This window comes from Tachyglossus aculeatus, chromosome 5 (assembly GCF_015852505.1).
Source record: "Tachyglossus aculeatus isolate mTacAcu1 chromosome 5, mTacAcu1.pri, whole genome shotgun sequence".
Taxonomy (NCBI): Eukaryota; Metazoa; Chordata; class Mammalia; order Monotremata; family Tachyglossidae; genus Tachyglossus; species Tachyglossus aculeatus.
The window spans coordinates 40430636-40574814 of record NC_052070.1 but is presented as its reverse complement, the minus strand read 5'-3'; the positions used below and the strand labels follow the sequence as shown (position 1 = coordinate 40574814).

Below are 144179 nucleotides of genomic sequence, written 5' to 3'. Positions count from 1 at the left end.
TGTCCCACGTGGGGCTCACAGTCTTCATCCCCATTTTACAGATGAGGGAACTGAGGCACAGAGAAGTGAAGTAACTTGCCCAAAATCACACAGCTGACAAGTGGCGGAGCTGGGATTCGAACCCATGACCTTTGACTCCCAAGCCCGGGCTCCTGTAATCATAATAATGCCATTTACTGAGTGTCTAGTCAATCAATCAATCAATGGCATTTACTGAGCACTTACAGTGTGCAGGACACTATACTAAGCACTTGGGAGAGTACAATTAAGTAGACTTTCAGTGAAAGACACTGTACCGAGCGCTTGGGAAATACCAACAGAAGCACAAAATACAGCCACTGCCTGGAAGGAGCTTACACCTCTGATTGGGGAAGGCCAACATAGAAATAGTTGGTGCTGAGAAGGTGCTCAATAAATGCCACTGATGGACTGACTGATTGAAATGGACGAGCAGCAATCTGAAAGTACAAAGCACATTCTTGCTCTCTCCTGCAAGCCAGCATGGACAGTCACTAAACTAGAAGCTGTGACACATTCCCTGATGCCTCTGCCACTAGGGGTTATCAGATAACAATAAAAATCTATCCAGCTCAGCAAACTGGTGCTGTGGCCATCTGCCCCTTCCTCCTGGCTGTTGTCACTGTGTTATAATGGAAAAGTTTCCCTCTACAGTCATAGGGAAGAGAAAGCCATTCCCCAAGATCTCAGCAGCCAAAGGTTGAAGTCTGCAATTAACACAAGATTTTCAAGGTACAAGGGTCAGGAGATCTGGGTTCAAATCCTGCCACCACCACTTGTGGGTCACTATTGCCTCTCTGGCCCCAGTTTCCTCCACCTGCACAAAGTGGGTTAGCAGCCTGCCTGCCTAACCTGGAGATGGAAGAACAAACAAAGCGATTCAGCGGCAGGTCAGGCAGGGCACTTACCTGACTCTCCACACTCCCACTTTCAGTGAAGAAACCAAACCCGAGATCCTACCTGGCCCCCACAGGGTGGTATTCAGAAGTAAGAACCAGTTTTGCGAAGTTCTCCACCCAGGTATTAGATGGGCACTGCATGTTCAAGGCCATTATGGAATTAAGGAAGCACCCCACCACCAGCTAGAAACCTTCGCACGCTCACACAAATGCAAACACACACACACACACACACAAACACACACATGCGCATGCACGCGCACGCACACACACCCACCACACATAAAAACACTGACCCCTCCCATTAGGGAACTCGTCCTGAGAAAGCAGAGGCACCCTCACATGACTCTGACTTGTTTTGGACAGCCAGTGGCTATCCATTTCCCAAGGCGGTGGAGATGGGGAAGAAGTCCGCAGCCCCTATAGCATAAAGGAGTGGGATCTCAATTGGGTCAGGGAGTGGTTATGAACCTAGGATCCATTTTCAATGCCCCTCCTAGTTATAATATTAATGATGATGATAATTGTGGTATTAAGCATTTATTCTATGCTAAACACTGTAGTAAGTGCTGGAGTAGATATAAGATAGGTCAGACCCAATCCCTCTCCTACATGGACTCATAGTCTAGCAGGGAGGGAGACTACAGATGAAGAAACCGAAGCCCAGAGTAGTTAACTGAAGGCACATCTACTCCTAGAGGCCTTCCCTAAGCCCCCCTTTCCTCTTCTCCCACTCTCTTCTGTGTCCCAACTTGCTCCCTTTATTCATCCCCCCCACCCAGCCCCACAACACTTATGTACATAGCTGTCATTTATTTATATTGACCTCTGTCTTCTCCACTACACTGTAAGCTTGTTGTGGGCAGGGAATGTGTCTGTTTTTGTTATATTCATTTAATTGTATTTATTGAGAGCTTACTGTGTGCAGAGCACTGTACTAAGCACTTGGGAAGTACAAATCGGTAACATATAGTGACAGTCCCTACCCAATAGCAGGCTCACAGTCTAGAAGGGAGAAACAGACAACAAAACAACACATATTAACAAAATAAAATGAATAGTAAATATGTACAAGTAAAATAGAGTAATAAACCTGTACAAACATATATACAGGTGCTATGGGGAGGGGAAGGAGGTAGGGCAGGGGGATGGGGAGAGGGAGGAGGGGGCTCAGTTTGGGAAGGCCTCCTGGAGGAGGTGAGCTCTCAGTTGGGCTTTGAAGGGAGGAAGAGAGCTAGCTTGGCGGATGTGCGGAGGGAGGGCATTCCAGGCCAGGGGGAGAACGTGAGCCGGGGGTCGACGGCGGGACAGGTGAGAACGAGGCACAGTGAGGAGGTTGGCGGCAGAGGAGTGGAGGGTGCGGGCTGGGCTGTAGAAGGAAAGAAGGGAGGTGAAGTAGGAGTGGTCGAGGTGATGGACAGCCTAGAAGCCAAGAGTGAGGAGTTTTTGCTTGATGCGTACGTTGATTGGTAGCCACTGGAGATTTTTGAGGAGGGCAGTAGTATGCCCAGAGCGTTCCTGCACAAAGATGATGCGGGCAGCAGCATGAAGTATAGATTGAAGTGGGGAGAGACAGGAGGATGGGAGATCAGAGAGGAGGCTGATGCAGTAATCCAGTGGGGATAGGATGAAAGACTGAACCAGCAGGGTAGTGGTTTGGATGGAGAGGAAAGGGCGGACCTTGGCAGTGTTGCGGAGGTGAGACCGGCAGGTTTTGGTGATGGCTTGGATGTGAGGGGTGAACGAAAGAGCAGAGTCGAGGATGACCCCAAGGTTGCAGGCTTGTGAGACGAGAAGGATGGTAGTGCGATCAACAGTGATGGGAAAGTCAGGGAGAGGGCAGGGTTTGGAAGGGAAGATAAGGAGTTCAGTCTTGGACATATTATATTGTACTCTCCCACACAGTAAGCACTGAATAAATATGATTAAATGAATGAAGTGACATCCCCACGGTCACATACCTGAGGCATCAAACCTCAGGTTTTTTTGACTCCCAGGCTGTGCTCTTTCCATTAGGCCTCACTGCTACACTTCCTGTATCTCACTTCTCCATGTATCTTGAGAAAGATGCTGGAGAGGAGGTTTGGAATGGGGAGGATCCAGAAAGATGGACAGAGAACAAGACAACCCCAATCAATCCAGCTGGTAAAGGCCAGGCAGAACCCCATCCCCATCAAGGTCAAGAGTTAGTATCAAACAGTAAGGAAGCAGAGAGGCAGAAAATTACCCAAGATCCGCTGCTGCAGACCAGGGCATAAGAAGACCCTGGAGGAAATTCAGAAACATAGGATCACGCCCTGTTTTCTGGCTGACAGAGCTTCAGGGGTCAATTTGTGCTTGCACCTGCCTCCATTTAATTTATTAATAATAATAATTGTGATATTTTTAAGTGCTTACTATGGGCCAGCCACTGTTCTAAGCTCGGGGGACACAGTCCCTGTCCCACATGGGGCTCACAGTCTTAATCCCCATTTTACAGATGAGGTAACAGGCACTGAGAAGTGAAGTGAATGGCCCAAGGTCACAGAGCAGACATTTGGCAGCGCCGGCAGGGCAAACTCTAACCCTTTGCACTCGGAGGATGTCCAGTTCTGTAGACAGCTTAGGGAGGGGAGGAGGCAAGCTGACATTGCCAACCCGGTGGGAAGACCTTTCTGTGGTCTGCCCTCTCTCTCTCCTGCTGCTGTTGCAGCTACGGCCCCTTCACCGCAGGACAGGGAGGGCGAGGTGGGCGGGAAAGCAGAGAACGGAACAGAAAGGGCAGCTTGGACACGGAAACCGAAGGGCTCCTGCGTGCGGAAGGGAAGAAGGGGGAGTGAGGGGACTAACTCCCAACGGGGATTCCCGGTGGGACAGGAGGTTCGAGAAGCAGCATGGCTTAGTGGAAATAGCCCAGGCTTGGGAGTTAGAGATCGTGGGTTCGAATCCCGGCTCTGCCACTTGTCAGCTGTGAGTGTTTGAGCAAGTCACTTAACTTCTCTGTGCCTCAGTTACCTCATCTGTAAAATAGGGACTAAGAATGTGAGCTCTACGTGGGACAACCCGATTACCTTGTATCTACCCCAGTGCTTAGAACAGTGCTTGGCACATAGTAAGCGCTTAATACAATTATTATTATTATTCGGGAGGAACAGGGAAGAGGGGAGGGAAAGGGAGGGGAGGATTTATATTGCAAGTAGCCCAACCGGTTTCAGGGCTTCCCCGCCCCCTCCTCGTCTCCTCCCCTTCCCCCAGGAGTCCAAGCAGCCCCCTGCCTAGGGGTGGGGAAGATCCTCCCTTCTCCTTTTCGGGAGATAATAATGGTATTTGTTAAGGTGCTTACTATGTGCAAAGCACTGTTCTAAGCGCTGGGGGGGATACAAGGTGATCAGGTTGTCCAACGAGGGGGGGCTCACAGTCTTAATCCCCATTTTCCAGATGAGGGAACTGAGGCACAGAGAAGTTAAGTGACTTGCCCAAAGTCACACAGCTGACAGTTGGTGGGGCTGGGATTTGAACCCATGACATCTGACTCCAAAGCCCGGGCTCTTTCCACTGCGCCACGCTATGGGGAGGGGAGGATGGGAGCGCCCCCGCCTCAAAATTTGGCCTGAAGTTGGCAGGTGGGAGGGGTTGTAGCCCTCTCCGCGAAGTTGTGGCCAGCTCGCCAGCCCGCCCCGTCCTACCTTGGCAATCGCCACCGCTTCCCCGCATCGGGCGTCGGGCAGTGTGTAAGTGTGTTTGTGTGTGTATGTGTGTGACTGGCCCGCTCCTCCCTCCCCTGCTTCTTCCCTCCCACTTCCTGTCGTGTGGCCCCAGGCCCCATCTGCCCAGTTTGCGATCAGGTGCGCATCCCTCTGTCCATCTCTCATTCATTTATTCACACAATCGTACTTATTGAGCGCTCACTGTGTGCACAGCACTGTACTAAGCTCTTGGAAAGTACAATACAGCAATAGAGAAAAACCCTGCCCACAACGAGCTCACTGTCTAGAGAGAATAATTGTGTTATTTGTTAACACAAAGGTACTGTACTAAGCGCTGAGGTGGATACAGGCAAATTGGGTTGGACACAGTCCCTGTCCTACGTGGGACTCACAGTCTCAATCCCCATTTTACAGATGAGGGAACTGAGGCGCAGAGAAGTGAAGTGATTTACCCAAGTTCACTCACAGCAGACAAGTGGCAGAGCCGGGATTAGAACCCAGGTCCTTCTGACTCCCAGGACCGGGCTGTAGCCACTAGGTCAAGATGCTTCTAGTCCTTCCATCCCTCTGACCCATGGCTGGGCGCTGGGCCGGTCCTCTCTGCCCTGCTCATAGCCAGGGCACCCCGCATCCCCATCCCCTCCCCCAGCAAGTGGCGGCGAGAGGGAAGGGGGAGAGGAGGAGGAGGGGAAAAGAGGAAGGGGAAGGGGAAAGGAGAGGAAGGGAGAAGGGAGGAGAGGAGAGGGAGAGGAGGGGAAGGGGAAAGAAGAGGAGGCGGGAGGAGGAGGGAAGGGAGGGGAGGGAGAGAGAGAGGAGGAAGAGGGGAAGAGAGGGGTGGGAGAGAGGAGGAAGAGGGGAAAAGAGAGGAGGGAGAGGGGGAAGGGGGAAAGGAGGGGGGAGAGGGGGGGAAAGGAGGGGGGAGAGGAAGGGGGAGAGGGGGGTAGAGGGAGGGGAGAGGAGAGGGAGGGGAGAAGGGGGGAGAGGAGGGGGAGAGGGTGGGGAGAGGAGGGGGAGAGGCCGGGTAGAGGAGGAGGAGAGGGGCGGAGAGGAGGGGGAGAAGGGGAGAGAGGGAGGGGGAGAGAGGGAGGGGAGAGGAGGGGAGGGGAAAAGAAGGGGAGGGTAAGGGGAAAGGAGGGAAGGGGAGCCGGGAGAAGGGAGAGAGAGAGGAAGGGGAGGAGGAGAAGGGGAAAGGGGGAAGGGGGGAAGGGGGAGGAGAAGGAGGGAGAAAGGAGGGGTGGGGGGAGAAAGGAGAGAGGGAGACGAGGGGGAGGGGCCCGCATCTGCGGCGCCCAGGGCTCACCTGGGTGGTATGGGGGGCGGTGGAGGGAGCTGGGCAGTGCCCCGGCTGGTGTGGGTGTCCCTCCCGCCCTACCTGGGTCCGGCCGTGCCCCCGCCGCACTCCGAGCCCGGCTCAGGCTCCGGCTCCGGGTGATGGTCCGGCTCCGGCTCCGGGTCCGGCAGTCCTGGGGCCCGCCCCGGCCGGGCCCGGCCCCTCCCCAGGACAAAGTCCCCGCGGAGCCTCCTCCGGGGACCGGGGGATGGGCCTGCCGGGGGGGGGGGGCGGAGGGGGCGGGCCACATGCCCCAAAGGGTGGCCGGAGGGGCCCCCAGCCCGCCCCGGGCCGCCGGGAGATGACTGACCGCCGGCGCCGCGGCCCCTCCCGATCGGACCCTGTCCGGCCTGAGAGCCGGAGACCCCTGGGCCGGACCCCCAAACCCCGCCCCTGTCCCAGCCCGGGCCCGGGCCAGGCCCAGGGATCACTGGCCCCTCCCCTCCTCCTTGGATCCCTTTTTCCCTCTTCCTCTCTTTTCCTTCTCTGGATATAATAATAATAATGATGGCATTTATTAAGCGCTTACTATGTGCAAAGCACTGTTCTAAGCCCTGGGGAGGTTACAAGGTGATCAGGTTGTCCCATGGGGGGCTCACAGTCTTCATCCCCATTTTACAGATGAGGTAACTGAGGCCCAGAGAAGTTAAGTGACTAGCCCAAAGTCACACAGGTAACAATAGGCAGAGGCGGGATTTGAACCTATAACCTCTGACTCCAAAGCCCGAGCTCTTTCCACTGAGCCATGCTGCTTCTCTAACCCCCTTCCTTTCCTAATTCATTCAATCCCCTCCCCAATTCTCCTTCCTTGGATCCCCTTCTCCTCCGCCCCTCTTTCCTTCTCTGGATCCCCTTCCCCTCCTTCCCTCCTCCTCTTCTTCCCGCTACTTGCTCTCCACCTTCTCCTTTCTCTCCTCCCTCTCTTCCTTCCAATCAATCAATCAATGTCATTTACCGAACACTTACCGTGTTCAGAACACTGTACTAAGCAGTTGGGAGAGTGCAGTACAACAGGGTTGGTAGGCACATTCCCTTGTGCACAACGAGCTTAATCCTCTACCCCACCACTGAACTTCCCCTTCCCAGTTAACTATAACCCCTATCTCTGAGGCCTGCAACGTTCACATCACCCGAGATCCCTCCCTCTCTTTCAACGCCCTTATCCAGCCTCTCACCAAGTCCTATCAGTTTTTCCTCTGCATTTCCACGATCTGCCCCCTTCAAATGGTCACCACATTGGACCAGGAACTACTTGTACCCCAGTTTGACTACTGCATATGCCTCCTCACTAGTCTCCCTGCCCTAAGTCTCCCCCTTCTTCAGCCCATAATTCACTCTGCTGCCTGGATCGTTTTTCTAAATTGTCTTTCATTCAATCATATTTATTGAGCGCTTACTGTGTGCAGAGCACTGTACTAAGCGCTTGGGAAGTACAAGTTGGCAACATACAGAGACGGTCCCTACCCAACAGTGGGCTCACAGTCTAGAAGGGGGAGACAGAGAACAAAACAAAACATATTAACAAGATAAAATAAATAGAATAAATATGTACAAATAAAATAGAGTAAAAAATACGTACAAACATATATACAGGTGCTGTGGGGAGGCGAAGGAGGTAAGGCAGGGGGGATGGGGCGAGCTGGGGGAGAGGAAGGAGGGGGCTCAGTCTGGGAAGGCCTCCTGAAGGAGGTGAGCTCTCAGTAGGACTTTGAAGGGAGGAAGAGAGCTAGTCTGGTGGATGTGTGGAGGGAGGGCATTCCAGGCCAGGGGGAGGACGTGGGCTGGGGGTCAACAGCGGGACAGGCGTGAATGAGGCACGGTGAGGAGGTTAGCATCAGAGGAGTGGAGGGTGCAGGCTGGGCTGTAGAAAGAAAGAAGGGAGGTGAGGTAGGAGGGAGCGAGGTGATGGATAGCCTTGAAGCCAAGGGTGAAGAGTTTTTGCCTAAATTGTCATTTTGCTCCCATCTTCCCTCTCCTCAAAAATCACAAATAGTTGCCTCTCCCTCTCCATATAAAGCAGACCTTCCTGGCAGTTGTCTTTAAAGCACTGTCAGGTCTCCCTCCCCCTCATCCACTCTCTTCTCTCACTACACCCCAGCTCACACTCTTCAGTCCTCTCAAGCTAACCTATTCACTCTACCTTGTTCTTGACTTCCCATCTTACTGACCTCTTGCTCATGTCTTCCTTCCTGCCCAGGACTCCCTCCTCCTTCACATCCGAAAGACCATAGCAGCTCTCCTCATCATCCCCTTTCTGATATTACAACTCTAAGAGGTCCTCCCTGATTAATCAGCGTGGTTTAGTGAAAAGAGCACGGGCTTGGGAGTCAGAGGAGGTGGGTTCGAACCCCAGCTCTGCCACTTGTCGGCCGTGTGACCTTGGGCAAGCCACTTAACTTCTGTGTGCCTCAGTTACCTCATCTGTAAAATGGGGATTAAGACTGTGAACCCCACGTGGGACAACCTGATTACCTCGTGTCTACCCCAGGTCTTAGAACAGTGCTTGGCACAGAGTAAGCGCTTAACAAAAACCATTATTAGTATTATTGTATAATCCATAACTATAATCTCTAATCTCCTCACCTAATATCTCCCAACTCCCAAATCAGCATTTTCAGCCACCTAAACAGGTTAGTATGCACAAGCCTCCTTAGCATTTCTGTGCACCTCCTTGGACTCTATTTCTTCCTCCAATCTGTAATTTACTTTAGTGTCTGTCTCCTGGTTGTACCGTAAACTCCTTGAGGTTTGGAGATCATTTCTACCATTGTACTCTTCTAAGAGCTTAGAACAGTGGTCTGCATTCCCTCCCTTTCTTCCTTCTCTTCTTCTAATCCTCCCTTCCTTCTTTCTTCCTCTTCTTCCCACCCCGCATTCCCCAGCTCCCTTCTCTCCCTATCCGATACCTTCCCAAACCTTTTCTGAATGGGAAATCCCGAGTTCGACTTGGAGGCGGGGCCCGCGGGATCTGCCTCCGATTCCAATACCTGGTCGAAAATCGATGTTTTGAGGCAGCCTGCCCTCTGCTGTTTGAAACAAGTGCTGCAGGGGCCTAATCAATCAATCGTACTTACTGAGCACTTACCAAGTGCCGAGCACTGTTCTAAGCGCTTGGGAGAGTACAATAGAACAGAATTAACAGACATATTCCCTGTCCATGAAGAGCTTTACGGTAGCGACAGGGGCTGTTCATTCCCTCGGGCCCCATAATAATAACAATAATAATAATGGCATTTGCTTGGCACATAGTAAGCGCTTAACAAATACCATCATTATTATTATTATGTGCTTACTATGTGTGCCAAGTAATGTGCTAAGCATGGAGTACATACAAGATCATCAGGTCAGACACAGTCCTTATCCCACATGAGATTTACAATCCAAAGAGGGGGGAAAACAGGGGTTAAATCCCCATTTCATTGATGAGGGAACTGAGGCCCTGAGAAGTTTAGTGATTTGCCCGAGGCCACATAGCAGACTTGAGGTGGAGGAGGATTTGAGAACCCAGGTCCCCTGACTTTTAGGCTCATGCTCTTTCCACTAGGCCATGGTTCAATACTTCGAAGCTTCCTTAGGCAAACACAGCTATGGGAAATCAGAACATGGTATCACTGTCTTTTGATTAAATAATAGACACCAACCCTGTCATTCATTCAGTCGCATTTATTGAGCACTTACTGTGTGCAGAACACTGTACTAAGCGCTTGGGAAGTACAAGTTGGCAACATACAGAGATGGTCCCTACCCAACTGTTCTCTGGGACTTGTCTTGCCACTCCCTGTGCATCACATCATATCCTTCAGCCTTACGGCCAGAGCAGGCTCTTTGGAAACCACCCCGTAAAAGGATCTTGGCAGGTCGCTTAGTCTAGTCCCCTGCCTTCAAACCAGGTGATACCATTTTTTCTATCAGAAACACAAACCCCAAAAGCTATGGGCCTGTAGACACTTTATAGAGCGGTTGTGAGGACTTGGCAGTCAGGAGTTCTGGATTCTAGAGCCCAGTTCTGACACTGACTTGCAGTGTAACTTTGGTCAATTTCCTTGATCTCTCTGAGCCTCAGTTTTCTCAATCTGTAAAATGGGGCCAAAAGGGGATCTGATCTCACCTACATTAGCATCTCCCACCCCCTGCACTCTTGGTGAGGAGTGGAAGAGGAGAAAGGTAGATCTTTCTTGGTCCCTGGAGCAAGACTATGGAAAGACAGAGTCCCCCAGTAGGCCTGCTATTACCTGCGCCTCTCCTGTTGGCCCTATCTCTGCTCCTCTCAGCTCTACAGGGGCCCAGACAGACACTTGGCTATTGCTCTTGATATCCTTTCCCTCCCTCCCCACTTGGCTTTCCCTGAAGAGTTGGATGGCTGTGTTTATGGGTGGCAGGGGCAGCAGGAAGTCAAGAATGACCTCCCAGTACCCCCTCCAAGACAACTTACCATGTTTTTGGGGGGCAGCACTCTCCTACCCCCACCCTCAAATGAAGGTTTTAAGGATTGATTCTTCTTCTGTCTCAGCCTCTCCAGTGTACCCCCATAAACCATTCCCATTCCTCACTGCCCATGAAGTTATTTCCCTTCCTCTGCTGCTCTCTCCACTTTTCTTTAATAATAATAATAATGGTATTTGTTGAGCACTTACTATGTGCCAGGCACTGTTCTAAGCTCCGGGGTAGATAAAAGATAATCAGGTTGGACACAGTCCCTGTCCCACATAGGGTGCACAGTCTTAATCACCCTTTTACAGTTGAGGGAACTGAGGCACAGAGAAATTGAGTGACTTGTCCAAGGTCACACAGGAGACAAGTGGCAGAGCCGGAATTAGAGTCCAGGTCCTGACTCCCAGTCTCATGCTTTATTCACTAGGCCATGCTGCTTCTTTGAATTGGGCTTTTAATTCTGAATCTCAACCTTTCCCCAGCCCTCTTATCTTTATTTACCCTCTTACCTCCGAGTCCTACCCGTGTCTCACTGAGAGGGGAGGGGTGAACCAGACAGAAGCAAGGGCATGCCTGCTGCCAAGCCATTGGCGGTGAAGTTGTCTGACCAAAAAGCCACCTAGGGCATTCTGGGATTTGGACAGATCCACCAGGAATATTGAAAAACAGCTGGCTAATGTGGGTGATGAAGATCGCAGCGGCTACTGAGGAAGCTGCCTGCTGGCCTCTGGTGCTGTAACACATCTAAGCACTTATTACCGTGCTCTGCACAAAGTGCTCAGAATAGATGATTGACTAACTGAAGTCACTGGTTTGGGCTGTGGTCACATCAGCCAAAAATGCCTCCCTCTGGTGCAATTTGTTCACAATCTGCAGCACCCCTGCCTGCCTGCTTACACACTGGACTCCGAACTCCAACGGGAACACAACTTGCCAGTGAGAGAGGCTGAGTCGCCCTGTGCAAATCACTGTCACTATTATAATCATGGTATTTTCTTAACTCCTTAGTATGTGTCGTGGTGAATACAAGATAATCAAATCAATCGACTGTATTTATGGAGTGCTTACTTTGTGCAGTGCAATAAATCCAACACTCGTATTAACGGAGTGCTTACTGTATGCAAAGAACTGTACTAAGCTCTTGCGAGAGCTTATAACTATAACAGAGTGGGTAGACACGTTCCCTGCCCACAATGAGCTTACAGTCTAGGGGGGATACAGACAATATGAATAAACAACAGGTATGTTCAGAAGTGTGGTGGGACTGAGGGAGAGGTGAATAAAGGGTGCAAATTCAAGTGCAAAGATGATGCAGAAAGGAGTGGGAGAAGAGGAAATGAGAGAAGGGCCAATGCCAGTTTCACATAGGTTTAGCAGTCTAGGAGGGAAGGAGAGCAAGGATCTTACCCCCTTTTTACTGAGGAGGAATCAGAGGCACAGAGAGGTTAAGTAATTTGCCCAGTGTCACACACCAGGCCTGTGGCAATGCTAGGAATTGAACTCAGGTCCCCTGGCTCTTAGTCTCCTGCTGCTAGCATTAGGCCACACTGCCTCCCACAAGTTAAGGGACTGGAGTCTTCAGAGCAGAGGCTCATCCATTTTTTACCAATGGGACTCTGTCATCCTTATTTTATGAAGGAAACTATCATTCTTATCCTATGAAGATAGCTGAGATGTTTGAGGTTAAGGAACAGGGGGGCTTTTAGAGTAACAATGCTGTGAAACTCAGAGGCTCTATTCATTCATTCAATCATATTTATTGAGCGCTTACTGTGTGCAGAGCACTGTACTAAGTTCTTGATATCATCAGATGGGAGAAAAAAATACATCAAAGACCCTGCAAATTGAAGGGAGGATGTGCTGTAGAACTAGAAATGGTATTTATTGAGCACTCACTGGAAGCAGTGTACTATAGTAAGTTCTTTGGAAAATCTGGCAGAAGAAGGAGGCCTGTTCACTACCCACAGGAGCTTAGAGAAACGCAACTCAAGCCCTGCTCAAGTTTTTTATCGTGGCCCAGTCCTGGCTCATAGATCTTCATAGAGTTCCTTGAGGTTGATCTGTGAACCCCCAAAATAGCCTCCTTCCCCAAGCACCTCTTCTCCCCTAACCCCTCATCCGTGTTCTGTTTCTTTTTTTAATATATTTGTAAAGCACTTACTATGTGCAAAGCACTATTTTAAGTGCGAGGGTAGATACAAGTTAATCAGATTGGGTTCAGGCCCTGCCCCACAAGGGGTTCACAGTCTAAATCCCCATTTTTCAGATGAGGAAACTGAGGCACAGAGAAGTTAAGTGACTCACCCAAAGTCACACAGCAGACAAGCGCTGGAAAAGCAGCATGGCCTAGTGTATACAGCATAGGCCTGGGAGTCAGAAGGACCTGGGTTCTAATCCTGACTCCTCTACTTGTCTTCTGGGCAAGTCAGTTAACTTTTCTGGGCCTCAGTTACCTCATTTGTAAAATGGGGATTAAGACTATGAGCCCTTATAATAACAATCATGATGGCATTTATAAAGCATTTACTATATGCAAATCACCGTTCTAAGCGCTGGGGAAGATACAAGGTGATCAGGTTGTCCCACATGGGGCTCACAGTCTTAATTCCCATTTTACAGATGAGGTAACTGAGGCACAGAGAAGTTAAGTGACTTGCCCAAAGTCACACAGCTGACAATTGACAAAACCGGGATTCGAACCCATGACCTCTGACTCCCAAGCCTATGCTCTTTCCACTGAGCCACGCCTTATGGGACAGCGACTATGTCCAACCTGATAAACTTATATCTACCTCAGTGTTTAATACAGTGCCTGGCACGCAGTAAGCACTTTAACAAATACCATAAAAAAAAAGTGGCAGAGAAAGAATTAGAACCCACATCCTTTCCTGTTATGAAAATAAGAAACACTTGTTTGGGAAGGGAGAATACTGTCCAGGGGGCCGAAGTGGGTGTTTGTGGAGAAGGGGGCCCCCCAATAACTTGAATAGGCCGGAGCATCTTGCTACAACCTTGTCTTGTCCTATGCCATCGAGTCGCTTCCCACCACTGACACATCTCTCCCAGAACGCCCCACTCTCCATCCGCAATTGTTCTGGTAGTGTATCCATAGAGTTTTCTTGGTAAAAATACAAAAGTGGTTTCCATTGCCGCCTTCCGCGCAATAAACTTGAGTCTCTGCCCTGGACTCTCCCATGCCGCTGCTGCCAGGCACAGGTGAGTTTTGACTTGTAGCAGATTGGCTTCCACTCTCTAGCCACTGCCCAAGCTATGAATGGAATAGGTAGGCCTCTGCTTGACTCTCCCTCCCGTAGCCGAGACTGGTAGAGAACTGGAAACTCTCCAGGTGAGACCCAGAGAGGCTGCTACAACCTAGGCGCTCCGAAAATACAATATTTGCTCACCAGTTCGAGACTCTACAAATAAATAATTATAGTCACTCACTGCCCTCTCGTGGCCGGCACGGGGCTAGTATCCACAGCAGCACAAATATTAATTCTTTGAGTACCCGGAATTACCTTTCTTCTGAGGAACGGGACAAGGTCTTCTGGATTTTGGCCATGAGAAAGTGCTCTCTGTGGGCAGATGCAATGGCTGTTTTGCATTGCATCCATCTTTTCTGGAGATCTCAGGCCTTCTAGACTGTGAGCCCACTGTTGGGTAGGGACCGTCTCTATATGTTGCCAACTTGTACTTCCCAAGCGCTTAGTACAGTGCTCTGCACACAGTAAGCACTCAATAAATACGATTGATTGATTGATTGGTAATCAATCTGGGCAACAATTTTTTTTTGTCCAGATTGGCAGTGCAGTTTAATGGGAAGAGCATAAGTCTGGGTGTCAGAAGAACTGGGTTCTTCTCCCAGCACTGCAATTGGCCTGTTGGGTGACCTTGGGTATGTTACTTAATGTCTCTAGCCTCCAGTATCCTCATCCATAAAAGAGAAATAAGATCATATTATTATAATAAGCTCTCTCTCTTCTAGACCAGAGCCCAGAGAGGAAACCTCAACATTTCCCAAGGCAAATCCTCTTCTCAGAAGGGCCCCAGCTAAACTTCCAACCTAAGCTTGCAGCCAAGCCCCGGGAACTTCTTCAGCCCCCACGGCCTGCTCCGCATGGGTGGGGGCCAGGACCCCTGGGGCCCAGGAATTTGACGTGGGTGTGATTGACACCCAAAACAACCATGCTTTTCATCCCCGCTCTTGTCCCTTATCATTCTCCTGACCTATTACGTCAGGCCAGTGTCCCTTTGGGTACCGTCCCTACTGGGAGTCCGTCCAGGAAAACATCTCTGTGGCAACCTCCCCTCAGTTCGCTGACCCACGCTGCCCTCCCCTAGGCCTAGCCGGCCATTTCAGGCCTTCGGACAGAGGCGTTTATGTGTTTGCTGGAGGAGTTGGCGTCTTGGTGGGGGCGTGGGCCGTGGGCGATGCATGAACAGGGTTTGTCTGTTCCCACCCCGGAAAAGGAGGCTTCCTGACTCATCTCTCTGGCAGCAGAGCTATCATCTGGTAGCCTGCTGCACTGGCCTTCTCCCTGCAGACAATGCTAATGGGACATTTGACCTCACTGCTGGGAAGTGGGGGGCTGCAGGGGGCAGGGGTCCAGCTACTACCCAGGATCCAAGTTCTGAATCCTCATGCTGGTTGCAAGGCCGAGACGAGAAGCCTGGACTTACTACTAATAGACAGCCAAACCGGAAAACCTCTACAATTCCGTGGCAGCACTGTCTTCTCCCAAAGTGGCCTGATAAAGCTGTGTAACCATCCTACTAGGTTCCTGTTAGCCAGATAGCAGCACCGGGGCTTCACTGTGACAATCCTGTGGCTGAACCCTTCACCGTGGGTCTGGAGATCCCAGTAGGTAGGCAGGAGGTGGGGCTGGATTGTCTCCACACTGAGAGCCCCCAAGTCAGCTCCAAAACAGGGATGTTCTGGAGCCAGGTTGGGGGTTAGGGGTTCGGACCTTCCTCAGAGAAGTGCCTTTGAGATGGATTTCAGCAAAATGTTGAGAATGATGCCATCACTTTATGTTAGTGTAGACTGTAACCTCCTCCTCTAAACTGTAGGCTCCTCTTCTAGACCGTAGGCTCCTCTTCTAGACTGTAAGGTCCTCCTCTAGATTGTAGGCTCCTCCTCTAGACTGAAAGCTCCTCTTCTAGACTGTAAGGTCCTCCTCTAGACTCTAGAAGATGACTTCTAGAACATAAGCGCCTCTAGACTGTAAGCTCCTTGTGGGCAGGAAATTTGTCTATCAATTCTGTAAACTCTGTAAAATGGGGATTAAGATTTTGAGCCCCTGGGGGACAACCTGATCACCTTGTATACCCCCAGCACTTAGAACAGTGCTTTTTACATAGTAAGCACTTAACAAATACTATTATTATTATTATTAACTCTGATGTACTCTCACAAGTGCTTAGTACAGTGCTCTGCACATGGCAAGTGCTCACTAAATATGATTGTTTGATTAACTGATGTTAGGTTGTTGCTTGTGACTAGGCAATACTGCTGTTCCAAAGCCCAGCCCAGCCTTGGTGGTCCTTGCTGCCTCATAGCTTCAGGGTAGCCGTGGAAAGGGGTGGGCTCAAAAAGGGACAGTAAGGTGTTTCTGGGAGGTCCCAGCCTCCCAGGAGAGCCTGAGGGGACAGGAGGAGGAAGAAGAAGGGAAGAGATGGGGCGAGGGAAGTAGATATGGGAGCAGAGGGAGGAGAGGCAGATTTGGAGCAGGCTAGAGAAGCCAGTGAAATAAACCCTGATAAAGATCTCAGCCTGGGCCATTGCACTAGCATCCTGTTTACTGGAGGAATAAATCCCTTTGGCTCCTGTTGCTCATAGCCCAGAGGCTGCAGGGAACTGCTCCAGAACCTGCATTTTGGAGAGGCCATCTATTAATCAACCAGTGGTATTTACTGAGCACCCACTAGAGGCAGAGCACTGTCCTAAGAGCTTGGGGGAGTGCCACAGGAGCTTCCTAGGAAATCCCACCGGTTCCTGCCCTTGTGGATGGGCTCTTTTCTTTCAGGTTTGGTCAGCTGCTACTTACCAAAGAAACAATGACCCTCTGTGCATGAACTCGGACAGAGAGGCAGGGATTCAGTTGGAACACCACCAGGCATGTCTATTCTCATGTCCCGTAAAGGTGTTCACCAGTGGGCAGGGTCAGATTCCAATCCATACTGTTTCCCTCATCGATGGGAAAGTAGTTCCAGGAACACCTAACTGTCTGTCTTGGATACCACTTTGAGTGAGGTTGGATGTTGTCCTTATTTGAAGCCAGGTAATCAATCCTTAGAGGATTCGCCTTCCTGTCCCTCTGCCCCAGCCCCGTCCAATCGGAAGCCCCTTGACAGTGGGGAAATGTGTATTTTGCTTCTGTTGAACTCTTCGGGGCACTCAATATAGTTCTGTAAATACAGTAAGTGCTCAAACACTCATTACCCTTGGTCAACTGATTGGTTCAAGGAAATCCAGTCAGGCCTCACCCAGCATGTATCCGATGAGGAATTGGGAGGCACTCACTTGTACAGAAAACAGATCTTACACTGATGCACTTTCCCCCCCACTCCTCCCGCCACCCCTCCCATGGAGTCTTCTTCCTCACCCTCAAAAATGGAGCCTGCCTTCTGGGGAACAACGTATACTCCCGAGAAGACAAAGTCCACTTGTCGGTGATATCCACTTCAAGCCCCCGTTCTCTCCCTTTTTGCCCTCAGCCCCCCCAACAATGGCACTATTATCAGACAGCTCTCTTATCCAATACATTTCCCTGCACCCCTTCAGGCCTAATAAGGAGACAGACTGCTAGCCTTGAACAAAGACACAGAGGATTTCAACTTGCAGTCATTCAGCTAAGACTAAAACCCTAATACTCTGAGCTCCAGGGAAGAGCCATTAGGCTGGAGGTTGGATACTGTCATTTGATCACTTTGAATGACTTTTTGAAGCTCAGGCCATTCATCAGATTTGTAATTCACATCATTTGTCCTAAGAGAATGGAAACATATTTCCCAGAGAAGGCTTTCAAGTCATTTTTACACCTGGTGCTCCCACCGAAGAGACGTGTGTCTGACCATCAGTTCTTGATATTTCACCGACTCATTGTCAATCACAGCCTGGGGAAAATATTCTTAAAAAATTCAAATGTCTCCCACAGACCTCTAGGCCTCTGCCCTCCCCCATCCTCCCAGGCCACCCCACAGGTATGTGTTTTTCTTTGCTGCTGTGAAAATGGCACAGATCTAAGTTTTCCATCCAGATAGATGTCTTGGTTGGCCTTTTTAAACTTTGGACCCATCTGCTAAACCTGCGAGGATTGAGTGGTCTCTTCCTTTGGAACTCTGTGTGGCCTAGTGGAAAGAGCTTGGGAAAGGGAGTCAGGAAACTGGTGTTTTATTCCTGGCTCTGTCCCTGATCCTGAGTAACTTGCTTAATCTCAGTGTCTTCATCTGTAAAATAGAGATAAGATACCTGTTCGCTCTACCTCAGGGATTCATTCATTCAATCGTATTTACTGAGAGCTTACTGTGTGCAGAGCATTGTACTAAGCGCTTGGGAAGTACAAGTTGGGATTGTGAGCCCCATGTGAGACAGTGAGCACACAGTAAGAGCTCAGTAAATACGACTGATTGAATGAATGAATGGAGACAAAGGCTGTGTCTGATCTGCTTCTTTCTTTCATTCATTCATTCAATTGTATTTATTGAGGGCTTACTGTGTGCAGAGCAATGTACTAAGCACTTGGGAAGTACAAATTGGCAGCATATAAAGATGGTCCCTACCCAACAGTGGGCTCACAGTCTAAAAGGGTGAGACAGACAACAAAACAAAATGAGTAAACTTTTGTAGCTTTCCCCCCCTGCTCTTTGAACAGAGTAAGCGCTTAATGAATGCCATTCCTAAGTGATTTCAGAAGAGTTGGGATATCTCTTGATTCTGAATTTGTCTCCATCTCACCCCTTTCTAGAACTCTCTGCCTGCTTTTGCTTCACCCTAAGTCTCAATAAATTAGGGAGAGTAAACCAGCTTCAGGTAGCCCCCCTTGTTAAGCAATGCAGAAGCATAAATTATTTCTCCAGTCTTTTTATGTGCCGGTGCCACCAATTTCTCCTGATCCAACACTAGCTTTCTGCTGGGGCCAGTGGGAGGCAACTGAAAGAGAGTGAGACATGATTGGATCTTCTCTGTTATGAGTGGCTCTCCCCACTTCCTTGGCTAGTGAATCTCAGCCTTAATTGAGGCACTGATGTTTCTCTCCGTTTTTCAGAGCTATCAGGCAGAAAAGATTTAGAGGTGGGTGAGGAAAGAGGCCGTGGTAAATCCCATCAGTTCTTTTCCACACCAGCTGAAACACATAGTCAGAAATGGGCCAGGCTTGAAGACACTCTGAGAACCACTGTGCTGTAGGAGTCAGGCAAAGAAAATTCAGCAGAGCTTACATGTTCTAACAATTACACTCGGAATATATAGTGTGTTTACTGAGAAACAGCATGGCCTAATGGGTAGAGCACAGGGCTGCAAGTCAGAATTCATTCATTCATTCAAATTTATTGAGCACTTACTGTGTGCAGCGCACTGTACTAAGCACTTGGGAAAGTACAATAGAACAATAAACAGACACATCCCCTGCCCACAACGAGCTTACAGTCTAGAGGGGGAGACAGGCGTTAATAGATATCAATAATTGCAGATATGAACATAAGTGCTGTAGGGCTGGGAGGGGGGGAAGAACAGAGGGGGCAAGTCATGGCAACAGAGAAGGGAGTGGGAGAAGAGGAAAGGAGAGCTCAGTCAGAGAAGGCCTCTTGGAGGAGATGTGTCTTCACCGGGCCTGGGTTGGGTCCCATTCTGGCCTCAGGCACCAGGGCCCAGGTGCTGGAGCTGAGGCTGTCGACTGTCTTGAGTCTCCCATGGCCCCCCGCCCTACCAGCCCAGCCTCTGGCTGCATGGAATGGGACAAAGAGGTTCCTGAGCATGTGAGCACTGCCCAGTGGCTTGTCTATTCATTCATTCATTCAATCATATTTATTGAGGGCTTACTGGGTGCAGGGCACTGTACTAAGCGCTTGGGAAGTACAAATTGGCAACATATAGAGATGGTCCCTACCCAACAACGGGCTCACAGTCTAGAAGGGGAAGATGCTTCTGGTTGCGGCACGGTCGTGGGACGCACAGGCAACTTTGTCACCATCTATGCCATGCTGGACACGATGGCTGCCAAGAAGAAGATGGATGTGTATAGCTTCATGAGCCACATCCAAGCCCAAAGCTGCCAAATGGTACAAATGCATGTAAGTGGCATTTTCCCTTCTATGGCCCCCCTACTCCGAGGGCCCTGGGCAGGAAGCAGTGTGCCTTAGTGGATTGAGCACAGGCTTGGGAGTCAGAAGGACCTGGGTTCTAATCCCAACTCTGCCATCTTCCTGCTCTGTGCCCTTGTGCAGGTCACTTCATTTTTCTGGGCTTCAGTTACCTCATCTGTAAAAAGGGGGTTTAGACTATGTGGGACTGAGACTGTGTCCAAACTGATTACTCTGTATCTCTCCTTCATTCCTTCATTCCTTCCTTCCTTCATTCATTCAATCGTATTTATTGAGCACTTACTGTGTGCAGAGCATTCTACTAAGCACTTGGGAAGTACAAGTTGACAACATATAGAGACAGTCCCTACCCAACAAGGGGCTCACAGTCTAGAAGCCCAGCACTTAGTTCAGCGGCTGGCATATAGCGAATGCTTAACAAATACCATTAAACAAAAAGCTTCCCTTTTCCCAGAGTGCTTTCACAACAATGATCTTCTTTTCTTCTCACAGCATCCTTGGGAGGTAGAAAGAGGTAAATGTTTTTGTCTCCATTTCACAGATGAGTAAACAGACCCAGTAGGGTGAAGTAGTTTACCTGGGATCACACAGCAGGCCAGTGGTGATCTGGGACTAGAAGCCTGGTCTCCTGATGCCTAGACCTTTGCTCCTTCCCCTAGAGATATCACACCTCATTGTTATTATACCAGAAGACATACTACTACTACAACTACTACTACTAATAATAATGGCATTTGTTAGGCACTTACTATGTGCCAGGGACTGTATTAAACACTGGGATGGATACAAGCAAACTGGGTTGGACACAGTCCCTGTCCCACATGGAGCCTCACAGTCTCAATCTCCGTTTTACGGATTGGATAAATGAGGCTTTGAGAAGAGAAGAAAAGTGCTCTAGCCACTACGCCATGCCCCAGGTTGTTTTTCCATCAGAAAATTTTCCCACAGATGGCATGGCCTCAGCAAACCCGACTCCTAGTCCCGGCTCTGTCAGCGTATGGGACATCTGCTGGGGCCATGCCGTCGGTGGGGCAGGGACTGGGGAAAAATCAGGAAAATCAGTGGTAGTACATTGAGGGGCAGCACAGTCAGGAGTTTCCTAAAAATATCTCTCTCCACTGTCCCTGCAGCATCACTTGACAGGATGGACCAGTGGACACTGTTGGATCGGAGGCTCCTTGTGAGCAGGGAATATATCTTTTGCCTCTCTTGGATTTTCCCAAGCGCTTAGTAGGCTGCATTGCACTCTGAAGGTTCTCAGTATATACTATTACTATAACAATCATAATAGTGGTATTTGTTAAGCATTAAGTGCCAAGCACTTAGATAATCGGGTCTCTCATGGGACTCACAGTGTTAAGTAGGAGGGAGAACAGTTATTGAATTCCCATTTTGCAGATGAGGGAACCGAGGCCCAGAGAAGCAAAGTGACTTGCCCAAGGTGACACAACAGGTGGAGCCTGGGTTAGAACCCAGGTCTTCCAACGTGCAGGCTCTTTCCACTAGGCACCCCCTTGCTTCTCATTACTACACCACTGCTTCCCTAAACAGAGTCCATCACCCTGAGACCAAATGACAATAACATTTAGCCCAGGAGAACTGACACCCCTGGGTCAAGCACCAGCCAAACTCCCTGGGTCTCCTTAAACAATTCCAGGTTCTCACCCACCACTCCCTTTTCCATTGATTTTCTCCCTCCCATTCGGAACCCAGATCTCTGGCCGTTTAGTGAGAGTCTCCTGGTCCCGCACCCCCACCAATGAAGCTCATGGGGACGGGTCGTAGAAAAGCGCACAGGTTTATTGCATATCCATCTCATGTATAAATTCATTGTAGCATTGGAAAGATTACATTTGGTATACATTCCTATTCTACAGCGTTAACCTCAAAATCAGCTTTTCCTAGTCATTATTTTAAAGGAATTTTCTCTACACAAGTACATTTGTTTTTATCACAAGCATCAAAATGAAATTTGTAAAATCGCTCTTTTTTAATTATTCTCTACACTTCATATCTTTTATCTTATCGACCCCTCCCTCCCCCACACAAGCGATTTCCATATTAATTAAGAACTGCCTTCTCTTTCGCCTTGGCAGCTCAAGACTTCTAGTCTTGGGTGTCGAACCTAATCACATATACAATAAGTGCATCTACGGAATTTTTTTCTTTTTCATAAAAATTTCACAAACAGACACAATAATGACCGCTAACACCAGTCATGCACAGTTTACTTATAAACATAACAGAAGCAATATACAATCAAGAATGAAATGGGTCAGGCACCACCCTCCTTCTCCTCACTTTTTTTTAAACATTTTATGAAAAAACAGACATTTACAATTGATTTCTTATTCCACACTATACAGTTCTAAAAGGAAAAAAAAAACCAACCAAACAAAAAAACCCTAAATCAGATCTGGACTGGGATGATGAGGTGGGAGCAAGGTGGGGATAAGCAAGGTCATTGTGCCCAGGGTTGGTTCATCCCAAGTACAACATATCTCTGTTTTAAATTACATATTCTGCAGGCTGGAAATGGAGTCAGGGCAGCAATCCTCTTGCTTTGAAGAGAGCAATGTTAATGTAAAATAAATTGTCAGAAAAACCCAAAAGAAAACTCCTAAGAGTGACTTTGTTCATAAGTGAATTGCACATTGGGAAACTCAAGCTGCCATTTACAATTTGCCTAAGTGGTAACAAGAATCGATGGCAGAAAGGAGTGAAAAGAAAAAAAAGGAAGAGTGGAGGCAGAATGGGGAAAGAAGAAAAGAAAACTGAAGAAATCCTTGTGGACTAATACAAGAACATTTTAATCACAGTATCACTCAACACTATGGAAAGACAGCTTCATGGCTTTGGGAGGCCTCTGCCCTCCCACCCCTTGTATGCCCGCCAAGAACAGAGTTTTGCCTTTCTGCTATCAGCAGATCCTGGCAATTGGAAATCCCTCCCTGCCTGTCTCTGACAGACAGCCAATTGCAGGCTGCTCTCCCTCCTATTTTGCCCCTCCTCCACCCAAAATTCAGCACTCACACACACCCCTGCCTCCACATTCACTGAATGTCCCTCAATAGGTGGATGTAGGTGGGGCCAATACCCACAGTCCAGTGCTTTGATGCGCTATGTGTCTGTGCATGGTTGTCTGTGAAGCCTTCAGGATGATGGTGAGAAAAGACAAGGCTTGGGTGGGGCCGGGTTGACTCCGGGGAAGCTGTTTGTCTCATTTACCTTCACAGATCACCTGTCATTTGCTCTGGAAATGACAGATTTCCAGACCTTCTACCTTCCACCCTACAGTCCTCCACCTGCCCAATCCATTGCCTTACCCATCCCCAGACACTGATGGTCCACAAGACTACCTGAAGGCTCTGGGCCCATGAGCATCAGTTCTGTGGGGGTGAGGGGGACTGGTGCCCCTTGGTTACCAGCTTCTCCATCAGCTCTCTCCCCAAGACTCCGACCAGACCAGAGAACATTTGAGCAGAGCTGGAAAGAACCCAAATCTTGCCTCCCTAACCCACTAATGTTTCAAAGACTATAATTGCCAAACCATATCCCTCTGGCCGATCCCCAACCCTTGCCATCACCGTGAAAATTTGGTTTCCATGTCAGGGGTCCCTGTGTCCTTTGGAGTGGGAGGTTCCATCAATGGCTTGGTGGCTGCAAACTGAGAGAACAGAGGATGGTGAGGGTGGCGGTGGGGCGGTCAGGGCACACACCACCTTTCCTTTCTTGCTTTGTGTCCATAGCGAGCTCACGTTCCAGAAATAAAAGACAAAAGGATATGAATCCTAGGAGCAGTTATCTGTTGACTCAGCAGTTCTATACGGTTTGCCTTGGCCTGGCTATTGGGTGGGGGAAGACGTGGAGTGGGGGGCTCAGCTGCCTCAGCTCCCTCCCCGCTCCCGCCCTCACTGGGAGACAGGAGGAAGCTTTCAGCCAACTCTCTGCCCTGTGCTGTTCTGGCTATATGGCTACCTGTTTCCCTCAGGACAAGAGAGAGTCGATAGGCATCTTCTCCCTGTTCTCTGCCCCACTTGGAGAAGGATTCCTGGGGCGTTATCATTGGTGCCCCATGCTGTGTCTGCCTGGCCAGGCTCAGTCCCTGAGCAGAGTAATTTAGTGGTGGGTGTGAGGGATCACGGTCCAGAGTCAGACAGGCCCGGTATGGTCTGGTTCCCCTGGTAGGTGTTAGAGGTGGTGGGGGAGGGGTGGGGTTACATGCCAGATTCGGGGGGAACACTGGTCTCTCTCTCTCTCTCTCTCTCTCTCTCTCTCCCTCTCCCTGTCAAGAGCTGGGACAGTCCCAGGCAACTGGGATTTCTTTGGACATGGGGTCATCACTTAGCCCACAAACTCTCAAGTCCAGGAAAACCAAGGGTACCCAAGAGCAAAACAGGCGTTTAGGCTCACTGTATTTTTTTTTTTAGGATACAGAAAACAAATCTGGGAAAAATTTAGAAAATGGGGCCCTTTCAGCAAAAATTAAGAGATCAGTCAGCTGGAGGCCAGAGGGTGGTGGAGCTGGACTGTTCTGTCCAGCCAAAAGCCAACATTAAGGGGGAACTCAAATGTTCACCCCTTCTGTGTCTTGGAATTTGTCACTACCCATGGCAATCAAGCTCACTTTCCTAGTTTGAGAAAGACTCACGCTGTTCACTGTTGAGAGCAGCTAGTGTCTTTTCAAATTTGGAAGGGAAGATGAGGCATTCTTCTTTAGACACCGTGAACTTGAGGTGGTTGGCGGGAACATCCATCTCTCCATCCTCTTTTTCCTCCTTGTTATATATTAATTTGGGTTTGTCTCTCCTGTTTGGTTGCAAGCTCCTTGAGGGCAGGGATTGTGACTTTTACCTCTATTGTACTCTCTCCTGGGCACTAAGGACAGTGCTCTGTACCCAGGAGGCATCCAATGCAGTGATCTCTGCATACAGTTGTTGCTTAATAAGTATGATTAATGATTGATTGGTTGATTGAAGCTTTGTCCTTTGGAAAAACCAGGGAGATCAGAAGAGACGTAAGGAGCTGCGTACCTGGGCCCGAACTGGAGTTTGCGGTAGCTCTATGCAGAGCAGGGGCCAGCTGGACACTTCTCTGAAAGCCCGGTCGACCCGTAGTCAGGAGAATGAGGCAGCGGCAGCTAGGAACCCTTGGGCTGGCAAGGCTTGGTTCAGTGCATCCAAGGCCACGAGGTCTTTACTTTTCCGGTGTTTCCCGAAAACCTAGCCTCACCACATTCACCCGTGGCATGTCACCCACAGAGGACACCTAACTAGGGAAGGCAGAGCTGCACCTTTTGGAATAGTTGTCACCCGTTCCCCCCCACCAACCCAACCTCGCCCACGGCAGAACCGGCGAGGACTGTCCATGGCTTTAATGTCGCTGACTGTCTTATTCCCAGAGAAAGGGAGAAAGCTTTGGAAAGATGAATCGCTTCTCTTCGGGTCAGTCCGTGCAAACCTCTTTGGGAAAGGGTTTCGAGGTATGGGTCCAAGATGGCCTTCTCCTGACTGACACCATCCCAACAGGAAATCTCTAGTGCTAGTTCTGGATTTCAGATAGGCACAGACTCCATCCACAGTGTGAACTGAACTTGGAAAAAAAACGATCAAACTGACAGATTGTCCCCTCCCCCCTCCCCCCTAACCCTAACCTTCCATTCGCTGTATAAATAAACACTGAAAAGTTCTTATCTATATGGCACATCAGCTTTGCGGGTCTCCCGAGAAGTTGTTTCACAGTTATTTCTATTTACACTTTTTTCTAAGGGCAACCCGAGTGCTTGCTTTCTTTCTTTCTCTTCTGGTTGGGGCCTTGTCTGATTTTTCTTCCAAACAGTAAAAGCAATAAATAGAACACTTCTCCTCAATGCAAGTGTAATTGAAACTCAAATTGAACCCAACTTATGATTGTCTGGAAAATCGGCAGCAACAACAGCAGGATTAACTGGGGATGTTTGCACATTAACAAATCTCCCTCCTGGTTATCAATCATACAACACACAACCTCATTACACAATTTTGGTCCTTCACTAGATACTTATATTAACATTATTTCTTCACAATAATGATATCTAATGCCAAAAAATACTGTTAAGGAAGAAATAAAATAAGAAAAGAATTAGAAAAAAATTACAAGTTATATACAGATTAAGGTAAATTCCATCAGGAAAAAAAATCCAACAAATTATTATTTTAAATTGGCCCCTAGGGAGTAATTTTAAAACCCATTTGCCTGGGGAAGTACTGTAATGTCAAAGGACAGACAGATTTCTCAAAGAAAGGAATGTTCTAGCTTAACTCTTTGATTCGGGTTTCTTTTGGACACCATTCAGTTCTTGAGTCGCATCATGCCAAGAACTTGTGCAAACCTCGGAGGTGGGAATTCGCTACTGTGGTGTGAGGCTGGAAGAGGGACAGGGTGCAGGGCCCAAGGCGCAGTGGAGAGAGGAGGTGGAGCTCCTTGTATATCCCTCCAGGTCAAGAACTTTGGGATCCTGGGGCCGGCCCTGCCCAGAGATCTCTGTTCCCCAGGGAGTACCCCTGCCTGGCTGCGCCCACCTCGGAGTTGAAGCCGCTTGGGCTCAGGAGGAAGCAGGGCAGAGTGAGGAACGCAGGCTTTGCCTGCCCTCGCCAGCCACACTCTGAGTTCAAGATGGAGGAGACAGGAAGATGGCGGGCAGAGGGATGGTAGGTCGGGAAGGGGGGCACACAGACTCAGATTCAAGTGCCTTAGGGGCCTTGGGCCTGTGGCTGGGGACTGTCCCTGGCAAAATGGTGCGCGTCCCAGCCCTTGGACGTGTCATTCTGAGTCAGGCACCCTTCCCTACCCTGATGTGGGCCGTCCACCCTCACCTGGGGACCACCATATTGGAGGACCGCACGACCTGTCTGGGCAACGCCCCAACATCCCATGCACGATTTGGGGTTCCGCCTCCAGAGGGCCGGGATGGTTTCCGCTTTTGTTGCGTACAAATAGGGCATCAGAGAGAAAGCCCCATTGTTATCATACAGTATAAATAGCACAAACAAACCCTGTGGTATTTCTGAGGCTGGTTAGTATCCGCAAGGGAGCTGAGATTTCCAAGCAATGAAAAACTATTAAAAAAAATTGCAAGTAATTCAAGATTTTTTTCTTTTTTAAAAAATACTTTTTTTTCTTTAAACCCACGTACTTGAAGAGAATCTGTAGGCAAGAAGATTACTAAAACAGTTATTTTTTTGTCATTTTCATTATAAAAAGATCTTTAAAACACGCTATGTCTTTAAGGGCACCTCTACATCTATTTGTTTTCCTTCACAACTGCTGGTCAGGGGAGATGAATGGGTTGGAGGGGCTTCAATTTTAGTCCAAAATCCGACTGGAGCAATCCTTTTGCTTCACTGGCAGACCCAGATTTGGTTGCTATGTGCTATACTGTACCTGGAATCAGCTGTGTTTCCCAACTATTCTTAGAGATGGTTATATTTTAGGACCGCTTCAGGGGCTCCGGGCGCCCAGAGTTTCCGTCGGACTGATGAGAGGTGAGCGAGTGTGAAGAGGGGGGAGAATCAGGAGTTGCCGGTGGGACCCTGAGGGAGGTCTGTTTCTCCAGCCAAGGTATCCTGGGTCTCCTGGAGGGTCCCCTCCCACCCCCAGAGTCCATCTTCAGCGGGGTGAGAATGGTCGGGAGAGCTTGGGTGGGTGGGTGGGTGGGTGTGGGGATCTGTCTCTGGCCTAGGGCCGCCTCCTGGACCTCTCAGAGGTGGTTGATGGGGTTGAAGGCCCCAGACTCTGAAGCCGCTCCTGCCATGTTCAACCAAGCGTCCAGGGAGTTCTGGGAGGAAGCGTGAAGAGGAGCAGCCTCAGAGAGGGATATCATCATTGCATAAGCCTGGGCAACGGAGAGAACATGACAACGGACAGACAGGAAGGGAGATGGGTGAATAGCTGGGAGATGGAGGGTCCCGTCCTCCCACGCCACCCGACCCCCAACAGGCCCAACCCCAACCCAGGGCCCCAGGATTCTTCAATGGGGAGACCAATGCGGGGGTTCCATCTCCCATTTGTTCTTGGTGGGCGGGGGAGACCAGATCATATTCTCTCACTGTGAGGAAGACGCTTCTTCCTGAAAGCAGCAGGGTCAAGTGGAAAGATTACAGGGAGCATTGGAGTCAGAAGACCTGGGTTCTAGTGCCACCTCAGCCTCTGGCCTGCTGTGTGCCTTGACCTCTCTAGGCCTTGGTTTTCCTTCTCTGTAAAATGGGGACAAGGGACCTGCTCCCTCTCCCTAAGATGGTGACCACTGGGTGGAACAAGGACCGTAGCTGTCCTGATCATCTAGTTCCTGTCCTAGGGCTTGGCACGGAGTAAGTTTTTAACTAACCCTATCGGATCAAATGACACCCATGCCAGGGGCACAGAGGAAGGAAGAGAAAGGGATCCCTATGTGGATTCCCCCATAGACACCCTGTTGCTGGTTCTGTGGCTACCAGACTGCCATTATGTGGGCACTAAGTGGGTCTGGTCTTTGAGAGGCAGGAGTGGACTTTATCTGCCCAATGGGGCCAAAGTCACCCCCAGCATGAGAACAGGGGGTCGAGGGCCTGTCCTGAGCACCCCCCACACAACCCTAGTGAGATAGGCTGACACTTTATCCCTTGTAGATGGCCCTCCTACTGTTGGTGGTAGATTGATGCTTGGCCCTCCCAGGATCCTGGAGAATTGGGTGGAGGAGGGATGCTCCTTTTTTGTTTTCACAAAAAGTTTTTCTATTTAAAAGAAGATAAAATAACTGCACTGGGGGTGGAGGCTGGGGCTGAAAAGAGTGCTGCGGTCATTTCTGAAAGCTCTAAACGAGATGGAACATTTTGCTGCTAAAAGACTAATAATCATAATAATAATTGTGGTATTTGTTAAGCACTTATTTTGTGCCAAGCACCGTACTAAGTGCTGGGGAAGGTACAAAATAATCATGTCCCACATGGGGCTCACATTCTAAGTAGGAGGTAGAACAGGTCTTGAATCTCCATTTTACAGATGAGGGAACTGAGGCCCAGAGAAGTGAAGTGATTTGTCCAAGGTCACACAGCAGACAAGTGGCAGAGCCAGGGTTAGAACCTTGGTTATCTGACTCTCAGGCCTGTGCTCTTTCTGCTACGCTATGCTGTTGAAGCTCCCAGTAAGATCTCTTTCCTCAGCTCCACAGAAAGCTCCCACTTCTCCTGAGCCTTTTCCCTCACTGGTCCGGACGGTGGCCTGGACTGGATCCTTGTTTCGGAGTCCGATACTCCAGCCAGGGAGTACACGGTCTGGGCCAGAGTCAGCGTGACCTGGAATTGGCTTGACCTGACCTTAGTAAAAAACCAGGTCCAGAGAGATCTAAGCCAGGCCTCCTAGTCTCCCTCTGCCCACCATTAATCTCAGCCTCATATCAAAGGGGGCTCACTGAGGGGCAGGCAGGGCATCCTGATGCTTCAGGCAAAGTGGGGCTCAGTGGCTTGAGCATCTGCATTGGCTGACAGATTAGGATGACTTAACCCTGCCAGAGGGTGAAGTTCTTGGGTGAGGGTCTTAGTCCAGTAGCCCCCCTAGACTCTTATCCCTCCCCACTGCCCCCAGTCTTCCCCCGACTGCTCAAAATCAGTTTTCCTTGTTGGCCCCATTTCTATCCACACCCACCCCAGGAGTGGGAAGAGAGGCCAAGGAGAAGGCAACTTGTTTGCCATTAGTATGCTTAGCGGTGTTAGTAAAAGGACAAAAGACAGAGACATGCAGACGGCGTGTGCTGAGACCAAAATGGTGCAACTCCCCCTCTTGCCCAAGCTGGCCAGAGAAGGCCTCCCCCCACATCCCTCTTCTCACTTCCAGAGGCTGACCCTCTCTTACTCTGCCTTACCCAGGGTGGGACAGTCAGAGACCCTGGTTCTGTCCTATAGGAGCCTGCCCACCAACGCTCCTTTGGGGATACCTTAGTTGGGTTTCCCCCACCAACACCTCTGGACACTGGAAGAAATTCTACCCAGGCTAAAATGGCTCATTGTTCGGCAAGACGCAGCAGCGGCAAGAAGCCACTTGACTAGTGTGGACTAGGAATGGGGAGGAAAAAGGCCCTAGATCTTTTTGTGGGCGGAAACCAGGAGGTCAAAACCACCAGGAATTGGCGATGGAAAAGAAAAGGAAAAAAGACCGCATATTCCTTCCTTCGCATATTCCTCAGGGAAGCCAATGCTGCTAGGGTTGGGGTTTGTACTTGCAGGACAGAACTTCTGACCACGAGTGTATGCGTGTGTGTGCGTACATGTGTGTGCTGGTGTACGTTTGCATGCCATAGGTTTGAAGACATTGGAAAATGGCACACAACCTGGCCCCTTCATCCAGTGCAATGCCAACATGGCATGGGGGGCAGGAGGGAGGGCAGGAGCCTGGCCAAGGCCCCCAGAGGCTGTTATGCCCACAGATACCAGGCACCCAGGCCAGGCCAGCATGGATTCAGGTGCTGGCAGATAACACCTACCTGGTTTTTAGCCTGCCTGTAAAGAGTCTGTTTAATTGCCTCAGAGTCTAAGGTGGAATTAAACACATCTTTAACTTCAAATGCTTCCTCGGCTGCTTTGCGGAGATCCAGCCCCTTCCCAAAATTCGGCATCTGCTCCAAATCTAATAGGCCGGCTTCGTCCTCCTCCTCCATACACCTGTACCAATGACCAGGGGGAGGGGTTGACCGATGGTTAGCGGAATCCCACCGGGCACGGTCTAGCGGACATAGGAATTGCGAGCTCGGTGCCTGCATGCATGGCCAGCGCGGCCCTTGTCAGCCCACATGCATGAAGAGATGGGAGGCGCAGATGGGGAAGCCACCAATGACACACGAGGGGAGACAGACTGCAGCCCAAGCAGGACAGATGGTTTTGGTCGTGTGTACGGCAGGCAGGGGAGCGATGGGCTGAGCTGAGGAGGATGCCCGATGGAGGGCCAGGGTGAGATCCCAGTGCTAGGGATGGCAGTGGTGGGGGTGGGGTGCTGCTCAACGACAGACACTAGAGATGAATTTGAGGCTCTCCTTGGCGAGAAAACAGACAGCAGAAGCATTCAGGTTGTGGTTATAAAGAGATGGTATGAGATGAGAGGCTCCATCACTCCCCAACCCTTTGAATACTGACATTTCCAGCTCCAGCCAAGGCCTGCATCTGACCCTCTGATGACCATTCCTGTGGGCATCTCTCAGAAGCCCATGCTGGGCATGTGGTCCTGTCTGCCCTAGATGGCTAGGCTCCGGTGCAGGATTTTTGCACTTCACGGAAGCTCACGGGCTAGAAAGGTCACTGAGAGGTCACAGAGGCCAGCCTCCTGCTTCCGCAGCTGTCTTCAACCCATTTCAATAGTTGAAGTTCTCTGTCTGCACCACCCCCTGCCTCATCCTCCCTCAGATCTAAGGATCCTATCTCCCCAGTGGGCAGAAAAGCTCTCATGGGTCTACCCTGACGCTCTCATATGATAGGCTGGCAGAGACTTTATTGTGGGTCCAGTCCAAACAAAGGCATCTGGGCCTGCACCCGGCCTCCTGCCATGACCTTGGTCTGGTGGGCGAACCCCAAATCTCAGCCAGCTAAGTGCTCTCAATCCCGAGTGCTCCAGCTATGTTGCTGGGGTCCAGATGCTACTCGTTGTGCTGGGTAACTGGGTGCCACTGATGGTCCCAAACACCTATCCCCAGTGGTTCCCCAAGCGCCCTCTCTGACATCATCAGTGGCCTTCTCCAACTTAATGAGCCCCTCCCATGCCAGTTCAGGAAGGGACCTGGTATTCCTAACCTGTCCTTTTCCCTCCTACCCACCCCCAATTCCTGATTCTGGTCTTTTTGGGATTCCCCGAGCTGAAATGAAGATCTGAATCAAGGCGGGAGAATGGTGGGTTCATGATTTGACAAAGAAAGTGATGCTGCCCAGGATCTGGGCAACCCTGAGGACATCCTGCCCCAGGCCATCACTGGGCATCACCCACCTTCGGGTGTGGTCAAAGCTCATGGTCAGCGACGTGGGCTCCTCATCTTCCTCATCCTCGTATGTCCCCTGGGGCTCCGTGGTGGGGGACACCGTTTCATCCTGAGACTTCCCCGTCAGACTGTCATCATCCTCCTCCTCCAGCTCCTCTTCTTCCTCATCCACGTCCTCTGACTTCTCATTCAGTAACCCGTGACACTGCGAGCTGCTATCGATGTCCTGAATTTCTGGCCTGGAAGGACAGAAGGACACTTAGGCCTTCCTGCTATGGTCTGGAGCCTGGAGTCAACTCGGGGAGGGGACTTTGGAGGGATGGGGAGACTAGGGTGGGGAGTAAGGTGGGGGTGAGGAGCAAGGGCAGGAGAGAGAAAGAAGGGAAAAGGCAAAGAGTACGACAGGAGGAAGCCCACCCCTTTCTCCAGCTCCTCCGGTCTCCACTGGACCTGACAGCAGGTATGAGCAGGGACCGGGCATAAAAGATTCTCCTGCCCCAACCCCAAGATGTAACAATGAGGAGCCTTGCCTCACCCTCGCCCTCTTCTCCCAGGAAGCCCGAGGGATGCTCTGGGGATGAGAGACTAGTAGGCTCCAGTGCCATGGTGTTGTGCTCCCTATGGGACCCCATAAGTGCTTCTGGTCTCAGACCACTCTCTTCCAGGCTTAGTGGGGAGGGGAGATGAAATGGTCAGTATGAAAGTGTTTTAGGAAAGCTCAACTGCTGGCCAAAGTCTGGGTGGTGTTAGTCCTGCCGAGCTCCCTTAACATTATTTATATTAACATCTGTTTCTCCCTCCAGACTGTAAGCTCATTATGGGCGGGGAGCATGTTGGCTAATTCCGTTGCATTGTGCCCTCCCGAGTGCTTAGTACAGTGCTCTGCACGCAGTAAGTGCTCAATAAATGTGGTTGAATGAATACATGAATGAACAAAGGGACAGAAGCTTTTAACCAATGGTGGCCTTCCAGGTGGTAAATACCCTCATCTTGAGCCCTGAGGTGGGACGTGAGTGCATAAAATTTACATGGAAAACCAGCAAATTCAGCATCTTTTCTCAGAAAATGAGCATGTCTCCAGGGTGGGAGTGCTTTGACGATGACAGCACAGCAGGAATTTCTAAAATCTGTAATAGATCTGTAATTATATCCCCTACCTATAATTTAACAGCTGCCTCCCCAACTAGATTGTAGGATCCTTGAGGGCAGGAATTTCATCTACCAACTCATATTGTATTTTCCCAAACACCTAGTACAGTGCTCTATATGCAGTAAGCATTCAATAAATACCAGCGAATGATTTATGGTATTTGATAAATGCCTACTATGTGCCAGGTAGGTATGAAGTAATCACGTTGGTCCCAGTCCATGTCCCACATGGGGCTCACAGTCTAAATCTTCATTTTACAGATAAGGTAACTGAGGCCCAGAGAAGTGAAGTAACTTGCCCAAGGTCACACAGCAGACAAGTGGCAGAACCGGGATTAGAACCAAAGTCTTCTGACTCCCAGCCCTGTGCTCTATCCATTAGGCCATGCTGCTTATTTGCTCAGTGCAGGGAGCCCCAGAGGCTGCTCAGAGCCCAGAGCCTTCCCACTACTCCAAACACATCCTCGATGGGTTGGTTTTAGAAGACTCTGATTGTTTATTCCCTGAGGCCTCAGGTCCAGTCAGATTTCTTTTTGGGATCAATGCTGCCAGCCTGGGCTGGCTTCCTCCTGCACTTGTCTCCTGTACCAGTTTTGTTTCCTCCTCCACTCCAGACCTGAAAGAACCCTCATTTGATCCAGGAAATACCCTGTAGGGTTGTTTTCATTGGTTGTGATTCCAACACTACTTTCTAAAAAATATGCCAAAAGAGGCAGAGGTGGAGGTGTCTCTCTGACATGGGTAGGTGCATGGCTTGGAGGAAAGAGAATTGGACTGACACTCAGGAGTCCCTGATCTTCCACTGGCATGCTGTATGACCCTTGGCAGCTCGTCTAACCTCTCTGGGCCTCAGTTTCCTCATCTGAGAAGCAGCGTAGTCTAGTGGAAAGAACAAAGGCCCGGCAGCCAGAAGACCTGGATTCTAATCCTGGCTCTGCCCCTCAGCTGGTGTTTGACCTTGGACAAGCCACTTAACTTCTCTGTGCCTTAAGTTTCCTCAATTGTAAAATGGGGATTCAATACCTTTTCTTCCTCCCTCTTAGATTTTTATCCCCAAGTGGGTCAGGGGTGACTGACCTGATTATCATCTATCTACTCCAGAGCTTTTTTTTTTTGTATTTATTGAGCACTTACTGTGTGCAGAGCACTGTACTAAGCGCTTGGGAAGTACAAGTTGGCAACATATAGAGACAGTCCCTACCCAACAGTGGGCTCACAGTCTAAAAGGGGGAGAAAGAGAACAAAACCAAACATACTAACAAAATAAAATAAATAGAATAGATATGTACAAGTAAAATAAATAAATAGAGTAATAAATATGTACAAACATATATACATATATACAGGTGCTGTGGGGAAGGGAAGGAGGTAAGATGGGGGGATGGAGAGGGGGATGAGAGGTAGAGGAAGGAAGGGGCTCAGGCTGGGAAGGCCTCCTGGAGGAGGTGAACTCTCAGTAGGGCCTTGAAGGGAGGGAGAGAGTTAGCTTGGCGGATGGGCAGAGGGAGGGCATTCCAGGCCAGGGGGATGACGTGGGCTGGGGGTCGATGGTGGGACAGGCGAGAACGAGGTACGGTGAGGAGATTAGCGGCAGAGGAGCGGAGGGTGCGGGGTGGGCTGGAGAAGGAGAGACGGGAGGTGAGGTAGGAGGGGGTGAGGTGATGGAGAGCCTTGAAGCCCAGGGTGAGGAGTTTCTGCCTGATGCGCAGATTGATTGGTAGCCACTGGAGATTTTTGAGTGCTTAGTACAGAGCTTGGCACATATTAAGACCTGAGCAAATAGCATTGTTATTATTTATTATTATTATTATCATTATCATTATTATTTCTTCTACACTGCAAGTTCATTGTGGGCAGGTAGTCTGGTGCCTGGGTAACACACTCCCCCCTTAGCACTCATACCTTTTATACTCTACTGCTTCCCCCTATCTATAATTTAGCCTTCATCTCTCCAGCTAGACTGTAAGCTCACTATGAGTAGGGAATGTGACTACCAGTGCTGTTTATTGTGCTCTCCAAGGTGCTTAGTACAATGCTGTGTATACAGTAAACATTAATAAATATGATTTATTGACTGATTATAATGGTCTGTAAAATGGGGATAAGATTCCTGGTCTCTCTAACTCTTAGACTGTAAAACCCACACTTAGTAGGGACTGTGTCTGTACAATCAGCCAGCTAATCACAGGACTTAGCACAAGACCTGGCACATAAGCAAGGGCTTAATTAATATTATAATCTCAAGGACCTGGGGTAGGAATGCAGGAATGCTTCTGCCTCAATGGGATGATCAGAAAAGAAGGCAGAGTCAAATGGGAAAGAAACAAAGACACACAGACACCATAGTAGACATAATGGAGGGGTAACATCCGAGCTTGGATTCTGAAGCGGGAAAAATGGCTCTGGGAACAAGTCCTGTACCTTCGCCCTGGTTCTCTCCCTTGCCCCCCGCCACAGAACAGGGAATTGAGCTCCTATTCTTGACAGATAAGACTCTCCTCTGCAAGTTAGACACCATCTTCACTTTTTAGAGTTGGTGACTGTTCAGCGTATCTTTAATCTAATGGATCTGGACCAATAGTTCATCATTACTGTTGCACCAAGGGTGAAATCTCTGGGAGACAGTGGGCAGAATTTTTCTGGTATTTGTTGAGGCTTATTATGTCAAACAGCATTCTAAGTGCTGGGGTAGGTAAAAGTTAATTATGTCGGACACAGTCCCTGTCCCACATGGGGCTCATAGTCTAAGCAAGTCTAAGTTTCCAACCAGTTGGCACCTTCTGGCCCAACCCCAAGGGATTATAAGAAAGGCTGGTGAGAGGTGGGCTTTGAAAGCTTGCAGGAGGAAAGCCTTGTAGAGGGGACTGTCCTTTTCTGAGCTCTGGAGCCGGGGGAGGGAGAGGCGGGAAGAGCCAGGCTATTTCAGTCAGGTCTGTCATTGCTCTACCTTTCCGTTATACCCTACCCCGGCTCCTCTGAACCATTTCTCTTTCCTCCTGGTTTCTCCTACCCTAGACCCCTGCCCTCTTTAAACTTCCTCCCCCACCTCTCCCCACCATCACAACTCTTCAAATAATTTCCCCCAGCTCCTGTACACCCCTTCTTCCTCCACCCCTGACACTGCTCAAGCCCCGGAGCTGTGCCACAGAAGAGTAAAGGAGGCTAGGGTTGTAATGTCAAAACTGATGGGTGGTAAAGCTGAAACAGAGTGTCAGTTGGGAAAAGTTCTGACATGAAATATCTTATGCTGAGAACTGCCTGTAGGCCATACTGTCTGACTGTCATTCCCATTAGACGATAAGCTCCTGGAGGGCGGGGACTGTGTCCTGCTCACCCTACCTTACATCTGTTCCCTTCACCCACTACTCCCCAACTTGTTCTCTTCAAGCTACTCCCCAACTTGTTCTCTTCAAGTCATGCAAGGCCATCTTCTATTTCTCTCTCTTTTGACTCGCCCATCTTCCTCTTCTCACTCACACTGTTCCTCGCTCCAAATCCCACAGGCCTCCAAACCTCCCCATATTTAAAGTCCACCTCTTCCAACTTGCCCTTCCCAGTGAAGCCCCAGCCTGACGTGTCATATAAACTCAGCAGACAGCTCTAGTATTTAAGGACCTACTTATTCGCCTCCTAAGTGAGCAAAGCAGGCACAGCCTGAGGCTGCCTCTACAATGTCTCGGGAAAAATGGATCGCTGCTGCTGTAGAGGTCACCATGACTGCAGTTGTGACTGTGGGCTCTGAGCCATGAGGAGCCTGAAATTCTGCTCCTCTAGCCACAGTGTCCTACTGATCTTTGTTATTAATTTTTATGTTGTCTGAGAGTTTTGTTTCAGCTCTTCTTATGTGTCTGCCACTAGGCCTCTCTCCCTGATATTTTTAGATTGTGAGACCCTTCAGGTCCAGGGACCATAACTAGTTCCCACTTGTATATTCTCTCCTAGAATTTAGTACAGTGCTTTGCACACAGTAAGCGCTTAAAAAATACCAGTGATGATGATGCTACTACTACTATTACTGTTCAGACTTATGTATCCAAGTTGATTTGCTCAATAGTTCAATTTATTTGGATTGCTCTGATTGTAAATCATTTTATGCCTGCCTTCATTAGAATGTAAGCTCCTTGTGGACAGGGGATGCATCACTGCTTGTTTTGTGCTTACCAAGCTATTAGTACAATACATTGCACCCAGTGGGTACTACTACCTGTACTCTACTGTTCTCTCCCAGGGTCATTTTTCCATGCCATTTCTATTTCCTTACAACTGTGATCTATAAAAAAAGTGTGATTAGCACATTTTTCTTTACCTTTTATCTGTTAGAGTTGCTGCTTGATTCATCTCGCTATTTGCAATAAAGTTTCTGATTTCAGAGAAATACGAGTCCTCTTTCTCATCTAAAAGTGCATGGTTGTCAGATTCCGAGTTCGGGGAGGATACGCTGATGCCAAGATGATTTGGGATGACTCCGGAGTGCTGGCTCACTGCAGGTAAAGTGGGAGGAGAAAGCATAATGCCTGTTATTGACAATGTAGGAGAAACCAGGAAGGAGTTAAGATAGCAATGCTGGGTGAGGCAGCTGGCTGGGGAGGCTGACTGTTTGCTGGGCTTTTGTTCTCTCTAAATATTTGAACCCCCCACCTCCTGACCCCCCCCCCCCCCCACCCCCAGATTATATAGTTTTCATTCAGGGGGTGAGCATAAGCATTCTTCCTGTGGAGCTGTTCGGAGACATTCCTGGTTGAAGTCATTGAAAGAGCATGGCTTAACAGAAAGAGCACAGGCCTGAGAATCAGGGGGCTGGGGTTGCTAATCCTGGGTTTTCCATTTCCCTGTTGTGTGTGACCTTGGGTAAGTCACTTATCTTCTCCATGCCTCAGTTTCCTCATCTGTAAAATGGGGATTCAATACCTGTTTGTCATTTTTCCTTCTTTGAGAGACTTATGTAGGACAGGGACTGTGTCTGACCTGATTAACCTGAATTCATTCATTCATTCATTCATTGTCATATTTATTGAGCACTTACTGTGTGCAAAGCACTATACTAAGCGCATGGAAAGTACAATTTGGCAACAGATAGAGACAATCCCTACACAACAACAGGCTCACAGTCTAGAAGGGGGAGACAGACAACAAAACAAGTCGATACACATCAATAGCATCAAAATAAATAGAATTTTGTGCTTGGTACATAGGGATTACTTGACAAATGCCACAATTATTATTCCTGAAACATCGATGCAATATTCCTTCTCTAGTTTCTACTTCCAAGTCCCTTTCTACCTGTCTTTTTTATGGTATTTGTTAAGTGTTTATTATGTACCAGGCACTGTACTAAGCGCTGGGGTGAGATTTAAGTTAATCAGGTTGGACACAGTCCCTGTCCCACATAAGGCTCTCAGTCTTAATCTTTATTTTACAGATGAGGTAAAAGGCACAGAGAAATTAAGTGACTTGCCAAGGTCACAGGGCAAACATATCTATATCTATCTATATATTAAATATATAGATATCTATATCTATATATTTAAATATATATATTAAATGGTATTTGTTAAGCACTTACCATGTGCCAAGAACCATTCTAAATGCTTGGGTAGATACAAGATCATCAGGTTGTCCCACCTGGGACTCACAGTCTTAATCTCCATTTTACAGATGAGGTAACTGAGGCACAGAGAAGTTAAGTGGCTTGCCCAAGGTCACACAGCAGACAAGTGGCAGAGCCGGGATTAGAACCCACATCCTCTGACTCCCAAACCCGGGCTCTTTCCACTAAGCCACGTTGCTTCTCTTCTTTTGCGGTGGAGCCAGAATTAGAACCCAGTTCCTCCTGACTCCCAGGGCAAGGCTTTATCCATTGGGCCATGTTGCTTCTCTTGTTCTGTCTCTCTCCATTACTAATTTTCCCACCTCTCATTTTCCCACTCCAATCATCCTCGGCCTCCTCTTCCCCTCCACCCACCATGCCCTCCGTGCAGAGGGCCACCCACCTGGGACATTCTCATGCTCATGCTTCTTCAGGTGTCGGTCCAGGTTGGTCTGCTGCCCGAAACATCGATTACACAGGTGGCATTTGAATGGCTTCTCCTTGTTGTGGATGTTCCGGACGTGCCGCTGGAGGTTGGAGGAGATGCTGAACGACCGGTCACAGTATTTACACCTGGAAGATGGACATGCCCAGCCATAAGAGGGAGGGATGGAGGCAGGGTTGGCTACTGGGTGGGAGAGTTTGGACACAAGGAGGGGCGGGCAATAGCTTGCACCGGGGTGGGGGTGTGTGATCATTAATCATCAATCAATCAATAGTATTTATTGAGTCCTCTTTTTTTTCATGGTATTTGTTAAGTGCTTACTATGTGCCAGGCACTGCACTAAGCACTGAAATAGAAATAAATTAATCGGGTTGTACACAATCCCTGTCCCACATGATGCTTACAGCCTTAATTCACATTTTACAGATGAGGGAACTGAGGCACAGAGAAGTGAGGTGATTTGCCCAAGGTCACACAGCAGACAAATAATAATAATAATAATGATGGCATTTATTAAGCGCTTACTATGTGCAAAGCAATGTTCTAAGCGCTGATAATGATAGCATTTATTAAGCGCTTACCATGTGCAAAGCACTGTTCTTAGCGCTGGGGAGGATACAAAGTGATAAGGTTGTCCCATTTGGGGCTCACAATCTTAATCCCCATTTTACAGATGATGTAATTGAGGCCCAGAGAAGTGAAGTGACTTGCCCAAAGTCACACAGCTGACAGTTGGCGGAGGACTAGACCCTAGGTCCTTCTGACTCCCAGGGCCATCTTCTATCCACTAGCCCATGCTGCATGCAGAGGATTGTGCTAAACATCTGAGAAAGTTCACTACAATAGAGTTGGTAGACTCTTTTCTTGCCCACAGGGAGCTTATTTGTTTGTTTTATGGTATTTGTTAAGCACCTACTAAGTTCCAGGCAATGTACTGAGAGCTGGAGTGGATACAAGCAAATTGGGTTGACACAGTCCCTGTCCCACATGGGGCTCACAGCCTCAATCTCCATTTTACAGATGAAGTAACTGAGGCACAGGGATCTGAAGTGACTTGCCAAGGTCACACAGTAAAGTGGCAGAGCTGGGAATAGAACCCAAGTCCTTTTGAATCCCAGGCGCATGCTCTGTCCACTATTCCAAGTTACAGTCTAGAGGATGATAGTGGCAGAGCTGCCCAGATTATGACCTTTGGGATCCCACACAGATTGGAGCAGCGTGGCTCAGTGGAAAGAGCACGGGCTTTGGAGTCAGAGGTCATGGGTTCAAAGCCCAGCTCCGCAAATTGTCAGTTGTGTGACTTTGGGCAAATCACTTAACTTCTCTGTGCCTCAGTTACCTCATCTGTAAAATGGCCATTACAACTGGGAGCCCCCCGTGGGACAACCTGATCACCTTGTAACCTCCCCAGTGCTTAGAACAGCAAACATAGTAAGCGCTTAATAAATGCCATCATTATTATTATTATTATCAGAGGGCAACTGGACTGAGCTACAAAAGTGGTTCTTTTTCATTGTGGGGGGCAGGGGGTTCAGAGAATCACAATGTCTGTGAGCACCAGACTTTATTTTTTTTAATGGTATTTGTTAAGCGCTTACTATGTGCAAAGCACTGTTCTAAGCTCTGGGGAGGTTACAAGGTGATCAGGTTGTCCCACGGGGTGCTCACAGTCTTAATCCCCATTATACAGATGAGGTAATTGAGGCCCAGAGAAATTAAGTGACTTGCTCAAAGTCACACAGCTGACAGTCGGAGGAGCAGGGCTTTGAACCCCTGACCTCTGACTCCAAAGCCCGTGCTCTTTCCACTGGGCCACGTTGCTCACAGACATGTGAGCAAAACCCATCCAGGGAGGCAGCAAAGCCTAGCTGAAAGAGTACGGGACTGGAAATCAGGAGACCTGGCTTTGGAGTCCCAGGTCAGCACTGGCCTATTCTGTGCCTGTGTTTTCTTTTCTGCAAACTGCGGATAAAGTATCATTTCTGTCTACCTCCTGCAGAAGGACGGGGGTCCCCTTCCTTCCCCAGCTGCAGCACCGGGGGTTCGCCCTAATGTCCTGGCTGGCCAGGCTCCTGTGGTCGTGAGCTGGTCCAGAGGCGCCCCCAGAGCCCCCAAATTCCTCCTCTGCACCCCTGGAGAAGGGCAGAGCCTGCCACCAGAGGGCAGCGTCCAACTGGGACAGGGCCCTGTGCATCATTCATTCATTCAATCGTATTTATTGAGCGCTTACTATGTGCCCAGCACTGTACTAAACGCTTGGGAAGTACAAGTCGGCAACAGATAGAGACGGTCCCTACCCAACAACGGGCTCACAGTCTAGAAGGGGGAGACAGACAACAAAACAAAACATGGAGACAGGTGTCAAAATCATCGGAACTAATAGAATTATAGCTATATGCATATCATTAACAAAACAAATAGAATAGCATCAAGGCCACTCAGCCCCATCCCCTGCTGTCATTCATTTAACCATATTTGTTGAGCGCTATGTGCAGAGCACTGTACTGAGCACTTGGAAAGTACCATACAGCTGTCCACCCCAAGACCCCAGCCCCGGCCCCCCGACAGCCTCATTCATTTACCAGGCTGGAGAGTGCTGGCATGGCCATTACCGGATAATAATAATAATAGCAATAATAATGATGGTACTTGTTAAGCGCTTACTATGTGCTACGCACTGTTCTAAGTGTTGGGGTAGATACAAGGTAATCAGGTTGTCCCACATAGGGCCCACACTCTTAATCCCCATCTTAAAAGGATTAAATCCCCAATTAGAGGCCCAGGGAAATGAAGTGAACTTGCCCAAGGTCATACAGCAATCATGTAGTGGAGCCGGGATTAGAACCCCATGACCTTCTGCCTCCAAGGCCCACGCTCTATCCATTAAGAACACGCCACTTCACTGGATCCCAGGGCACCCGCAGCTCCCTGAGGGCAGGGAAGCAGCGGGGTTTGGTTCTCAAGACTATCTATAATCGATTTGTTATCTGTTATTTATTATGTTATTTATTTATTTTTTATGTATATTAATATCTAGACTGCAGGCTCATTGTGGAAAGGGAATGTGTCTGTTGTTGTATTGTACTCTTCCAAGCGCTTAGTACAGTGCTTTGCACACAGTAAATGCTCAATAAATACTATTAAATGAATTAACAAAGGAAAGACCTTGCCCCTAAGGTTAGGGGGCTGGGAGGGTTTTTATTGGGTTTTTCTCCTGACAGTCAGCCAGCCAGTGTTGAAGACTTGTTGGTTCTTAGGCTACTGCTTCTTACTGCTGAGAGGGAGAGGGGTGGATGGATAGACTTTAGTCCAGGAGAGAGAGGGAGACGGAGTCAGAAGGAAGAGAAAGTGTGCGGGGGTGGAGTGGGAGACAGGAGGAGAGTCCCAGAGACAGGGAGGCTGACAGACAAAGATGAACAGAAGGAAAAGGAGATGCAGAAAGAGACAAATAAAGAGTGAAAAACAATGATAGAGTGAAGGGTCTAAAGAGGGAGAGTGGAAGCAATGGATAAAGCAAGAGATTGATAGAGTTGGGGAAAGTGGGCAGGAGGCAAGGATGTAGAGGAAAAAAATGAACAGAGAAAAATAGCTAGAGAGCGAAAGATATCAAGGGAAAAATGAGAGGCTGGCAGACGTAGAAAGGAGAGAAGGTCGAGGCAGGGAGAGACGGACAGGATTTTAGAGGAAGAGAGAACACTTCTGCTAGATTTTGATAAAACAAGTTATTGGCATTTATAATGGGAGGAGAGAAAGACACCTAGACACAGGTAGTTCGATAGATATGGGTGTAAATTATTCCCAAACCAACAATAAAATCTGTTTTCTTGTGTAAATTCAGCTATTAGAATGATTCCATTTGCAAAAGTGTTTGACTCTCTCCTTGTGATTGGTGATTGGGTCCCTTTGTTATGGTACCTAGTACAGTGCACCTATAGATGAGAGTTCAGTAGGCATTCAATAAATACCATTACTACCACTACTATGACAGAAGGCGATCCAAACACGGTTGAAGCCAGCAGGGGAGGGGAGGAAAGCTACCTTCAAAGTCTTATTAATGTCCATCTCCTCTTTTCCTTTCATTTCCTTGAATCCCTCTCCCTTCCATTTCATCTATGCATTTGAATCTGTACCATTCAAACACCGCACCCTCAGCCCCATAGAACTTATGTACATATCTGTAATTGATTTACTCATATTGTCTGTCTCACCCTATAAGCTCCCTATGGGCAGGGAACATATCTACCAACTCTGTTGTATTGTTAGTGAGTCGGTTGTATTTATTGAGCACTTACTGTATGCAGAGCACTGTACTAAACACTTGGGAGAGCACCATATAACGATAAACAGACACATTGCCTGCCCACAGTGAGCTTACAGCCCTCTCCCAACTGTTCAGAACAGTGCTCTGCATACAGTATGCACTCAATAAATATTATGTTTGCTGTGTGACCATGGGCAAGTCACTTAACATCTCTGGGCCTCAGTTACCTAATCTGGAAAATGGGGAGCCAGGCTGTGAGCCCCACGTGGAACAAGGATTGTGTCCAACCCAATTTGCTTGTGTCCACCTCAGCACTGAGTACAGTGCCTGGCACATAGTAAGCACTTAAATACCATAGTCATTATTATTATTATTATAGACTAACTGATTGATTGGGAGAGTTCTTGGCCACCCAGCAGGTTCCTGGCTTTAGAACTGCATTTTCCAAGTGGCATATTCCCAATACCTACTAGGATGTCCTAACACCTGGCCTGTTGGTTCAAGAATTCCAAGACCTGTGGAAGCCTGAGTTTGGGGCCTTCATAGACTGCCATGAGGGAGTCACGTTTAGAGGGGCTCAGGCTTAGAGGGACCCTCCATGAGATTCAACCACGATGCCTTATGGGCAGCAAATGTGTTTATCGTTATATTGTACTCTCCCAAATGCTGAGTACAGTGCTCTGTACACATTAAGTGCTCAATAAATATTACTGACTGATTGACTAACCTTTTCCACAAGGCATCGGGCTCCAGCTTCAGCACATCAACTGTCAGGCTGGGGCAGGGGACTCCTCCCACCTGCCGGCCTTTAGCTGCCGGATGGTGGGGCTAGGGCTGGGAGATACCACAATAACCCTCTCCCTCACCATATCATGGGTCTGCCCCTGAGCCAGCCTGTCTTCCCAACTCACTGTTTTCTGAAAGAGTCTAAGCATTCAGAACGGGCCTGGGGAAAGAGGGGACAAGGGGATGTCAAACGCCAATTATGTGCCACATGCACACACCTTCCAGATGGGTTACAGCTGTGCCTCCGATGGGTTTGCTCCAAGCCCATTATTTTTGGATGCCACAGTAATGGCTTTATGAAACACTCCCCTCTGCTCTCCTCTGCCCCCGGCTCCCTCCATGTCTGTGGATCCCATAACTCCTTTGGAGGGGACACTCCATCTGGAAGTCTCAGTGTTATGGAGCCTCTCCTGCCATGCTGGGTTGCCTGGGCAAACCATTCTTTCTGCAGCCATCCTGTCCCTTCCCAGGCTAGAGGTGGTCCACCTGCCCCCAACCCAACCCAGACAGGGGAGGATCTGTTCTTGGATCTGTACCTCAGAAGCACTTGATTCTTACCTTACACCACCCCAGCCCCCAGCTTATACTCTATTTCCCCTCTCTGTAATTTATTTTACTGTCTGTCTTCACCTCTTGTGGGCAAAGAACATGTCTACCAACTCTATTGTATTTTATTTTAGGGAAGCAGCATGGTTCAGTGGAAAGAGCATGGGCTTTGGAATCGGAGGTCATGGGTTCAAATCCTACTCTGCCGCTTGTCAGCTTTGTGACTGGGCAAATCATTTAACTTCTCATAGTAAGCGCTTAGTAAATGCAATTATTATTATTATTATTATTATTATTATTATTATTATTATTATTATTATTATTACTCTCCTAAGCACTTAGTACAGTGCTCTGCTGCAGTAAGTGCTCAATAAATACTTTGATTGATTGAATCAATCAAATCCCCTTTGCAAACTCCTTTTCTGTTTCCAGGCAGTTCAAGATTTCCCCCAGCTCTAATTTGTAGCTATTTAGTTGCCTACAGTTCTTTCCTCTGCTCCCATTATTTGTAAATCATTTCTGCCTATATGTCTCCTCCTTTAGGTTGTGAGCTCCTTGAAGGCAGGGGATGTGTTTTCTTGCTTCCGCTGTTCTCTCCCCAGGGCTTAGGGCAGTGCCCTGCACTCGGTAGGTGCTCAGGAAATACCACTGATGATCAATCTTCCCATCTCTTCTCTCCTTGGGGAGTCTGATACCAAGTCCAATTCACGTTGTGCCCAGAGGCATACCCGTGACCACAGGACAGTCCTACCAGCCCTTTGTTCACTTTCAGCTGGCTTCTCTTCCACATCACTGGTCCCAGCACCACCTCCTGCCCCACCATATGTTTTCAATGGCCCACAGGCAGGTCAGGCACTGCCAAGCAGGTAACAGGGGCCAGATGCCTTGGCAGGCTTTGGCACCAGTGCCCAAATCCAAGGGGCTCAAATGCTGTGTGCCAATACCGTGAGGGCTTGGCTTCTAACCACTCCAGGAATAGGCAGGTGGAAACATCATGGGGAAAGATGAACAGAGTCTACCAGAAATCACCCTGCCCTGCCCTCCCCTCCCTGTCCTTTCACACTGGCAAAGCCCACATCTCCAGGCCTGATTATCCTGGCCACCTTGGGAGGGATGTTTGCTCACCCAGGTTCCTTTTCCAGCATTCATTCATTTATTCAATCAAATTCATTGAGTGCTTTCTGTGTGCAGAGCACTGTACTAAGTGCTTGGGAGAGTACAATGCAATAATAAACAGACACATTCCCTGTCCACAGTGAACTTATAGTCTATAGTTGGAGAGACAGACATCAGTACAAAAAATTAAATTACAGATATGGACATAAGTGCTGTGGGGCTGGGAGAGGGGAAGAACAAGGGGAGCAAGTCAGGGTGATACAGAAGGGAGTGGGAGATGAGGAAAATAGGGCTTAGTCTGGGAATTCCTCTTGGAAGAGTTAGGCCTTCAATAAGGTTTTGAAGTGGGGGATAATAATTGTCTGTTGGATTTGGGTAGGGAGCGCACTCCAGGCCAGAGGCAGGATGTGGGTTACGGGTCGGCAGCATGATAGGCGAGATCGAGGCACAGTGAGAAGATTAACATTAGAGAAGCAAAGTGCGTTTGAGTGGAGGGAGGGGGTGCAGAAATCTCTTTTTTATAATGAACCAAATAATCAGTTCAGACACAGTCCTGGTCCCTCACAGGGCTCCCAGTATAAGGCAGAGGGAGAGCAGGATACTTATTCCCACTTTACAGAGTTAACTGAAGCTCAGAGAGAGTAAGTGACAGAGAATTCCAGTGATAGAGCTGGGATTAGAGGCTAGGTCTCCTGACTCCCAGTCCTGTACATTTACCATTAGAGAACCCTGCCTCCCAGAGGAAACTTGAAATTCCTCCAAAATCAATCCAAGTAACAGAAGTCTTTTGTATCCTGGGGAATCAATCAATCAGTCATATTTATTGAGCACTTACTATGCACAGAGCACTGTACTAAGCACTTGGGAGAGTACAATACAACAATATAGAAGCAGCATGGCCTAGTGGATAGAGGACAGGCCTGGGAATCAGAAGGACCTGGGTTTTAATCCTGGCTCTGCCACTTGTCCACTGTGTGTCCTTGGGCAAGTCACATAAAATCTCTGTGCCTCAGTTACCTCATCTGTAGAAAATAAGGATTAAAATTGTGAGCCTCACGTGGGATATCATTATTATTATTATTATGGTATTTGTTAAGCACTTACTATGTGCAAAGCACTGTTCTAAGCATTGGGATTGATACAAGGTAATCAGGTTGTCCCATGTGGGGCTCACAGTCTTAATTCCCATTCTACAGATGAAGGAACTGAGGCCCAGTGAAATTTAGCGACACGCCCAAAGTTGCACAGCTGACAAGTGGCGGAGCCAGGAATGGAACCCGCGACCTCTGACTCCCAAGCCCAGGCTCTTTCCACTGAACCACACAGCTTCTCTAGAAGAATGATCCGGGAAACACAGCAAAGCCAGGACTGGTGTAGGGAGAGATAGAGGGCGGAGAGGTCAGTCAGAGGAGGCCGATGCAGCAGTCAAGAAGCGATATAAGTGCTCAGATTGGCATGGCAATGGTTCGGGTGGAAAAGGAAGGGTTCCCGGGCCACTAATTCCTCTAAGATTCCTTCCCAAGCACTCAGTCCACTGCTCGAGAGGTGTTCTGGCAATACTACTGTTTAACTGTTGTCAGGGTTCCACAGGGTGGTCAGGAGAAATCTTTTGATATTTTCCCATCCAGACAGTAGGAGGAGTTTCTGTGCTGTGGGCATAATTACTGCCACTGACAAAGTCCCAGTCCTTTATTATTAATAATAATAACAATAATGATGGCATTTGTTAAGTGCTTCCAACTTAACTACCCCAGTGCTTAGTACAGTGCCTGGCTCATAGTAAGCTACAGTGCCTGGCACATAGTAAGTGCTTAACAAATACCATAAATATTTGGTAGACATGTTCCCTGCCCACAACAAGCCACTGCATCAGAAGTCTCTCCTCCTCCCATAAGCCTCCCTCGGCACAATTACCGCAGGTCTAAATCCCAAATGAAGAGGTGTTCTTCCTCCCCACAAAAGCCTTCTAATTAACCCAATGAGAGCTCTCTAAGGGTCGTCTTGGGCATCCCTGATGATGACAGCAATATATATATGGGGTCTAGTTTATTTAGATGTTCAGGAAGTCTTTGAAAAGTTCCACTTGACAGCTTCTGCTTGAAAAGTGAGCTATGGGGATCCGGGACGGGAAATGGATAAAGAGCCTGTTAAATAAAAAAAAATAGAAGAAAGAAAAAAAGAAAAGGAAAACAGAAGAGCTCATGAAAGGCCATCCAGCTAATGCCTTTGTGTTTGAGGAGGGAAAGGAGAGGGAAACCCTGGATTAAATTTGGTCAGGAAGGGGTCAGAACCTGGACCTCTCCTGGTTTCAATCTAAATAAACGACCCAGGCCGAGGAACTGACTCTAAATTTAGGGAAGCAGCAGCAGTTTGAAAAGGCTGGGGGTTTGCTTTGTAAATTGCCTGACAAATGGCCAGTGAAATTTATTGTTGGGCAATAGAAAATAATATGCTGCTGAGATCAAAAATAATAAGTGGGAGCCAGCAATGAAGAGCAATGAAGCCTGGCCAAAGGACTTTAAGAAAGGCCTCAGAGAAATCCCAGACACTCCTCCGAAACTCTGGGGGACAAGGAGGAGTGATTAGAAAAGTTTGCTGGACAGGAGGTGGGGGAGAGGCAGATGGGAGAGCAAGGGGAAGGCCTGAAGAAGTCGAGATGAGGCTGAAATTCTCTATCCAAACCCCATAAGGATCTGGTGGTCTCCCGCCCAGAAAACGAAAATGCCATAAAATTGTGACTGCACTTGCAAGCTGTAAAGTCAGTTCCCAGAGTAAACAGTCCAAGCCCAAAGGGTTAGAACTCAAGGGGGAAAAAATAATCACCTGAATGCACCATCTTAAAAAGAAAAATAAAAGAGCAAGTAAAAGGAAATTTCATCGACCACATGCCACCTTCAGGGGGATGGTAAATGTCTCCTCTACTTGAAACTTTTAGCTAATGCAGATAGCAGGACAAGGAGCTCTGAAAGGAAATTAAAGAAAAACAAACTGGAAACAGACGTCGAGAAGGACATCTTTATATAATGCTTCACGGATCCAGGCCCGCTTTCTCGGCTTGAAGTACCAGGTGTAGTTCAAGAATCAATTAGTTGACATCCTGGAGGGCCCAGGTTTAAGCGGCCACGGTGCCTTGTTGAATCAACCTTCCCTTTACTTCCAGTTTGGGTTTTATGCCCTCCCAACATCAGACCCACTGGCCTTAGTTCTGGTGCTTTAAGAAGGAAAATACCCTTTCTTCCAAACTTCACTTCAAAGATCCGAGAGGCCTTGGAACAAGGTGTGTGTGTGTGTGTGTGTGTGTGTGTGTGTGTTCATGTGTGTGTGTTCATGCATGTGTGTGTTCATGTGCGCGTGTGTGTGTGTGTGTGTGTGTATGCTCCTGCTACATCTTTTACTGCCTGATCACCAGTGAGATCCTGCATTATTTCAGAACAAACCAAACTCATTTTGACCTCCAAGCTCATTTTGACCTCCCAGCCAGGAACTCATATCAGTCAAATTAAACGACCTCTTTCTCTTTTGCTCCACCGTGCTTGAAACCCATTCAGAATAATTTGAGATAATCTGGGCAGGGAAAATTTTCAAGGAAGACAGTTCAAATGTCATGCGGTAGGGTTATTTTGCCCACCCAGCTTGCAAGTGAGCGATGCCCAAACACTTAGGCTCTTAATAAGGCTCGGATCCAGTCTTCCTCCTGAGGATCGCGCTCAGTAATAATGGGTCAGTTTAGAAAACCTGAAATCACTGTACTTTTCAAAGCCAGCTGATTGTTGAGATCTGTGAGCATTTTAGATTTTATGCTGAGCTTTTCATCGACTGCTCATAGCTGTATCTGCAGGATTCAGCCTCACTCTTTTCCTTTTCCTATTTGAAATCCTTTCAATTGTAAAACAGAGTGGAGAAGCCCCTAGAAATATCCAGAGGCAAGTTGCACACCAACACTGTCCTCACCACCACTGATCTGACAAAGGCCAGGATTTGCAAAGCAAACTTTCCCAACAGTTATTTTTACTAAACTTGGAAGTCACTGCTTGCAGAGAGCAAAAGAAATCAATGATAATTAAATTCTTCTCTAAACAGCCTCAGCTCCCAAGGGGGAAATTGCCAAGCAACATTGTCCAGAAGTCAACTCTCTATTACAGAAAAAACACACAGCTCATTTTCTGGGAAGGGAGCAGACCAAACCTGCGTTAAGTGATACAGCTCTCTCTGCTTGGAGGGGAAGCAAGCTGAACTGATAACCGCAGAGTAATTGCGGGCTTCCATTTGGCACAGTAGGCAGAGGCGAGGAGCCGGGTGGAGCGTGCCATCTTACTCCCGGCGAGGAGAGTTATGAAATTCGCCCTTGCTTTTTGTAAGGTTTGAGATCCCATGCTCCCGGGAACAGTATATCCACCAGTGCAACTGAACTTTTTCAGAGAAAGTCGGGTGTATATGGCAAGGAAGTTGGGAACTGGAAAGGGCACTGTGGACTGAAATCATCTGTAAGGCGGAAACGTAGGGATCCATCCATCATCCTAAATAACAGCACCCCCCCAGCCATCCCCCAAGCCCCATCCTCTTGGTATCCAACAACCAGATTTCTCTTTCAGATTGTTCATATGCAGATGGATGAGCTGTTCAGTCACTGTTTTTCCATTCCTCCCAAAACCCTATGATATGCCTTAACCTCCAAAGCCAGACATCTCCCCACACACTCTACCGTGCTGATGCTCTACAAATTATTGTATGCTTTTTGGGGATGCTAGTAACTGTTGGTGAGTTTCCCATCAGAACAGCGAATTCTGCTGGACTTGGGACCTCAGAAACTACTATCTCGACCTCTTTCCTCGTGAGCCAGCTAGGACCCTCTGGGTTGGCCTGCCCACCCCGGCACCCTTCCCTACAGTCTTCCCATCTCCCTGATCCCCGAGTTCCATTCTCCCCATCTCCCCCATATTCCATATCTCTCCATCTCCAACACTGCTAGGCCCCACCAAGGACTTGGCTTTTCTTGTCCCTGTTTCCCAGCTTAAACCACATCTGTGTCTAGTGATCCCCACCTTCCAGGGATGCAGAGATGGGAAGGTGGGACCAAATCCAGGTGGGATGGAGTGGAGGGAAGGTGGCGGCAGCAGTGACAGTGGGGGAAGAGGTCTGTGGTCTGGGAAAGGGGTGACCTACTTTCCAGGTGAAATGGTGGTGACAGAGACCCACATGATGGTTGCCTCCTGGAATGTCCTCCCACCTCATATCCAACAGACAATTGCTCTCCCCCCTTCAAAGCCTTACTGAAAGCAAATCTTCTCCAAGAGGGCTTCCCTGACTCAGTCCTCCTTAGCTCTTCTCCCTCTCCCTTCTGCATAACCCTGACTAGCTCTCTTCATTCATCACCCGCTCCCGGCCCCTGGTACTTATGTACATATCTGTAATTTCTTTATATTAATGTCTGTCTCCCCCCTAGATGATAGGCTCGTTGTGGGCAAGGAATGTGTCTGTTTATTGTTATATTGTACTCTCCCAAGTGCTTAGTCCAGTGCTCTGCACACAGTGGGCACTCAATAAAAATGATTGAATGAATGAATGAATGAATCGCTTCAAGAGGTCTTGTTCCACTGCTAGGCTGTCTTGGCACTGCCTGAACCCCTTAATCCCAGCCCCACCCAACACTGCCCCTTCCACAGCATCGGCAAAGGATGAAGCAATGTCGGAGCAGAGCAATGATTCCAGGGGCCAGAACTGTCCCTGTGTTCTTTCCCCCTCCAGCCCCAAAGCACTTATGTAGATATGTGTAATTTTATTTATTTGCATTGATGTCTGTCTCCCCTGCTCTAACTGTGAGCTCATCGTGGGCAGGGAACATCACTGTTTATTGTTGTATTGTACTTTCCCAAGTGCTTAGTACAGTGCTCTGCACACAGTAAGCACTAAATAAGTACGACTGAATGAATGGTCCCCTGCAGCCAACTGGATGACCCTCCCCCTGTATCTCGGGGGTTCGGGAATGCATTACCTGTACGGCTGCTCTCCTGTATGCGTTCGGAGGTGTCTGGTGAGATTTGCTGATCGAGGGAAGATCTTACCACAGTACCTAGAAGAAACAGAGGCCGATTCAGCACTGGACCACTAAAATCAATCCAGCAATCAGTGGTATGTATTGATTGCTTCCTGTGTACTCAGTGCTTGGGAGAGTACAATACCACAGAATTGGTAGACACATTCCCTGCCCACAAAGAGTTTATAGTCTAGTTGGAGGCTAGTATTAAGGTGCTTTGGGTGTTGATTTATCTGGGCTCCAAATTGAGACTTTCTCCCCCAAAAAGATTTGTCTGAAACTTAGTGGACTTGAGGACATGAGTTAAGAGAGCAGTAAGAAGGTTTCTTTCTCCTGCTGCAGGGCTGAGAAAGAAAAGGAGGGAAAGGTGAAGAAGTTCATTGTTACATGGCTTTGTCTGCTGCCATAATATGCAGTAGAACCCACAAGTCCAACTTCCTGCTTCTGTTGAGACTGCTCTGACTGGCCAGGCTAATGAAAGGTGAGGGGAGGTGACTAGTATCAAGCAACAGATAACACTAAATTGGGGTGGAAGGGAATTTGGGGACAATGAAGAGGCAACCTTAGAAGCACAGTCTGAGGGAAGTTGGGGGGCACCTTTGGAGGGAGGGAACATCAGCATGGATCATTCCCACTGTGAGTGAGCCACACACAGAGCAGATCAGAGTTACTGTCCTATGTATTTATAAAATGTTTCGACATTGGTAACTGGGAATCCTGAGACTTTCCTTTTTTTCCCCCTCTATGGTACTTGTTAAGTGCTTACTATGTGTCAAGCACTGTTCTAAGCATTGGGGTAGATACAAATTTATCAGTTTGGACACCTTCCCTGTCCCACATGGGGGTCACAGTTTAAGTAAGAGGAAGTAGGATTTAATTCCCATTTTCAATTGAGGAAACTGAGGCATAGAGAAGTTCAATGGTTTGCCCAAGGTCACAGAGTTAGCAATCGGCAGAGCTGGGATTAGAACCCAAGTCTTCTGACTCGGAGGCCTATGCTTTTTCCACTAGGTTATGCAGCTTCCTGGCTCCTTTCCTCTTTTAATAGGGCCTTTTAAATTCCAAAGAGAGAAAGTTCCCGGAACAAAATATCACCCCCGAGGCAGTATAGTCTGATTATCAACCCATCGGTCGCCACCAACACACATGTCAATCGTCTGCATTTGTGTGTATGTGTATTTTCAATTAACACTCTCTTCTGATTCCACTGTTTATAAATATTTTTATGTCTGTTTCTTGTTAAAGTGTCAAATAATAATGATGGCATTTTATTAAGCACTTACTATGCGCAAAGCACTGTTCTAAGTGCTGTGGAGGTTACAAGGTGATCAGGTTGTCCCAAGGGGGGCACACAGTCAATCCCCATTTTACAGATGAGGTAACTGAGGCCCAGAGAAGTTTAGTGACTAGCCCAAAGTCACATAGCTGACAATTGGCGGAGTCAGGATTTGAACCCATGACCACTGACTCCAAAGACCATGCTCTTTCCAATGCTAATATTAATAATAACAATAATAATTATAATGGTAGTTAAGTGCATACTGTGTGCCACGCACTGGGGTAAATACAAGATATTCAGCTCAGATACAGAGCCTCTCCCACATATTTAAGTAGGAGGAAGAACAGGTACTGAATCCCCATTTTCCAAATGAAGAAACTGAGGCCCAGAGAAGTTAAAATGACTTGTCCAAGAACATTCAACAAGCAAGTGGTACATCTGGGTTTAGAACCCAGCTCCTCTGTGTCCAAGACTGGCGCTCTTTCCACTAGACCATGCTGCTTCTGCCAGGGCCTGTGTCTGTGTTCTGTTGCACTTCCCAAGTGTTTAGAACAGGGCATTGCACTGAGTTGGCACTTGATAAACACCATCACAGCCATCTCTACTACTACTAGTACTATTGATACTACAAATGTGTCTGTTTATTGCTACACTGTACTCTCCCAAGTGCTTAGTACAGTGCTATAGACCCAGTAAATGCTTAAGAGATATGACCGACTGCTACACCACAGCTGGCTACTCTTGATTTTTACCTGGCTTCATTCTGGCCTAAACCCAATGACAGTTACCTGCAAGTATAGCGTTCCTTGCCTTTCCGGAGGATGGGGTCAGACAGCGTCGGGGGCGGGGTTCTGAAATTGAAGGGATGGTGTGGGAGAGGCTGCAGGGCGCTGCCTGTATCCGCTTTTAGGGCTGCAAAGCTCTCCAGCTTCTCTGTCATGGTTTCTATCGCTGACATCTGTTTGCATAAGAAAGAATCATTTACTGGAGGTACAAAATCAAAAGTCAAGTGGCTGCGGGCGGAAGGGCACAGGACATCTGCAGGAACAAGTTGAGAGGTCTGGGTCACAAGGGTGAGTGGAAGAGGGCTGTGGGGTCCCTGCTAGGGTCAAGCACCTTGGGCTGGAGTGCATTCTGTTGACCACAGTCAAGGAAAATAGACCACTTTCACTCCGCCTCAGAAATCAGATTTGGTTTGAGTGATGAGAATCTGAATTTAGAAGCTGCCTTGGGTCCATGTCTCATCTTGGTTACTTCCTCCTTATGTATTCCAGACACAAAGTGGTGGGGACAGGATGAGGCTGAGGAGAAGGCAGAAAATGAGGGATGGGTGGAGGGTGCTGGAAGGAGAATGGAGAATGAGGAGAAGATGGAGGCAGAGGGGAAAGAGGGGCTTGAGGCCTTAGAGGCTGAGGAGAGAGCAGAGGCTGAGAAGAAGATGGAAGCTGAAGGGAGGGTGGAGGCAGAGGAAAGCAGGAGGCCAAAAAGGAATGTGGAAGACAAGAAAACAAAGACTGAGAGGAGGGTAGAGACTGAGGAGGGAGTAGAGACCATAAAAAAGCATCTTCTTGTGTGGGTCCAGAGCTGGCTGAAGGAAACAGAGGGAGACTGAGGCATGGTGCTGGGGGCTGGCATGAGAGGAGGAGAGAGGAAAGCAAGGGGGATGTCCAGAACTCGCTGCTCAATTGTTTAGGTTGGGAGTGACCTTTCTCCCACCTCCACTTGATGAAACCAAGCTGGGGGGTAGGTAGGGAGGGGCAGAGGTCAGGGGGGTGGGAAGGAGAAGGGACAGAGGCATATGAACCATCACGAGAGCATTGAGGCATATGAACCATCACGTACCACTTCCAAAAAGTTGCCTTAATCGCCAGAAAATAAGTTGTTGCTGGCTGACGGCCATTTGTGAACAAAACAGAAAAAAATAACATCGTAAACAGCGCCCCTTCAGCCTCCACCCTACCCCATTTCTCCTTCAGCTAGGCAGGCTCCCTTCTTTCGCCGCTCACCGACTATGATAAACAGTAAGTAACACTTAGCTCCAATCACTCGGAAAAGGTTACTCGATCATTTACAGCAAAATCTCTGCCCCAGCTGCCTGTCACGTAACAAAACCATCATGTTAAAATGCTATCCGGATCTTTCCGGACGCCGTGTCATTAGCCCTTTGTCGGAGTGTACCTGGAGATAACCTTTGTTGAGCTGTGTACTCTCGCACTTAGTCGGAGGAGGCTGCTGGCAGGGACGTGGTGGGCTTTTAAAAAATTCTAAGCAGAGGCCGTGGCCCCTCCGGTGATGAGGCGTTTTGCTATTTAGGGAACAACTGCCGGATTCAATAAAAAAAAATAAGGGGAAAAAATGGAAAGAAGGAAAGGAGAGAGAAAAAAGGAGTTAATGAGTGGGGGGTGTCAGGCTCTGTAGATCACAAAGGCAGCGCGCTCCCTTTCCTGGTGAAAGCAGATAATGACGGGCACTGCCCGCCCTTTGTGACCTCCATGGGCACCCTGGCCTCTGGCCAACAGTCCCCAGGACGGCTAACGATTTGCACTTTGTGTTGCCATTGGTGAGGAAGGACTGGTTGGGGGGCGGGGGGGGGAGGGTGTTTTGTGTGTTGAGGGGGTAGGGGGAGAGGGGAAAGAGAGGTGGAGGGCCAGAGGGGGGCTCTTCCTCCCTAATCCCCATCTATCTCATATCAGGAGTCCCCTGAGGGACCCGGAAAGTGCCTGATGATCCTTCAGCCACCCTGGAGCTTAGCACAGTGCTGGGCACAGAGTTCGCACTGAATGAATACCATACTAATGAATCAGGAAGGGCTAAACTCCCAGGCCTCTACCACCCCTTTCCTGGTTCTGGATCTTCCCCGATAGATGGAGGGAGCTGCCCTGTCCCCGCCTCTGCTTGGCTGAGGAGGCAGCCAGAGCTGGCTGGGGCCTGTCCTCTCTCCGCTCCCCGAGGGGGAGCTGTTGCTGCAGTCTAAGGTGACATCGGGGGAAGAGTGGGGCGGGCTCCATTTTGGGGGTCCCTTGGGTCCACTGCTTGGGGCCAGGAGGGAAAGACATAGGGCCACAGGGAGGGGCCTGAGCAGAGAGGTTCCTGGCAGACTAGCACCTCCACCCAGCCCCACCTGGCTCCCTCCCCCAGCTCCGCCATTCATTTTACCCTCCTGGATATAGAGAGGCAGCATGGCTTAGTGCGAAGCACACAAGTCTGGGAGTCAGGAGATTTGGGGGCCCTGGTTCTGGGCCCAACTCTGCCCTTGGCCTGCTGTGGGACTTCAGGCAAGTCACTTCACATTTCTGGGTCTAATTTCCTCAGCTGTAAAATGGTGCTTGCACCTGCCTCTCCTTCTGTATCTCATAGGGATGCTATGAGAACAAAATAAGCCGGACAAAGGGTTTTGAACAAATGGAAGCCCTGATCAAATTATCATCCAGACTGTTGGCCCCTCCACCCCCAACCCATCACCCCTAATCTGGGTGGAGCAAGATTAATACTACTACTACTACTACTACTACTACTACTACTACTACTACTACTACTAATAATAATAATAATAATAACTGTGTTTTTTGTGGAACGCTTACTAGGTGACAAACACTGTACTAAGATCATCAGGTTCCATGTGAGGCTCACAGTCTAAATAAGAGGGAGAACAAGTATTGAATCCCCATTTTGCAAATGAGGGAACTAAGGCACAGAGAAGTGAGGTGACCTGCCCAAGTCACACGGGAGACAGAGTGGCAGAGCCAGGATTAGAACCCAGGTCCTCTGACTCCCAGGCCCAGGCTCTTTCCCTTAGGCCACACTGCTTCTTCTCACAGCCCCCTGTGCTGACTTCAAATGCCCTGCCTGGGAAGTTCAAGAGCAACTGGAGGCTCAGGGTGAGCTGGATTGGGGAGGGAAACTGAGGTAGACGGGTCCTGTGTGAGACACTCCCCATGCCCAGATGACGGCCGCAGGCCTGAGCAGGGGAACAGCAGGGGCTTTAAGTGATTCTGACCGGGATAAATGTAGAGCCCTTGGTTTCATTTCCTTTGTACAGTAACCTATTGTCCTCTGCAAATGCCATTTGTTATCAGCCGGTTTCTGACTGCGTGCTATCTAGACTCGAGACCATTTTATGTAATAAGTTAATAGCGATAACCAGGCTTCTACCAGACTTTTTTTAAACAAGAGGAGGCCGGGCTTGAGGGGGGGTGGGGGCGGCGGGGGACTTGAGAGAACAATGTTAAGGGTCTCTCACCCCCCAGCACCGGTGGCCTGTACGTTTCTCACCGTCTCACCGGACCTCACTCTCCCCAGCTCCCTTCTCCACACTGCTATCAGATCCTTCTCAGCCGAAGTCCCAGCCCCCTCCCGGCCCCATTCTCCCTCACACAAACACAGGATGTTCCTGGCCTGCCTGCAGGCATTATCCAGCCTGGCTGGAGGAAAAGCCGGGGAAGTTATTAGCCAAACTTTCTGGCCAGCGGGAAACAATGAGGGGGTCTAAGTTTAGCTGGGAACACCGGCGAGGCCCAATTTTCCCAAACTGGAGGGTTATTTGTCCAAGGTGGGAAACGCTATTCCGAGAGAACAATGTGCTTGACTCAACATGGCGTCTCACGATGGGTCACTTCCGGGCGACCCAGCTGGAGGACACCACAGAGAGGGACCAGGGGACCAGCCCACCAGTAATGAGACAGGTGAGATTTGGATCCATTTTCAGGCAGGAGGACAAGTTTCCCCAGTCACTCACCAAAAAAAAAGGATAAGAGAGAAAGAGAGAAAGAGAGAGTGTGCACACACATTGTGAGGTTAACATGACCTGTCCCTGCTTCCGAGCAGTAGATTGCCTAAGCATTCCCAATTATTCCACCTAAACTCTTGGGCCAGTGGTCAACAGCCCAGAGGTCACCATCCTCTGTCCACTGGGGAAAACCACATCGGGGTTTATTGGGATCTCTGGAGACTGGGGAAGAGGTGGTCCCACAGGATCTGACCCAGGTCAAATTGGGGATTGGCATTACCTGGGGATGGAACAGCAGCGGGGAGGGTCTCAGGTACTTCTCCTTGAGGGCCCCGGCAGGGTCTGCCACCTTCCGCTTCTCCACCCTGCTGGACAACAACACAGAGGGTTACATACCCTACCAGGATGCATGGACTGGCAGAGAACATCAAAGACCAACAGGGTTCACCTCGATTCACCCCTCTGTCTCCAGGCAGGTCCATCCCCCTCCCCTCCTCAGAAATCTCTCGTCCAAACCTCACTGCTGGGAAGTCCTTCCTGAGGTGTGTCCTAAATCCTCACTGCTGTGTCCTGCGTCTGCCTAGCAGATGTGAGGAGAGTGAGTGACAAAGCATGCCCATTCAGTTCCTCATACTGGGAAAACTTGGGCATACCCTGCCTTGCTTCCCACCCCTTAAGACGTAACCCTTTATGTCTCTTGAAAATGTAAAGTTGGTCAGACTGTATGGACTCTCTTTCCAAACTGATTTCTGAATGGTGAGGACTGTGAATAGCTAGGGTCACTGGTATTTCCCTTTCCAGGTTGTTTCCCCAACCTTTCTGGGTTTTCACAAACTGCAGTTGGTTGCCTCAGAGTTGCAGGGATCACAGAGCACAGGGGAGTTAGGTTTACCATCACTGTGATGATGATGGTGAGTATTATTGTTAAGCCATTACACTCTTGAGGAGTGTAAGTTAATTGAGGGCAGGGAAAGGGCTCCTTGCTTTATACTTCTTTTTTTAATGGCATTTATTAAGAGCTTACTATGTGTAAAGCACTGTTCTCCAAATATTTGGTACACTGCATTGCCACGAGTGGGTGTTTATTGAATTTCCACACTAATATGGACTCTACTGTTTACACTGGATCGCATGCTGTGCTGAACACAGCACTGAGCCAGAGACGATCAAGTAGGCCTCATGCTGCATATTTTTAAGTGCTGTGTGCTTTGAGAAGCAGTGTGGCTCAGTGGAAAAAACACGGGCTTTGGAGTCAGAGGTCATGGGTTCAAACCCCGGCTCTGCCAGTTGTCAGCTGTGTGACTCTGGGCAAGTCACTTAACTTCTCTGGGCCTCAGTTACCTCATCTGTAAAATGGGGATTAAGACTGTGAGCCCCCCATGGGACAATCTGATCACCTTGTAACCTCCCCAGAGCTTAGAACAGTGCTTTGCACATAGTAAGTGCTTAATAAATGCCATCATCATCATCATCATCATTTGAGGTTGCTCTTCAGATGCTTCTTGCTTGGTTGCCCTGCTGGGGCTAAGAAAAGGACCCCTGAAACTGCTTGTAGATTGTTCTCCAGACATACACCCTCTGGGGCCCAAATGTGAATTGGCCCCTGCCACCTGGGCTGTGGGCCCAGAGTCCCATAATCTGGCACTGCCTGCTATCAGGTTCAAAAGCCACTGGGACCCAGACTGGGTGGGCTTCCCCATTCTGGGCACAAAGGAGGGAGACCTGGCAAACTCAGGTTTCCCAAGAAGCCTCCAGGGAAGCCAGCGAGGGAAGTCTGTCTTTGAGCTCCCTGGCCGCTTGCTTTCACCCGACCTTGGGTCGGGTTTCTGGCCACCCGTCAGCGTTGACAACATAAGCAGGGCCCCCCGGGCCCCAGATGAGCCAGACGACAAGAGACAGACGGACCCTGGGGTTGGAGAGAGTCAGGGAGAAAGAACTCCAAGAATCCAAATCGTTCCCACCTGGACAGTGCGGACCCTGGGAAGCCGGCGGAGGACAAACCTCCAACCCACCACTCAGACTTCCCATGGCTCCGCCAACGCTCTTCTATTTTCACATCGAGCAAGGCTGCCTCGGACCAGGCAGAAGGCAGTCGGCGACCTGCCCTCCCACTTCACTCTCATCCATCTCCTGCCCCTCCCCACTTTTCCAGGGCCTCTTATTTTCACTGGCGAGGGACTTCTGAGCTCTGTTATTGTAGCTCTCGCCTTGAGAACCACCAGGAGCTGCCACGACCCTTGAGGGAGGGCAGAATTCTCCCTCGCCTCCTTGCCTATTTCTTTTCCGAAATGACACCAGATTTTGGAGGAGACGGGCCCCCTCCAGTCCCAGCATTGCCCTCCCCCCTCCCTCCCCACGCTGCCAATGATGACAGAGTCAGGGTTTGGGCAGGAAATATGATGTGGCTGGAGACATAGCCCAGCTTGGTGGAGACCACAGCTGGTGAGCTTGTAAAACGGCAGGGCAAGACGGGTTTGGAGAGAGCTGGCACAGAGGCGAGGGCTTTTTAATAGCAAAGAAATGAAGACTCACCAATCTTCATCTCGCCTGACAGCTCCTTGGCTCGCCTAGACCCTGACATCATGTTTTCCCACACTTATCGTTCGTCTGAGAGCAATGGACTGGGGACTCAGCAGGTGTGGATTCCTCCTCTCCCTGATTCCCACTGCCCTCGGCTCAGATGGACCTCACCAACGGCCCTGATGTCCCCTCAAGGAGGGCCGGGGTGAAGGGTTTCACCCTGAGAAGATGTTCTGGACTGTCTTGTTTCATAATTCCTCTCCTCCACTACAGTTTCTTGACAAACTTTACAAGAACTCCTTTATTCACCTATCTTTCCAAGCTTTTCCTCCCTATCTGTAAATTGATTTTTGTTTTTCTCCCCATAAGCCTGTAAGGTCCTGGAGAGCAGGGATCAGGACTTTATTCTCCAGTGTCCGGTCTGAAGAACACAGAAAAGCTGTGAACATAGTATGCCCCTAGTACACTGCTCTTCACATAGAAGGGCCCAGAACACTGCTCTGCATATAGTATGGATGGCATAGCATTCTACACACAGTTGATACCCAGAAGAGCACTTTGTCCATGGAAAGCGCACAAGACTTTGCTCTAAGGCAGTAGGGGCACCCAATACAGCATCCTGCACACATTAGGTGCCCAGTATAGCCTCTGCACACAGAAAGTGCTCAGTAAATACTGATGATTCATCTCCAGCTCAAGAATCTCCTGCACTGGAGGAACAAGCAGTGGTCAGCGATGTTAACGACTTGAATGGAGCACTGCAGGAGGGGGAGCTATGCTTGATGGATCTGAGACTAAAGAAGGAGACAGGTTTATTGGACTGAGTCTTGGGTTTGAGCTCTGGCTTTGCCCATGGCCTGCTGAATGACTTTGGTAGAGCCACTTAGCCTCTATCTGCTCCCTCTATAAAATGGTGGGAACCAGTCCCTGCCTTGCTGGGTTGTTGTGAGGACCAAATAGGACAAATGAGACAACAGAGAAGCAGTGTGGCTTAGTGGATAGAGCATGGCGTGGGGAGAGAAGGACCTGTGTTCTAATCGTGGCTCTGACACTTGTCTGCTGTGTGACCTTTGGAAAGTCACTTTGCTTCTCTGTGCCTCAGTTCCCTCATCTGCAAAATGTGGATTAAGATTGTGAGCCCTGTGGGGGACAGGGACTGTGTCCAACCCTGTTTTCTTGTATCTACTCCAGAAATAATAATGATTACATTTATAATGATTGCATTTATTAAGCGCTTACTATGTGCAAAGCTCTGTTCTAAGCACTGGGGAGGTTACAAGGTGATCAGGTTGTCCCACGGGGGGCTCACAGTCTTAGTCCCCATTTTACAGATGAGGGAACTGAGGCAAAGAGAAGTTAAGTGACTTGCCCAAAGTCAAACAGCTGACAATTGGCAGAGCAGGAATTTGAACCCATGACCTCTGACTCTAAAGCCTGGGCTCTTTCCACTGAGCCACGCTGTTTCTCTAGTACTTAGTTCTCCAGTACTTAGTATAGTGCCTGACACATAGTAAGTGCTTAACAAATACCAATAATATTATTAATAATTATTAACAAGTTCCATCAACAACCACTCAGAGCTCCACCCCAGGCCAGAAAGCCACCACAGGAGCTGGATGGAGATCCATTTTGAGTTTTTCTGTCCATGATTATCCTTGTTGGTGGGGTGGGCCTGTTCTGACTGCTTTACCCTCAAAGGCCCCTTCTACTAGACACCGTGCCAGCTGGATCTCCTAAAATCCCACCTCCAGGTATCTTTTGCCTTCACTTCCTAGGGATTTGGTTTTAACCCAGGTACATATATATGGTTAACTGTACATTCTATTATTTATTTATTTATTCAGCCATGTCATTTTGACATATTTTCACAACTGTGTGGCCTCACCTAGTGGATTGAACATGGGCCTTGGAGCCAGAGGATCTGGGTTCTAATTCTGGCTCCCCAACTTCCCTGCTGTTTGACCTTGGGCAAGTAACTTTGTTTCACTTCTCATGGCCTCATTTTTCTCATTTGTAAAATGGAATTCATGTGACCAGGGGCCGGGGGGGACAGGGGTGAGGATACTGTTGCAACCCTTGGATAAAGTGGATCCTGAACTTTCTTGAGTGCTTAGTACAATGCTCTGCACACAGTAAGCACTCAATAAATATGATTGAATGAATGACATGAATTCTGGCTTGCTGTGCCCCCATCACCCAGACCTGCCTCTCCTCCGATCTCTTGGCCCCATGACCCCATTTCCACCCTCCCACTCCATGGCCTCTGCCCAAGCCCATCTCCTTGAGACCTCCGAGATCCCTGGGCCCCACTCCAGCAGGGCAGTGGGGGCCGGGCATGTTAATACCTGTATATTGGGTCCATGAAGAAGGGTGACGGCTTGGCATAGTGCAGGGCCGGCTGCTGGGGGGGCTGGACCTGAGAGATCTTAGGTAGGACGTCACTGGCTGCGAACTTCCTCTCCCCATAGATGTGGTTTTTCCGGGGCTCCCGCCCCCCATTCTGGCTGGCCCGGACCCGGTTCCCGATGCTGAGATCGAGGGGCTGCTCCTCTCCAGGCGCCGGGGTGGGGAGGGGCTTGGGGACGGGCAGCGCGGACTTCACCTCTTTGGGCTTGGTGGTGAGGTCGAAGGGGGACTCGGCAGCGCCAGCTGTCTGACCCACCTTGGGGAGGTCCTGGGGCAGCTTGGATTCGGCCTTGACCAGCAGGTTGTGGCCCAGGGCTCGGTCCGTGAAGGGGTAGAGCGAGTGGGGGAAGTTGGGGAGGAGCTGGAAAGGGAACATGGAGTGGTAAGGGAGGGAGCCCATCTTCTTCTCCTGCATGCCCATGAAGCCGGGGCCAAAGTACTTCTCGGCAATGGAGGCAATGGCCTTGATGGAGTCGCTGGCCGCACCCGAGGTGGGGAGCAGGTGCTCCTCGGGTGGGGGGAAGAAGGCGTGCTGGGAGTAGAAGAGGGGCAGCTCGGCCCCACCGCCGGGTGTCACGTTGGCACTGCCACCTCCGCCGCTGCCCCCACCGCCCCCGCTGAAGTCGGGCTGGCTTCCGGTTGGTCGGCCCTTGTCCTTGGCCTTGTCCCGATCACTGTCTATGTCACTGTCCAGGTCCGAACCGGTGGTGGTGTCCAGGTCCGTGCCCGTCGTGGTGTTGACGTCCTCGAAGTCGCTGCCATCTGAGGCATCGCTGGGCCTCCGCGCCTTGAGCTTCTCCCCGAACGAGTTCTCCGCTGCTGGTCCCTCAAAGGCCTCTTCAGCGGCTGCCGCCAGGGTCTGGCTGCTGCTGTTGCCGCCGCCGGCACCCACGGCCGAGATGAGCGGCAGGGCAGGATTCCGCAGGGGGCTGGGGAGCTTGGCATCCGGGGGGTGGTTCAGGGGGCTCTTGAGGAGTGGCGTGGGTGGGAGCAAAGGGGGCCGCGGGTAAAGGGATGGGGGAAAGATGCCAGGGAAGCCCGGGGTGAGGGTGGGGAATGCCGGAGGGGCGGGGGAGAATGGCAGGCCTCCCGGGGGTGGCCTGGAGGGGAAGTAATCGTTGAAGCCCAGGCCCGCGTGGTTGAGGTTGGGGGTGGGCTTGGCCTTGTCTATCATGGAGCTCGGGGTCAAAGGTAGGCCGGGGGCGAAGATGCCGCCGGGGTTGTAATGGTTCTTGCCCTCGCAGAAGCGCCGGTGCTTGTTGAGAGAGGAGGTAGTGCTGAACATCTGGCCGCAGTCCTTGCACTTGATCTGGGTGCGGCAGTCCGCGTGCATCCGCTTGTGGCGGCACAGGTTGGAGAACTGCGTGTAGGACTTGTGGCAGACCTCACCTAAAACATCAACAGAAACCAAAAACAAAAACAATATGAAATTACCGTGAAACCCACCGCCTCCACCCACTGGGCCCTGGGGTGGTGGGGCCTGCCCACCCGAGGGGCCGAGGGGAGGGGGCAGAAAGAGATCCCTGCTCTCACTCTCTCTCCACCACACACATACCCCTTGCCGTCTCTTCCTGACCTGACCCGTTCTTTGCTGTGGGGCCCTGGAGAAGCCTTTTAACCCCATTTCCCCATCTATAAAATGGGATGAATGAAACAGGGTCCTGAGCATAAGGAGAGGATTAAACCACCCCTTGACTCAGCTCTGGGAAGAGGTTGGGGCCTCTCGGAGGCAGGCCAGTGGCAGAAGCAAGGGGTGAATGGCCTAAATGTTTGGAAAGACAAGAGAAGAACCAGGGGCCTATCCAGAGGCTGTTCTCTGGCTCTTGGATGTATCCACAGCTGTCCAAATCCCGACTGCCAATCAAACTCTGATTACTTCTGCTGACAGAAGGAAGGGGCACCTGGGCAGAATCCCAGAGGTATGTCAGGGAGGTGGGGAGGTAGTTGGGGCTGGGGGAGGAACAGACTCTGATTCGAGTCCGAGGCCCCAGACCCCAGTCTGACCCCCAGAAGGCAGGGGCAGACTCAGGCTCCCCCACCCCCCAATTCAAGATTCAGTCAACGTGCTCCCTACCTTCTGTGTGACAAGGCCAAATGGGACTGAGAACAGAGCAGATCACCAAAATTCTCAGAGTAGATTTTATCTCCAGGCCATTTTCAGACTGGAGCAAAAGGGGCAAACTGGTAAAATCATGCACTTTCCTTTTCCCTTGTGCTTTTCTCTGGAGAAGGCAAAAAACTCTTCTCAAACAACCCTCTTCCCTCCCACCCCCCTGACCCACCTCACCAGAACAATCTGCTTCCTAAATAAAACCCCAATGGAAACAATGATTTCAACGTGTAACTCTCTCACCACAAATCTTCGGCAGTCTGATGTAATGCTATTCTAGCTGGCATTTTTTTCTTTCTTTCAGATTATCATGTTCTTTAATCATAATATCTATTTATATTAACTGGTCTGCTCTCCTGGTAGTCTGGCATGTCAGGAAGTTTTCAAGGCTGATGGGAGAAGAACTTTCCCTCTTTTTTTGTTTTTGGTGCTGTTCAGAGTGAATTAGCTCTCCTCAGGGATATTCTATAAATATTCCCTAGATCAGGGCTCCACTCAGATGAGGAATGAGGCAGGAGCTGGGACCTCAGACAGCACTGGCTAGAGGAATGTAGGCACCCTCTCCGGGTGAGCTCTGGCGTGTCTGTTAGCAAGACCAGTGCCCCTTCTTGGGATCAAATGGGGGAGGGGTCCTGAGCTATTGCCTGAGGTGGGGCTACAATTTTAATAATTGTGGTATTTGTTAAACACTTACTGTGTGCTAAGCACTATTCTAAGCAGTGGGGTAGGTACAAGGTTATCAGGTTGGACACAGTCCCTGTCCCACAGGGGGTTCACAGTCTGTGAGCACCATGTGGGACAGCCTGATAACCTTGTATCTACCCCAGCACTTAGAACAATACTTGGTACATAATAAGTGCTTAACAAATACCATCATTATTTATTATTTATTATTAATCCCCATTTTACAGATGAGGTAACAGAGGCATGGAGAAGTTCAGTCACACAGCAGACATGTGGCAGAGATGGGATTAGAACCCACGTCCTCTGACTCCCAAACTCATGCCCGTCCACTAGGCCACATACATACGATTTGGGGGTGGGTGTCCTGATCCAGCTTTCAAGGCAGGGTGCTAGCTTGGGGAATGGCTTCCTAAGCTTTCATTTGTACCAGTGATCTGATTTGCACCTGGAGTTCGGAGCTAGTGTTGGAGGTAGAATCTGATTCTGGGCTTTGAGTCCTGAGCTAGTATTTGAGACGGGATTCTGATTTGGGGCCCGCAGGCACTTGAGTTTTCTAATGATGATGATGATTATGGTATTTGCTAAGCCCTTACTGTGTGCCAGACACTGTACTGAGTGCTGGGGTGAATACAAATTGGGTTGGATACAGTCCCCGTCCCATGCGGAGCTCACAGTCTCAATCCTCATTTTACAGGTGAGGCCCAGAGAAGTGAAGTGACTTGCCCAAGGTCACACAGCAGATGAGTGGTGGAGCTGGGATTAGAACCCATGACCTGCTAACTCCCAGACCTGTGCTCTATTCACTAGGCCACACTGCTTCAATTCTATGAATCAGCACTTTTCCTTCCCATTCTTCCTTACCTTGAAAAACCTCCATTCCTCATCCCGGTGGGGGGGTGAGTGGGTAACTGTCAACCCTCCAGCAGGAGTTTCTCAGACTGGGAGGGAAGAGGCTGGGAGCTTAGCAGGGTAAGAACTCAGGTTCACGGCCAGTGTCAGGGCCAGAGGTAGGCCAGCTTCACACACTGGGCCTCCCTGAGGCTGGAAAAATGTGCCACACCTTCCCATTCACTGTCATTTTGTCACATTACACACACAAATGGTGTTCCATATGATATCATTGTTACGTTAGAAGCACAAGCGGCATTCTGTGACGTCATTATGTCACACACTGCATGTGCAAGCAGTCCAATCAAACCCTCCTCCTTAAGCCTTATTACAAAATCGTTGTGTTCTTTTCCCAGGTCCCCGGCCACACAGGCACCTGCGATTTTAAAGTCAGTAAAGGACTGTGAGCTCCTTAAGGGAAAGGATCATGTCTTTATTGTACTGTAGTCTCCCAAGCACCTAGTACAATCCTGAGACAATTTGAACAATTTGAAGCAATTAGAACAGTGATTTGCACATAATAAGCGCTTCCAGCACTTAGAACAGTGCTTTGCACATAGTAAGTGCTTAACAAATGCGCCATTATTATTATTATTATTATTATTATTATTATTATTATTATTATTAGCCTCTCTCGTTTACTGCCCAGAGCTTTTTTTGTATGGTATTTGTTAAGCACTTACTATGTGCCAGGCATGGTACTAAACATTTGGGTAGATACAAGCTAATCAGGTTGGATACGGTCCATGTACCATATGGGACTCACAGTATTAATCTCCCTTTTACAGATGAGGTAACTAAGGCACAGAGAAGTTAAGCAACTTGTCTAAGGTCACACAGCAGACAAGTAACGGAGCTGGAATTAGAACCCAGGTCCTTCTGGCTCCCAGGTCTGTGTCATACCCCCTAAGTCATACTGCTTCTCAGCATGGGGGCTTGCAATCAGTCCCAGAGGCCTGGGAGACCCTGCCATTCCTCCAGAGGCAGATCCTTTGAGATACAAGGGTGATACTGAGAACAAGCAACTTCATCAGCTTTGTCTCCTCAAACTCTGGGAAACTGGCCTGGGGCTGCTTTTGCAAGCAAGCCCAAACAGTCTGTGCATCCGTGCGTGTTTGACCCCTGAATAAATTGTGCAGGAGAAAACTTTCCGCCCATACGCCCACTAACATTCATCGACAAGTGACACAAAGGTCAGTGGCTGATTGAGTTTTCGTGGAACAGGTGTCCTAAATTTTGGCTGAGGGAAGGGGCGAAAGGAGCCAAATGAATGTAAGTCCGATTCAAATGTTGAGGTTTTTACCCGATTTGGGAGGTGCCCCACGGGACTGGACGGGCTTTAGCTGCCCTTGTGGTTACTGAAAGCGGTTTCCTCAGCCTGTTTCGAAGCAGACCAAAGTGTCAGTGAGAAATGTAATAGGGTCCTCATGCAGTGCCTGGATGCGGTGAGCATCTAATTTAAAACTATGACTACTCCACTACTACTGTTACTACCAGTGCCCACTCAAATGGCATCTGGGTAGCGGGGTTGGGGGGTGTTCCCTGCTCTTCACTTCAACCACCTAAGTTCCCTCAGAAACCCTTTTTTTTAATGTATTTGTTAAGCATTTACTATGTGCCAGGCACTGAACTAAACAATAGGGTAGATACAAGATAAACAGATTGGACACAGTCCCTGGCCCACACAGGGCTCAGAGTCTCAATCCCCATTTTACAGATGAGGTAAATGAGTCCCAGAGAATTGAAGTAACCTGCCCAAGGCAGCAGCCAAGTGGTGGAGCTGGGATTAGAACCCAGGTTCTCTGACTCTCAGGCCCAGGCTCTATGCACTAGGCCATGCTGGTTCTCACTACCCTGCTCACCTACCCTGGTTGATCCCTCCAGACACCAACCTTATCCTTTCCCTGTTTCCCCTTCTCTTGAAATTCTCCCCTGCCAAAGCTCAGACATCGAGAACTAATCAGACAAGCAGAGCCCTCTTCTGAAAGGGAGGAGGCCCAGGAGAGACAGGGCTGGAGCAGCTGTGGAGAGCAGATGCTACCGAGACTCATTACCTTGTAGCCTTTTCCAGACCTGACTGCTTGGGGTCTCACCTCCCTCTGCTCCCCCTGCCTACTGTCCCGCCAGTCCCCCATTGTTTGGTCTCAGCAAGTGAGAGAGAAACCCAGCTCATTCCCCGAGGTAGAATCCTAGAGCATGAAGGAACTTCAAGAGGTCACGTGGTCCATTCACCTGCCTCCCATATGCCCCAACCCTCCGGGAAAGATGAAAGTCTTATCCATTTTTAAAGTGCAGGAAGGGTTACCTGCCCACCTCCTGGGATAAGCTTTGCCATTAATCAATGCTCCTCCTTGTGTGTTTATCACGACTCCCTCTTACTGCATCCTAAGCCCTTTTCTTCTGTGGGACACCTCCATGGCAGGCTAGCCCTGGAGGCAAGTGCCAGTCCAGGAATATACCAGCCTTTCCCCCCATGGCAGAATTGGTGCATGTGCAGGGTAGGGGTGCATGGATACAGGTGCCATCTCTCCACATGGATGTGCCTGGCCTTGGGAGTCTGATGACCTAACACTTTTTTTATGGTATTTGTTATGCACTTATTAGGAGCCAGGCACTGTAGTAAGTGCTGGGGTAGATACAAGCTAATTAGATTGGACACAATCCATATTCATTCATTCATTCATTCATTCAATCGTATTTATTGAGCACTTATTGTGTGCAAAGCACTGTACTAAGCGCTTGGGAAGTACAAGTTGGCAACATGTAGAGACGGTCCCTACCCAACAACGGGCTCACAGTCTAGAGGGGAGCACATGGAGCTCACGGTCTTAATCCCCACTTTTACAGATGATGTAACTGAGGCCCAGAGAAGTGAGGTGACTTGTCCAAAGTCACACAGCAGACAAGTGGTGGAGCTGGGATTAGAACCCAGGTCTTCCTGGCTCTCAAGCCCACCTCTATCCACTAGGTCATGCTGCTTCTCACTTGCGAGGGTTACGGTCTTCCCAATTTACCACTCATTTATTGAGGAATGTCACCATTTGGATTTGTTTCACAGATGTGTGGGTATTTTTCTTTCCAAGGGAAGAACTGCCCTCCCTTTCAGTTCATGCAAAAAGATGCTATGTAGCAGTCTGAGAGAGGTGCGTGAGGTTATTACAAATGCCTAATCAAATCCGAGTTAATTGCATCACCCTAACAGTGAAATTTTTATAAATATTTTCTGACCCATTCGGGGGTGTACTCATTAGCTCTATCTCTTGAGCATAATGCCAGGGAACAAGAATCAGTTGAGTCAAACCTGGGAGGACAAGGAAGAGCATAAATAGAAATTTGACCTCTCCAAACTGCTTCACCCTCTGGGATGTTTCTGAAAAATCTCTAAGGGGGGATTGGGGCTGACACCACTTCTGTGGTTTACTTCCAGCTATTGCTTTAATCCAGGCAAGACTTGAAAAGGCAGTATGGTCCAGTGGAAACATTCCGGCTCTGGGAATCAAAAGACGTGGGTTCTAGTCCTGTATGTTGTGTGATCTTGGGGGAGGGCACTTAATATCTCTGTGCCTCAGCTTCCTCTTCTGTAAAATGGCGATGAAACCCATTGTCCCTATTTCTTAGACTGTGAAGCACAGAGAAGGTGCTTCATCTGATTATCCTGCACCTACTTTGATGCCTGGCACATAGGAAAGTCTTAATAAATACCATCATTAAACCAAGTGGAAGTCTTTGTTCACGGGCTCAGGAAAATGATATATTTCCTCATATGCAATCGCCCCTCCACCAGATTGGCATTTAGGACAGAGCATTCGGTTAATATTTTAAAACACCTAACAACTAACTGCTCTTTGCACTTCTATTCGAGCAAATCAAAGCAAAAGAACAACAAATCAAGAGTATTTTCCAAGGACACTTGAAACATGGCTCCTACCCCTGCCCAATTCTCCCTTCCAAAACAAACAACAAACAAACAAACAAAAAAGAACTGGGCTCCATCCCAGAGAGAATCAATTCTGTCCACATGTGACAATAGGACTGCTAATTCCAGCCCTGCCTTGTGAGGAGGGTGAAATAGTAAGGAATTCTTATTAAATCTCTTTTTCTTTAACTGGAGGAGAATGAAGAGGTAAACTGTGGGCTGGTAAACTGTTGTTTCTTATCTGCAAAGTTGGTTATAGCCAACACTACAACTTCACTGTCAACATTTTAATATTATAGTTAACATTATAAGGGTACAGAGACATTCTAACATTTTAGTCAGGTTTCTGACATCTATTTATTTTATTTTGTTAGTATGTTTGGTTTTGTTCTCTGTCTCCCCCTTTTAGACTGTGAGCCCACTACTGGGTAGGGACTGTCTCTATATGTTGCCAACTTGTACTTCCCAAGCGCTTAGTACAGTGTTCTGCACACAGTAAGTGCTCAATAAATACGATTGATGATGATGATGATAGCAATGTAGCCAACATTTTAACTTTTTAACCAGTATTCTAACATTCAGCCCAACATTCTTTTATACCCAGAAGGCTAAGACAGGAATGATAATGCTTTGGCATTATTATTACCTTTAATGTAAAGAGCTCTGTGAACAACAGCTTTCCTGAATTCATGAAGACAGAAGTGTTTAGGGACCCCCATTTTTTCAGAGTGACTGACTAAAGCCTGGGCCAGTGGTCTTTTATTGAACAGTAGGTAGTGAACTCTACAGACTTTGGTCCACCAACAGCCTACATGAGAGGCGGTGTGTGGGTAGGAGGGGAAAGTAGAAGTGGAGAGAAAGGGGTGAGTTTCTGCTTCTTCAGCAATCAGGGCTCCTAGATGTTAAGAGAAGCCTCAAATTGGTGAGCAATGCTCAGAGATTTCAGAAGCAGACAGTCCCACTTACAAACAGTCCAGTTAGGAAACCACTGCCAACTTTTCTGAGCCCGAGGAACATAGTTGGGGCTCCTGACCATTGGAAACTAGCAACATATATGGTAATATTGAAGCCAAAATTTTAGGGAGGGAGAGTGGTAGAAAGCTAAAGACCATGAGACCAGATGTCAGGAGATCTGGGTTCAAGTCCCAGCTTTGCCACTAGCCTGCTGGATGACCTCAGGCAAATCACTTAGTCTTTCTGTGCCTCAATTTCCTCATCTGTAAAATGGGGTGATGAAGACTGCTGTTGCTTTCTTTTTCTGTGAGCCCTAAGTGGGACAGTAGTTGCGTCCAATCTGATTATCTTGTGTCTACCTTAAGCGCTTAGCAGGGTGGTTGGCACAGAGTAAGTGCTTAATAAATACAATGATTATCATTACTGAGGAGCAGACCAGTTGAGCTTGGATGCGGAGCAGACATTGGCATTGGGCATTGGTCAGGCTGAGGCAATGAGCCAGAGGCCAGTAATGGCCAGGCCACTACTGCTGAGTCACCAACTGCTTGCATAGCCTCAAACTCTGTATCTGTAATTTATTTTTATACATATCTGTAATTTATTTCTTTACATTAATCTGATTGCCCCTCTAGACTGTAAGCTTGTTTTGGGCAGGAAATGTGTCTACCAACTCCTTTGCAGTGTACTTTCCTAAGCGCCTAGTAGAGTGCTCTGCACACAGTAAGCACTCAATAAATACCACTGATTGATTATTTTTACCCCTGTCCCCCCCTGCTAGATCATAAGCTCCCTGAGGGCAGGGACTATGTCTACTAAATCTATTGTACTGCACTCTCCCAAGCACTTAGTACAGTGCTCTGCATGCAGTAAGTGCTCAATAAATACCATTGATTGACTGATTGGCTTCTGTTCAAATCATAGGAAAATGTCCCTCTCCACAGCCCCGTGCACCCACAGGGAGAGCACCCCTGACAGTGGTGTCACATTTCAGCAGGAGGGACAGTGTGTTGGGGGAGAGTTTGGTATTTCCATCTATGTAAGCAGTGGCCTCCTGTGCATCCATTGTTGTAGCTTTGGTCATAGTTTTGCCCAAGTTGTCCTACCAGCAGCCACAGGATGGCCCTCCAAGTGGAACCCCAGCAGTGCCCAGTGAAATCTGGTCAAGACATCAGTGGAGGTTGCTGGCCCTAGCCAAAAACATGAACATCTGTCTCCAGTTATAAAGACTTAGACCATAGGAGAGAGAGAGAGTGTGTGTGCACAGATATGTATATGCATACTCTCAGCTGAAAACTAGGAAACTGAGGCACAGCAGTGGCAGGCAGACCAGCCAGGGACATGGTGATGTGGGACAGTGACTATATAAGTAAGAGACAGGGTGAGACAGAGAGAGACTTGAGAAAAAAGCCTCACATGGGCTGTTGAGAGACTTGGCTCTTAACTCATCAGAAAAGTCCAAAATTGCCTCGAATGTTTACTGAACAAACAGGGAACCCTGGGAAGGGGAAGATGAGGGTGGAGAGAAGAAAAGGGGACAAAAAGAGAAAGGGAGGAAAAAAATTGCTGTGGAATTTCATCTCATCCCTGACCTACAAAATTAGAGTAGACACTCCAGAGGGAGAGCCGGGGGTGAGGGTGGAAGGGAGGGGGAGATCTGGGGGTCTGAAGGGAAGGAGAGCTGTGGGGAAGGGAGGTGGAGCAGTGAGGGAGGGAGATGAGGAGGAAGAGAAAGGAGGCTCAGGACCCAGGCAGTCACTGGGTGGCGGGCCGGCCGTCATGGCCATGACAACTTACATATGAAAGGTTTGACGGTGCTGTGGATGTGCTTGTGCTGCTTCAGGCCGGACGAGGTGGCGAAAGTTTTCCCACAGTCGGGGCAGGCGTGGGCCCGGGCGCCCACGTGCTGGGAGCGGATGTGGCGCTGGAGGTTGCTGGGGTCGGTAAACACCTAATGGAAGAAGCGCCATTCAGAGCCCCGTGGGGAGTCACCGGCAGGCGGGAGGTGGGGAGGACACACAGTAAAGGCTCAATATATATGAGTGATTGATTGACTGTGGAGGGGACGGGGCTGCCCTAGCTGCACGTGACCCCTTGCTCCTTGCCCACTGTCTTCCCCATTAGAATGTAAGCTATTTGAAGACAGGGGATGTGCATCTTGGTTTGGCTGAGCTCTTCCAAGCCCTTAGTATAGTGTTTCACACTGAGTAGCTGCTGGGTAATTACTATTGATAGATTGTGTGACCAGTCAAGGAGCGTGCACTCCCTGGTGGGAGTGTGCAGGGGTGAACCCACTGTTGGGTTGGGGCCGTCTCTATGTGTTGCCAACTTGTACTTCCCAAGTGCTTAGTACAGTGCTCTGCACACAGTAAGCGCTCAATAAATATGATTGAATGAATGAATGAATGGGAATGATCCCGCCAACACTCCCTTGGTATCCTGGATCTCTCATCCTGCGGCTGCCTGTGCCTCTCCCCTTGGCTCTACTTCCCAAATCCTACCACATCTCCCTCTCCAAACTGGAAAGCTAAGAAAGTAGCCTGGATGATGTCTACCAACTGTTGTATTGCACTCTCCCAAGGGCTTCGTACAGTGCTCTGCACACAGTAAGCGCTCACGAGATACAACTGATCGATTGATTTATTAGCTGGGAGAGCCCAGAAAGTCCAGCAGACCCTCAGGCACAGCTTCGCCCATTCAGACAAGATATCCCAGACCTAGCCTGATCAGGGCCTGGGAAAGCCAGGAATGTGCTTTGTCTGGGAGAGATCCCGAAGGGCCAGCTGTAAGGGTGATGGGGATTGGAGCCCCCTTTTTCCAACTACTGGTGGATGAAATTTTCTCCCCCAAAGCTATCTGGGCTGGACTCTCAGCCAAGCCCATCTGAGCCTCTGACCAGCCCTGAGAGTTTCCACATGGGTTGCAATGACCTGAAATCTGGTCTTTATGACTCGATAGCTCTTCCCAACCTCCCTGCCCCTCCTCAACTGTCTTACTCCCCCAAGCCCCCCTCCCCCTCCACTCACAATGGGCCTGGGGCTCACTGTCTCTGTCTAGGGGTAACCATCTGGTTAGACACACCACAGTTCTAACGGACAGGTTCAGTGACAAATGACTTCTGTTGCATTGAACTCCCTCATTCCCCCAGCCCTCATCTCCCTAGCTCTGGGAAGGCCACCAGAATGAGTTAAACTGGCTTGGCCATGTTGAGGGGGAGGTGAATTTAGAAGGGCTTCTTCTTTCCACCCCCATGGCTAGCAACTCTAGGGAGAGCCCAAGCTCCAGAACTAATCTCAAGTTTGAGAAAAGCCATAAACCCCAGGGCAATGGGTCTGGGACCTATTTCCTCTCATGACTCTCCTATGGATACCACTGCCTCAGTCCCAGAACATACTATGCCTTCCCCCCATTCCTTCTCCATCCAGGGCTGAGGTGCAGGGAGCAGCCTCCCTGCTTGTTGAAGGGTGGTGGGCTGTGGGCTTATGTCTCCTCTGCTTGGCCCTGGGGAGGTGGGTAGGAGAGGAATGAAGTGGCAGTGTGGAAAACATGGGAAGAGTGAGGGGACAGAGTGCGGAGGGTAAGGAGAAGAGGCGAGCAGGGTATTATCAACATATGGAAGGAGCTATTGCTCTCCTCTGACCAACACTACCAACTGAATTCTGAGGTCTAGACTCCAAGACCCCTACTTTGGAATGCCCCAGCCTCCCACCTACACCTCCCACCTGAAAAGACCCTGCCCTGATTCCAACACGGTCCTCACCCACCTTCTCAACATGGAGGCAGGGACGCGCCAATGTCCCTGCTGTCCCCTCTATCCGATCCTCCCCACCACCCTATTGCTCAGGCCCACAGTGCACCAGGCCCAGCCACCCCATTACCTTCACACAGTTTTCACATTCAAATCGCTTGCCACTGTCATGGGACATCTGGTGACGGATCAGGTTGGATTTCCAGTTGAAAGCCTTGGGACACTGGTCACACTTGTACTCGCGCTCCTCCGTATGGATGATCATGTGCTGCTCCAAGCTAAGGGAAGGGAGGCTCTGGTCACGGTCTGTCCAGGTCTGGGTGGGCAGGGGTGGACCTGCTCCCCATCCACCTCTGGCCACCCCATACATCCATCTGCCGGTAGGTCAGAGCACCTGGCTACATGGTGGGACATAGCTGATAATTCCTCCATTGAACAGATGGCAAAAGTGAGGCCCAGAGAATTGATCGGTAAATCAGTGGTTTTTATTGATTGCTTACTGTATGCAGAGCACTGTACTAAGCACTTGGGAAAGTGCTGTACAATAAAGTTGGTAAATGCGATCCCTGCCTACAAGGAGCTTACAGTCTACAGAGGGAGACAGACATTGCAGTAAATTACAAATAGGGGAAATATTAGAGTATAAGGAGATATACAAAAGTGCAGTGGGGTTGGGGGGAGTATCAAAGTGTTTAGGAGCACTTTAAGCTCATCTCTATACTGTAAGCTCACCTCTAGACTGCAAGTTCATTGTGGGCAGGGAATGTGTCTGTTTGTTGTTATACTGTACTCTCCCAAGTGCTTCATACAGTATGTGCTCAATAAGTTTGATTGAATGAATTGAATGAATGAATGAATTCATAGGCAGCACAGAGGGGAGGGTAGATAGGGGAAATAATAATAATGGTATTTATTAAGCACTTATTATGTGCCAAGCACTGTTCTAAGCGTTGGTAAGGGTTGTGCCCTGCCCCAGGTCCCTGTTTGCCCTGAGGCCATCATTTCACTTGCTTCCTGCCCTGGCTGATTCCTAATCAATCATATTTATTGAAAGCTTACTGTTTGCAGAGCTCTGAACTAAGCGCTTGGGAGAATACAGCACAAAAGACATATTCCCTACCCCCAACAAGCTTACAGTCCAGAGGGAAGACAGAGGGCTTTGAAGCCCACTAGACTGTACGCTGCTTGAGGGAAGGGATGGTGTTAACCAACTCTATTGCATTGTACACTCCCAAGCATTTTGTACAATACTCTGCACGCAGTGAGCACTTAATAAATACCTTTGATTGATTGATGCCAATGATGAAATTCAACCAAAAAGGCTAATAATGGCCCAATTCTCTGCAGGGGATAGGGCACGATACTCTTCCTGTGATCCTCCTCTAGACTGTAATCTCATTGTGGGCAGGGAATGTGTCGATCAAGTCTGTTATATTGTACTCTCCCAAGTGCTTAGTACAGTGCTCTGCATGTAGTAAGCACTCAGTAGGTACCACTGATGATGATAATGATGGTCCAGCCCCACAGAAAGTCAATAACAGACACAGCATTGTGAAACAAGAGCTGATACTACAGAGGGAGCCAGATGTGTTGGTTGAGTGGAGGCCCTTCGGATTAAATGAACAGTGTCTAACCCTCTCCTCTCCTGGGACCCTTCCCATTTTGTCGTGTGTTTTGATTGTTAATCTTCCTAACTCTGGCAGTAATATATCATGGCCTGATAATTTTGGAGCCTAATAATCCATTTGGAGATAAAACACTACACTCTTTAGCGACAAGAAACGGTCTCTTTCTCCTCGGTGGCTAACTGTGATTTATGTGTTTATTTTAAGAAAACACGGATGACCCCCCCGAACAGCACTGACTAGGAAAGTATCTTTTGGGACTAGCCCAAACATTTATTTTCTCAGTCACCGGTTAGGGATGGGAGATCTCTTTTCCCAGATGAGGTTCCTGCTCTGATCTAAATTAATGCTGGGGAATTGTCTGATCACATGGGACTGCCTGCCTCTCTCACTCTCGTTTTTGCAGGCTGGCTGGTCCTTTTGGAGGAGAAGCAGTGTGGCCTAGTGGATAGAGTACAGGCTCAAAGAGTTCTAATCTTAGTCCCCCCAACTTGTCTGCTGTGTGACCTTGGACAAGTCACTTCACTTTTGTGAGCCCCACGTGGGATATGGACTGTGTCCAACCTGACTAGCTTGTACCTACCCCAGTGCTTAAAACAATGCCTGGCACAAAGTAAGCGCTTAAATACCATAAAAAAAAGAATCCAAGGGACAAATGCAGCATCATCATCATCATCATCAATCATATTTATTGAGTGCTTACTGTGTGCAGAGCACTGTACTAAGTGCTTGGGAAGTACAAGTTGGCAACATATAGAGACAGTCATGGCCTAGAGACAGAGAGACAGAGCATGGCCTAAGGGAAATATTGTGGAACTGGAGAGCCACTTCCCAGTCTCAGCTCTGCCACTGGCTTGCTGTGTGGCCATACCACACCACTTAACCTCTCTGGGCTTCAATTTCCTCACCTGGAAAAATGGGGATAAACTCCCTCTTAGACTGTGACCCCCATGTTGGGCAGGGATGTTGTCTGACCCAATGAACCTGTATCTAGTCCAGTGCTTTGTGCCCAGTAAGTACTTAATAAATCCCATGAGTAATTAATTTTGATAACTTTCTTATGTTCTTATTCCCAAAATACAAAAAAAAAAATTGGGGGGAAGGGAGGGTGGGAAATGAACCAGAAAAGTAGGTTAATAATTTCCAAACTGCTCCATTCATGTAGGGTTTAGGGAATTTTCATGGCTTAGAATGCAGTTGGGAATAATAGGGGGTTCAGAGCAATGGGGAATCCTGAAGAGGGACTTTGAGCTATTTCCATTATTATTATGATAATTTCCATTTCAATGTAATTGTAATAATAATGATAATAGTGACATTTGTTAAGTGCTTACTATGTGACAAGCACTGTACTAAGGGCTGGGGTGGATACAAGAAAATTGGTTTGAGCACAGTCCTTCCCAGACTGAGCCCCCTCTTTCCTCTTCCCCTCTTCCCCCTCCCCATCCCCCAGCCTTACCTCCTTCCCCTCCCCACAGCACCTATATATATGTATATATGTTTGTACATATTTATTACTCAATTTATTTATTTTACTTGTACATATTTATTCTATTTATTTTATTTTGTTAATATATTTTGTTTTGTTGTCTGTCTCCCCCTTCTAGACTGTGAACCCGCTGTTGGGTAGGGACCATCTCTTTATGTTGCCAACTTGTACTTCCCAAGCACTTAGTACAGTGCTCTGCACACAGTAAGCACTCAATAAATACGAATGAATGAATGAATGAGACACAGTCTTAATCACACTTTACAGATGAGATAACTGAGGCACAGAGAAGTGAAGCGACTTGCCCGAGATCTCGGAGCAATAAAGTGACAGAGTTGGGCTTAGAACCCAGGTCCTTCTGATTCCCAAGCCTGTGCTCTATCCACTATGCCACACTGTTTCCCCAATACCTATCATATTACCTATAAAAGGTATACCTATAATACCTATCAAGGCTGGATCAAGATAGTTCCTCCTCCCAAATCAATGGCTGCCTGCCAGTTTCATGTTACAAATTGATTTACATATCCTACTATTGAAGCACTTCCCCCTCCTCTTTGCAAATTGTTTTATGTCTGTCTACCTCATTTGACTGTAGGCTCCTTGAGGGCAGGGCTCATATGTACTAATTCTATTAAACACTTGATCAAGTGGTCAGCCCACAGTGATTGCTCAATAAATCCTCTGGATTGATTGATTTATAGACCAGATGCCCAGGCAGAGGAAATGAGGATGTAGAAAATTCCTCTCAAAATCCTCCTAGTTTAAACTGACTAACCTGTTCTGGGGTGTTCTACTCAATTCTTTGTTTCCACCCCTTTTGGGAATGCTGATAAACACAACCTATGGATGATTGTTTGATTGAGGCTGGGAAATGAAGGAGAGGACAACTATTCACCGTCCTCCTCCTCCTCCTCCTCCATCGCCTCTTCTGGTATCACTTCATAGTCCAAAATGCAGAAATTCTCCTGGCAAATCATTTCTCAGCTCCCTCTCACCTCTCGCCCCACCCCAAGCTTTCCCCTATCTGTCATTTATTTTAATATCCATCTTCCCTTCTAAGCTGTAAGCTCTTTGTGGGCAAGGGTCGTGTCCTCCAACTCTATCTTGTTCTCCCCCAAGCACTTAGTACAGTGTTCTGCACACAGTAATCACTCAATAAATACCACTGATTATGCTCTTTATTCCTCCCAAGCAAAAAAATCTCCTAACGGTCCTTGCTGTTGACCTTTCCAGCCCCCAACCTATCACACATACTTTTCCTCCTCTCTGGAGCACTATCCTGCTTGGCCTTGCTCTACCGCATCATGTCCCTCCTTCAAAGTCATCCTGAAAAGCCACTTCCTCCAGGAGGACTTCCTGATTTACTCCCAAGTGCTTATTCCTTCTATCACCTTGGATCTTTTATGAGCTTATTCATTTGTTTTTGATATAATTGAACACTTGCGTTCATTATTTATGTCTATTCTCAGGTCATAACTCTTGTATATTTATCCATTTATGGCTGCTTGCCGCCCCTATTGGATAATAAATTTTCTGTGTGTAAGACTTCCCTTTTATATATCTTCTTTACACACTCCCCAAGCCCAAAGTACAGTACCCTGCTCTCAGCAAGTGCTCAGAAGAGTGTTCTGCACACAGTAGATATTCAGTACATTGCTCGGCACAGAGTAAGGGCCCAGTACAGTGGTTGGCACACTACAGATGCCCAGTACATTGCTCTCCACACAGTAAGTGCCCAGTAGCTAATCTTAATACTATGGATGATGAACATGATGAAAGAGGAACACACTGTTTACAGACCCTCCACCACTAAGCCCTATTTTGACTCTCTGGATTCTCCCAGCTAAAGTGGGAGGATTGACTTGCTAGATTCAGAGAAGCAGTGTGGCTTACTGGAAAGAGAACATGCCTGGGAGTCAGAGGAACTGGGTTCTAACTGTGTCTCCATCACTTGCCTGCTGTGTAACCTTGGGAAAATCACTTAAGTTCTCTTTGCCTCAATTTATTCATCTTTAAAATAGGGATTTAATACCTGTTTTCACTTCCTCTTAGACTGTGAGCCCCATATGGAACAAAGCTTGTGTCCAACTTTATTAGCATGAATCTATCTCTGCACTTAGCACAGTGCTTGGCACATAGCAAGCAATGAGAAAATAGCACAATGATCATGGTGATTATAATAATAATCATAATAACGTATAGTTATTATGATCTTTATTGTCTCTCTATGTTTCTGGAGAATGGAGGCTGAGAAGCAGCATGGCCTAGTGGAAAGAAAATGGGCCTGGGGGTCAGAACATCTGGGTTCTCATCCCAGCTCTGCTGCTCTGTGACCATGGGTAAGTCACTTCACTTCTCTGTGCCTCAGTTACCCCACCTGTGAAATGAGGATTAAGACTGTGAGCCCCATGTGGGTCATGGACTGTGACCAGCCTGATTACCTCATGTCTACCCCAGCAGTTAGGACAGTGCCTAGCACCTAGTAAGCGCAGTGTAGTGCATAAAGCATGGACCTGGGCATTAGAAAGTCATGGGTTCTAATCCCAGCTCTGCCACTTGTCTGCTGTGAGCCTTGGGCAAGTCACTTCACATCCCTGTGCCTCAGCTACCTCATCTGCAAAATGGGGAGACTGTGAGCCTCTCATGGGACAGGGACTGTGTATAACACAATTTACTTGTATCCACCCCAGTGTTTAGCACAGTGCCTGGCACCTAGTAAGCACTTAACAAATACCACAATTATTATTATTAATAATAAAAAATACCTTAAGAAAAAAAAACAGGAAGCAGGCAGAGGGCAGAGGCAGGGAGCCCTTTGAGAGTTTATCCTTTGCACTGGAGAAGTCCCCGGAGTGTCGGGGGCAGGGAGAGAGGGCAGGGGGCAGGCAGGGGGTTACCTGTATTTGTTGGGAAACATTCTCTCGCAGTCTTTGCATTCATGCACCTGCCCATCACTGAGGCCTTCCTGCTTGATCTCCTCACTCAGGGTCTCGTAAAGAGCACCCACGGAGCTGCAGGAGTATTTCTTGTGCCGCCGCAGGTCCAACTTTGACTGGAAGAGCTCGTCGCATTCCTCGCAGCGGAACGGATGCTCCTCTGAAGGGGGAAACCAGAGCATAGGGGTCAGCCCCCGCCATCACTACCCGACGCCAACGACTGATGCCCGGCTCATGGCCGCGAGGCCTGAGCTCGTGTGCCTACACGGGGGGCTAGGCAGGAACGGACTTGGTCTCCCCTGCTTAGATATATCCAATGCCAACACCGTCTTCTCCCTCTGCTCCCTCCCCTAGTTGCCACCTCTGACCCAGCCATCCAGGGGCATGGACAAGGCCCAGAGGCGAGAAGGGTACCATGGAGGGGTGACAGTGAAGTGGGGGTTGGTGTCGGAGGAGATCTGCCTGAAAACCTGGGATAAAAGATGATGATTAGAGAAACAGCGTGGCTTAGTGGAAAGAGTCTGGGCTTGGGAGTCAGAGGTCATGGGTTCTAATCCCAGCTCCGCCACTTGCCAGCTGTGTGACTTTGGGCAAGTCACTTAACTTTTCTGTGCCTCAGTTACCTCATCTGTAAAATGGGGATTAAAACTGTGAGCCCCATTTGGAACACCTGATTACCTTGTATCTACCCCAGGGCTTAGAACAGTGCTTGGCACATAGTAAGCACTTAACAAATACCATCATTATTATTATTACTGTAGACTGTAAGCTGCCTTCTAGACTGTACACTCCTTGTGGGCACGGAACTGGTCAACCCACTCTGTTATAGTGTACTCTCCCACACACTTAGTACAGTGCTCTGCACACAATAAGCACTCAGTAAATACCACTCATTGATTGACCAATTGTGCCTTTGGGTGTGCCTGGTCTCAATCAGCCAGCTAGCACAGGCCAGTGGGGCCTGGGAGCCGGGGCCCTCAAACACCGAGAACAGTGACAGAAAGCACAGCCAGATGCTTGGGTAGGAATTTCAGGAGAAAAAAAAAAAACCCCAACAGCGATCTAATGTGTATAATAAATTATTGTAGTCAAGGTCAAACAAATTAAAAAGAGGGCAGCTATTATTAAGTTTACAAGGCAGTATCCTGGCCACCCTGCCAAGATAAACAATCCACTCAGAGCTGTAAATTTTCCAGCAGAAACGGCTTCCGTGAAGGGGGGACAGGACAGTCCAGAGCTCCACTCCGCTCTGCTCCCCAGGCGGCCGCTCCAACAGAAGTTTCTCAATTAGTTGGTATTCTTACTTACGCCCTCTCCTCCTTCCCCTCCTCCTCCTGCCCCTCACCCCCGGCCCCCACCCACCCCAACCCCGGTTTGGAAAAATCTTTCTCCAATTATGCATTCTTGCTTTGACGGTTTGGCTACAAACGCAAGACCCACGGCTGGAACGCTTGACTCAGGAGGCATAATTAGGTGTGTGGGCTAGGCGGGGGGTGGGGGCCCGTGGAACTGGTGATTTGGGATACGCCTTGGATGGGTCAAGGCCCCCAGGCATGGGCTGTGGGGGTCTCTGCTCCCTGGCCTTGTCTGGCTGACCAATCAGCAGCTGATCCATCCAGCCGGCAGTTCCAAGTGCAACTCCAAGCAAAAAACATTGGCCCCAATGAGGTTTGCGACCCTTAATGGGATGAGGGGGTTTGACTTCTCCTCTCCCATCGGGGCCTGAAAGCCAGGCAGCTAGGAGGCATTGCTGCATCAGAGTGTGATGTGCCTCTATCTCTCCCTGTACCCTGGACCAAAGACTCGAGATTCTTCAGGGGGTAGGTGAGGTCCACGAAATGCTTCTTTGAGGAGTCAGAGAGTCAGCCAACTCTGGGATAGTGGAAGCAGCTTGGCCTAGAGGAAAGGACACAGTCCTGGGAGTCAGAGGACTTGGGTTATCATCCTGGCTTTGCCACTTGTCTGCTGTGTGAGCTTGGGTGAGTCACTTCACTTCTCTGGGCCTCAGTTTCCCCATCTGGAGATTCAACACCTGATCTCCCTTCTACTTAGACTGAGCTCCACGTGGTAAGGGGATTGTGTCCAAATGGATTAACTCGTATCTACCCCAGTGCTTAGAATGGTGCTTGTAGTGTAGTAAGTGCTCAATAAATAGCACAATTATTTGGGCTCCAGCCACAGGATCTCTGGCTACAACCTAAGCCAACAAAAAATGCCATCCACCAGGCCTATTCTTTCTAGTGTCATGCTTGAGGCTGGGACAAGCTTAGTCATGACCATACCACCAAGACTCCAGCCCCTTCAGCCCCGGCTTCCTGAGGCGCTGCACAGCAGATCCTCCTCATGGCCAGACACCTCAGGTTGCTGTCATGATGGCAGTGCCTGATGGGCATGGGGAAGGAGAATCATGTGGACCCCACCTAGGGCTCATAGTAGCCAAAAGGAACAATGATCTGGGCTCTAGCACAGGTGACTCCCAGCCTGAACAGTGCTGGAAAATGGCATTTCCCCACTCCATTTGGCCTTTCCCTCTGGTCTTCATGCTGAGGCCACATCCCAGAGCCCAAGGTTAGGAACCTGCTCCTGCATGGATCTACGGGGAGATACGCAGTCACACAGTGGGGAGGGTCATTCTGCTTCGTTCTGAGTCTTGAGACTGTGCAGCGGAAGACGGTCACATGACCAGGTTTAGAGACGGAGGAACAGTCCGGTTTCCAGCAGGCCGGTCTCCTGTCCAGTATGGATACAGCACCGAATGACTTGAAACTGATGGTTTGATTTTCAGCATCTGGCTTCTCTCTGCCACGGTTCCTGCTGCCAAATCCCACGGCTCAGGAGTGCCCCAATGCTCTGGGGAACCCGGGAGGGGAGCATGTTGGTTCTGGAAAAAGGGAGGGAGTCAGGGGTCTGCCGGGGACATCTTCAGCAGCATGATGGTGTGGGTTATGTAATGGGGCCTAGGATACCTGGGGGCCTTCATTGGTTCCCCAAGGCAGGGTGGTGTCCATAGTGGGTGGATTTTGTGCCCCAAACAGTGTTTGTATGGGGTTAGCCAGCTTCTGAGTGGCCTCTGTTGTGCTCCCCTTCGTGGATCAGATTGAGTACGGATCAGCAAAAACTGCCGCAGGGGAAGGGAGTCCGAGACTTCCAGAATGCCAATGTGTTCCAGGAGATCCACCATGTAGGACACTGCAGCCATCTTGTTGAAATAGGAAAAGTTTATTGGGAAGCCTAATACATAACCCAGAAGTCTTGGAACCCAGAGGAACCCAGATTTTCCTTCACTTAAATCCAACCGGATGGTGAGAGAGGTTTCCGTCAGTCATCCAGACAAGTCTGCAAGAGGTTCTTCCTCAAAGACCCTGACACTCATGGCTGCAGTTTCACCCCGGGCAATGTTGGCCTGGACTTGCAGGGCAGCTCTGCCCAGCATTCTGACATTCTGAGGATAATTAGGACACACTCAAGGATGAGTACTGGACACTTATGCTGCAGCCCCTCAATTCTAAACCCTGTGGAAGGAAGACCCTCAGATCTTGGCTCTAATGCATTACAAAGTTTAGGATTTAATTTAAGCTCATTCTCATTCACCACCATTCAAAAGCTTTTGTGACTCTTGACGGTACGGGAATTATAAGCAGTGGAGGCCTATGTCCAAAGTGGAAGAAAAAAAATCAGAATTTTCCAAATTATTTTCAGGCTTATCTGGGTTTAGACCCTCTCCTAAGGTATCAATGGACATAGCAGCACATCAGACGCTCACAGATTTCACAGATTGTCCCCCCTTCTTTTGGGGGACAACCCAAAACTCCAGAGAGGAGTACCGATAGTAATTTCCTTTAAACTAGGAACAAACTTCCTTCACTCCCTAACTCCAAAGCTTAAAATACAGTATGAAACTGAGGTTCTGGTTTAAGATGGAAATTCAGTTTGGCTCTTACACCGGGTGAATCAGAATGGTATTACCCTGAAATGAATGAGACTGGCCCCAACGAAGGTACCAGACAAACCTCTTTCCCTTTCTCTCCGCTTTCCTCTCTTTCTCCCTAATTGTATTTATTCAAATTCCGGGCTTGTGAGGGGAACAGCTTTGCTTGCTAGCAGGCATAAAATCCTCTTTGGTGCCGACACCCGCATCACAGATGAAAAGAGAAGGGCCACATTGAGCCTAAGAGATGCTCTCAGGACAAACAGATATTTTTCTCCCACAACACCTGCTTACCTGACAGGCTGTCACTTGTGAGGTCTGACATTCCCTAAACATAGAGTGGAAAGAAGGAGGAAAAAAATCCATTTCTGACCCCTTGAGATCTGATTTTCTTTGAAAGGTTCAAAGGATACCAAAATCCATTCAGGTTGTTCCCTTGTGTACCCTCTTTTGGAGGAGACGAAGGAGGAGTAAAGAACCCTTGGATTTCCTTTCATTACCCACAGTGTTCGTGATTTTTAGAAACTCAAAGCCCAAAGAGGGAGAAAATATGCTCTCTTCTGGCAAAACAGGCAGCGGATAAAAGGAAAAGCGCTTTGGGAATTTCTGGGGTGAGGACTCAGGAAAAAGAGGTCTCTCAGAGCTGAGGGGCTCCCAACAGACACTGGAATGGGGATCCTTTCAAGGAATTCAAGGATCTGAAACTAAAACTTTTTCTATCAGTGATTTGGCCAAAGCCTGCAAATTGGTGAGACAGGCTCCCTTTTTGGTATTGGGAGCTTTGATTTTATGCTACCTGAGAGCTTTTTTCAATAAACCATCCTAAGAAACTGGCTAGTTTATCTGGTATCTCTGGGAAGAAGGAGAAGAAAAAAACAGTAGAAGGAGGAGGAAAAAAGACCCCAACAAAACCCATAACACAACAAAACAAAAATCACTGCCAGTACTCTATGTCTTGTTTGTCAAATCTGCTGCGGTCCTCGCCTATCTAAAGTTCCATCAGTAACACTCATGACAAAGCAGGAATGTAACAGAAAAATAAATCAGAGCCTAATGGCTTTCAGAGAAACCGAGGGGAACGCAATTATGTAGCATCTACATGCTAATCTACCAGACTTGACTCTCAAAAGAGTTCAAGAGCCTTACTCCAAATTCCTGGAGTGATAAGGGGCCGGCTGCATTTAGCTGGGGTTTGGATAAAAGATTTTTATGATAATTATCTTTGTGTGGAACATTTTTGCATTTTCTTTCTTGTGCAATTCAGAGTTTAACTGGGGGGAGTGGGGGCGCAGCAGTGAGAGGAAAAAGGAGCATTATTGAAATGGGGACAGGGTATTAAAAAGTCAAATATTTGATGTTGGGCTATTATGTTTTAAAAGCAATTAGCCAGCAAAGGTTTGATAAATTATTAGGAAAAGGTAAAGAATGCCAAAGGTGGAGGGGAATTGGGATTAAGGTGGCACTTTTTTCTTTCTTTTTTTTTTTTGTTTGATGGAGGAATGGAAATTCAGAATACAAAGGACCCGCCAGGATCCCGCCTCCTGCCCCACGTGAAATGGATGCATCTTTGATTTCCTCTCCCAGCTAATTAAAACCAAACTTCAGAAAAGAACACAGATGCTATCAGAATGGCAACGCTGGGCCTTGGCAGGGTTTTCTTATCTGCCAACCACAAGCCACTTGGCTGCCCACCTCTTGAAGGCCCGCAGCCTCTCCTGGCCAGGCGGGTGGGCTGGTGGGGGGCTCCTGAGCCCCTACCCCCGGTCTCCGAGACCTTGCAGCAGCTCATCCAGATGTCTGAATGGCCCACCTAAAGACTCAGTGCTGTGCTTTTGGCCTGGACTCGAAATGGCTCTCTACAGGCCCTTGTAGTTAATGATATTAATTATTAAACTTTGGTGTGCTCGGGGGAAAAAATGTCCACCCTGTTTCAGCTCGTTTAAGCACCTGTGGGAATGATTAACCTCTCAGGGTACTGGGGAGAAAAAATAAAAACTCTATTTCACTGTGGTGGGAAGGGACAGGGTTGGGGGAGGTGAGAAATCCAGGAGGCCCAAGAGTTAACGGGACCCAGGCCTTGGCACGCTCAGCTTGCCTTTCCCGGAGGCCCCCGCTCTCTCTGGTGGGTTTGCCCAGAGCTGAGGGTGGGGAGGTGCCTCTTCACGTTAGGAAAAAGTCTTCTTGGCCGCCAAAATGGCGGGAGGGAGGGCCTGTCTTTCCCTAAGAGCTACTGCCAAGCGCCGACCATGGACAGGGGTGGAGGAGGAGATTGTGATAGGGCAGTGTACCCCAGTTGCATCCTCAAAGCAGGGTGGAACCCGTACTGAGAGGGCAGCAGGACAGAAAGGCTGGGCACAGCAACAGGGAAAAAGCAGGGAGGGCCCCAGAATCAGAAGACCTCTGGATTTTGCTCCAGGGGACTGAACAGGAAAGGGGGTTTGCCCTCTGCTGCTCTCTTTCGCTAATGAAAGGGGTTTTCTCCAGCAGGGAGCCCACGTTAGCTACATAACTCTGCCCAGAAAGTCTTCTAAGCCTCTGTACAACTTTGATCATTTTTCCTGTGAGGGTAACTGTTCGGTAAGAACTACCCAGAGTGAGCCCTGGGATAGAGAGCTGTCCCCCAACCCCAGACCCTCGGGCACAGCCGCGCCCCCTTCCATTTTTTCCTCCCTTTAAGTTTACCCGCCTGCCATCAGGCTAGATCATACTCAGCGCTTCAGGAAGGGAAACCCAGGGCTCTTTATGGATGCAATTTTAAACCAGTTTGAAGCCTTTTTATGCTTTCCCGCCCTGACAAATGAACAGCTTCATCATCCACAATCTGTCACAGTGGCCCAGGTGATGTTTTATATTCTTTGAACCGAAAGCCCGACAAAAAAATTGGGAAGAAAGAAGCGATTTTCCGCTCAATGTTCCCTGGCATGTGGAAAATTATCAGAAGGGAAATGAGATTTAGGTGGGTGGGTCCCCAGAAATTTGGGGAATCCCATGGGGTCCAGTCTGGCCCAAGCAGCTGGCTGCCTTGCCTCCATATAGGGGAAAATGAGCTGGGGAAATTTCTTCCCAGAAAACCCGAGTCAGCCTCCCACCTCAGTGGTCCAGAAGTCAAGAGTCTGTAATTGGCAGAGCTGGGGGTGCCTACTGTGCTGAAGAAGTAGGTGTTCGGCATTCCAGACAGGACATATTGGCTATCCCCTGGTGTGCAGATACAGAGGAGTGGATGCTGAAAGAGATGGGCTTACCTTCAAGAGTGGCTGGCATGGTTCCCAGGGGATAGGCTCCCTCCTTCATATACACCAACAGCTCTTCCCCCGGTTCGATGTTTTTAATAACTTTATAATAGATCTAGGAGATAGAAATCAGAGACCAGGTAAAAAATTTTTAAAAGGCAAAACACCCTCCCTGCTTGACTCTCTCTCTCACTGTCTTTTCCTGTTAATCAGGGAGGCTGGCCTGTTTGATCCTTGATTTGCTTTATAATTACCACTGAGAGTCTGTCGTGCCAGTCTTAGCAGATTGCCGGGGTTTCAAGGAACTTCAGCCCCACAGCGACTCTGCCCTCCACAACTCTGTGGAGTTTCCTGGTGTCTTCCCTGGGGACAGGTTTTCCACAAAGGGAATGGAGAGCCAGACGGGTGCTGCCTCTGTTTCCAGGCAAAAGGGCCAATGCCGTAGGCTAGGGATGGGGGCATTTGCCCCATCATTGTTGGGACTGGGCTCCCAGCTTCCCTCATCCCAAGTCCCTGAAAAGACTTGACAGTTGCTAAAGGACTGAAAATGTCAGCTTTCTGGCCTAGTTGTGCTTTGTAGCCTGTCCCCTCCCAAGCCCCATCCCCAGCTAAAATCGTTGCCCCTTTTCACTCCTTCCCTCACAAGGAAGTATGGCACCACCGTGTCCAGGCTTCCACTGAGGCGAAAGGGAGGTCAGGCAAGATGTCGTTGGGGCTTCTGAATATGGTTGAGCGAGGGCCTTGCTTGGCTTCTAAATCTTTTGCAATTTTTGTTCTCTTACTTTATGAAACACTCACTCCCTTCACTCCTGTGGATGACTGGAAATAAATGTGGTAGTTTAGGCACACAGCCGAGGATAAGGCTGTGAAGAGAAGCAGCAGCCTTGGGGCCAAGGCCTATAAGAAATAAGGGCTGGCCAAAACCAAATCTGACAAGGGGCCTAATAGTTAGACATGATTAATTTATGGTACTTGTTGGACACTTACTCTGTAAAAAGCACTGTTCTGAGCGCTAGGAAGGAATACAGTAAAGGATCAAAAAGCCTCGGTTCTTGACCCTCAAGAGACTCGCCACTTGAAGCGGTGGGTGGGAGGAGGGAGGTAGGATGGTGATGGACTCATGGGGAGGGATTGAATATAGAAAGCAAAACAACATCAGAACAAGTGACTGGGTTGGCGGGGGGGGGCCCTCTAGGCTGTAAACTCATGGGTTGGGGGGGAATGTGACTGTTCATTGTTACACTGCACTCTCCCAAGCACTTAGTACAGTGCTCTGCACATAGTAAATTCTCAATAAATATGACTGACTGACTGACTGAAGCCTGGTTTTGAGGAAGGCCAAATGGCAGGCCTTGTGAGGAATGGATAATTCTGGTATTTATTAAGTATTACTATGTGCCAGGTACTATACTAAGCGCTGGGGTAGATACAAGCAAATCAGGTTGGACATAGTCCTTGTTTCACGTGGAGCTCACTGTCTCAATCCTCATTTTACAGATGAAGTAACTGAGGCTCAGAGAAGTGAAGTGACTTGGCCAAGGTCACACAACAGATAAGTCCACCCCCAGGGTCCCAGGGCCCTCACCAGGAAGTTTAAAGTCCAACAGTCCTTCTATCACTCAGAGACATTTTAGCATAAGGCAACTTATTTTGAGGTGAGGGGAAGATCCTCTTAAAGAGAAATGCTCCCTCTGGATGGGGAGATTTGGGGCTTCAAAGAAAGGACACAGATCAAACAGTGTAACAAAGGAAGTTGACTGGCATTCAATAATAATAATTATGGTGTTTTTTATCAGTACTTATCAGGTGCAAAATATTGTGCTGAGCATGGGGATGATACAAGATTATCAGAAATAATAATAATAATTGTGATATTTGTTATGCTCTTGCTATGTGGCAAGCACTGTACGAATCGCTGGGATAGATACAAGCAAATAGGGTTGAACAGAACCCCTATCCCATATGGGGCTCAGGATCTTAATCCCCATTTTACAGATGAGGTAACTGAGGCAGATAGAAGTGAAGGGACTTGCCCAAGGTCAAATGCACAGAGGTGGTAGAGGTGGAATTAGAGCCCAGGCCCTTCTGACTCCAAGGCCCTTACTCAATCCACTAGGCCATGCTGCTTCTCTGGGCACAGTCCTTCTTCCACCAGTCTCTCTCTCACATGGGGTTCACAATCTAAGAGGCAGGGAAAGCAGGTATCTTATCTTCATTTTACAGATGAAGAAATTAAGGCCAGAGAGATTAAGTAACTCATCCAATGTCACATAGCAGGTCAGTGGCAGAGCTGAGATTAGAACCTGGATCTTCTGCCAGGATCTCCTGAACCTCCTCCTCCTGCCTTGCTCTCTCCACTATGTCACCCTTCCCTGTGCATTTCCTCCTGGAATCTAAGCTGAAATTGTCCATGCCCCGAATGTAGTGGCCAATGCTGCTCCAGGAGTCTTTCTTATTGTGAAAGGGCCTGTGGATGGTCCTTGCAGGGTGGGGTGAGGGCAGGTCTAGAGAGAGGGAAGGACCCTGCCCCACCCAGAGGTCACTGTGCCCCAGCCTAACCCCTTGGTTGGAAAGCTACCAGGTAGATCTCCTGGGGCAGCACCTCCACGGCAGCATATATAACAAAAGCAGAAGTGTGGACATCCGGGGCTTGTGACATTTCGGGTGGAGGTCCCTGATGCCCTCCTGGCCAGACCCCAGGCCTGCTTCATAACCCGGCCCCCTTCTCAGAGAGAGAGAGGGCAAGAATGGGGGTTTGGGGCTGTCATTCCCCCTGTGGCCCAGGTTGGATCAGCCAGCCATGACCCTATAGGAAATGGCTGCTCTGGGCAAACGTCTACCCTCTTTGCCCCCCCATCCACCTCCTGCCCCACAGCCATCCCTTGTTACTTTTCTTAGGGTCTCGCTCTTCAAAGAAGAAACTCCTGGGAGATATGGTCTCCAGTTAGTATGTCAAATACCTCCCTCCCCCTTCACTCTGCTCCCCAGCCGGTTTCCTCCTCATTATGCTATACTTTGTTCAGACCCTCACCATTTAGCTGAGTTAAGCCACCAAATGTCGAATAACCCACAAAATAGAGGTACTGAATTCTTAAAGGGCATTTTGAAAACACTCAAATCCGAAGTTCAGTCAATTTTGCCAGAGGAGAAACACACAGCTAATATGCTCAACATGCACACACAAACACACCCACTGCATCACAAATAAAAAATACCGTCACCTATGCCTATGAAAGCAAGAGGATTATGCCAGGTTTTCATTAATCTGCAAACCTACTCAAGAGCATTCAGCCGAGTGTTTGTGCATTAAATTCAAACCAATCTCAGGTAAAATAGCTGATGTGATTCAAGGATTGTACAGCAGAGGTGAGTTAAGTATGGACACTATAATATATAGTAGCATGGACACTACAGTGAAAATAACTTTCACTCTTTGTACAAATTATTTTTAAGCTAGGGAAAAAACAACTAAGAACCAGGTACTAATAAACTAGAACAATTCATTTTTTAAAATCTGGGTAATAAGAGGAATGCCCTCAGAAAACACCCATTTCAACCCCTGCTTAATTAAGCTCATCTCCCCATGGAGCTGTCCTTATTGATATCTCTGTCCAATCACTCTTCTATCGGAGCCCAGAACAGCATTCAGGCAACTGTCATTAAACTTTCAATGGAGTGCATGTATCTTCATTTAAAAAAAAAAAAACAGAAAAAAGAAGGAAATTAATTCTGGGGACCTGCCTCAGTGATAACGGTCTAATTGTGGCTAGAGGCATAGCGGGTACTTTGGAGAGAAAAGAGACTCTGTCTTACAGAAAACTCAAAACTGTTTCTTCTTCTGTTTTTTTCCAGAAGGATCCACGAGGGGGCAGTCCTCACTAAGTGAAACGTACCTCCTTAATAGACACCACAATGTTGTGATACTTTCTCTCCCTCCCTCTGTCTCTCTCCCCAGATTTTCAGAGCAACCGCACAACTCAGCTCCAAGGGTCCGGCTGGATGACCCGCTAGAGAAACCCACACCTTTGGTCTCAAGAAGTTCCGAGCAATGTGACCCAAGCAACCCGGGACCCAACTACACCCAAGGTGGCATTTTCTGCCGGACTCCTCTCCCAGGTTAAACGAGAACATATCCCAGAACAAAAGTGCCTATCAACGCATGGAAAAAGAGGAAGAGGGGCCCTCTCGGGTGGGGAGTTAAAAGGGAAGGAGAGCGAGAAAGAGAGTGAGAAAAGAAGTTCAACATCACCACCCTTCCCCACTAAGTACAACGACGAAAAGTCTAACCTTGTTTTTCTGGGTGGGATGCATCTGTTCCGAGAGCTGAGTTACGGCCACAGCTTCCCAGAGAGCTAGTCCAGTTCTAGTGAAGTTTATAGCAAACACCATTCTTTGCACTTAGAGGGAAAGAGAGAGAGAGAGAGAGAGAGAGAGAGAGAGAGAGACAGAGAGAGACAGAGAGAGACAGAGAGAGGAAGCACAAGAACTGCAGGCCTGGTCCTAGCCTAGACACTATCTTGGTGGCTGCATCTATCCTGTTCTCTCCTGAGGAGGGGTGTTTAGTCCTGATCTCTCTCTCAGTGATCTAAGATTTAGTCCTCAGACACTCCCCCTAATCTCATCACGGAAGCCCGGTCTCTCTGGAGACCCTCCCTGCATTCTGCCTGCATTTGCAACGACAACCTCCTCGCAAATCAAAGGGAAAAGGAAGTTTGGCCGGTGCGTCCCCGTGTCCAAGTTTCAAATTCCTTTATTTGTTTACCTGGGCGTGCGTCGGTGTTTGTAAGCTCACTTCTCCACGGCCCATTTTCCCCGGGCTCATCTGGGGACAATGAAATGAGTTCCAGGATGGCCCCGGCTCCGACAGAGGCTCGGCCACAGTGGGGAGAGGGTTAATATAGTTGTGTCCAAAATGGCATGTGGACTCTGATACGGTTTAATTACCATTATCGCTAGTCAAGCCAGTCGAGTCGGAGGAGTCAGCCAAAAAAACAAACAACAACAAAAAAAGTGTGTTTGATTCCCTTCAACTTATTCTGCACTGGCTTGGTTTTGTTTAAAGAATAATTTAAGACTTTTCCAAACTCAGCTGGTCCTTAATTTGACAGTTCCTGGATGGATCTGGAAAAAAACTGTTCCATTGTGCATCCTGAGGGAGAAACGTTTCCCCATATTTTGGTGACTCCCTTATTTAAATCGTCAACACAAAATATCAGCAGAGACCTCTTCTCTAGTAAAGGGTGAGTGGGATGGAATGGTTGCTGGACCCCAGCAGCGTTTGTTGGACGTATGGAAAATGGGGTCCCTAAAGACCCTGGAGAAAGTCAGTAAGAGTTACAGGTTTAACTATGTGCCCCTCTGGCCCCGTCCAGTGTGAGTTCACATAAACCTTCTTTAACCCACTTGGTAACTCCTTCCTTCACTTCCTGCTGTGAAGGGCACTCTCTGAGAGAAAAGGTTATTTTCTGCATTAGCCTATGGTTCACAATGGTGGCTGCACTACGAAAGCCTGGAGTTTGTTTTTCAGGAAAGAATGGTGTCCAATTAACTCATGTACTTTGATCATCTCCTGCCTTAATAGCCACCTGAGGCCGGGAAAATCATCCATCACAATTTCTATTACTTTTCAGAAGATTTCTTTCCTCTTTCCTTCCCTCAGCCACCATGCCCACTCTTAGATGTGTGTGTTTCCCGGGCAGCCCAAATAACGCAGCTGGGGATGTGTGAGGGCCTGGCTATGCCAGTCACCTAATTTTGTTCTTCTCTGTGGTTGATCCCTGAGAGGAAATCAAAGGTGGGAACTGTTTAATAAATGTCAGTTTTAAAATGGCTTGAAAATCAGTGAGGCCAAACAGAAGTCGATCTGAAAGGAGGTCTCCATTTCAACACTTCAGGTGCCAGAGGTGTCTACAGCAGTGTCCCTGACTGTCGGGGAGTTCAAAGGAGTGGCCCCTCAGAAATAGAATTTGGAATGCAGGCGAGTTGTCTGAGTCCTTCGGGGGGGCCCTGCCAGCTGCCATCTCCCTCTGTCCACTGCCAAGCCCCAAGGCATGGTTAATGGTTCATTGGGTCACCTCTGATCAAGCTTTACAATAAAAAGGATCAGAAACCATTGAGAAAAATAATCAGAAATCACTCAGAAAAAGTTGGGTCCCAGTCATTTGAGGGAACACTTCATTCTAGAGAACACCATTGCTAAACCTAAAATAAACCTAGGAATTCATATTTACTCCCATTGAGAGATTGGGTGATTTTCCTTTCTGTTTGCTAAGTGCTTTTTATTTCACATCAGATTAAATAATTCCTTGAAGAGGCATTTTGGAAATGCTTATTGAACCGCTGTCCTTTCTGAACCTCAGATGGCTTTTTAAAAATTCCCATCTCAGGGTATTTGCATTCTAAATTCATAAAACTTGGAAAAATATTGGAGCTCATAGACCAGGATTTAGTTTGCAAAGAAAATACACTCGACGGTCGTGGTTCTTTCCAAGTACACTGTTCGTGCAGTCTTTCTAAGGTGCTATAATATTCTTGAAGACTCTCTCCTTTCTTTTTCAAGTTTCTCAACCTTGGCCAGCTGAGGACCCGAGGACCAGAGGATTTCTTTAACAGGGAGGTTCACCCGTTTGGGGGATTTGGTTTTTAATATTGGAAAATGACTTTCTTCAGCATGTGCTTTATTCCTGACCTCTCTCTTGAGAAAAACATGAGTTATAGAGATATACCATAAAGACTGGGGAGGGAGTCCGAGCCTCCAACAAAGATACGTGGCAGAAAATATCAGCTTCCTCGAAATCCCCTGAGACCTGCAGTCCACCTGGAAATCTAACCCCATCTTATGCTATTCACCCACAGACAGATGCTGAGCACCCTGTCTCTCCAAGGGACTCCTTACGGGTTCATTTCCCAACAAAGCCGGAATTGTTTCAGCATTTTCAATTTCCCTCTCCGTGCTGGGGAGAAAGAGAGAGTGCAGAACCTCAGGTTCCAGCATCTTTCATTAGAAACATCCTTGTTTACCTGACAGACTGGGTGTCATTCCGGGATGGGATGAGGGGGGGACAGGGGGCTGGGGGGGAGGGGAGGAGGGTGTAGCAATCCACTGGCCACACAGTAAAACCCAAAATGATCAAAAGGCAAATCTGCTGTTCGGCACTAGAAATGCATTTTGGGGTATATTATTTTCTTCACCTTCCTCCCCCAAACTACAGACCTTCCTACTCCTTAATTTGCTCTCAGTTTTATACAATATATTATTCTGTTGTGTCATTTTCAGCCACAAGGAGATTTTACCATTTATAAAATAATGCCACTTGCTAATCGTATGCTTTTTACATTTTTTCTACTATTTAAAATACTGATTTTAAGAGAAGTCACCTGTTCTCGAGTGTTTCTAATACACGACTTTCTCTTGTTTTGGTTTGAAAACTGCTATTACAAACCCCATCATATTACTACCACGATGTAATAACAAGATAGTTCTAGTCAGGTTTCCTAGAGAAATGATGGAAATGAGTGAACAATTAGAATGATAAAATTGAGGCTCGTCTTGTGTGAGGTCGGGGCTTTTGGAAAAACGAGCCGGTGGCATTGAAAAAGATATCTGCAAAGTGCCTCAACAACACGGGCAGTGTTCTCATTTCTTTAAAGGCCGAGAGGCGCCGAACTTCCCGTTTGGAGCCCGGTTGAAGGAGGTGGGAATCAAGCGCGCCCGGGATGAGGGGAAATCAAGCGCTGCCGGGATGAAGGAGAACGCTCCCTCGGCATCACAGAGGAAAGAGAAGGGCTCCCCTCTTCCCTCTGATGGGATTCCGAATCCAGGAACAAAGTATCTATCTCCCAGGAGGAAAACCAACGGAAACAACGCAAAATAATAAATTTTAAAAAGCCCCTAATTCCAACGTGCGTCCGTTTGGTCCGGAAGCGCCTGGTTTAAGAAAGCAGCTCCGGCTCTGAAGAACAGTGTTTGCTTATTGTCCGAATGCGGATCATTCATTCATTGTTATATTTATTGAGCGCTTACTGGGTGCAGAGCACTGTACTAAGCGCTTGGGTAAATACAATCCAGCAATAAAGAGAGACAATCCCTGCCCACAACGAGCTCACAGTCTAGAGGAGAAGGGAGACCGACATCAAGACCTCAATACAAGTAAACAGGTCCTTTTTTCCCACGCAGTTAAAGCAATGAAACACTCTGCCCTGGGGGGGGTGGGGGAGGGGGGCTATATTCGGACTCTCCCCTCCCTTCCCCGGACCCTCTCTCCAAGTGCAAGTTCTGCCTTGGATTTGCCACCCCGGAACGTCTGCAAGTGGCCTTTGGCACAAAGCTGGGCCATTCAGCCTAACACGGTGGGGGGGAAGAGGTGGTCTGGTTTCCACCCCCCCCCTTCATCCCTTCCCTTCCCCAGCCAGCCCCCCACTTTCTCCTACTAGCCAGCAGGGTCGGGGTGGAGGAGGGCTAGCCTGGAGTGTAGGAAAGCAGCCCGGAGCCTCTTAAAAGACTCAGGCCTCTGCTCTGCCTTTGCTTCCGCTGCCGTCCACGATAGAAGCCACAAGGGTCCCTGTGGCAGGGCCCTGTGCGCCCCCTCCCCCCATTCCGCGGACCCCCTAGGTGACCTGTTATAGCTCAGGGGCTCAGCAAGCTAAGGCGTTGAACGGGAACATCGCCCAGACGGGAAAAAAAAAAAGAAAAGACGGCTTCCACCGCCTTTCTCCCTCCTCGGGAAAAAGAGAGAGGGGAGGGAGATGTCCGTCCACCCCCCAGGCATCCTCACTTCGGAGCTCTCACCGAAGCATCAAAATCAGCTCAAGAGCCAAAGCTTCCCATTGGCACGCCCAGGACCCCCTCATCAAGGAGAAAAAGGGGGCGAGGGGCTTGGGGCGAAGGTCCTCATCGATCCCCAGGGAAGGGGGTGTGTTGGGGGAGGGGGGGGGGGAGGAAGCGTGGCTCAGTGGAAAGAGCCCGGGCTTTGGATCAGAGCTCATGGGTTCGAATTCCCACCCTGCCAGTTGTCAGCTGTGTGACTTTGGGCAAGTCACTTAACTTCTCTGTGCCTCAGTTACCTCATCTGTAAAATGGGGATTAAGTCAATGAGCAGCACGTGGGACAACTTGATTACTTTGTATCTACCCCAGCGCTTAGAACAATGCTTTGCACATAGTATGCGCTTAATAAATGCTAGAAAAAAAGGAAGGAGTTAGGTTTGGGGCAGGTAGTTGTGTGTGTATGTGGAGAGGCTCAGCAAAGGGAATGCAGGCCCTGAGGGGGAGTAAGGCTCTGTTAATGCTAAAATGAAAATGGAAAAAAAAAAGAGGTAACATTGGTGCTTTTAACACCCCGGTGTTAATGGCAAATCATGCAAATCACATGACCGCTATTCAAATGAGCCACAATTAGTGGCAGTCGGAAAAGTCCTTCCTGACCTTGAATCAGGTGGGCCTTCAGGGCTTGCCTCTCCTCCCCTGACAACCCGGTTTGTTGGCCCTTGGACACTGGGCTTGTGATTCCTACCAGCAGGGCTCACCTCAGAGTCTCTACTGCTTCCGGAAACAGGCTAGGGAGAGGGAAGCCTGGGATGGCCTTTCTATTATATTGTTTTTTCATGAAAAAGAAAAGGTTTCTTGGGTGGCAGTGTCAATACTTCTACCTCCCCTCACTTTCCTTCAAGTGTCCAGTAGATGGATGGAGTTTAAAGGGAATTAGTCAAGGGTGGGAGCAGAAAGGGAGCAGAATGAAGGTTAAGAGAGAGTTGGAGAGCAGGAGCAAAGTAAAATGACTTTTTCCCTCCATATGTCCCATGACTTTTACATCATTTCTTACTTCTCCCAAGCTCCTCTCCTGCCTGAGATGTCTGATCTTCACACAAGTTGGACAGAAGTTACTGAAGAAATTTGGTCTCTCTCCTTCTGACTTTGGCTGATGTATGCCTAAGCAAGAAGGCTTCAGCTGATAACTGGCCCCCTCAGACACCTGCCAAGGAAGCTGAAGGGGTCTCCACTCAACTGGAAGAGAAAATTTAAGTATCAATTGGGCTCTCAGGCAGCTATCAGCTGTTAGGTGCTAACTGGGATCTAATCAAACAATGAATGCTATTTACTAAGCACTTATATGTGCACTTACAGTACTAAGTATTAGGGAGAGTACACCAGAAGCAAAAGACACAGTCTATTTCCTTCCGTGTTTCTTTGAAAGGGAAGGTAGAATAGAAAAGGAGCAGAGAAGAGCAATCAGGATGATAAGGAGAGCCTGAAATAGACAAGAACTCTGCAGCCTGGAGAAATAGATGCGGGCTAAAGGGGACAGGATTGGACAAAGTGTTGGACAAGGTAAATACAGAATTGATCCCACATTTTCGCATCACCATACTCAAGTGATATTTACTGGAGCTGAAGGTTAAAGGTTCAAAACAAACGCAAGGAAGTTCTACGGCACTCAGGCTGTGGACTCTGTTCCTTCAAGAAACTGTGCTGCTGAAAACACAAGCAGGGTCCAGCGGGGTTTGAAAAGATTCAGGGATGAGTGGTTCCCTGCCTCTTAGTAGGAGTAGTGGATGGAGAAGTGATTATATTTATTAAGCATCTACTAGGTGGAGTGGCCTGTGCTAAGGGCTTGATAAATACAATAGAATTACAAGACGTAGGCCCTGCCCACAAAGAGCTAATGGTCAAATGGGGGAGACAACATAAAAACTTTCACAACTATTGGAATCAAAAGAAATAAAATTGAGTGTCCAAGTAAAGGTATTCAATCATATATTCAACCCGTCACCATTCAATCACATATTCAATCACATAGTGAATTCATCTCCAAATCCTCAGTCCCACCTTCATGATATCGCTAAAATCTGCCCTTTTCTCTCCATCCAAACTGCTACCACTCATCCTATCCCACCTTGATTACTCCATCAGCCTCCTTGCTGACCACCCAACCTCCTGTCTCTTCCCACTCCCATCCACAATTCACTCCACTGCCCTCCTATGGAAACCTTCAGGACATGTCACTCCCCTCCTCAAAAATCTCCAGTGGTTGCCTATCCACTTCTGTATCAAACAAAAACTCCTCACCACTGGCTTTTAAAGTACTCCATCACCTTGCCTCCTCCTACCTCACCTCGCTTCTCTCCTTCTACAACCCAGCCTGCATACTTCAGCCCTCTAGTGCTAACCTTCTCGCTGTGCCTCGATCTCTCCTGTATCACCACCAACCCTTAGCCCACGTCCTGCCACTGGCCTGGGACACCCTTCCTTCTCAAATCTGCCAGACAATGACTCTCCCCCTCTTCAAAGCCTTATTGAAGGCACATCTCTTCCAGGAGGCCTTCCCAGACTAAGGCCCATTTTTTCTTATCTTCCACTCACTTCTGCATGATCCTGACTTGCTCTCTTTGCTCTTCCTCCCCTCCCAGCCCCACAACACTTATGTATATATCTGTAATTCTATTTATTTGTATTCATGTCTATCTCCCCACCTCTAGTCTGTGAAGCCGTTGTGGGCAGGGAATGTCACCATTTATTGTTCTACTGTACTTTCCCAAGAGTTTAATACAGTGATCTGCACACAGTAAGGGCTTAATAAATATAACTTAATAACTGAATGAATGGTTTAGTTTCAGAGGAGTGCTGAAGATGGGCATAAATAAATAAATGCCTAAGGGTAACAGGTGACTAAAGAGTTGATAAGATTCAGGGGACTCATAATTGGACAGGAAGGCTTACTGGGAGAGGTGGGATTTTGGAAATATTCTCTAGACTGTAAACTCATGGGCAGGGAACTTGTCTATCAGAAGCAGCATGGTCTAGTGGCAAGAACATGGGCTTGGGAGTCAGAGGACATGGGTTCTAATCCTGGTTTTGTCACTTTCATTCATTCATTCATTCAATCGTATTTATTGGGCACTTACCGTGTGCAGAGCACTGTACTAAGCGCTTGGGAAGTACAAGTTGGCAACATATAGAAACGGTCCCTACCCAAAAATGGGCTCACAGTCTAGAAGGGGGAGAACAGTCTTATAAGGGGGAGAATTCTAGCAGACAGTTGTCTGCTGTGTGACCTAGGGTAAGTCACTTCACTTCTCTGGGCCTTAGTTACCTCATCTGTAAAATGGGGATTAATTAATTCATTGAATTCAATCGTGTTTATTGAGTGCTTACTGTTTCCAGAGCACTGTACTAAGCACTTAAGACTGTGACCCCCATGTGGGACAACCTGATTACCTTGTATCTACCCCAGCTCTTAGAACAGTGCTTGGCACATAGTAAGCTCTTAACAAAATACCATAATCAATTATCAACTCTATTGTACGTAGTCTCCCAATCACTTAGTTCAGTGCCCTCCACCCAGTAAGTGCTCAATAAATACCAATGAATGATTGACAGTGGGGAGGGTTGAGGTCTGATTTGGAGATCTGGGGCAGGGAAAGGCATTCCAGGCTCTGGGGACAACATGAGCAAGGGGTTAGAGTTGGGTAAGATGAGGGTGGAATACAGCCAGAAAGTGGGCTTTAGAGGGGCAAAGAGTGATAGCAGGGAAGGATTGGGTGAGGAGAGCTGATAAGCAGCGTGTTAGAGAAGCAGTTAGAGAAGAAGCGTGGCTCAGCGGAAAGAGCCCGGGCTTTGGAGTCAGAGGTCATGGGTTCGAATCCCGGCTCCACCACATGTCCGCTGTGTGACCTTGGGCAAGTCACTTAACTTCTCTGGGCCTCAGTTATCTCATCTGTAAAATGGGGATTAAGACTGTGAGCCCCACGTGGGACAACTTGATCACCTTGTATCCCCCCCAGCGCTTAGAACAGTGCTCTGCACATAGCGCTTAACAAATGCCATCATTATTATTATTATTATAAGGTGGAGGGAGCTGGTGAAGTGTCTCGAAGCCAATGGTAAAGCATCACTGCTTGAAGTGGAGGCAGATGGGCAGCCATTGGCAGGTTTTGATGAGAGGGGAGCTGTGTTCTGAACATAGTTTCAATAAGATGACCTGGGTAACAGCATGGAATATGGACTGTTGGAGAGAGGCTGGAGGCAGGGAGACTAGCGAGAAGGCTGACTGAAGATTTCAACTGTGCTAGGATGAGAGCTTGGATCAGGGAAGTGGCTCTATGGGTAATGAGGAAGGGGTGGATTCAACAGATGTTTCTGAGGAAAAATCATCAGGTTTTATCAGTATATTGGACATGAGTTCAGGTTGACAGGGAGCTGTGGATGATATCAAAATGGAGGGATTGGGTTACAGGGAGGAGGGGGGAAGAGATGTTGAGTTTTGGACATGCTGAGCTTGAGATGTCCCTGGGCCATCCAAATGGAGATGTTCTGGAGGCCAGAAGGGATATGGGCTTGGAAAGCTGTGGAGAGGCCAGGTAAGTGAGGCAGAATTGTGAGTCACCCAAACAGAGGTGGTAGCCAAAGGCATTGGAGTAGATGAATTCCCAAGAAAGGAAGTGTAGAGGAAGAAGATCAATGGATCAGCACAGAAAATACATGACTCTCTCAGTTGGTGGGTGAGAGATGGAAGAGGAACCAGCCCCAAGCTAAGACAGTCACTAACAGCAGAGTAAGAAAAGCACCAGAAGAGGAATTACCAGCAAAGGAATTGGAGCAGTGGGCAGAGAGGTGGGAGGAGAACCAGAGGAGTCCTGAGTTGGCAAAACCAAGATTGTACTGCAACCTAAGGAGAAAGAGGCAGTCCCTAATTTTGAAGATTGACAATGACTTTGAGGAGGATTAGAACAGAGTACAATGGATTTGGTTATGATGACGTACCTTGTCATGGGCAGGGGACCTGTCTGATAGTTCTGTTGTATTGTACTCTCCTGAGTGATCATGATGATGATGATTTATTTATTAAGCATTTATTAAGTGCTTACTAGGTGCAAAGCACTGTTCTAAGCACATAGTACAGTGCTCTGCACATAGTAAGTGCTCAATAAATATGACTGATTGATTGATTATACTAACTGATTGATTCAGTTTGGCTTGGAGAGAAGGGGGCATGAAAACCTGACTGTAGTGGTAAAGAAGACAGCTGGTGGAGAAGAAGTGAATGAAGCAACAGGTTATATGATTCTTTCAAAGAGTTTGGCTAGGAAAGGGAAGATGAAAAGGAGTGGGACAGTTGAGCCAGCTGTGGGATCCAGGAATGATTCTTTTTAGAATGAAGGAGACTTGAACGTGTCTGAAGGCAGAGGGAAAGGAGCCATGAGAGAGAGGTTAAAGAGAGGTAGAGTAGGACAGTATGAACAATTAAAGGGGATTGGGTTAAACTTCGGAGTGGTGAGCTCCTCTGGAGAGAAAGCTAAGAGAGAGGAGGAAGAAGTGAGAGAAGGTTGTACAATGATGAGGGGGGAGGAATGTGGGAAGTTCTTCATGCCTGATGGTTTCTACTTTTCCGACAAAGTAGTTGGTAAGGCCTTTAGGGGTGAGGGAGGGCAGTGGTATGGACACTCGAGGTTTCAGGATGGAGTTAAAATCTAGACTCCACCCTGAAGTGGATGGGATGGGGCAGTATGAGAGTCGATGAGGGAGGGGTAGAAGAGTTATAGAGTAGAACAGAGCTGAATTATAGCAGAAGAGAATGAATTTCTAGTGGCTGAAATTGACCTGATGTCTGTATTTCCACTAACTGCCTGGTTTCACGAGGGAAAGAAGCACTCCATAAGCACTTGATATTCACTCCTCCCTCAGAATTTATGGATGTAACCATCATGTAATTTTTTATATTAATGTCCGCCTCCCTCTCTAGACTGTAAGCTCATTTTGAGCAGGGAATTTGTCTCCCAACACTGCACACAGTTAGCACTTAAAAAATACCATTGATTGAAAAAAAAAGTGAGCCAAGGGGAGGAGGGTTTAGGTCCTTGTTGGGAGAATTAGGGAGAGGGGAGAATGAGCGGTGTTGAATGATCCATCCCTAACCATGAAGGCGGATGTCCAAGAGAGTGACGAGCACACAGTTCTTCCAAGTGTCATGGTCTCCCTGTTGTAGATTGAGTCCTGGGCTGGACAGATTAAAGGGGTGACCCGGAAAGGGAGAAAACTGCTCCTTTAAATCCTAAGACAGAGAGCTGAAGACTCAGAGAGGTGGAGGAGGGACTCCGAGTTCAGACTAATACAAGAAACTGAATAAGAAAATAACCACACCAGAGAATGAGGGTAAGATCTTCTGGGGCCAGAGGTATGAGGGGGTTAAGGCTCCAAGAGCTCCAGAGGCTGTTATTTACAGCAGGGGCTGGGGGAACCTGGGGCTCTCAATCAACATCTAGTTCTTCATGATCCCAGAGGTGACTCTCCAGCACAATCTCCTATCCCATGAGCAGACACTGCACCGTGAGGGCAACCCTTAAATCTCCTTCAAGGCTTTCTGGGCAGGAAGTAGCTCGCCTGTCCCCCCTTCCTCTCCTCCCATGTCACTTTGAGTCCAATAGGAGCTGAGGAGGAGTCGAGATTCCAAGTCCTTTCTTTGGCCTGTGCCATAAAGTTGCAGCCCTGGCCCAAGGAAGAGTGGGGTCCCTCTGTCCCCACTGGACAACAGAGCCAGCTGGAATTGCTCTTGTCCTCTGCCCCACTCCCTGCCCCCAGCTCGCCTCCTCCCCCTCCCATCTTAGCCCCTGGGCAAGTAGTAGCAGTACCAAGGCTGGCTGGGGAAGGGTTACGTTCAATGCCCCCATGGACACTGGGCACAACTATAAAGGTGGTGGCAATGGTGAATGACACTCTGGGCATGGACGTGCAGGGCAAGGGCTCTGGACAGGGGGCATGGACAGCCCTGGCCTGGGCTTTGTGGGATCCATGTGTCCTGGAGGAAGAGATTCCCCCTCAGAGTGAGCCAGGAGGGCCAGAGCCATGGTGATGATGGCTCTGGAGGAGGAAGAGGAGGTGAGTGAGATGTGACCACAGAGAAGAGAGAGCCTTGTTATCCTGGCACCCAACCCCCTTCCCCCACAAAAACAGGAATATGTATGTTCCTCTGCACTCTTTCTTTGTCCCCCCTTTCCTTCCCTACCTCCTCCCCTCATCCTCACACTTCTTTCTGCATTCTATGATTGACTCTTTGCACACCAACTTCTCTAAAGTTTAATTTAATGTAGCTCTTCCACCCGAAAAGGTTGTAGATCCCCTGAATTCGAGAGTAGGACACCATGAAAATGGCCCAGACGTGCCCTAGGGATATGCCACAATCCCCTGCATCTGTCTGGAGACTGCTGTGCCATAGGCAGGGGAAGGACTCAATGATTCCTTTTCACAAGCATTGCTCACAGGGCCACACTTAGCTAGTCCCTTGGGACAGCTCCAAACCAGTCCATCAGTTTGCACCTCATTCATCCCCTCCAGAGTCTGCCAGAAGTAAGTTCTGCAGGATGGATCAAACCTTAATTCTCAGCCTAAGAGCCCAAGGGCACCCAAGACTACCCAAGGGCAAGGTTTTCTGTTGGGTGAGAGATGCGATTCTTTCTTCCTTTTGGGGTTTTGTTGTCTTTCAACTGAGACCGTGGGTTTTGAGCTTGGCCTCAGTGCCTTGGGGTTCTCCCACAAGGATAGAAGTCTCTGGCCCTGGACAGCTGTCCCTGATTTGAACCCTTACAGAGGTTTTTTGCCCTACAATGCCCCATCCCTCCCTGTTGGGGGGCAATCAGAGGAGGGCACACACCTGCAGAAAACATCTCTATTATAGGGAAAGAGATGTGCCCCTACCCTATGCTGGGCCTGGGTGCAACATGGCAGCAGTCCGTCTCCTGCGTGGCCGCAATAACTGTGTCGGGGCCAGCTGGGGCACCAACAATGCTCCAAGAGGCAAGTGGGGGATCCGGCCAGTCGGTTCTCTGACCCCACCAGCAGCCCTTGCTTCAGACAGAGGGAACGGGAAATGCAGAGGCAGGCTGCTCACTACTCTGCAGCTCTGGGTATGCGTGGCTGCATCCAGCGGCTGTGCGACCAGGTTGGTGGGCCCGTTGGCTTCGGAGAAGGTGCCGGATGTGGCTTCGAGCCACCTCCTCGATGAAGCCAGAGCTCTGGGGCCAGCAAGCCCAGCCACACCACAGAGGCATGGGCCTATCACAATGTGGGGAGACGAGCAGGCGCGGCCAAGTCCCTGCTGCCCAGAGGGAGCTGTTATCATGGTGGGGGTGGGGAGACCCAAGCACCACGCAGGAAACCCTCCCTCCCCATCCCACTACCACGGCTCCATTCACAGTGGATGAGGAATCCCAAAACAACCACAAATCCCTTTTAAATCACCGGCCACCTCCCTCCCAACACTTCTGGACTGGCAACTCCATGATACGCCCAGCCCTAGTGAACCCTGCTCTCCCATCCAAACAGTTCCACCAAATTCCTTACTGACCAACCCCAGCCAGCCCCTGCTAGTGGGGTGATGGGCAGCCCCAGTCAATGAGATCTGCAGATCATCCAAATCTCCCACTTTAGCCAAAACATTCAACCATCTTCCCTTTGACCACAACCACCAACAAAGAACAATACCGCCATTTTTCCTATCTCTCTCTGCCCCTACTCACTCTCTGGTAACCGACTTAATAAGCAGAGAGAGGGTGGCTAGTTGAGGAGTTGTAATGCACCTGGATTACCTGAAATCAGGATAATCCACCTCTTAGAATCAGCAGCAGCTTCTGAAAAATGGGAATTGGGTGGGGAAGTGGTCCCAGGCCCAGGGCTGAGCAGTCACTTTTTCTGAGTCCAAAACCAGCGTCATCTCTACGTCAACCAGGTGGGAGGTGGGACGGCAAAGAGTGGGATGTGGCCACCTGCAGGGTCCAGTTTGATAGAAATTCTTGCATTCCCCAATGCCAAAAAAAGCCTGAGGCAGACGGTTTCAATGCTTATCACACATCCCAGGGTGGGGGGCGGGGTAAGCCCTTTGTAAAAGGACCGTGGACCGCGAGGCAGGGACCCCTCACCGCAGAGACCTACCTGCTCATTCACCTGGCACCCAGCTAGGTTCTGTTCATCACAGGAACAGGCCACTCGAATGTATTTGAGCCAATTTCCGGTTCCGGCCTGGTTCGTGTCCACGCAAAACTTCTCGGTCCCCAGCTGGTCGGCGATCTGAAGAAGAGGGAGGAAAAAGACAGAGATCAGTCCACATACTCCTCAGGGGAGAAAAGGCTGCAGGATTGACACATCTGGGCAGGAACAGCACCTCGAAAACTTCCAGCATATGGCCAGGGCCCACGCAGGAAGTTGAGCATCGGCAAGACCGAGCTGAAGAGCCGCCGGAGGGATGGTATGAGGAAGCTGGAGCCAACCAGTTGAGATGTCCCCATTCACATATTACAGAACACTCTGGCCCCCCAAAGGTGGGAAACATTTTCAAGTTTTTCCACCGAGACCTGATCGCAGCTCGGGCTGGGGTGATAAAATTAATCACCAGTTTTGAAGTCACAAGCGAAACTGCTGAAAGCAGCAAGAGACTGGAGCCCTGGCTTTCGAAAACAGCATCCAGCTCAGAGAGATGGCACCCAGAGGTGACAGCGAGTGCCTGGAGGCAAGGATGCTGAGAGAACGAAGTGCAGGGGGCGCCTGGCTGACGGGTTATGTGTGTGTGTGTGTGTGTGTGTGTGTGTGTGTGTGTGTGTGTGTGTGTGTGTGCGTGTGTTTCAGTGAAGCTTTTGAGTTTGTAGTTTTGTTTTCTTAAAACAGGAAAACAGAACTTCTACACCACAGCAGCAAGCAAGTACCCTGAATTTCACACTAGGTTGCATATTATCTCAGAAAGTGCTGTTTCTTCTTCGCAGTTATTTGGAAGGGTGAGCTTTCCAAAAACCCACTGTCCTGGGAAGCAGTCCAAGGGAGGTCGCATTTGATTCTGTTGGATTCAAGGAGGTTCATTTTAATCATTCAGAATTCCAGACCCCTCTGTCGCAGGAGAACAGCCCATCTTAGGCTAAATCTCCCCTCCCATCATGTTCATGTGTCTATTACCCCAGGCTGAGAAAATGATTCCCACAGTAAGACAGAATAGAGCTGAAGGATCCAGGGAAGGGCCACCAGGATAATCGAGGGGGCAGGGGAAGCTTCCCTAAGAGGAGAGACTAAAAGGCACAGGATTCTTCTGTTCAGAGAGACATGAGCTGAGATGGGCAGGACTAGGCTTTTGGAGTCATGAAGTGTGTGGATAGGGCATACACAAACTTGTTTGCCGAATCCCATACCACCAAGAGGAGGGGAACCCACTGGAGGCAGAAAAGAGCACAGAAAACATACAAAAGGCAATGCTTTCTCTATCCAGTGGAGAGTAGGGAGAGGGAACACACAACATTTTTTTCCCACAGGGAGATGCCAATTGCAATAAGGATTTGGATAGAATCATAGTGTGTGTGTCAGAGAGAGTGTGTGTGTGCATGTGTTTTGCTAAGTCACAGGAGGGAAAGTCAGGAAAGGAGAGAAGAGAGTTAGCTTGTTGGATGGACTCATGATGGAGAAAGAAGAATTAGGGGTAGTGGGTGGTCCATCCCTATACCCATAAGTCAGAATCCTGAGCAGGATGGACCATGTAAGGTATTGCTCCGGGACCTGAGGTCCTTTGTCTGAGAGACCTACTGATTCACGGAATGAAGATGAAAGACAATGCTGACTCCACAAGTCTCCTCTCCTCTTCCTTTTATTTCCTCTTTGCAGTGACCATCATCCAGCCCGGGTTGAAAACCTCAAACCCAAAGAGACTGGTAAATGGGTGAGTGTGAGTGAGAGCAAAACGGTCTATGAGTCAGGGTGGGAGTTCATGTGGATGGGGCAGGGAGAAGCTGTCATTTCTCAGAGTCGGGCAGAGTCCTGCGGTCAACCAAGTCCTTGGCCAAGAATTAGAAACCAAGCGTGAGGTCAGGGAATGGACACAGGAGGAGTCTTGAGGTCAGCAAACAGAATCCCAGATCGGTCTGATTTTCCTGTATCTACTTTAGTGCTTAGCCCAGGGCTTTGGCATATAGAAAGAGTTTGAGACCGTGGTTTAGTGGAAAGAGCACAGGCTTGGGAGTCAGAAGTCATGAGTGCTAATTCAGACTCCGCCACTTGTCAGATGTGTGACTTTGGGCAACTCAACATCTCTGTGCTTCACTTACCTCAACTGTAAAATGGGGATTAAAACTGTGAGCCCCACATGGTACAACCTGATTACCTTGTATCTACCCCAGGACTTAGAACAGTGCTTGGCACATAGTAGGTGCTTAACAAATACTATTATTATTATTATTATTATTATTATTATTATTATTATTATTACCAAACTCTAGGCCTTGGTGGAGCATCAAGAGGTCATCTAATTTGATTCTCCTGACCCTGGAGAGGAGAATTTTAAACCGTAGGAGAGATGGGGGCAGCAGGTGCATGTGGACCCTTTCAGTTCCAAAGCTGGCAGGATTTCGTGAGCCTGATCTGAAAGTGCTGCCCTAATAATTATAAATATAATTATGGTGTTTATTGAATGCTTACTTTGTGCCAAGCACTGTACTAAGTAAAAACCTGCCAGTCTCACCTCTGCAACATCACCAAGATCCTCCCTATCCTTTCCATCCAAACCGCTACCCTGCTCGTTCAATCTCTCATCCTATCCCAACTGGATTACTGCATCAGCCTCCTCTCCGATCTCCCATCCTCCTGTCTCTCCCTACTTCAATCCATACTTCACACCGCTGCCTGGATCGTCTTTGTGCAGAAACGCTCTGGGCATGTTACTCCCCTCCTCAAAAATCTCCAGTGGCTACCAATCAACCTACGCATCAGGCAAAAACTCCTCATCCTCGGTTTCAAGGCTGTCCATCACCTCACCCCCTCCTACCTCACCTCTCTTCTCTCCTTCTACAGCCCAGCCCGCACCCTCTGCTCCTCTGCTGCTAATCTCCTCACTGGGCCTCATTCTCACCTGTCCCGCCATCAACCCCCGGCCCACATCCTCCCCCTGGCCTAGAATGCCCTTCTTCCACACATCTGCCAAGCTAACTCTCTTCCTCCCTTCCAAGCCCTACTGAGAGCTCACCTCCTCCAGGAGGCCTTCCCAGACTGAGCCCCCTCCTTCCTCTCCCCCTCCTCCCCCTCCCCATCCCCCCTACCTTATCTCCTTCCCCTCCCCACCGCACCTGTATATATGTATATATGTTTGTACATATTTATTACTCTATTTTACTTGTACATATTTATTCTATTTATTTTATTTTGTTAATATGTTTTGTTTTGTTCTCTGCCTCCCCCTTCTAGATTGTGAGCCCACTTTTGGGTAGGGACCATCTCTATATGTTGCCAACTTGTACTTTCCAAGCGCTTAATACAGTACTCTGCACACAGTAAGTGCTCAATAAATACGTTTGAATGAATGAATGAATGAGATAATCAGGTGAATACAGTTCCTATTCCACATGGGGCTTACACTCTAAGTGAGAAACGAAGTATGAAATTCCATTTTACAGATGAGGAAACTGAGGCATAGAGAAGTTCATGACTTGCCCAAGGTCACACAGCAGGCAAGTGGCAAAGCAGGGACTAGAACTCAGGTTCTTTGACTGCCAGGACCATGTTCTTTCCACTAGGCCTCCCTGCTTCCCAAGAAGCAGCCCTCAGAAGATCTCAGTAATACTACCTTGGAGGAAGGAACATAGCAGGGATTTTCTTTAAAGGAACATAGCAGAGATTTTCTTCTTCCAATTAATTTTTCTTCTTTCAGGATATAACTGTCTCAAAATTGTCTCAGCTCTTCAGCTCTTAAAATCTCTTGCTGCATTTTTGTACCAATCTATTCCCATATTCTTCTATTCTAGCACTTCTACCTTCTATCTGTAAATGACTATGTATTGAGCTACCCACATTAGCTTCCTCATTGTGGTTAGGGGGTCATGTCTCCTACATCTACTCTACTCTCCCAAGCACTTAATATAGTGCCTGGTAACCAGTAAGCACCACAAAAAAACCCATTGATTGATTATTGTTTCCATTTAACAGATTGTTGTCAGCAGGATTTAGGTTAGACTGCAGGAGGACTTCTTGAGAGGCTACTATTTCAGGAGAAAGAGCTCAAGGAAAATTTCCCCCTTGTCACTTATTTCTGAGCATGTCCACGGCCAGATAAGAGACACTGGGTGGCAATACCTCTAGGCTGTGAGCTTGTAATGGACAGGGAATGTGTCTGTTATATTTTACTCTCCCAAGTGCTTAGTACAGTGGTCGTGGGTTCAAATCCTGGCTCCGCCAATTGTCACCTGTGTGACTCTGGACAAGTCACTTAACTTCTCTGTTCCTCACTCTGGACAAGTCACTTAACTTCTCTATGCCTCAGTTACCTCATCTGTAAAATGGGCATTAAGACTGTGAGCTCCATGTGGAACAACCTGATCACCTTGTATCCTCCCCAGCGCTTAGAACAGTGCTTTGCACACAGTAAGCACTTAACAAATGCCATCATTATTATTATTACAGTGCTCTGCACACAGTAAGCACTCAATAAATATGACTGATTGACTTTGTAGCAGTCAGTCTTTCCAACTCCCACAGTCTCCTACACAAGCTTCCCTGAGAAGGAGCGTGGCCTAATGGAAAGACCATGAGACCGGGAGTCAGGAGAGCTGGATTCTAATCCCAGATCCACCAATTGCCTGCTGAGTGACCTTGGGCAAATCACTTCATTTCTCTGTGCTCCAGTTTATTTCTCTGTAAAATGGGGATTCATTGCTGTTTCTCCCTCCCCCTTAGACTGTGAATCTCAAGTGGGACAGGGACTGTCACTGATCCAATTGGTTTGGATCGGATTGGATGTGCCTTACTGAAAGCACATCTCCTCCAAGAGGCCTTCCCTCACTAAGCCATCATTTCCTCTCCTACTCCCTTCTGCATTGTCCTTGCACTTATATTTGCTCCCTTTATTCAGCCCTCCCTCAGCCCCACAGTACTTTCATTCATTCAATCATATTTATTGAGAGCTTACTGTGTGCAAAGCACTGTACTAAGCGCTTGGTGTGTGAGCTTGTTGTAGGCAGGGAATATCACTGTTTATTGTTGTATTGGATTTTCCAAAGTGTTTGGTACAGTCCTCTGCACACAGTAAGTGCTCAATAAATATGATTGAATGAATGAGAGTACAATATAACAGCAAACAGACACATTCCCTGCCCACAAAGAGCTCACAGACTAGAGGGGGAGACAGACATTAATATAAATAAATAAGTAGATAAATAAATAAATGAATTACAGATATATAAAGATTATGTATACATAAAGTCTATAAATAGTCTACAGTCCGTAGTCCATACATGTATCCACAAATTATTTATTTATATCAATGTCTGCCTCCCCCTCTAGACTGTAAACTTATTTTGAGCAAGGGACCTGACTAATATTATGTCATACTCTCCCAAGTGCTTAGTACAGTGCTCTTCACACAGCAAGCATTCAATAAATATGATTGATTGATTGGATTTATTCCAGTGCTTGGCACAGAGTAAGTGCTTAAAAAAATCTCTTGATTATCATCATTATTATAACTGAGATATTTGTTAGGCACTTACTGCACTAAATGCTGGGGTAGGTACAGGACAATTCAGTAAGTCACAGTTCCTGTCCCAAATGGGGCCCGCAGTCTAAATAGGAGGAAGGACGGGTATTGAATCCCCCTTTTGACAGATGAGGAAACTGAGGCACAGGGAAGTGAAGTGACTTGTCCAAGGTTACATAGCAGGCAAGTGGCACAGCCGGGATTAGAATCCCATGACATTATCCTCTCTATGTGATAACGTTTTGGCTCCAGGGCATGGCTCAGTGCTCTTCAGCCTACCGCTCTGAAACAAGAATGGCAAGAGACCATGCTTCTGAGGCTCTGCTTTTCCCAGCTGAAGAACCAAAACAGAAACTAAGAGCATTTCTGACCATTCCCGGGTGAGTCCGAGTTGATCTCCTAGAGCTTTGGATTTACCGAATGCACATGTCCTCCAAGACACCTCTCCAACTGGGCTCTCATTTCCTCTTCTCCCACTCCCTTCTGCATCACTCTTGTACTTTGATTTTCACCCTTTACTCAACCGTCCCTCAGCCCCACAGCACTTATGTACATATCCCTAATTTATCTATTTATATTAATGTCTGTCTTCTCCTCTAGACTGTAAATTCGTTGTGGGCAAGGAATGTGCCTACCAGTTATTTTATATTGTACTCTCCCAAGTGCTTTGTACAGTGCTCTGCACACAGTCAGAGCTCAATAAATACAATTCACTGGACTTGGGTGTTTCAGAGTGACTGGGTGAAATGGCCTGGCTCATCATCTTGCCCATGGCCCTCTGACTTCCTCCTCATCCCTGTGACTATGAGGGCCCTTCAGGGGCTCAAAGCCAAAGGTTCCTGGAAGTGTTCTGGTCTTTCTGTCAGGTCTTTGCTGCCAGTGTGGGTCCAGTTAATGAAAGGAATCAATCAAACCCAGACAAACTGGCTCAGGGCTGGATGGTTGGCTTGATGTTGGAGAGTGGGGCAGTGGGTGGCCTCTCCTATGCCCATGTCTCATAAGCCTCTTGAGGATCCTACCACACCCTGAGACCCCAAGATGCTCTCCCTGGCCTGCAGTAAGTGGAGGGCATGCCAGCAGGCCCACGATTGTATGGGGAATTTCTGTTCCGGCGATGTCTGAAAGCAGGTGAGCTATCACTGGCTTGGACCTGTGCAGCTTGGGGAGAGGAGAGGTCTTGAGGTCTCCCCCAACCTAGCCTGGCCCGGTGGTAGCATGTGGCTAGTGTGGGTGGCAGGTAACACCTCACTCAGGTATGCCCTCCCCCACCCCCCACCTCACCCCTAGTATTGCCAGGATTGTACAGGAAACCAGGCGAGGGCCGAAACAGAAAGTACCAACGGAGAAAACCCCACGATTAGTCACACCTTGGGGCCATGCGTGATGCAATCCCAGCCCCGCTGCCTTCCGCCTGCTCTCAGAGGGCAGGGCCCCTGTTCCCGGGGCCACCGGCTAGCCCACACTGGGTGAGCTCTGCGGGCAACCCGGGGGCACCTGAAAACCACATCTCTGTTCCTACTCTGCATCGTCTCCATCTTAAGAAGTGAATTCTGAGGCAAATGGGTCTCTCTCTGCTTTCCTACTCACATAATAATAATAATAATAATAATAATAATAATAATAATTATATGCCAAGTACTGGTCTCAGTATTGGGGTAGGTACAAGTTAATCAGTTTGGACACAGTCCCTGTCCCCACATGGGGCTCACACTCTTATCCCCTTTTAACAGATGAGGTAACTGAGGCACAGAGAAGTGAAGCGACCTGCCCAAGGTCACATAGCAGACGTGTGGCAGAGCTGAGATTAGAACCCAGGTCCTTCTGACTCCTAGGCCTGTGCTTTTAAGGAAAGGGTGCCAGAAAGATGTGATACGTAACCCAAACTGCTCGTTACCTGCTCAATTCCATATATCTGAAGTCCTCATATATATGGAGGGAAGGGTGATCCCTAAGTTAGCAGGGGGAGGGTGGAGGAAGCTGGGTCTCCAGAAGCCTCGAGGTGGCAGTACAGTCTAGTGGAAAGAACGTGGACATGGGCATGGGGGCCCTGGGTGTAAATCCCACTTGGATCACTTGCCCACTTTGTGACCTTGGGCAAGTCACTCAATTTCTCTGGGCCTATTTTCTCACCATTAAAGTGTGGATGATGCTCCCTGCCCCTCTCTCCCTCACGGGGAAGATATGAACAGAAAATCGATTTGAAAGTGCTTTGGGAAACAAAAGCGTTCTCAAAATTAAAGGTATTATTATCCACAGCCTCAATACCCTCTAATAAAAATAATAATGGCATTTATTAAGAGATTACTATGTGCAAAGCCCTGTTCTAAGCACTGGGGAGGTTACAAGGTGATCAGGTTGTCCCACGGGGGCTCACAGCCCTCAACCCCATTTTACAGATGAGGTAACTGGGGCACAGAGAAATGAAGTGACTTGCCCAAAGTCACACAACCGACAATTGGTGGAGCTGGGATTTGAACCCATGACCTCTGACTCTACAGCCCGGGCTCCTTCCATTGAGCCATGCTGCTTCTAGAGTGTAAGATCCTTGTGGGCATGTAATATGTCTACCAACTCTGCCATATTATACTCTCCCAATTATTTAGTACAGTGCTCTGCGTACAGTAAGCACTCATTAAATACCACTGATTGATTCATTGTTACTTTGTATGAGTTAGGAACAGTGCTCACCGGTTTAAGAGCTGGCCTTGGCAGTCTTCAGAATAGCCCTGAGACTTTACCTTCTAATGGTCAGTTCTTGAGCTAGGCTAACTGGTTCTCATGTGTCTCAGGTATCCCTCCTCCCAACCCCCAATTCCCAGCTGAATCCTTCTGTGAAGGATGAGAAAGGGGAATGAGGATCTGTGGGAAAGATAACCAAAGCAGAAGGGTCACCTGCTGACCTTTCATCCCCTGATTCCCAGAGTCGTGCTCTTTATACTGGACCAGCAGCAGGACAACCAGATAATGATAATTATAATAATGAGAGTAATAATGAATACAGTGCATTGAACCAAGCTCTTGGGAAGTATATCAGAAGCGTGCAATATGATCTCAGTCCACAAGGAGCTTATACTTTAATGGAGAAGATGGGCATAAAAATAGTTACAAATTCAGAAATTAAGACACAGATATTGAGGCCAGGCCAGCTCTGGAGTGAATCCAAAGACACGTGACTCCTCGAGGCCGAGGGAGGGTAGGACAGCGAGTTTGTCTACTCTTATGTCAAAAGCTCGTTCCACATGCAGCCAGTGTTCAGAGCATCAGATTCCCATTTGAGTTCCTCTGACTTAGCTGGCAGCCACTCTGAGAACCAGCTTCCCTGGGTTGAAGGCGGGAACTCTCTTCAAGGGTGACTGACTGACTGATTGACTGCTTGGGCAGAGCTCTGGGCCACAGTCGGTTCCAGGGAGCTCACTGGTCTAGGAGGGGGGACCCCCCCCCCCCAACCCCTAATTTAACCAGGCCCTCCTCCTTGCCTCCGCCATCCCTTCCCCATCTCGTAAGTCACCGGCATCAGACAAGCTGAGTTATGCAGCTAAAGTTATGGAAAAATTCTCCTAACCTTTACCATTTTTTTTGCACATCATTTGAGGTTTCCTGTTCTTCTAATTTGTGGGTTCTCCGCTGGGCTTTCCCATTCCAATGGGCAGAGTTGAGTGTCGGGGCCTGGGCAGAGGTGTGCTGAGCGGGCTGGGATCCTAGAGGATCTGTCATCAGCTAGCCTAATGGGTTCCCTGCATGGCCAGGGCAGCAGCCGGGGCGGCGGCCAGGGGAGTTGGGGAGAGCCGGCCGGCCATCAAAGCCCCCGCGCACGGGCTAAGGCTCCAGGGCCTCTCCCCAGAAGCCGGCCGATCGCACCATAAACCATCTCATCCCCAGCTGGCGAGGTCGCCCTCTGACAATTTGGCCGGCAAATGATTTTCCTTGGCAGGAGTGAAGCAAGATTTCCCCTCCCCATTCCTTCACTCCGGCTTCCCCCCCACTTTAATGACCCAAGAGCTGATTTAAAGCAATAAGCTGTTGCCATGAAGTTTTGTGTACTTTTTTCTTTCCCCCCGCCACCCCCAAATGGTTACAATTTACAGCTTTCACGAGTAGCTGGAACAGAAAGTCCATTCTTGAAATGGAGCCCGTTTGTGGGGATAGGGCGGTTGCGGGGAGCCGTCCAGAGAAACACCTCAGTCAATGTGCAGACACGGAGCCAGGATGGACCCATAAATTTAGCCTCCTGCCTCTAATTATGTAGACTTCCTGGTGACTTGACAAAGAGTTAATGGGCAATGTGGCAGATGAAATGGGGTCACGCCATCACCAGCTGAATGGGGGTGGGAGGTGTGGGGGGTTTGGGGGAGAGAGGGAAAACTCTGAGGTGGACAGCCCCACCTGTTTGGGTGAGGGGCTTGGGTGGAAAAGGGGACATGTTGAGAGGCCTTGCTAGATGTTTTCGGCCTGCACCAGGCCCTTCCTGAACAAAAGACTGTCTCTCTCTCAGGGTGCAGGGCAATCCCATTATGGGCAGGGAATGAGTGTGTTTATCATTGTGTTGTACTCTCCCAAGCACTTGATTCAGTGCTCTGCACACAGTAAGTGCTCAATAAATACAACTGACTAACTGCCAGACAACCAGGAGGGCAGGGGATGTTCCACAAAGGCTGGTCTGTTAGGGGGAGCAGGACAGGGGTGCTGAGTGGGGGGTCTATTCTTGTTGTGTGCCTGACTCCTTCATGAGATTATAAGATGTCAAAGGCAGGCAATGTGTGAATTGCTTCTGTTGTACTCTCCCAATCACATAGTCCATCACTCTGCACCAAGCAAACACCCAGTTCAGTTTGCTTGAAACAGGCTCCCAATATAGTGTTCTGCACACAGTAGGAACTAGTAGGAATAGAGTAGCAGCGTGGCTCAGTGGAAAGAGCACGGGTTTTGGAGTCAGAGGTCATGGGTTCAAATCCCGGCTCCACCAATTGTCAGCTGTGTGACTTTGAGCAAGTCACTTAACTTCTCTGGGCCTCAGTTACCTCATCTGTAAAATGGGGATTAAGACTCTGAGCCCCCCGTGGGACAAGCTGATCATCACCTTGTAACCACCCCAGTGTTTAGAACAGTGCTTTGCATATAGTAAGTGCTTAATAAATGCCATTATTATTAGTAGTAGTAGTAGTAAATGTGATTGATTGATTAATGCAACAGCTCTGGAATTGGCTTGGGGAATTGGGGGTAAGGGAGAGGGGACAAAGGGTTTATGAGTCTTGATCTGGCTTGGGAAGGCCTCTTATGTGGAATTCAGGAGGGGAGAAGTGTTTTGCCTGTGGGGACCCAGGGAGACTGGCCAACCATTTCCTCTAATTCCTTTTCCACTCCAGCCATGACAGCATAGAGGATGGAGAAGCAGTATGGCCTAGCTGAAAGAGCATGGGCTTGGGAATCAGAGGACCTGGGTTCTAATCCTAGCTCTGCCAATTGCTTGCTACGTGACTTTGGGCAAATCACTTAGCTTCTCTGGGCCTCAGTTTCCTCAGCTGTCAAATGGGAATTCAATATCTGTTCTCCCTCCTATTTAGACTGTGAGCCCCTTGCATCTACCCTAGCACTTAGAACAGCGCTTCTGATTTCCAGGCTCATTCTCTATCCACTAGGCCAAGCTCCTTCTCTAATTTTGGTATTTGTTAAGCACTTTCAATTTTCCAGGCACTGTACCAAGCTCTGGGATGGATACCAGCAAATTGTGTTGTATACGATCCTTGACCCAGTGCTTAAAACATAGCAAGTGCTTAATAAATGTTATTATTATTATCATTATTGTGCCAGAGAGCATGCATGATTCCCACCTCTGTTTACTTTCCCATAACTTAGTACAGTGCTCCACACATATAGAAGGCTAGTACTGGACAAAACACCATGTTGGGCTCCTGGCCTGGCCTTGGCCAGCCAAGTCACGTGGAGAACACAGGGAGGAGCCTGTTCTGTTGGCCATCGCACCAACTGGGCAACCTCAGTGCCATCTTGGGCTTGCCAGGTGTTTTGAACAGAGAAATCAGGGAGACCTCACAAATTGAGGATCACAAATTGCTTGACTGGACCAATCCAATGGTGCCTCAGTTACCTCACCTGTAAAATGGACTGTGGACTGTAAAACAGGACATGGACTGGTCCAACCTGATTACCTTGTATCTACCCCAGTATCTACCTTGTATCAAGCCCAGAACATTTTAAGCTCTTAACAAATACCATAAAAAAAGGCTTAGTCTCAGATAAAATGAGGAAGAAGAATGGAGAGGGAGAGGAAAGGCAAGAGAGATGGAGAAGAGGAAAGTGGGAGAGAGAGTGGGAGAGATGCTAGAGAAGCATATGGCCTAGTGGAAAGAGCACAGGCGAGGGAGTCAGAGGTCATGGGTTCTAATCCTGACTCTGCCACACGTCTGCTGTGTGAACTTGGGCAAGTCACTTAACTTCTCCGTGCCTCAGTTACCTCATCTGCAAAATGGGGATCAAGATTGTGAGATCCATGAGGGACAATGACTGTGTCCAAACTGATTACCTTGTATCTACCCCAGCACTTAGAACAGTGTTTGACACATAGTAAGTGTTTAACAAATACCACAGTTATTATTATTGTGACTGTCAGAGTCTTGAGCATGAGAGGTGACTGCAGCTGTTCTACTTTTGCTCTTACCCATCATCATCAATAAGCCAGTGAGTCATGCTCGGCACAATAACTAAGCTTCACGGATGGGAAACCTGCAGTCTGGATGCACATGAATGAAATCTCCGCAAGAAATAGGAAGAGAAATTCAAGCCTGGTGATAAAAATCACCCTCTGCTGTACTTGATTTCTCCAGGAGAAAATGAAGGGACCCCACTTATTTCCTTATAAATCACAGGTTCATTACGAGGGAATTGGATCCAAGCGGATCACTCAAACTCACTCCTGCAAGACTTTTGAGGTTACATGCTTTCTTTCCCTCTCTGTCTCTCTCCTTCTCTTTCTCTTTCTCACTCTCTCTTTCCCTTCCTCGCTTGTACATTCTTTTCCCTTTTCTCCCTCTCAGGGAGAAGTGGGTTCAGAACTCCCGGCAAAGTCCACTGCATCCAATCACTCTGCCGAAAGCCAGAAAGTCAAATGTCAAAACAGAAGAAGAGTTTCGATCTGACAGCAAGCATTTATCTCAACCACCTCTCATGTTCCCCTCGGTAATGTAATTTATACCGTGCTGATTTAAATTAAACTGTAGACGGCCAAAGGGAGAGGAGAGAGAATTCCACCCAAGTGACAGTGTTGAACTGGCCTCTGTTCACTGCATCCATAAGTTAGGCATGGGGGCAGTCCGACCTTTAATGTAACTTGAACACAAGCACAAGCAGACCCTGATCCCCATGCCCTGTACCCTCTGCTTAGAGACACAGCTAGGAGCCTGCCTCGACTGAGCTGCGCTTTCTCACTTAAATGGGGAGAATCAGGCACTGGCAACTCCTGCGATCCATCGGTTATGTTTGAGTATTAATCATTAGCAGCCAACATCTGGAACTCTTGGCCTATCAGAAATGAATCTGGGATTAAAACAAAAGCTCTGACTACCAAGCTCTGAGATGCAGCATGGCTCAGTGGAAAGAGCCTGGGCTTTGGAGTCAGAGGTCATGGGTTCAAATCCTTGCTCCACCACTTGTCAGCTGTGTGACTTCGGGCAAGTCACTTCACTTTTCTGGACCTCAGTTACTTCATCTGTAAAATGGGGATTAAGAGTGTGAGCCCCCCATGGAACAACCTGATCACCTTGTAACCTCCCCAGCGCTTAGAACAGTGCTTTGCACATAGTAAGTGCTTAATAAATGCCATTATTGTTATTATTACCAAACAGCCTGGCCACAGTCTCAGCCTCCCCACCCTGCCTCGATCCAGTATTTCAGGAATCCAATGACAGCAGAGAATTCAGCTAAATAAACCAAGGCCAAACATGATCAGGCATGTGTCTGCTATTTTCATTGTATCCAAGTGCTTAGTACAATGCTCTGCACATAGAAAGTGCTCAATAAATACCATTGATTGATTGACTGATGATCAGAAACCTTGCCAGAAAGGTGGCCGGGTAAACCACATTAGGAGTAGTAGTTTATCATCATCATTATTCATTCATTCATTCATTGAATCATATTTATTAAGCGCTTACATCATGTAAGCTCCCTCTGGATTGTGAGCTCGTTGTGGGCAGGGAATGTGTCTGTTTATTGTTACAGTGTACTCTCTCAAGCACTAAATACAGTGCTTTAAGGGCTCAGTAAATATGACTTAATGAATGAATGAAGGATCATCATAATGATTTTCATCATCATCAATGGTATTTATTAAGCTCTTACAGTGTACTGTACTGAGCGCTTGGGAGAGTACAATATAACAGAGCTCGTAGACATGTTCCCTGCCCACGAGTTAATAGTCTAGAGGGGGAGACAGATATTAGTATAAATAATTGATAATATATAATTTATAGATATGTAGGTAAGTGCTGTGGGGCAGATATCAAAAGCCCATAGCCACAGATCCAAGTGCATAGTTGTTGAAGTAGTAGTAGTAATATTAATAGCAGCAGCATTTATTGAGGGCTCACTGGTGCGGTTCACAGTACTTGATGCTTGGGAAGTACAGAATAATGAAGTGTCATGTTCCCTGCCCACAGGAGCTTACCCTCTAATGGGGGTGAAAAACATAAACAAAAATATTTACAGGCTGAGTGGTCAAAATAAGTAATGTGCAGGGATATTAATAGGGGAAAGGTAGGGTGGGAGTTTAGGGGGGACTTGAATGTGGGGAGAGCTGTGGTCTGACTGATGTGGTAAGGGAGGGAGTTCCAAGTCAGGGGAACAGTGTGAGTGAAGGGGCGGAGGTGGGAGAGTCAAGAGCGAGGTACAGTTAGAAGGTTGGCTTGGCAGGAGCAAAGGCAGGAAAGTGGATGGTCAGAGCAGAGAGTTAAGGTGGGGCCGGATGGCGGAGAGCCTTGAAACCAATTGTGAGGAGTTTTTGTTTGATGTGAAGAGACACAGGAAGTCAGCCGAGGGTTCTGAGGGGAGCAGAGATGTGGGCTGAGCAATGCTTCAGGAAGATGATCCATGCGGCAGCAATGCCGAGTATCAATTGGAGAGGCGGGAGGCTGGGGGCCGGGAGACCGGTAGGCAGACCAGTGCAGGAGTCTAAAAGTGGTAAGGCCAGAACTCGTACCAGGATGTAGCAGTTGGCTGGAGAGGAAAGAGATGGATCTCCCTTGCAGGAAAAACTGGGACGGGCTGGCAGTAGACTGAATGTGAGCGTTGAATGGTGTCGAGGGTGACATCAAAGTTGTGGGCTTCTGGAATGGGGAAGATGGTGGTGGTGTTGACAGAGATGGGAAATTTAGGGGGAGAAGATTTGGGGGAAAGATGAGGAGTGGCTGGATTACTGATTATGATATCTGGCTTTACCAGTGGGCCAGTCCATTTAATCATTCTCCAGGTCCAATTTCTCTCCCAGGAAAACCACAACTACAGCTGCCCTGTCAATCGATCGATGTTATTTATTGTATCTACTGTAGGCAGAGCACATTGCTGAGTGCTTAGGGAAAAGCAAAAAACAAGAAACAAGAAAACTAACTGATTTGATTACTTTGGGTCTACCACAGTGCTTGACACAATAATGAGCACTTGACACTTGTTGCTGCATTTGTTAATAGTAATGATGATGATTATTAAAGTCATCATAATTAACAAAAGCAGCAACAGTTATCCTCAGCTAGACAGGTACAGGGGCACTGGGCGGGAAAGTGTGGAAAGTGTGTCTCCTCTTAACACTGGTGCCTGACTGACGCTCACTGGAATGGCGAGGAGACAGAAACATGCAAGTTTAGAGAACAGCGTGGGCTAGGGGCAAGAACTCAGCCCTGGGAGATCGAAGATTGGGTTCTAATCCTGGCTTGGCCACTCTTCTGCTGTGTGATCTTGGGCAAATCACTAGTTCTCTGTGCCTCAGTTTCCTCATCTGTAACTTGGAAGTTAAACCCTAATCCCTCCTACTTAGACTGCCAGCTCCATGTAGGATGGGGTGGTGTCCAATCTGATTTTCTTGTACCTACCCCAGTGCTTAGTACAGAGCTTGGCACATAGTAAACACTTCACAAGTACCATAAAAAAATGTGTAAGGGATTCTTTCTCAAAAGCATTCCCACTGGGGGAATTCATGCTCACCGCCAGCAACATCATCTTCAAACGGAAAGACATTCAGCAATGAATAAGCACTTGGGAGAGGGCAAAGGGCAAAGACACAGTCTTTCACCCTGGCTCTTGGAGCTGATGATCAACTTCAGTTTGGAGGCATAAGGCTTCCTGGTTGGAATGGATCTCTCTGGGCCAGGGCAAAAGTTGCCTGTTTCATCATAGTGGGTAGACTCTGTTCCCATGCACAGACATGAGCACTCAGGACACCACGAATCTGATGATCCTTCCCTGAGCAGCCGGCCACAGCTCTGGACCTGCCCCTGATTCTACAGACAACTGAGAATGAGCACTAACCACTGCCCCATTCTCTCCCCTGTGTGTGCAGGCCATGTAATCGGGTAGACTCGAAGCTCAGTTGGTCACTGAAGAAAAGCCCAATTCTCAGGCTTCTCCCTTGGTCCAGGCCAAGCCAAGCTCCCCATATTACATCCCGGTGAGACTGACACCTTGAAGAATGTTCAGAGGGGAGAGGCTCAGGAGAATCGGGCTGTAGAGACCTGGACCTCGGGCAGGGCTGGATCCTGGGAAATGTGGCCACTTGGGTTTAGGGTGGGCATTGGTCTAGAGCTTGTGGGTCACTCTTGTGGGCTCACCACATGATGGGTCTATCTGAGATGAACTAGGGCAGCTGCAGGATACCACACCGAGTTCAGCCACATCTCTGCATAGGACAAATCACAGCCAGGCTTTCAGGCACCAATTCTGGCTACTGATATGAGTGGTGGGGATATCAGCCCTGATCATGCCCTGCCCGAGGAAAGAACTTCACGCCTCTGGTGATACTACTATTAGAAGTTATTATTATTATTGTTATTGTTCATTCATTCATTCATTCAGTCGTGTTTATTGAGCGCTTACTGTGTGCAGAGCACTGTACTAAGCGCTTGGGAAGTACATGTTGGCAACATAACATTATTATTATTGTTATATTTGTGTGGAGCGCTAGTCTATTTGATTTTTAAGGTCATGCGGGCCACCCATTGGGAGAGCTGCCAATAGAGGCCCAGGTGGCACAGCGCAGGCCAGCTTGTGGATGGAGTGCCGGATCTGGGGGGAAGCACTGAAGGGCATCCCCTGTCCAACGCTCCCCTGGCTAGCTACCTGGAGCTGAGATTCAGACCCGCAGTTCGGGAGCTCCCTGGATCCCTGCAGTGCAGTCCAGCTGGGGTAGCTGTAAGGACCTTATAGTCATGTGCTCAGGCAATTGAAATTTGGGCAGTGGTGAGACCTTGCTCAGTTGCCTCCTCCTCCATCCTCCCCTCCTTCTCCTCCTCCTCCTCCTCCATCCCCTTCTTCTCCTCCTCAACCTCTTCTTCCTCTGGAACTGCTCCTGGCCTGAGGTGGTTAAACCCAAGAATTACTCTCATAGATCCATCCTCCAAGCCCAAATCCTAAATAGGTTCAATGAGACTCTAGGCTAAAGGTGGTACATGACCTCAACCTTGCCTGTGACCTGCGTTATAAAGAAAGAGTAGTCTGTCTGTCCTTCCTTCCTTCCTTCCTTCCTCCCTGCCTCCCTCTGTCCCTTCCTTCCTCTCTCTCCTCCCTCCCTCCTTCCTTCGTTCCTTCCTTCTTCCCTCCCTCCTTCCTCCCTCTTTCCTCCCTTCCTTCCTTCCTTCCTTCCTTCCTTCCTTCCTCCCTCTGTCCCTTCCTTCCTCTCTCTCTCCCTCCCTCCTTCCTTCCTTCCTCCCCCTCCCTTCCACCTCTCTCTTCCACCTTCCCCCCACCCCCTTTCCTTCTCTCCTTCTCTCCTTCTCTCCTTCCCTCCTCTCCCTCCCTCTCTGTGGGTGGGGGAAATGTCTACCAATCCAGTTTTACTCTCCCAAGTGCATAGTACAGTGCTCTGCACCCAGTGAGCGCACAATAAATACCATCGATGGATTCCTTCCTCCCCCCACCCTCCCTTCTTCCCCATCTCCCTCCCTCTGGGTCTGTTTTCCCCTCCAAAGATGATTAGAGCAGCAGCAGCAACAACAACGGGAGGCTGGCAGAGAGGACCCCGCCGCCCCCGCCCCCCCGGCCCTCCCCACCCTCCCAAGGCTGCTGTGGTCTGGGTTGGGGTCAGCCCCAGAGGGCGATGCAGGGGTACTTCCTGTGGATGCGAAAGTAGCGGCTGAGCCCCCTACAAAGGCCCGGGGGGAGAAAGGGTAACATTCATAACTTCTCTCGCCCAGAATGAGCAAGGCGGCTTCTCTGCGGGCTATTTTTGTGCTGGTGAGAAGGTGAGAAAAGAGAGCGAGTTTCTGGCCAGGATGCCCCTTCCCCTTCCACCCCCCCCCTCCGGGGCAAGCGCACGCACACACATGCACACGCAAACACATGCACACACATACACACACCCGTCCCCAGACAGACCCAGGCAGAGGAAGGATTGCCCCACGCGTCAAGCCGGGCCGAGCCTCGGTGGCCAGAGCACGCGTGACATTGCCCCTCCTCTTGGGTTGATCTTCGCCAAGGACATGAAAGGCAAGGTGCGAAGATGGAGACCGACCGCAGAGGGCTGGGAGTCGTTCCACTGCCGCCACCAGCCCGAGGCCCGGCTCCTTTTGATAATCTCAGACGAGACCCAGGGCCTGGCTAACCGCGGAACTCCTAGGCCTCGCAGCCCCAGCGCTAGCCAAGCGCCTCTCCAGACCCGGGCCACAAAACTGAGGCCGACAGCTCGGTCATCAAAAGGATTTCTCTGCTCTCCTCTGGCCTCAAACAGCTCTCAAACCCTACCCCTTCCACCTGGGCCTCTGGCTCCATCCAGCCCCTCTCAACTTCTACAAATATCTGCCGCCACCTTTCTTGCTTCTTCTTCCTATTATTACGGTATTTGTTAAGCACTTCATTCATTCAATCGTATTTATTGAGCAAGGATGACACGTAAATTCATGAAGTGTTCCATATTTTTCGTCCTTCCCCTGGCCTGGAATGCCCTCCCTCCACACATCCACCAGGCTAGCTCTCTTCCGCCCTTCAAAGCCCTACTGAGAGCTCACCTCCTCCAGGAGACCTTCCCAGACTGCAGGCTAGCTCTCTTCCTCCCTTCAAAGCCCTACTGAGGGCTCACCTCCTCCAGGAGACCTTCCCAGATTGAGCCCCCCCTTTTTCCTCTCCTCCTCCCCATCCCCCCCACCTCCTTCCCCTCCCCACAGCACTTGTATATATATTTGTATAGATTTATTACCCTATTTATTTTATTGTTCATATTTACTATTCTATTTATTTTGTTAATGCTGTGCATACAGCTATAATTCTATTTGTTCTGATGATTTTGACACGTGTTTACATGTTTTGTTTTGTATCTGTCTCCCCTTTCTAGACCGTGAGCCCATTGTTGGGTAGGGACTGTCTCTATAGGTTGCCGATTTGTACTTCCCAAGCGCTTAGTACAATGCTCTGCACACAGTAAGTGCTCAATAAATACGATTGAATGAATGAATGAATGAACACTAACAATAATAATAATAACTTCTAATAGTAGTATCACCAGAGGTGTGAAGTTCTTTCCTCGGGCAGGGTACGATCAGGGCTGATATCTCCACCGCTCATATCAGTAGCCAGAATTGGTGCCTGAAAGCCTGGCTGTGATTTGTCCTATGCAGAGATGTTGCTAAACTCGGTATGAATGAATTGAGCGCTAACTGAGGGCAGGGCACTGCAATAAGCACTTGAAAAGTAAAATACAGTAATAAAGAGAGACGATCCCTGCCCACAACGGGGCTCACAGTCTAGTGGGGAGGTAGACAGACATCAATGCAAGTAAATGAACATCAATATAAATAAATAGAATTATAGATGCATATATATATATACATAAGTGCTGAGGGCGGGCGGAGGGGGGAAGAGCAAAGGGAGTGAGTTATGGTGACACGGAAGGGAGGGGGAGGTGAGGAAAGGGGGGCTTAGTCTGGGAAGGCCTCTTGGAGGAGGTGTGCCTTCAGAAGGGCTTTGAAGGGAGTAAGATTGGCCGATTTGAGGAGGGAGGGCATTCCAGGCCAGAGGTTGGACATGGGTCAGGGGTTGGAGGTAACATCGAGACACAGTGAGAAGGTTAGCACCAGAGGAACGCTTACTATGTGCCAAGCACTGTTCTAAGCACTGAGGTAGATACAAGGTAATCAGGTTGTCCCACGTTGGGCTCACAGTCCTAATGCAAGCAGCATGGTGTGGTGGATAGAGCACGGATCTGATATTCAAAAGGACATGTGTTCTAATCCCGGCCCATCCCCTTGTCAGCTGTGTAGTCTTGGGCAAGCCACTTCACTTCTCTGTGCCTCAGTTCCCTCATCTGTAAAATGGGGATTAAGACTGTGAGCCCCACATGGGACAGAGACTGTGTCCAACCTGATTTGCTTGTACCCATCTCAGCGCTTAGTACAGTGCATGGCACCTAGTAAGTGCTTAACAAATACCACTATTATTATTATTATTATTACTAATCTCCATTTTCAATCAATCCTTTTCCTAATAACAGTAATAATGAACATAAGCACCTCACGACACTAATGTTCATATCCATAATTTATTATTATAAGATTGTATATTATTATTGTTATTATTTTTAATGGTATTTGTTAAGTGCTTACTATGTGCCAGGCACTGTACTAAGCCCGGGGGTAAATATAAGAAAATCAGGTTGGGCATAGTCCCTCTCCCATATGGGGCTCACAGTCTGAATCCCCACTTTACAGATGAGGTAACTGAGGCCCATAGAAGTGAAGCAACTTGCCCCAAATCAAACAGCAGACAAGTGGCCAAGTCAGGATTAGAAGCCAGGTCCTTCTGACACCCAGGCTCGTGCTCCATCCCGAGGCCACGCTGCTTCCCAATGTCTGTCTGTCTGTTGCCCCCTCTAGACTGTAAACTCCTTGTGGGCAGGGAATGGGTCTATGAACTCTGCTATATTGTACTCTCCCAAGCACTTAGTATAATACTCTGCACACAGTCAGTGCTCAAGAAATACACCAATTGATTTTTTCATTATTACAGTGATATTTATTAAAGGCTCACTAGGCGCCAAACACTGTACTAAGTGCTGGGGTACAGATCAGATAGAATCCTGTCCCATATGGGACATTACAAGCTCAATATGATGAAAACTGAATTCCCTCTCCTCCACCTAAATTTCCCATCACTGTTCATCAAAGTTATTAATAATAATAATAATTCTAGTAATTGTGGCATTTAAGTGCTTACTGTGTGCCAAGCACTGTACTAAGAGGTGGGCTAGATAAAATAAGCAGATCAAACATAGTACCTGACCCACAAGGGGCTCACATTCTAAGAGGAAGAAGAAACAGATATTTTATCCCCATTTCACTTACGAGGTAACTGAGGCATTGAGGAGTTAGTGATTTACCCAGAATTACATAGTATGCAAGTGATGGAGCTGGGATTAGCTCCAAGTTTCTGAAGTCCACAACCTTGGCATTGACCTTGAGTCCTCACTCTTAATCCTGTCAGTTTTTCCTCCACACTTCCCAGATCTGCCTGCTCCTCCACATTCAAGTGGACAGCACTCTGGTCCAGGTGCTGGTCATATCCCATTTTGATTACTGTATCAGTCTCCTCAATGGGTCTCCCATCCTCCAGCCTCTCCCCTCTGCAGTCTATACTTCACTCCACTGCTCAGGTCATCTTTCTCAATCATTTGTTCTGCACAGATCTCTCCTCAAAGTTATCCATTCACCTTTAGCCATGTCTCGAATGAAAATGGGAATAGAAAAAAATTAATAATTAATTTTTCCTTCTTTTCTTTGGGAGTGTAAGCTTCTTGTGGGTAAGGGATGTGTCTTGTGCTTTTCCAAGGGCTTATTACAATGCTCTACATGCAATAAGCACTCAATAAAGACCATTGATTAATTGCGCTTCAGTTGTTCTTTCCCAAGTTGTGAATACAGTGCACTGCACTCAACAAGCATTCAATAAATGCCAGTAGTATTACTTCTTCTGTTGCTTTACCGCCACCTCAGTCATGGACATTCCTTCAGCCATCTTGAATGAACTACGTAAAAAGAACGACATACATATTTCCTGCAGTGGTGGTGTCATCATCAATCGTATTTATTGAGCGCTTACTGTGTGCACAGCACTGTACTAAGCGCTTGGGAAGTACAAGTTGGCAACATATAGAGACAGTCCCTACCCAACAGTGGGCTCACAGTCTAAAAGGGGGAGACAGAGAACAAAACCAAACATACTAACAAAATAAAATAGAGTAGATATGTACAAGTAAAATAAATAAATAAATAGAGTAACAAATATGTACAAACATATATACATATATACAGGTGCTGTGGGGAAGGGAAGGAGGTAAGATGGGGGGGATGGAGAGGGGGACGAGGGGGAGAGGAAGGAAGGGGCTCAGTCTGGGAAGGCCTCCTGGAGGAGGTGAGCTCTCAGTAGGGCCTTGAAGGGAGGAAGAGAGCAAGCTTGGCGGATGGGCAGAGGGAGGGCATTCCAGGCCCGGGGAGGACGTGGGCCGGGGGTCGATGGCGGGATAGGCGAGAACGAGGTATGGTGAGGAGATTAGCGGCAGAGGAGCGGAGGGTGCGGGGTGTCCCTTAAAGCGCGGCCCCAACCTAGTACACGTATCTATTCAAGCCCCGACACACGTCTGAAACAGTTTATTAAAGATCAAATTATATTGATTTTTACATTGATTATATTGATTGTACTGATAAGCAGTGTGGCTCAGTGGAAAGAGCCCGGGCTTTGGAGTCAGAGGTCACACGTTCAAATCCCGGCTCCGCCAACTGTCAGCTGTGTGACTTTGGGCAAGTCACTTCACTTCTCTGGGCCTCAGTTCCCTCATCTGTAAAATGGGGATTAAAACTGCGAGCCCCCTGTGGGACAACCTGATCACCTTGTAATCTCCCCAGCGCATAGAACAGTGCTTCACACATAGTAAGCACTTAACAAATACCATTATTATTATTATTAGTAGTAGTAGTATTATTAGTATTTATTATTGGAGTTACATGACATAAACAATCCTGCACTTCATCTGGTCACCCCAAAGGAACACTCCTTCATCACAGATCCAGAATTTCAATATGGCTATCTAGAAGCTACAGCACATTCTCTGCCTTTTTATCGCAGAGAAATTCAACAGCAGAAGCGACAACGATGTGACAACACGGACACTTTTCCCCTCCGAGCAGGCTGCGTATTTCCCTGGCAGATCTGTTTATATCGATGTTGTCAGTATGTGAACTGAAACTCACAAAACAACAACAACAAAACAACTGCTTAATTAAAGCCACACCAAACAGTCGACGAGCAGACAACCGTTCTGCCGCACCAAGTCAGGAAAACCATCCCAGGTGATGGGACTGACAGGAAGGTGTTGGAGTGTCCAGGCAAGAACGACGGGCGAGCCTTAGTCCTGGGTTTACAGGTCTGAGATTTGGTGGGCAGGGATTGATTGCACTGTTGGTGGTTTTCACAGAGCCACTCACACTCTCTCTGTTTTGCCAGTTGTGTTTCCGCTGGGGCGTGGAGTGCGATGGGTGAGGAGGTGGGTGGGGGTACAGGACCCTTTTGTGAAGGACCCATTTATAGCCTAGGGTGAAGCAGTGTGACCAGGTGGAAAGTGCCGAGTACTGGGAGTCAGAGACCCCGGATTCTAATCCTGACCTTGTCATTTGCCTGCTGAGTGATTTTGATGGGCAAGTCACTTAACTTCTCTGTGCCTCAGTTTCCTTATCTGTAAAATAAGGATCAATACCTTACTCCTCTCCCCAGAGACTGTGAGCCCTATGTGGGACAGGGACTGTGTTGGACTTACCCCAGAAATTTGAAACAAAGTGCTTAATAAATACCACAATTATTATTACTATTATTATTAAGTGGTCTCACTAGCATCACCCTGGTGACTTGCTGTACTGTAGACCAGTCCGGACGCCCCCTCTACTTACTGAGCGCCCACCGGACTGCCCCGCCCCGCTGCCGCTTGCCGGCTGGGAGACCGAGGCCCTACTGACACCTCACCTCCTCTGGGAGGCCTTCCCACACTGAGCCCCCCTTCATCCCCCCCCCGCCCACACCGCCTTACTTCCTTCCCTTCCCCACAGCACCTGTATATATGTATATATGTTTGTGGGACTGTCTCTATATGTTGCCAACTTGTACTTCCCAAGTGCTTAGTACAGTGCTCTGCACACAGTAAGTGCTCAATAAATATGATTGATTGATTGATTGATTGACCAGCATGGCCTAGTAGGTGGAGCATGAGGAGGTCACTTGTCTTTGGGCCTCAGCTTCCTCATCTGTAAAATGGGGTTAAGATACCTGCCCTCCCTCCCTCTTAGACCATGAGACCCATGGGGAAAGACTAGGCCTGTTTCTGACTTGGTGATTTTGTATCTACTCCAGTGCTTAGCACAGTGCCTGGCACATAGGAAGCACTGAATAAATAATACAATTAGAAGATGATAGGGGTGGACCATCCAATACCTTCCTTTCCCCTCTGCATCCCTAACTTCTCCCTAACTTCTCTTAACTGACCCATTACAGACCTCTTGTTCAAGAAAGGAATGGAATTGGATTAGAGAAGTAGTGTGGCTTAGTGAAAAAATCACAGGCCTGGGAGTCAAAAGAATCTGGTTTTTTTTTTTAATGGCATTTATTAAGCATTCACTGTGTGCAAAGCACTGTTCTTCTAACACCGGCTCTGCCACTTGTCTCCTGTGTGACCTTGGGTAAATCACTTTAAACTTCTCTGTGCTTCAGTTCCCTCAGCTGTAAAATGGGGATTAAGATTGAGCCCTATGTGGGATGGGGCTGTGCCAACATGCTTTGTTATAGGAAGCAGCATGGCATAGTGGATAGAACTCAGGCCTCGGGGTCAGAAGGTCATGGGTTCTAATCCTGGCTCTGCCACTTGTCTGCTGTGTGACATTGGGCAAATCACTTCACTTCTCTGGGCCTCAGTTACCTCATCTATAAAATGGGGATTGAGACCGTGAGCCCCTCATGGGACAGGGACTGTGTCCAACTCCATTTGCTTTTATCCACCCCAGAGCTTAGTACAGCATGGGACACATAGTAAATGCTTAACAAATTCCACAGTTATTAATTGGATTCAGTATGCCTTTCCCAAAAGTCTTTCTGGGTTGTGGGAGGACCTCTCAGTGCCCACAAAATAGGATGGGGTGCAAAATTCTGATTTAGGTGAGGCTCCCATCGATAATAACTGATATTACATTAAGTGCTTATCATATGCCAAGCACTGTATTATGTGCTGGGATAAATACAATGCAATCAGATCAGACACAATCCCTAACCCACATGAGGCAGACAGTCTAAGCGGGAGGGAGAGCAGGTATTGAGACCCCTTTTCTGGATGGGGAAACTGAGGCACAGAGAAGTCAAATGACTTGCCCAGGGTCATCTGGCAGGCAAGTTGTGGATCCGGATTAGAACACAAGTCTCCTGAATCCCAGACCTGTTCTCTTTCCACTAGGCTATGCTGCCCTTGGAATCCTCACTCCACATCTGCAGTGTGGAGAAACAGCATGGCTCAGTGGAAAGAGCACGGGCTTTGGAGTCAGAGGTCATGGGTTCAAACCCCGGCTCCGTCACTTGTCAGCTGTGCGACTTTGGGCAAGTCACTTAACTTCTCTGAGCCTCAGTTACCTCATCTGTAAAATGGGGATTAAGACTGTGAGCCCCACGTGGGACAACCTGATCACCTTGTTTCCTCCCCAGTGCTTAGAACAGTGCTTTGCACATAGTAAGTGCTTAACAAATGCCATTATTATTATTATTATTATTATTATTATTATTATTATTATTATTATTATCATTATCTGCCTTGGGCCGGCCCCCTGGCTCATCACTGTGAAGAAATTCTGGAGTTGCCTTGGTCTCACCAAGATCCAGAGTTGAGTCGTCCCTTTACAAATTGGTGAATGGACAAGTGGATAAAGCACAGGCCTGGGAGACAGAGGACTAGGGTTCTCATCCCGACTCCACCATTTACCTGCTGTGTGATCTTGGGCAAGGCACTTAACTTCTCTGTGCCTCAATTTTCTCAACTGAAAAATGGGGCTTGAATACTTGTTCTCCCTCCTATGTGAGCCCCATGTGGGACAGGGACTGTGTCTGGTCTGATGACCAGAGGATGATGATGATGATGATGATGATGGTGGTGGTCTGGTTTGCATCTACCCCAGCACTTAGAACAGTGCTTGACACATAGTAAACTCTTAACAAATACCATAAAAAATTCATTCATTCATTCAATCAATCATATTTATTGAGCGCTTACTGTGTGCAGACCACTTGGGAGTGTATAATATAACAATAAACAGACACATTCCCTGCCCACAAAACCACCTGGGTCTGGGAATCAGGAGAATTGAGTTCTAGTCCTAGTCTGCCACTGGCCTACTGAGTGAACTCAGGCAAGTCATGGTACCTCTCTGGGCTTCGGTTTCCTTTCTTGTAATATGGGGAAAGTAACCCGGCCTCTTGGGGAAATTGTGAGAGTGAAACAATTTTAGTGACATAGAAGCATTTTAGGAAAATGAAAGAGCTCAACTGATTCAAGGTATCATTCAAAGAACAATGCCTCATTCTGAGCTTCTGGGAGAAGGAGAGGGGCAAGAGGTGATGACACAGCTAAGACAATTCCCCAGAAATGACCTTCACTCTCTGGAATTTTCCACAGTGCCAAGACAGTGAGCACTACTCCGGGGTTTCATTCACTGCTCATCTTCAAGGCACGGTGAAGAAGAATTCCAGACATTCTCATTAAAGATCACCCAAACACCTACGGTTCGGGGAAGAGAAGCAGAAACAACTTTCCTTTGGCTGAAAAATATCCCACTCTCCCTCTTCCCACCTTCCTCCCCCAGGCCTCTACTTTACTCCCTTGTGCTGCCTGCTCTCCTTTGCAAAGTGACTGATTGATTAATGTTTATTGATTGTGAAACCTTTGACCACCCAAGCCATCACCCGCTGAGCTGAGGAGGTTGTGGGGAGGAGACTCCGGGTGGGGTGTGGAATTCAGCCCCTCAAACTTTTCATTAAGCAGCCGGGCTCCAGAAGAGCAATTAGAGTTCTTTACATTTTCTTTTAATGCATCTCCGAGTCAAAATATTCACCAGCACAAAGCCATCCATCATTGTGTCACACCCGCTACCATTCAAACCGAACCCACCCTCGCCATCCTTCAGAGAAGGAGCACCCCCCTCCCTCTTCTTTGGGGGATAATGGTTTGGAGGTTTGCATTTTGATTTCTTTCCTGCCCCCTTCTCTCTACAGACCCCACTCCCTGTTCACGTTAGCAGCAGCTTCAGTTCCCGCTCTAGGCCCAGAGCCCTCACAGGATAATAGGATAATCGTTTCAGACACTCTGGACAGAGCTACCCCCTGCCCCTGAGTCAAGGAGACCTTTTGAGCCAGGGGGAAAAGTGTGGATCCCTTTCACCTTCTGGCAGATCCTGAGTCTCCCTTACTATTTGGGATCAAGTGGTCCCCAAATGAAAATAGATTCAAACACAATCAATCATCCAATGAAGCAGTGTGGCCTAGTGGGTAAAACCCAGGCCTGGGAGTAAGAGGACCTGGGTTCTAATCCCAGCTCCTCCAGTGGTCTGCTGTGGGAACTTGGGCAAGTCACAACTTCTCTGTGCCTCAGGTACCACATCAATAAAATGGGGATTGAGACCGTGAGCCCCATGTGGGACATGGACTCATTCCAACCTGATTAGCCTGAATCTACACCAGTGCTTAGTACAGTGTACATAGTTAGTGCTTAACAAAAACCATTAAAAAAATCAATAGTATCTGTTGAGTGCTTACTGTGTTCAAAGCACTGTACTAAGTGCTGGGGAGAGTACAATCCAATAGAGTTAGTAGATGCAAACTCTGCCCTCAAGGAGCATACAAAATCCCAAATGAATAGAGCAAACACATCAATTTGGGCGGCACTCGGTAGCCCTGTCCTAATTGGAAGGCTCTGGAGACTGAGGACCATTAGGCAAACACCAGAGGATGGTTCATCCATCTCTAATTAGTAAACAGCCTTAAAACAACCTCACCACAAAGTTCCCTTTGTCCGCAGGCAGTCAGGGAACGCTATTCAGGAAGATCCGATTGCTGCTCCATATTATGCAATAGGACGCTAACCTCACACTCGAATAAAAAAAATAAAATCAATAATAATAAACATTTGACCTGGAGTAAAGATCTTTCATGAGACACCCTAATCATTTTTCTTCTCCTACCTCGGTTTTGACTGGATCTGGTCCAGTTATCCTATGGTAATGTAATGGCCTTTTTCTCTTTAGGAACAAAAGGTCTTTTCTAGTCCTAAGGGCTGTCAAGTTTATCCAAATATTCTCAGCTTACTCCTAGACCCTTTCTGAATTGATATTTCCAATAAAGGGCCACTTTGTGTCTTTAAACTCCGTGCCGGAGTAGCGAGGAGTCCCGGACCCAGGCGGGAAGCGTGTCGGGAAGGACCCGTCCTGTCCAATGGGACTGTGAAAGAGAGGAGTTGCGGAGGGCATGATGGAGACAGGAGGGAGCAAAATGGGGATTATGGCAGGTCACTCAAGGAGGGGAGAGAACAGAGGCATGCAGAATGACCTTTCTCTAGCTGTCTCTCTCTTTGATTCTTGCTGGCTCTCCCTCTCTCTACTACTGACTTTTGCTGAATTTATCTCGACCACCGCCCCCCCCCCCACCTTCTCGTGGTCTCTGTCTTCCCCTCCTAGTCCCTACCCCCCCACCACAGTCAGAGTGTTTGAAATTGCTAACCGTCCTTTCCATGTTTTTCTGCATCGGTTCTAATTTTGGCTAAGCCAGTCCCGTCTTTTAGCAGCTGCCAACTGCATGAAGTAATGAGAACGCGTCGGCAGGGGAAGCTGAATTCATTCCAGCAGCGCTGAACTGTCCGTGGCCGGTATGTTCTGTGCCTGTCAGCACTCGGCTGAAGTGGGCTTCATTAGAGAGTCTGACTCGCCACTGGGCAGGGCCTGTCTCAGAGCCTCAGAGCTGCCCTGAGCAATTCCATCTATACACCTCAGCACCTTGGCATACCCTCGACTTAGCTTAACTTACACTTCTTTATTTATCCGTTCTTCCTCCATTTTTTGTCTTACGACAGCCGTAGAATTTTGTCAGTGTTTTTCGTCAAGTCCTCTCCATCTCCCGGCCCTGCCCAATAGGGTGTCAGCTCCTTGCAGTCAGGGCCTTGTGTCTTTTACTCAACTGTTCTCTTCCAAGTGCTCAGTATTCACTGCAGGCCCAGTCTGCACTCAGTAAATACTACTGATTGATCGACTGATTGATTGACTGATTGATTGATCCTACTACTCCAGCTTACCACCCCCCACCCCCATTAGTTTAATTTGACCGAACCATTTTTTTACAACTTATTCCTTTCAAAGCAATTACTGTAACAGAGGGTATTTCCTCTCTCCCTGCCTGTGCCCCCTGCCTCACTCCCCCATTCCACCGTTCACAAAATGTCTATTAGTGATAATGATAATCCTCATCAATCACCCCAGGGCGCCCGGGCCTGGAAATGAGACTGAGATGAAGTGACATAAACCACTTACTCGATAGTTACGATTTCTGTTTCATAGCCGCAGCAAAAGGCTCCCATCCTGGCTGACCCCACCCGGCAGCCAAGTGGTCCCCCAAATCAAGCCCGCCTTCAGCCCCCCTCCCCACATCTCTCTCTGGAGGCCAGCCCTCTTCAGCTGACCAGAGAGGCAAAATCTCAGAATGCTCTGCACCCCCCCAGAGAGGTAAAGGTGCCTCCTTTGGGCTCTGCTGTGGGCCTAGTGCCTTCCCATTGTGTTGCTTGTCCAATAATCTAATTTCCAGAGGGTTTGTCCCTGTATGGTACAGAATGGACACCGGACACTCTTGTGTCTGGAACTGTGATTTTGAGCACTCAGTCTCCCTCCACCTCCAGTCCTGCTGCCGAGTCCCATGGCTTGGGCAGGGAGCACAGCTGCCCTGGGTTGGGGGTCCTCAAGAAAAATTCTTAGGTTCTGCAGATGGCCTCCAAAGGTTCCATCTGACAACTTCATTTGATGCTGTTCAACCCGGGTAGTACACGGGGCGTTGGTTTGCCTGTTACTTCCCATTTGGCAAAGGGGCACCTGGAGCCCTTAAGTGCCATCAGTAGCAACCCTGGCTACCTCACTCGTCCTCTTGGCCTGGGACTGAGACTAGGTCATCTGGGCCACAGGTGCACTGCCAGCCCAGGGTCCTGTGAACTTGGAACTATACCAAGGACAACGACAACATTGCTTAGAAAAGCAATATAATTTTATGACCTGGGGAAGGGGTTGAGGAGGGAGCGGGGAGAGGGAGGGTCATTCATAATTTCACTCATTCCTGACAGGACCGTGATAATTAAAACTGTGGTCAGAATCTGGTTTCTATAAAGCCCATCCAGCCTCCCGAGATGAAGAGTTTGGGAAAGCGGTAATTGGTCGGGCAGCAAATAACGATTTTGCCATCCGCCATGCTAGCAGCAGGGAGGCTGGATGTGAGGGGCACAGGGTTATTAGCGAACCCCTCCAGGGACGGGCTCTGGGGCCGGACTGCTGAAGTGCCTGACACCGGCAGTCCCATTAACTCCTGGGTTAGCTGCTCTCCCCAGAAAGGGATCTATTAGGAGGGGATTATTTGAAAATGGTCTCGGGATGGGGGTGGGTGTGATTGAAGGACTTGAAACTGTTACATTAACCCGGAGGGCACGCGGAGAAGCCCTGGTGCCAGCATTAGAGAGCTGGTGTTTGTCACCACTTCCCTGTCCGTCCTCCCTTTAAAAGGTCAAGAAGATTAAAAACCCGGCTAACGCACACTTCTGAGAGAGAAGGACTGGTCACTGGGCGTGAATTCTGTTCTACTTTACTGTGCTGGATGAAGTCCATACAGAAATGTTAAACCAACGATGGGGAACAGTATCCTCTGGGAGTCACAGACAGAGGGGAGCCCCATGACTCTGCCTCCCCCAAATAATGATAATAATGACTGTAGTATTTGGTAGTGATTGCTATGTGCCAAGAACTCTGCTGAGTTCTGGAAGAGATACAGGATAATCAGATCAGATATAGTCCCTTCCTCAAATGGGGCTTATAGTCAAAGGGAGAGGGAGAACAGGGTATCCTATCCTCATTTTCCATATGAGGAAATGGAGGCATGGAGAAATTCAGTGACAAGTCCAAGGTCACAAAGTAGACAAGTAGTAGTGGGGGAGCAGAACCCAGATGTCCAGATTCTCCATCCCAGGCTCCTTCCAGTAGGCCCCATTGCAAGCAGCATGGCTAAGTGGAAAGAGCATGGGCTTGGGAGTCAGAGGATGTGGGTTCTAATCCTGGCTCTGCCACTTGTCTGCTGTGTGACCTTGAGCAATCCACTTAACTTCTCTGTGCCTCAGTTACCTCATCTGTGAAATGGGGATTAAGATGGTGAGCCCCACGTGGACAACCTGATTACCTTGTATCCACTCCAGCTATTAGAACAGTGCTTGGCACATAGTAAGCTCTTAAATACCATTATTATTATTATTCTCCCTCTCTTTATTTATTTAGGCAGAAGGCAAGAGGGGACACGAGCAAAGACACCCAGCCCAAGCTTGCAGGCTCTGACTTGCTTTCCAAAAGCAGTGGGGTGGACACTCTGCCTCAAATCTTTCAGATCAAGATCCTACTCAGACTGGATCATTGACTAGGGTGGGTTAGGGTTTGCCAATGGCCACCTCCTAATTCAGTTTCCAAAAGTGTATAAAGTCCCAATCCAGTTGTGAAGGTGGGACACTAAGAGGAAAATGGAGCTGGCTCATACTTCACTCACATTGATTTTCATATCTCTAACCTGTCCCCTTTCTATCTGCCTTCCATTTAGACTGCTTTTCCTAGAGGTGGGAGGTGTGGTGTGCGTGTTAGTATGTGCGCATGCATCCATGCTTTTGTCATGCTTGTTGGTGTATGTGTGCGTGAGCATGTCTTCATCGTGTTTGTTGGGGGTGTGTAGGAGTGAGCTTGTTTGGTAGTATGTGCGCGCGTGCGCGCTCGCGCATGTGTGTGTGTGTGCATGTGTGTGTGTTTGTGTGTGTGCTGTTAGCTAGATTTTGACCTGAGTGTTTCAGTTTTCTGAGTATTTACTTGTGGGCTGCTCTAATCATTTGGAGAGACACTAAACAAATGGGTAGTGGAGGCCATGAGGCGTGCAGCCTGAAAAGGACCTGGTGGGCAGTGGCCTCTGGGTGATTTTCAGGGGTAATTATGAATTTGTTACTATTAACAGAGTAAAGGCCTCATCCCACTTGGCTCTACAAAGAGTTCCATGTCAGGGTGGGTGAGCTACTCGGGGAGAGAAGCTGAGGGGATGTGGGTGTCAGAGCCCTCTTCCAGGGTTGGATATAGGTGGAAAGATTGTCTTCCACCAGTTTTGCAGCATCCAGTCTCCCCAATGACTGAGTTTCCCAGTGTCTGAACCCACCGGAAATCCAGCCCCTTGGGTCCGCCCCAGATTAAGGACGAGGTAACTGTGGCTGCTCTCCGGAGGTTTTGGTTAGTGCTCTCTGCCAGACATCTAAGGAAAATTACAGTGGACAGAGCAAGCAATTAAGAGAAAATAAACCTTATACTGCAGCTCCTTGGGAAACCAACTGGTACCGGGTGATGCTGACAGGTGATGAGAAGTAATTTATCATCATCATCATCAAACGTATTTATTGAGCACTTACTGTGTGCAGAGCACTGTTTAGCTTTCCTATCCCTCTACCCACGAGCTGAAACCCATCAAGCCCCTGCAGATGGTGCAAATTTCTTACCCCCTCACTTCCCACCCCTGCCCCTCGGGGACATAGAGAGCATTTGGTCTGGGACTGACCACCTTAGCCCAGTGTTTGGCACAGAACCCTTCTAAATTGTAAGTTCCTTGTGGGCAGGGAATGTGTTTACCAACTCTGTTGTACTATACTCTTCCCAAGCACTTAGTACAGTGACCTGCCACACAGTATGTGCTCAAAGAATACCACTGATTGATTGATTGATTGACTGAATAGACACTTCATGAATACCGTTGTTGTTATTATTATATCATGCTATCACGGCTGAAGCCAGAACCTGCTAAAAGACTCCTGAGATACTAATTTAGGGCCCTGAGTCCTCAGATCTGGTGCCCAGTGAAGGGAGTTGGAGTGGGAGGAGGGAGGCCTGGCTGGGAGCCATGTACAGGGCTGCTGGACGCAGACAGGGGAATGGATGTTACCAGCTACTCTCCACTCCAGATCCTGAGCATCTTGGATGCTGGTGCAGAGGAACTCCCTGAGAGAAAACATGTGTTTAGTAACTGTTCCCTTGATCCTACTTGGAAGGGGTCATGGAGATTTGAGAGGAGGGCGGCTTTATGGAGAATGTGAAAAGCTAACAGGCTCCTAATGTAACATTAAACTTCTTTAATGAGATTGGCAAAGGTTGGTCTACATTAGCAAATTATCTGGAGCTGCATACATAAATATCATTGATTGACTGATCTGGAGAATTTAAACTCCCTTGCCCCATCTGAATACATTGTGCCTCAGTTGCAGTGGGCATTTTTTCTTGATAATGCAAGCAAAATCCATTGGAAATCTGCTGGATAATCTGTTGATGGACACTTAGCCAGGACAGATCTCACATGCAAAACTGCTCTGGAAACTGGAAGTCTCAACTTTGCCTTTATCCCCTGAATCATTCAGGAAAATGAAAGTTGCCCCCTTATTACCTGCAGCAGTGTGTGAGAGGCTGTTCCTTGTGGGTTTGGAGTTTCCTAGAGTTTCAGTGCCTGTTTTCCCTCCCACGTGGACTGTGAGCCCCATGTGGGATACAGACCGCATCTGACATGATTATCTTGTATCTACCACAGGACTTAGTATGGTGTTTGGCGCTTAGTAAATTTTTAGCAAATATTATCATTATCATTATTATTCTAAATGAATGCTAGTGATGATCGTGATGATGATGGTCGATCTTGGAGTCTGTATAAATAGGGCACTAATAGAGGATAAACCCACCCAGCCCCACATCACCCTGCCATCTGCCATCTTGGGCACAAGTCCCAGGGTATCCCAGCTTGGCAGTGGAGTCGGAAGGATGGGGATCATGTAGTGGAAAACCTACCAGTCAGAGCAATGGGCTGACACCAGGGATCCCTGGGTGGCCTCAGTGGCAGAACACATAATGATAATTGTGGTATTTGTTAAGCAGTTACTACATGCCAGGCACTGTACTAAGCGCTGGGGTGGATACAGCAAATCAGGTTGGACCGAATCATTGTCCATACATTCCTACGTCACTCATGTTAGCCTAATCTCCCTAGCTCAGAGACAGTTTTTGCCAGATTGCCATTGGTCCTGGGCAGAGACCTAGCCAAGAGGCTGCCTTTCAGGGAAGGCTGTCTCTCCTCCCAACATGCTCCCATTATGGACACACAATCGCTCCCTCTCTGCAGAGAGAGGTTCTCCCTGCCCAACTCATGAAGCCAGGGGTCAGGAAAGGGACAGAACTCCCAGGCATTCTCTCCCACTTCCCTCCTTACAGTCATCACTGTGGTCCCCAAATGGTGCCAGGCTAGATTCACATTACCTTGGATTTCAGACCCAGAATTGTCACTACTGGGGAGGTAGTGTGGCCTTGTGGAAAGAGCATTGGGTTGGGTTGAGTATGGGCTTGCAGGGACTGTGTTCACTGCAGCCATGCATGGCCACAGCAGATTTGGAGGAGCCGGCCTAGTTAGACCAGCTCAATTTTTAATTCCTTGGCTGAACTCTGCCTGATTTAATAATAATAATAATAATAATAATGGTATTTGTTAATCACTTACTATGTGCAATGCACTGTTCTAAGCGCTGGGGGCGATACAAGGTGATCAGGTTTTCCCACGTGGGGCTCACAGTCTTAATCCCCATTTTACAGATGCGGTAACTGAGGCACAGAGAAGTTAAGTGACTTGCCCAAAGTCATACAGCTGACAAGTGGCAGAGTCAGGATTAGAACCCATGACCTCTGACTCCCAAGCTCGGGCTCTTTTCACTGAGCCTCGCTGCTTCACTTGTTGGGGCTGGGGGCGGGGCGGACGTTGGGTGTTAGTGCCACAAATTCCAAATCGTGGGAACAGGTGGGCACTAAGTTTCCTCTGCAAGCTATATTCCCAAGAACATGGCCTCTGCCTGCTTGCAGTTTTTCAAAGGATCATGGACAGAGACAGTGACTACCTACTCTGTTATACTGTGTACTCCCTAGGGCCTAGTAGAGTGCTCAGCATGCATTAAACTCTCAATAAATACCACTGATTAATAGTCATGGTACTTGTTAAGTGCTTACTATGTACCGAACACTGTACTAAGCACTGGGGTAAATAAAAGATGATTAGGTTGGGAACTACCCCATCCCACATGGAGCTCACAGGCTGAGCAAGAGTGTTGATGGGCTGATTGATGCAGATTGTTTGACCATATGGGTCAGACACCCAGAATAACTACTCTCCCCTCTGGTTTGTGCTGATACTGAAAAAAGTACTTCTTCAAAGCCATCTAAAACCACACCTCCTCTAGGAGGGACTCCCTGATTTATCCCCCACCTTCTCCGGCTTGCCTTACCATCAGCCACTATTTATTTATTATTTATTCCACTGCTTATATTTTCTCACTCAAATACAATATAATCAAAAATAGTAATTGTTAAGTGCTTATGCCAAGGATTGACTGTACTAAATGCTGGAGGCAGATACAAGATAATGATCAATTTATATTTACCATCTCCCTTATTAGACAATAAAAACTCTGGGGATTAAGTTTGGGTCTTTAACTTATTCTGTATGACTCCCAATCAATCATTTAATCTAGAGTAACTGCTGGGTGTACAGCACTTTACTAAGTGTTTAAGAAGAAATGGACTGTTAGACAAATAATACTTTGAATTTATAGGGGTCTATTGGTTTAACAAGGTACTTTAAATTGAATGATCTCATGTTATCCTCATGACATCCCCATGAGAGAGGGAAGAGCAGCAATCCTTTCCCCATTTTACAGATGAGGACACTGAGGCCCAGAGAGGTTAAGTGACTCCACTCCTCTGCTGCTAAGCTCCTCACTGTACCTCATTCTCACCTGTCCCGCCGTCAACCCCTGAACCACGTCCTCCCCCTGGCCTGGAATGCCCTCCCTCTGAACATCCGCCAAGCTAGCTCTCATCCTCCCTTCAAAGCCCTACTGAGAGCTCACCTCCTCCAGGAGGCCTTCTCAGACTGAGCCCCCTTTTTCCTCTCCTCCTCCCCATCCCCCCCACCCTACCTCCTTCCCCTCCCCATGGCACCTGTATATATGTTCATACAGATTTATTACTCTATTTATTTTACTTGTACATATTTACTATTCTATTTATTTTATTACTGAAGTGCATCTAGCTTTATTTCTATTCATTCTGATGACTTGACACCTATCCACATGTTTTGTTTTGTTGTCTGTCTCCCCCTTCTAGACTGTGAGCCCGTTGTTGGGTAGGGACCATCTCTATATGTTGCCAACTTGTACTTCCCAAGTGCTTAGTACAATGCTCTGCACACAGTAAGTGCTCAATAAATACAATTGAATGAATGAATGAATGAATGAATGGGTACAGACATTATATTAATGCCTGCTTCCCCTGCTAGACTGTAAGCTCGTTGTGGGCAGGGAATATTTCTGTTTATTGTTGTATTGGTAACTTTCCCAAATGCTTAGTATAGTGCTCTGTACAGAATAAGCACTCAATAAATACAATTGTCTGACTGCCTGCAGTGGGCCAGGGGCAGAGTTGGGATGAGAACACTGGTTTCCTGATTCCTGGGTCTGGGCTGTTTACACTAGATTACTCTACCTCCTAGAACAGTGCTAGACACCTAGAAGGTGACTGTGCTGTTGACACAGATGTCCACAGATATTTTGGGAGAGCTCAGTGGAACCCAACAACTTTAATTTCTATTCGAGAAACCACAGAGGGTTGAAATGGTTAAGATAATATCTGCAGCTCAAGGGAAATTGTCTTTAAAAGAGGGCTTGTGGCACCACCGTTAGCTACCGTGCTGACCTATCCATGGATCGTGGAATGTGGTCCCTTAAAATTGTCTCCCACGTCAAAAAGTCTTTTCATTCATCTCAATGGAATACTGTTTCCCAGACACAGGAGGGATTGTTGCTCACGGGTCTTCACTCAATCACCCAGGGATAGTTTTGCTGGGGAAAATGAAAGTATATGGAAAATCCACTCCAGCCCCTGAGCCCTTTCCCGTCTTCCTGGAACAGGACTTCCCCGGCACATCTGGCATCACTTGACTACTCACTGAGGATGTTCCACTTTGGAAAGCGAAGGAAGACCTCGGGGGAAAAAAATGAGACGTGTACACTCCAGCTTAGGTCCTGAGGCAGAACAACTCCGCTCCTGTGTGTGAACTCCAGGGCATCTCCTTCCCCCAAGTAGCTGACGTCCCTGGATCTGCTCATGGTACTGGCCCTGACACTGCAGGGAAGAGACTCGGCCCAGAGCTGGGCCACCATTTCCTCAGACTGCCTGGCCCAGCCTCTCCAACTTGCTTCTTTGCAACCTCCAAACTGACACCTCTCCCAAAACACACCTCAGGAAGCAGGGCCTTTCTGGGGCAGCCAGATTACTGTGGACATTTCTGTCAGGAATTCCTCTTGGGCTTGACTCCCCACCCGGTGTGCCCCAAATCCTGATTCATTTCTGGCAAGAACAGCTCCATGTGGAGAGCCCTTTTGCTATTGCAGAGACTGATTCACAGAGATCGAGAGTGGCTGCTTGTTCTGGCCCCAGTGGGACCCTGCCCAAGGTGACAGAAAATCTGCTGAGCCATCCCACAATTCCCAAGCTATCTTCCACCTTTTCTGATAAAAAAAGGTGAGGCAACTGGCTTCATTGGTGGGAATTCCACAGGATCCCCCCGCCTCCCCACAGGGTTCGGTCGAAGCTGGTCAAAACAGTTATTCAGAGAACAAAGATGCTGAAACCCACGATTTTCCTCCCCAACATCCTCAACAGTCAAGATAATCCATTCTGCCTGGGACTGGAGAGTCCACATCATGCTAAAATAGCAGATCACCAGCCACTGACACAGAAACTCCTGCCAAACCCCCGCACATGGCCACCATTAGAACAGCTTTCTCTGGGCGCTAAAGCAAATGCTCCAGTTAATAATAATAAAAATGGCATTTATTAAGCACTTACTATGTGTCAAGCACTGTTCTAAGTGCTGGAGTGGTTACAAGGTGATCAGGTTGATCAGGTTGTCCCACATGGGGCTCACAGTCTTAATCCCCATTTTACAGATGAGGTAACTGAGGCACAGAGAAGTTAAGTGACTTGCCCAAAGTCACACAGCTGACAAGTGGCATAGCTGGGATTTGAACCAATGACCTCTGACTCCAAAGCCCGTGC

General features: G+C 48.3%; 2 protein-coding genes and 1 non-coding gene across 4 annotated transcripts in view; all 3 read right to left on the bottom strand.

The window, feature by feature from the left end:
• Positions 1 to 5989, bottom strand: part of ARHGEF16 (Rho guanine nucleotide exchange factor 16) — a 58015-nt gene extending 52026 nt beyond the window's left edge. Inside the window, exon 1 of the mRNA XM_038746715.1 lies at positions 5904 to 5989. The gene's annotated coding sequence lies outside the window, so the exon portion shown is untranslated. The remainder of the gene's footprint in view (positions 1 to 5903) is intronic.
• Positions 5990 to 13590: 7601 nt separating this feature from the next.
• Positions 13591 to 13728, bottom strand: LOC119929162. The gene has a single exon (XR_005451300.1). It is a non-coding gene; the product is annotated as a small nucleolar RNA SNORA7 (small nucleolar RNA).
• A 13660-nt stretch (positions 13729 to 27388) lies between these two features.
• Positions 27389 to 92369, bottom strand: PRDM16 (PR/SET domain 16). Of its 2 annotated transcripts, XM_038746439.1 has the most exons (14): positions 92310 to 92369; positions 88035 to 88137; positions 80826 to 81024; positions 74942 to 75089; positions 72861 to 73014; positions 62454 to 63903; positions 57869 to 57956; positions 53651 to 53820; positions 51542 to 51619; positions 38799 to 38968; positions 37115 to 37289; positions 31668 to 31898; positions 30181 to 30358; positions 27389 to 27558 (listed from the first exon to the last, which is right to left on the bottom strand). In XM_038746439.1, exons 1-14 carry the CDS (start codon positions 92331 to 92333, stop codon positions 27424 to 27426), a joined length of 3303 nt encoding a protein of 1100 aa, XP_038602367.1. In that variant the 5' UTR covers positions 92334 to 92369; the 3' UTR covers positions 27389 to 27423. The 2 variants fall into 2 exon arrangements, with proteins under 2 accessions (XP_038602367.1, XP_038602368.1); XM_038746440.1 differs by lacking the exon at positions 30181 to 30358 and having other exon boundaries at positions 27454 to 27558.
• Positions 92370 to 144179: the final 51810 nt, after the last annotated feature.

Coding starts and splice junctions, on each gene's coding strand:
- PRDM16 (XM_038746439.1), bottom strand. CDS start 92,333: ATGCATCCCACCCAGAAAAACAAG. Junction 37,290..38,798: donor TGAGCATGAGAATGTCCCAG/GTGGGTGGCCCT, acceptor CTTTACCTGCAG/TGAGCCAGCACTCCGGAGTC. Junction 31,899..37,114: donor GCAACTCTAACAGATAAAAG/GTAAAGAAAAAT, acceptor CTGTCCTTCCAG/GCCAGAAATTCAGGACATCG.